Source organism: Urtica dioica, chromosome 11 (genome assembly GCF_054948205.1).
Source record: "Urtica dioica subsp. dioica isolate 48M chromosome 11, U.dioica_male_clone48M_v1_H2, whole genome shotgun sequence".
NCBI lineage: Eukaryota > Viridiplantae > Streptophyta > Magnoliopsida > Rosales > Urticaceae > Urtica > Urtica dioica.
This window is the reverse complement of record NC_142766.1, coordinates 7307329-7427554: the sequence shown is the minus strand read 5'-3', so window position 1 is coordinate 7427554 and position 120226 is coordinate 7307329. Positions and strand designations below refer to the sequence as shown.

The 120226-nt window shown below is 37.5% G+C and overlaps 10 protein-coding genes and 1 pseudogene across 20 annotated transcripts; 6 read left to right on the top strand and 5 right to left on the bottom strand.

Annotated features, from left to right (window-relative positions):
- Positions 1 to 35018: 35018 nt before the first annotated feature.
- LOC149380937 (Pentatricopeptide repeat (PPR) superfamily protein) lies at positions 35019 to 37109 on the top strand. The gene has a single exon (XM_089600884.1). The coding sequence runs from the start codon at positions 35102 to 35104 to the stop codon at positions 36971 to 36973; it is 1872 nt and encodes a 623-aa protein (XP_089457010.1). The 5' UTR covers positions 35019 to 35101; the 3' UTR covers positions 36974 to 37109.
- A 4708-nt stretch (positions 37110 to 41817) lies between these two features.
- On the top strand, positions 41818 to 44236 carry CYCB1;4 (Cyclin B1;4). Its single transcript, XM_089630732.1, has 7 exons — positions 41818 to 42171; positions 42374 to 42639; positions 42727 to 42852; positions 42942 to 43190; positions 43299 to 43460; positions 43543 to 43724; positions 43818 to 44236. The coding sequence occupies exons 1-7, from the start codon at positions 42123 to 42125 to the stop codon at positions 43951 to 43953; spliced, it is 1170 nt and encodes a 389-aa protein (XP_089486858.1). The 5' UTR covers positions 41818 to 42122; the 3' UTR covers positions 43954 to 44236.
- A 246-nt stretch (positions 44237 to 44482) lies between these two features.
- On the bottom strand, positions 44483 to 46527 carry LOC149380935 (molybdopterin biosynthesis MoaE family protein). Of its 5 annotated transcripts, none has more exons than XM_089629709.1 (3): positions 46400 to 46527; positions 45761 to 45802; positions 44483 to 45228 (listed from the first exon to the last, which is right to left on the bottom strand). In XM_089629709.1, exon 3 carries the CDS (start codon positions 45211 to 45213, stop codon positions 44605 to 44607), a length of 609 nt encoding a protein of 202 aa, XP_089485835.1. In that variant the 5' UTR covers positions 45214 to 45228; positions 45761 to 45802; positions 46400 to 46527; the 3' UTR covers positions 44483 to 44604. The 5 variants fall into 5 exon arrangements, with proteins under 5 accessions (XP_089485835.1, XP_089485834.1, XP_089485833.1 ...); XM_089629708.1 differs by having other exon boundaries at positions 44483 to 45230; positions 45761 to 45799; positions 46400 to 46511; XM_089629707.1 differs by lacking the exon at positions 46400 to 46527 and adding an exon at positions 46359 to 46374 and having other exon boundaries at positions 44483 to 45230.
- A 2660-nt stretch (positions 46528 to 49187) lies between these two features.
- Positions 49188 to 54475, bottom strand: SCAB1 (plectin-like protein). Of its 5 annotated transcripts, none has more exons than XM_089600726.1 (14): positions 54288 to 54473; positions 53952 to 54067; positions 53522 to 53848; positions 53112 to 53240; positions 52736 to 52828; positions 52304 to 52444; positions 52136 to 52204; positions 51923 to 52006; positions 51166 to 51346; positions 50740 to 50856; positions 50492 to 50550; positions 49976 to 50110; positions 49645 to 49794; positions 49188 to 49557 (listed from the first exon to the last, which is right to left on the bottom strand). In XM_089600726.1, the coding sequence occupies exons 3-14, from the start codon at positions 53801 to 53803 to the stop codon at positions 49522 to 49524; spliced, it is 1476 nt and encodes a 491-aa protein (XP_089456852.1). In that variant the 5' UTR covers positions 53804 to 53848; positions 53952 to 54067; positions 54288 to 54473; the 3' UTR covers positions 49188 to 49521. The 5 variants fall into 5 exon arrangements, 4 of the variants coding, with proteins under 4 accessions (XP_089456852.1, XP_089456853.1, XP_089456854.1 ...); XM_089600727.1 differs by having other exon boundaries at positions 53522 to 53839; XM_089600728.1 differs by having other exon boundaries at positions 53978 to 54067.
- Positions 54476 to 60201: 5726 nt separating this feature from the next.
- On the top strand, positions 60202 to 63010 carry LOC149380933 (putative pentatricopeptide repeat-containing protein At1g69350, mitochondrial). The gene has a single exon (XM_089630546.1). The coding sequence runs from the start codon at positions 60269 to 60271 to the stop codon at positions 62660 to 62662; it is 2394 nt and encodes a 797-aa protein (XP_089486672.1). The 5' UTR covers positions 60202 to 60268; the 3' UTR covers positions 62663 to 63010.
- Positions 63011 to 63023: 13 nt separating this feature from the next.
- On the bottom strand, positions 63024 to 66323 carry LOC149380932 (Ribosomal protein S5/Elongation factor G/III/V family protein). The gene has a single exon (XM_089630545.1). The coding sequence runs from the start codon at positions 66206 to 66208 to the stop codon at positions 63197 to 63199; it is 3012 nt and encodes a 1003-aa protein (XP_089486671.1). The 5' UTR covers positions 66209 to 66323; the 3' UTR covers positions 63024 to 63196.
- An 877-nt stretch (positions 66324 to 67200) lies between these two features.
- LOC149380931 (uncharacterized) lies at positions 67201 to 69869 on the top strand. 3 transcript variants are annotated; one of them, XM_089601602.1, is made up of 6 exons: positions 67201 to 67354; positions 67713 to 67810; positions 68580 to 68648; positions 69091 to 69138; positions 69216 to 69344; positions 69450 to 69869. In XM_089601602.1, the coding sequence occupies exons 4-6, from the start codon at positions 69109 to 69111 to the stop codon at positions 69714 to 69716; spliced, it is 426 nt and encodes a 141-aa protein (XP_089457728.1). In that variant the 5' UTR covers positions 67201 to 67354; positions 67713 to 67810; positions 68580 to 68648; positions 69091 to 69108; the 3' UTR covers positions 69717 to 69869. The 3 variants fall into 3 exon arrangements, with proteins under 3 accessions (XP_089457728.1, XP_089457729.1, XP_089457727.1); XM_089601603.1 differs by lacking the exons at positions 67201 to 67354; positions 67713 to 67810 and adding an exon at positions 68151 to 68196; XM_089601601.1 differs by lacking the exons at positions 67201 to 67354; positions 67713 to 67810; positions 68580 to 68648 and adding an exon at positions 68885 to 68968.
- A 4910-nt stretch (positions 69870 to 74779) lies between these two features.
- Positions 74780 to 77467, bottom strand: LOC149380930 (transferring glycosyl group transferase). Its single transcript, XM_089602050.1, has 3 exons — positions 76726 to 77467; positions 76271 to 76434; positions 74780 to 76146 (listed from the first exon to the last, which is right to left on the bottom strand). Exons 1-3 carry the CDS (start codon positions 77327 to 77329, stop codon positions 75076 to 75078), a joined length of 1839 nt encoding a protein of 612 aa, XP_089458176.1. The 5' UTR covers positions 77330 to 77467; the 3' UTR covers positions 74780 to 75075.
- A 5178-nt stretch (positions 77468 to 82645) lies between these two features.
- On the top strand, positions 82646 to 86703 carry LOC149380929 (uncharacterized). The gene is made up of 3 exons (XM_089600886.1): positions 82646 to 82795; positions 86186 to 86274; positions 86403 to 86703. Exons 1-3 carry the CDS (start codon positions 82769 to 82771, stop codon positions 86560 to 86562), a joined length of 276 nt encoding a protein of 91 aa, XP_089457012.1. The 5' UTR covers positions 82646 to 82768; the 3' UTR covers positions 86563 to 86703.
- A 12077-nt stretch (positions 86704 to 98780) lies between these two features.
- LOC149380928 (uncharacterized) lies at positions 98781 to 103002 on the top strand. The gene is made up of 16 exons (XM_089601609.1): positions 98781 to 99008; positions 99112 to 99323; positions 99440 to 99516; positions 99613 to 99711; positions 99791 to 99914; positions 100233 to 100291; positions 100384 to 100452; positions 100591 to 100658; positions 100750 to 100846; positions 101441 to 101515; positions 101686 to 101784; positions 101861 to 102004; positions 102126 to 102155; positions 102246 to 102308; positions 102404 to 102481; positions 102564 to 103002. Exons 1-16 carry the CDS (start codon positions 98887 to 98889, stop codon positions 102630 to 102632), a joined length of 1485 nt encoding a protein of 494 aa, XP_089457735.1. The 5' UTR covers positions 98781 to 98886; the 3' UTR covers positions 102633 to 103002.
- A 15178-nt stretch (positions 103003 to 118180) lies between these two features.
- LOC149380927 (pathogenesis-related protein 1 pseudogene) lies at positions 118181 to 119012 on the bottom strand (annotated as a pseudogene).
- Between the last annotated feature and the right edge of the window lie 1214 nt (positions 119013 to 120226).

The window sequence follows — 120226 nt, the reverse complement described above, 5'->3', positions numbered from 1 at the left end:
AACGATCAATCCGAATCAAATCATTCTTGCATGCTCTTGCTTGTTTATTTAATTACTATGCCATGCTTGTATGCTATAACTTAGATCATGTATCGTATGTTAATGGTTGTCATGGGCTTTCATTCATTAAAATGTCTAATTGGATTAGGATAGTTAATTAATGAATGAGTTGAACGGATCGGAGAGCTTTGTCACCAAGCCGATAAGAGGCTAAGCTGAGAGGTACTTAAGAAGACCTAGTGTCTCACCTTCTCTACTGGGAGCTTTTCCGTGATGGAATACTTTTAGGATAATCAAGACTAGATGTCACGAATTCCTAATCACTAAGCTATATCGAAACATCTGTTTTTAAGGGTAGCTTAGAAACACTCGAGTTTTTAATATGACTTAGTTAACTCGAGTGGATCACCTAGATTAAAGTTAATACTAGGAAAATTAAAATACTGAAAGTATATTGAGTCGTAGGTCTCCAACATTGACACAACACCGTGAGGATGAAAGATCCCCTCGTGATCGGCGGTTTTCTAAACATGGTGGTCAGTTCCATTCGGAAGGGCTATTCTGATTCCAATACCAAGGTTGTGTCTCTGACGATAGGTGGGAAGGTTGATCTCTGCGTGTACTAGTTACGCTAGTGCGTATGAGCTAGATTTATTTCACTGAAATGTTGGGTTGACTCATGCATGAACCAACCGGTGGTTGCTCATGTGGCCAAAGATTCCTATAAAATTGGTAGTTAGTGAGCATAGTTATGAAGGTGCATGTACTATGATTGCTCACTAATCTGAGATGGTTCTCATTTTCACTAGGTGCACTCCGTTACGTCACCAGAGTGAAACGGACTGTAGCTATTAGTCGAATTACCTCGGAATATAAAAACTGGGTTCTTTTGCATTATAGTTTTTATTTCCTAAATTATATTGATAGTTGTTTCTTTTCATATTGTTAATAAATGTACTTTTATGTTTTTAGTAATTATGTCGAACCCTATTATGGCCTTGTTGTCGAAAGACGTCCTGACTGGAGATAACTTCCCTAAGTGGAAGTCGAATCTCAACATTGTGCTTGTGAGTGAAAGCATTCGCTTTATCCTCACTGAAGACAGACCTCCTCTTCCTGCTCATGGTGCCTCCAAGAACTTGAGGGATGACTATGACAAGTGGACTACTGCCAATAACAAGGCGGTGGCCTACATGCTCGCAAGCATATCTGATGCGTTGCGAACTAAGATGGAAGGGAAGGAGACCGCTGTGGAGATCCTTGACTCGTTGCAACAAATGTTTGGGATGCAAAGCGACCAAGCCCGCATTGAGCTCACCCGTAAGTGCACTAGCACTAGGATGACTGCGGGAACTCCGGTGAGGGATCATGTCATGAAGATGACTAACTACTTCACCGAAGCTGAACTCCATGGGGCACAGATGGATGAGGTTACTCAGGTGGGAATAATCCTGAATTCCCTTTCGAGTGACTTTATACAGTTTACGTCCAACTACATCATGAACAAGTTGACGTATGGACTGTCTCAGCTGTTGAATGAACTACAGACTTTCGAGTCTATCACTCGACATGGGAAGAACAAAGGGTCAGCTCTCTATGCTGACAAGAGTTCTTCGCCTAAAACCAAGAAGAAGTTGACTTATGGTGCTGAGTCATCTAAGGCACGTCCGAATACTTCAAAGGGGAAAGGTCCCGCTAAGAAGGAAAGGAAGAACTTCAAGAGAAGTGGAAAAGGAAAAGAAAAGAAGCGAGAAAGCATTGGTAAATGTCACCACTGCAACACTGAAGGCCATTGGAAGAGGCATTGTCCTTTGTACTTGGCTGAGCTTGAGAAAAACAAGAAGAATGCTGGTATGGTACCTTAAAATTCATGATTAAAGATATCCTAAAAATGTTTTGAGGATAATTATTCATGAGCATACTTCTTTTCTTGTTGCAGAGCAGATCTGATGGAGCACACATGTGTAGACGAGCTTGCTGAACAATGTCAGATTCAAGCCCGAATTGTAGAGAAGCTCATGCTCCGTTTGAAGATCTAATTTCCCGCTAGTTTTATTACTTTCATTTTTGGATTTATTTTTGAACATGGGATGTGTCATTTAATAATCCGAGGTTTTCTAGATTGTAGCCTTTATGACTATTCCAGAAAGGATGAATCTTTCTTTCTTTATGTTTTATTACATTATTTATGAACACAAGGTTGTGTCTTTAAATATTTCCTTCTATTGAATGCCTTGATTGCTTTTTATGATATTTGAATATGCATGAATGCTTATGTCCTTATGAAAAAGATATAGAATATGAAAGTCACGTTTTTTCTGTTCATATGCTATATAGAAGCACAATAAATAAATATAAATATTTTCTAAGTTATTATCTCTGTTAGAATTTAATTAGATTTTATTGCTTCATTAAATTCTTATGTTGAATATGTTTTATTGTTTAAAAACTATTTAGAGCTTTGAAAGCGTCTAAATAATTATTACCATTATTCGACAATGACTTGTGCGAATAATAAGTAATAAAGGAGACATAACTAAAAGTTAATGTTGATGATGAATTAAATTAGTGGGAGCTTCCTTAATTGGAACCTAGTCACTAATATTCGTATTGATTGAGTGGGAGCATCATTGAATGGAACCTAGTCACTCTAGATTTATTGATTGAATGAGAGCATCCTTAATTGGAACCTAGCCAGTCTAAAATTCAATAATCGAGTAAGAGCATCCTTAGCTGGAACCTAGCTACTCTTATTCATTGACTTAGTGGGAGCATCCATAAATGGAACCTAGCCACTAAATAACCAATATTATTGAGTGGGAGTATCCTTAATTGGATTCTAGTCACTATTGTTCAATAAAATAGTGGGAGCTTTCTTTAATGAAATCTAGCCACTTGTTGTTCAATAAATAGCAACATCCTTCACAGGATTAAATCCATCATTGAAGATGGCATCCTTAACCGGAATGTATATGCTATTATTCAATAATTAAAGTGAAAGAGTAATCAATGATTACCTTGCCACATAAATCAATGAATTGAAAGGAAGGATAATTTTGAATTATCTTGTCGTTAAAATCAATAACCTAGTGGGAGCATCCTAGAATGGATCCTTGTCACTCTCATCAACAATAAACTTTCCTTAAATGGAAAGACATGATCTTGAGATATCACTCTCGATCATACTAACTTGCCTGAAAGTTATTAGCCCATATTTAATAGATCTACCTGTTAAGCTATTAGCTTAAAGGAATATAGAGATCTATAAAAGGATTAATGAAATGGTTTAAGCTTTAATAAGCTATAAGGTAAGGGATTGAACCCTTAAGGAGAGACATTATCATCAATGATACTCTTCTTTCTGATACCACGAACCACTTCATTAGGGATCTTCAAAATTGAAGATGAACTGTCCTTTGAGGATGAAGTTCCAATAACATAAAGACATGGATCGAAGTAGTTATACTACTAAACCTTTTGAAATATGAAAGGTAGATCCTAAGTACTTAACAAACTAGTCATGATTGTACATGGATGTTTGTTATAATCGATATTTTGAGAATGATCGATAAGTATAGCTCCTAAACAAGTGTCATGAATAAAGTCATTACTATTATAGTTCTAGACCTCATTATGACACAAGTAAATTGACTGAGCTAACTGTTTCTAAAATTAAATTTAGAAACGACATGCTCGTTTCATTATGTCTCAAACATACTTATTGATATAAGGTATGAGCTCAATGTTGAGGCTATCAACATTGTCTTTAAAAGGACTAATAATTAGACCTTAGACAATGTCGTATTTCCGAGAATAACTACATGTGTTGTAAACACTGTAATTTATGGAAATAGTGAGATACTTAGTTATTTAAATATAGTAAATCCTTAAAGTCCTGTGTATATATTGAATATGAACACGACAAACAAGGATGAACTATAAATAACCAAGTAATGGAAATAGGTCAATAAAGTTCTTATTTAAACACGTTCAATAAATCGCACTATAGTAACTGGTGATGAGATCAAACCATGCAATGGTGCAACCTGTTTTGGCACCAAAGGGATGTACACCTTGATAGGGAGACTTGTTATCTTTAGATATAAAGTCTGGTGTATAATCTAAAGGTATGCGAAGTGTTAATTTGTTCTAAAGTAAATTTATTTACTATGAACAAATTGACTTGACCTTAATGGTAAGTCAATCACTTGCAAAAATGCATGAACTAGAATAATATGAAAATGGGACATATGTCAGATCGACATAAATGATAGAGTATAGATAAAATGGGAATCCATATGATGGGAAGCTCAATCCTGGGCCAAAGTCTAAACCATCTATAATGATGGCAAAGAATTAAATTGGCTGAAGGAAACTTATCTTCTCTGGTCAAAGTGGGAGATTGTTGGGAATATTGCCCACTTGAAGATAATGATTACTAAATTCGATAATAAGATTACTTTATTAGCATTATATGATTAGTGGGTTGAGTTCGGGCGGTGTGCTAAAACATGGTAAACAATTAGAATCAATAACAACTATCTTCCATAGCCTCCGTATCTAACTGAGTCACGTGCTGGGCACCTGAGTTCGGGCGGTGTGCTAAAACATGGTCGATGACTGATATACACCTGGAAAGCTATATCTAAAGTCATATATGTGGAACACATAGGTGAAGGCTGATCACTATGTGGGAGCATTCTGCACTTGTGGTAAGTGTACGACCCGGACAGGTCTTGGTGTAGATGTGTCGTTTAAGGACCGTTACGACACACTAACCGAGGCCACTCTGATGGTCACAGTGAGACTTGATCTAAATCCTGAAGTGATCATGGACACTGGGTTATGTTACTGAGCTCTTTGACTCATTCGCTAAAAGGCTATTCATGCTAATCACAGCTTATGTCTTGGGAGTTTTCTCAGAGCATGATTCGAGTGGGAAGTGATTTACAGATACGGAATCCAGCCTTCCTGAAAGAAGGTTAATGTTCACTCACCTAAGGGTTGATTCCAGAACCGATAGATTGCTAGCACTTTCGAAGTAAGTAACGTTCGAAAGAATCTTTCGCTGGGAAAGCAACAATGCTTAGGGCTGATATGTATCAAGAGAAGTATAACAGATAAATTGACTTCTCTTGACACGGGATGAACCTGGAGGATCTTGATCACGAACTGACTATATCAGTGGACACTCGTCACGATGAGTAAATATAATTCTAGTATAAAGGAGAGTTCAGTCTTGGCTTACAAGGTGGAGTATTTGACCAAGATTAGACGAATCGATGGACAAAAAGAGAAAGGACTATTTCGTATTTTTCATCGGATTTGTTAAGCTCCTATTACTAGGTCCATAGTCCCCGATTCGGCTCTGATAATGGCGGATAAGAACTTTCGTATAATAATGTTTATCATTATTAATCTCACTTGCTGTAATTGTGATTGACAACATTAATTCTGGAAAACGGGTATTCGCAGAATTAAATAAATATTTATGGTAGAATTGTTTATTCATTGTTTGATCAAGTAAATAAACAATTATTAATTATTTGTTTATTGTTGGACCAAGTAAATAAATGATTAATTGGGTTTTAAGCAATTGGGCCTTGCACACATGGAAAATTCGAATTTGGTTATTTGGCACTAAGGTTTGAGCAAATCTCCTTGGTCGTGTGCCATCAAATTCGAAAATACATAATTGGTATTTACCAATATTTTCTCTTTAGTTGTTTAAATAAAAGAGAGAGAAAAATATAAGATATTGTCCTATATTTTCTCCTTATTTAAAGGAAAGTATTTAGGAGAATATTTAGGAGAATAATATATTCTCGTTTATTATCTCACTAAATAAATTATTCTCTATTTAAATAAAAGAATAATATCCCATAGATATTGATCTGATGGATGAGAGAAAAAGTAGGATTCACTTGTTGAGATCCAATGGCCTAGATTTAATCCACTAGTGTGAACACAATAAAAGGAAATAAAATATTCTGGAAGATTCCATGAATATCTCATTTTTACTACTATAAATAGGGGTTCATGAGAAGGCAAAAATAAGCAATTATTTTTAAGGAATTTTGAGTGAAAATTTCGTGCATCCTAGCCTCTCCTTGGCCGTGCATCTGCCTCTCCCTCCCCTCGGAAATTCGTTTCCATTCTTAGTAAAATAAGAGCGAGATCTCGAAACACCTAGTTTCGTGATCGAGTGAGATAAAGACTGTGCCCACTCATCTTTCTTATTCGCCTCGGAGATTACGTTTCGGAAGACTAAGGTGTCATCCTCGAGTCCTTCATCAAGACGACTCAAGACGAAGACGGATTGTGAAAGCTTTCAGTTCGTGAGCCAAAACTGTAAGTATTCGTTTTTCGTTCAAATCGGTTGCTTGACTTATATGCTCTCGTGAATTAAATTAATTAAACATAACTAGATCTTGTTAATTATAACCATAATTTAATTAGCTTATGATCAGCGTAATTAATTATTTTTCCGCATTAATATGGTTATATGGTGGAATCATCTCAAACGAGTCGCATCGGAGCGATCGTTCGTGTCCGATGCGCGCTCGATCCACCGACAAGTGGTATCAGAGCGATTGTTCGTGTCTGATACCCACTTGATTCCCCAACAGGACTCGGTAGGTTGAATAAGAAAGGGAAAGGCCAAGTCAATAGATGAACTAACAAGTGTATAACGTCTACTGTACATGTTTATCCTTATAGCAAGACAAAAACCAATTTTGTCAATGCTTGAACGAATCAGACTATACATCCTACAACGATTCACAAAACAGAGAATTGATGTTTCCAAATGGCATGGTGAGTTAGGACCTCGGGTCTCAAAGATTTATGAGAAAAATAAAATTCAATTGGCCTAGAATATTGCATTATGGGCTGGAGGAGGTCAGTACCAGGTTACAAATATGTATGGGTCAATGTATGCAGTTGACCTAAACAACATAAGTTGTTCTTGCAAAAGGTGAGATCTTTCATGTATGTCTATCGCATGGTAATGATATTACTTGTTGTCCAGGTATTGTTCATACAATTATAGATGGTAATGATATTACTTGTTGTTCAGGTATACCTTGTGGACACACCATTTCCTGCATCTGGCAAAAGCAAGAGAATCCAGTGGCATATGTATCCGAGATGTACAAAAAGGAAGCGTACGAAAACATGTACAAATACAAGATCAATCCGATTAATCCACAGGAGCAATGGCCTAAAATAGGCAAAACACCAATGTCACGCCAACTTGACCGAGCTCAACCAGGTAGGCCAAAAAAGCTTCGGCGTGTTGAGCCTGATGAAGTTATTTCTCCTGATACAACTAGGATAGCAAGAAAGTACATCACCATAAAATGCTCACGGTGTGGTGAGAATGAACATAATGTAAAGACTTGTTTCAGGAGGAAACAAGAACAGTTGGTAAGCTTCTGATCATCTTTAGTTTTTGTTTACTTGTTCAGTTTAATTTACTTGTTTCTTTGCACAGAGACGACAAAAGAAGACCGGTGCTAGTGGAAATGAAAGCCAGGAACATCGTCAATGCCAACAAACCAGTGATATTGGAAATCAAAGCTAGGAACAGGTTCAACGCCAAACAACCGGTGCTAGTGGAAATCAAAGCCAGGAACAAGGTCAAAGCCAAACCACGACTGTAGGTCCAACTCAACAGAGTCAGAGTCAGACCCAAAGCCAAACCATGACTGTAGGTCCAACTCAACAGAGTCAGAGTCAAACCCAAACCCAAACCACTACTGGTCCAACTTAACAAAGTCAGAGACAAACCCAAACCACATTTGCTCCAACTCAGACTCCAAGTTTAAGGGTAAGTGAAAATCAAATTCAAAGTCAAGCCACATTTGTTTTGTAACTTATCTTATTACTTGTGCAGAGGAGTCCACGATTCCAGTGTTGTCAATAGTGCCCACAAGAAGAGTTGTAATCCTTATATTGTACATTTGATGTAATAAAGTCTCATGAAGACTCTTGCTTGTAATTGCTTATTCATTAATAAAAAGTTGAAACGTTCATTCATTCTTCCTTGTCTGTTTGAAGCTTTATGATAAAACATTAGTCTTTAGTCCATAAACAAACTTAACAACTTGCGAAGAGACAAATGTAGATTTGCATGAACAAACTCTTCGTAGTTTGCTTAAAACGATATATTCTCAATCTAAGGGTCAAAGGACTATTGACCTCAGTATGATTGTTAGAAGAATCTATGATGTCTGATTATGAGGCATTGAGAGTTGGAGACTCTATAGTTCTTCTAGATATCTTCCGAAGGTACTGAATTGACCAGTGCACTGTTGTCAATGGTGCCCACAAGAAGAGTAGTAGTGTCTATTTATGTACATTTGATGTCATATAGTCTTACGAAGACTCTTGCTTGTAATTGCTTATTCATTAATATAAAGTTGAAACGTTCATTCATTCTTTCTTTGTTTGAAGCTTTATGATAAAACCTTAGTCTTTTAGTCCATAAACAAACTTAACAACTTACGAAGAGACAAATGTAGATTTGCATGAACAAACTCTTCGTAGTTTGCTTAAAACGATATATTCGCAATCTTAGGGTCAAAGGACTATTGACCTCAGTACGATTGTTAGAAGAATCTATGATGTCTGGTTATGAGGCATTGAGAGTTGGAGACTCTATAGTTCTTCTAGGTATCTTCCGAAGGTACTGAATTGACCAGTGCACTTCTAGAGACAAGATAAGAACAAACCATTTAACCTCTTATGTCTCGAAGTCACTATGTATGAATTGCATCATGCTTACCTTAATCCTGAAATGAGACATGCCATTTCACAGCTTAGTATTCTCATTTGAGAAAGTCAGAGTTCGGACTCACTATGTGATTCCGAACAGGGCCTATTGGTGAAGTACTAATTTGTGAGAATGTCATGAGTAACTTTGTGAAGTTCTCATAGATATGGAATTCATGTACAAGATTGCTGAAATGCAATGTATGTCACCTCATGCTTTATTCCTTGGAGTGTGAATAAATGAACTGGCCAGTGTCCAAATTGAGTCCTGACTCTTTTGGATGAAACAATGTGACTTGTTAGCTCCTCGTCAATACATTGTTTCTAACTTATACACAAGCGACAAAGGAGTTGAGGAAATAACAGCTAGAATGGTAAAATGGTAATTTAGTAAATCCCGACTAGCTGATGACATTCATGAAGGGTAAACATAGATAATATTCAGTGGATCCGCTCATCATAATTAGGTTGAATTCTTGAGTAGAAAATAAATTCATTTGAACCGAGAGATTTTCAGTGTCAACTCTTTAGTGGAGTCAGTTGGCATTAAGCTAAACTTGGAAAAGGTTTGTGAACTTTTGAGTCCAAGTGTTTAGCTCAAGCTTTGTTCATTTGGGTCCATGAGGTCACTGTCACGAATCACATCGAGTAGGAATAGTTAAACTGGAAGCTAAGTCAAAACAAGAACGAAAATTGTCGAAAGGGTAATTTTGTCTTTTTGGACATGGCATGAAATGAATGTCAATAAATTTTTTGACAATGTCATATGATGACATATTATATCACACGGCCATAACATGTTTATTGGGCCTTGTGAATTAATTTCATTTCATAGAATTTTACTTGAAAATTCTTAATGGGCTTTTCTTATGTTGTCATGAACAATTAAAGAAAAACCTAGAAAGTCTTTTTAGAAGGCTTTTGGCCATCCAACCCAAATGAATGGGAGACCAAATTTCGTGCAGCCCTTAGTGTGAAAGTGAGATTATTTTGTGCATTAATGTATTTAGATACTTGCCAAAAGAAAAAGAGGAAACAAATTTCCCCTAAGAGGAATCAAAGTGGGCGCCCAAGGTAAGGACAAGGCAAGCAAAATAAGAAACAAATCTTGTTTCTAAAAGGCTGCCACACGTCCAAGAAGGGAATGAGAAATAAGGGATTTTTGCTCATGAATATGTGATATTCTATAGAAGAGGAAACTAACTTATTGAAGGTGAAACCTCTCCTATAAATAGGAGCCTCATTCCACACATTTCATTCATCCAAGTTTAAGAGATTTGAGAGACTCTCTCTCTAGAACTTTGGCCGCCCCTCTCCTCTCTCTCTTTAGTCAATTTCGTTTTATTGTTTTGGCACCTAGGTCCTCATTTGACCTAGTGTTCAGCTCTGCGACTTCAAGACTCGTTCTTAAGTCGTAGTGTTTAAAAGTGCCCACTCACTGATTCCTTTTATTTCGAGTGATTTAGTGATAGAAACTATCGTGGTTGCTCGAGGTGCCGAGGAAAGAAAGAGAGATGTGCTGCGAGGGGAGACGAGCGTTGCAAACTTTCCAAAAGCTTCTTCAAAGTTCAAGCTTCAAGAAAGGTTAGTAAACTTCTTAGCTCATATTAGTTTTTAATTACATGTACTTGCACTTGTCTAGGTTAGTAAAAACCGTTTTTACTTGTAAAAGAAAATTTTTAAAATTCCGCCGCTTCCCGAAGCGTTAATTATTTTCTTAAACCCTAGATCGATTCCAACAAATGGTATCAGAGCTATGGTCAAAGATTAGCATGTACATGTATTTAAAAATATGAGCTTGAAAATCGTTTTCGAAAGTTTACTAATTTTGTGACAAGTTAGAATTGTTATCTTAGATTTTTTTTTTTAATTTTTTGATCTTGCCTTTAAATTAAAAAACCTGTTGATTGTCTATGAGTTTGGGATGATATTAAAACATATTAGAATCAGTTCTAAATGTTTTTAATTTTTTATATTGAAAAACGTGTTTTAAAAGTTTGAGAAATTTCGAGTAAAATTTTGTGACTAGTTTTCTTGTCTTACTAGTTTCTTATTTTTACTTGAATCGTTTTATGCTTGTTGTTATTTCTTTTATGCCTTGTTATTACCTTGCTAATAAAACACAAATAAAAGCTTTAACAACCTTCATAAAACGTTCCGTTAAACTCGATTCTTCTTCGCACCTAAAAAGGACCAAGCTTTAATTATTTCTTTTTCTTCGAGCTGGAGTAAACCCGCATTAAAAGTGGCATAACTCTCTGCTCAGAAATCTAAATTTGAGGATTCTTGAATCAAATTAAAGCTCTGTCTGTCCTCTGTCCAATGCCACCGGTTTCGGCTCAAAAGGACATCGGAGCCGCCAGATATGGCGATTTTACTCCAAGGTGCGCGGCTGTTCCGAAAGTCCAGTTTTTTAGAAATCCGGATTTTCAAACCCCACTACCATGAGTTATAGAACTCTAATGAGAAAATTTTCTTGAGCAAAAATGTTTTTCATATGATTATAAACATGATGTGTAAGATTAAAAGTTTTGATTTTTGAAAGATTAATTGAAATTGAGTTTTTACAAAACTAGTTTGAATTTTGAAAAACCGTTTTCACTTTCAAACTTGAAAATATTTTGTCATCCAAATCAAATAAGTTTTCAAAATGTTTTCAAAACTATATCTATATCACATATGTTCAATATCTATATGCTCTTGAAAATTTGAGTGGGAGGTCTCCTTGTAGACAAGCCGAAAAATAAAAAGATGTGTAATCTCAAACTTTCAAGTGTTCGAGTGAGTTGAAGTTCACACTTCCCTCACGCACTTTCCCGAAATAGAAAATAGGAAAAGATCGAGTATGTACCTTGTGCCTTTATGCACTAATACTACTCTGAACATGTCGATCTAGGATTCTCTTCTAGTTGTCCGCTTTGTCGCTCTCTAACTAGGAAATCTGTTTCCGAACTTATAAGAGTCGATGAACCAACTCCAAAAACTAAGTGGGAGGGTTATACTTGTTGTTTGTAACCCACGATCTCCAACACTAATGAAAAGTGCAAGTGTCGCCAGACTAAGAGTCACCCTCGTGGCCCTCTCTTAAATGAGAGTACTCAAGGGCGCTTTGCTCTGATCATTACTCAACGAGCTAAGTCCGAGACTGAGACAATGAGACAAGACCTCCCCTCGGCGGATTGTTTTTCAAAGTCGATCTCTTGGACTAAGTGGTTGGTTACACACTTAGACTCAATCCCTAGTAATCCTCCCTCGAGGCCTGCGAAAGGATGTGAGTGATCAAACCAATTTACAAGGTGGCTAGTCAAAATTTGGTGTATTGACATCTTGGCTAAGCATTAATGATGTGTCATTTACTTATAAATGGAGATTTTTTGCAGCCTTCCCTCGAAGGAGTAAATTATCGTTTGGTTTATAACACCTTTGGATTTTATCAAAGTCTTAAACAAACTTAAATCCTAAACCAAAGATTAATCATAAACTTGTTTCAACTTTTATAAGCAACATGTCTCGCAAACATCTCTCAAACATCCTTTCCTCGAACAAACTCGAAAACGAAAACTACGTAGATTCGAAACATAACCTCGACATAATCCTTACCAAGCACAAACGGGTACTCACCACCTCGTGTCCTCCTCTGACGAATAATGATTCAACTCAAGAGGACAAAGACGCCTTGGCGGCCTGGCTCTGCTCCGATGAGATTGTGAGGTGCTATATCTTAGCATCAATGAACAATGTGTTGCAACAACAACATCGTGATATCGAGACTGCCGCCGACATGCTCGCCAATCTCCATGAGATGTTTGGAGGGCAAAGGCGTCAAGCAAGGCAAAAAGCAGTCCGACAATTTATGAACTGTCGCATGAAGGCTAGGACTCCTGTTGGAGACTTTATGATATTGATCATTAGTCATCTGAGTAAAATGGAAATCCTAGGATCTGAGATTAATGGGAAGAATGTCATAAATATGATCTTAGAAACTCTCCCCGCATCTCTTGATACCTCCAAGATGAACTACTCCATTAACAAGCTAGAGTACACTGTTACCAAGCTTATGGAGGAACTTCACACTGCTGTAGGTCTCACTAAGAGAAAGAGGAATCAAGGAGAGGCACATGCCACTAAGCACAAAGCCTCCGCCTCTGGAACTGAGAAGAGACTTTACAAGGCCGATAAAAAGAACTGTCCCGCCTATCTCAAAGCAAAGGAACATAGCATTGTACTAGTTACCGAAGCATGCTTAGTAGCTGATAATGTATCATCGTGGATTATTGACTCCGCTGCTACTAACCATATTTGTTGTTCCTTGAATGGTTTCAAGAAAACCAAAAGCTTAGAGGAAGGCGAGTTCTGTTTCAAATGGGGTGATGGGAGCCTGGTGTCTGCGAAGGCTGTGGGATCCGTGACGCTGTCTTTTGAAGACCGTACTTTAAACTTGAATAATGTTTATTTCGTTCCTTCCTTTGGAAAGAACTTAATATCTGTTGCTCGTCTTCGTGAGCAAGATTATTGTTTAAAGTTCATTAAGAATGGAATTCGTATTTCGTTTCCTGATAATTCTTTTGTCACTTATGCATGTATGAAGAATGCTCTTTTCTACATCTATCCCACTCAACCTTCTCTTTTAGACACCGAAATAGATAATGATCTAATTAGGGAGCCAAAGAGGATCAAACTTTCTGAATCCTCCGATCTAACAAAATCAACATACCTCTGGCACTTGAGACTTGATCATATCAGTCTAGATAGGATTAAGAGACTTGTGAGGGACGGTCCACTCTTAGACTCTGCAATAGGTTCACTACCTACTTGTGAATCCTGCATAGAAGGAAAAATGACTAAGCGACCTTTCTCCGATAAGGGTCGAAGAGCCACTGAGTTGCTGGAACTAATACATTCTGATGTATGTGGTCCGCTCAGCCAACAGGCACGTGGGGGATACGAATACTTCGTTACCTTCACCGATGATTACTCGCGATTTGGTTTTGTCTATTTGCTCAAACACAAATCCGAGACCTTTAACGTATTTAAGGTCTTTAGGGCTTTAGTGGAAAAGCAAACTGGCAAAATGTTCAAAACCCTTCGATCTGATCGAGGCGGTGAGTATATGTTCGGAGAGTTCGATGATTTTCTTAAAGAAGAATGTATCACTTCTCAGCTTACCGCACCTGGCCCACCTCAACAAAACGGAGTGTCACAGAGAAGGAATCGAACTCTAATGGAGATGGTTAGATCAATGATGAGTTACTCATCACTCCCTCATTCCTTTTGGGGATATGCCCTTGAAACAGCCGCCTATATTCTGAACCAAGTTCCATCCAAAACGGTTCCTGGTACTCCTTATGAACGATGGACTGGCCGTAAAGTGAATCTTGGCCGCATCCGAATTTGGGGTTGCCATGCACACGTGCTGAGGCAAAAGACTAGCAAGTTGGCTAGTAGGTCAGAATTGTGCCTGTTTGTGGGATATCCAAAGGAAACCAAAGGTTTCATTTTCTATAGTCCCGAGGACGATAAGACTTTCGTTAGCACGAATGCTCGTTTCCTCGAGGAGGACTTTATGAAGGATGCGAAACCTAAAAGCAAAATTGTGCTTGAAGAAAAGTTGGGTGAGGAAGCTTCTACCTCATCTGTAAGAACTGTTCTTACCCCAACTGAAACACAACCTAACTCATCAGAATCTCGTCAAGTAGTACTTCGACGTAGTGGGAGGGCTACTCAAAAGCCTGACAGGTACATGTCTTATGGAGACTCTCTTGTAGCCGTCTCTGACATGGATGATCTTGTTTCCTATAGCCAAGCGATGGCTTGTTCTGAATCAAACCTTTGGCTTGACGCCATGAAAGTTGAAACTTGTAGACCTTCTTGAAGGGATTAAACCCGTAGGGTGTAAGTGGATATACAAGAAGAAAATGGGTCCTGATGGGAACGTCGAGACGTTCAAAACACGACTTATGGCAAAGGGTTATACCCAACAAGAAGGGATTGCTATGAAGAAACCTTCTCGCCAGTCGCGGTGCTTAAATCCATCCGCATACTCCTATCCATAGCTGCAGCTCTCGACTATGAGATCTGGCAAATGGATGTCAAGACAACCTTTCTGAATAGCAATCTTGACGAGCGCATTTACATGGCTCAACCAGACGGTTTCGTGGAAGAAGGTCAAGAGGCCAAGGTTTATGAGTTACTTAAGTCCATTTATGGACTAAAGCAAGCATCTAGGTCATGGAATATTAGATTCGATGAAACTGTAAAGAGCTTCGGCTTTGAACAATCAATAGATGAGCCTTATGTTTACAAGTTAATACACGAAGGCCAAGTTGTGTTTCTGGTACTATATGTCGATGATATACTACTCATTGGTAATGACGTGGGTAAGTTATCTGAGGTTAAGGTCTGGCTGGCAAAGCAATTCGATATGAAGGATCTAGGAGAAGCCGCGTACATTCTGGGGATCCAAATCTTTCAAGATAGGAAAAACTGGACCCTGTCGCTCTCTCAAGCATCTTATATTGATAAGGTGATGGATCGCTTCTCGATGCAAGACTCCAAGAAGGGCCAAACACCCTTTAGGTATGGAGTTTCACTCTCTAAGGACCAGTCTCCCAAGACTGCACAAGAGATTGAAGACATGAGGAAAATTCCTTACGCCTCTGCCGTAGGAAGCCTCATGTATGCTATGCTTTGCACTAGACCTGACATCTGTTTCGCCGTTGGCGTAGTTAGCCGTTTCCAATACAACCCTGGACCCGAGCACTGGATTGCTGTTAAGCATGTTCTTAAGTATCTTCGAAGAACTAGGAATTTGATGCTTACATACTCAGGTACTGACCTGACTATGACGGGATATACCGACTCCGATTTTCAAGCGGATAAGGATTCCAGGAAATCCACTTCAGGATCTGTGTTCATCCTTAATGGTGGAGCTGTTGTGTGGAGAAGTATTAAGCAATCTTGCATTGCTGACTCCACAATGGAATCAAAATATGTGGCTGCTTGTGAAGCATCCAAAGAGGCTGTATGGCTTAGAAAATTCCTTAAGTAATTGGAAGTTGTTCCAAACGTCGACGAGCCCATGACCCTTTATTGTGATAATAGTGGGGCTGTCGCTAAATCAAAGGAACCTCGAAGCCATAAGCGCTCTAAGCATATTGAGAGGAAATACCATTTGATTCGAGAGATCGCGCAGCGCGGAGACGTAGAGGTGAAGTAGATCTCTGGCAGATCCATTCACCAAGGCCCTAGCGAACATGGTCTTCGACCAACTTCGAGAGGGATTAGGCATGTAGGACTACTCACATCTTCTTTGAGTCAAGTGGGAGTTTGTTGTCAATGGTGCCCACAAGAAGAGTAGTAGTGTCTATTTATGTACATTTGATGTCATATAGTCTTACGAAGACTCTTGCTTGTAATTGCTTATTCATTAATATAAAGTTGAAACGTTCATTCATTCTTTCTTTGTTTGAAGCTTTATGATAAAACCTTAGTCTTTTAGTCCATAAACAAACTTAACAACTTACGAAGAGACAAATGTAGATTTGCATGAACAAACTCTTCGTAGTTTGCTTAAAACGATATATTCGCAATCTTAGGGTCAAAGGACTATTGACCTCAGTACGATTGTTAGAAGAATCTATGATGTCTGGTTATGAGGCATTGAGAGTTGGAGACTCTATAGTTCTTCTAGGTATCTTCCGAAGGTACTGAATTGACCAGTGCACTTCTAGAGACAAGATAAGAACAAACCATTTAACCTCTTATGTCTCGAAGTCACTATGTATGAATTGCATCATGCTTACCTTAATCCTGAAATGAGACATGCCATTTCACAGCTTAGTATTCTCATTTGAGAAAGTCAGAGTTCGGACTCACTATGTGATTCCGAACAGGGCCTATTGGTGAAGTACTAATTTGTGAGAATGTCATGAGTAACTTTGTGAAGTTCTCATAGATATGGAATTCATGTACAAGATTGCTGAAATGCAATGTATGTCACCTCATGCTTTGTTCCTTGGAGTGTGAATAAATGAACTGGCCAGTGTCCAAATTGAGTCCTGACTCTTTTGGATGAAACAATGTGACTTGTTAGCTCCTCGTCAATACATTGTTTCTAACTTATTCACAAGCGACAAAGGAGTTGAGGAAATAACAGCTAGAAGGGTAAAATGGTAATTTAGTAAATCCCGACTAGCTGATGACATTCATGAAGGGTAAACATAGATAATATTCAGTGGATCCGCTCATCATAATTAGGTTGAATTCTTGAGTAGAAAATAAATTCATTTGAACCGAGAGATTTTCAGTGTCAACTCTTTAGTGGAGTCAGTTAGCATTAAGCTAAACTTGAAAAAGGTTTGTGAACTTTTGAGTCCAAGTTTTTAGTTCAAGCTTTGTTCATTTGGGTCCATGAGGTCACTGTCACGAATCACATCGAGTAGGAATAGTTAAACTGGAAGCTAAGTCAAAACAAGAACGAAAATTGTCGAAAGGGTAATTTTGTCTTTTTGGACATGGCATGAAATGAATGTCAATAAATTTTTTGACAATGTCATATGATGACATATTATATCACACGGCCATAACATGTTTATTGGGCCTTGTGAATTAATTTCATTTCATAGAATTTTACTTGAAAATTCTTAATGGGCTTTTCTTATGTTGTCATGAACAATTAAAGAAAAACCTAGAAAGCCTTTTTAGAAGGCTTTTGGCCGTCCAACCCAAGTGAATGAGAGACCAAATTTCGTGTAGCCCTTAGTGTGAAAGAGAGATTATTTTGTGCATTAATGTATTTAGATACTTGCCAAAAGAAAAAGAGGAAACAAATTTCCCCTAAGAGGAATCAAAGTGGGCGCCCAAGGTAAGGACAAGGCAAGCAAAATAGGAAACAAATCTTGTTTCTAGAAGGCTGCCACACGTCCAAGAAGGGAATGGGAAATAATGGATTTTTGCTCATGAATATGTGATATTCTATAGAAGAGGAAACTACCTTATTGAAGGTGAAACCTCTCCTATAAATAGGAGCCTCATTCCACACATTTCATTCATCCAAGTTTAAGAGATTTGAGAGACTCTCTCTCTAGAACTTTGGTCGCCCCTCTCCTCTCTCTCTCTAGTCAATTTCGTTTTATTGTTTTGGCACCTAGGTCCTCATTTGACCTAGTGTTCAGCTCTGCGACTTCAAGACTCGTTCTTAAGTCGTAGTGTTTAAAAGTGCCCACTCACTGATTCCTTTTATTTCGAGTGATTTAGTGATAGAAACTATCGTGGTTGCTCGAGGTGCCGAGGAAAGAAAGAGAGATGTGCTGCGAGGGGAGACGAGCGTTGCAAACTTTCCAAAAGCTTCTTCAAAGTTCAAGCTTCAAGAAAGGTTAGTAAACTTCTTAGCTCATATTAGTAATTAATTAGATGTACTTTCACTTGTCTAGGTTAGTAAAAACCGTTTTTACTTGTAAAAGAAAATTTTTAAAATTCCGCCGCTTCCCGAAGCGTTAATTATTTTCTTAAACCCTAGATCGATTCCAACATGCACTTCTAGAGACAAGATAAGAACAAACCATTTAACCTCTTATGTCTCGAAGGCACTACGTATGAATTGCATCGTGCTTACCTTAATCCTGAAATGAGACATGTCATTTCACACCTTACGTATTCTCATTTGAGAAAGTCAGAGTTCGGACTCACTATGTGATTCCGAACAAGGCCTATTGGTGAAGTACTAAGTTGTGAGAATGTCATGAGTAACTTTGTGAAGTTCTCATAGATATGGAATTCATGTACAAGATTGCTGAAATGCAATGTATATCACCTCATGCTTTGTTCCTTGGAGTGTGAATAAATGAACTGGCCAGTGTCCAAATTGAGTCCTGACTCTTTTGGATGAAACAATGTGACTTGTTAGCTCCTCGTCAATACATTGTTTCTAACTTATTCACAAGCGACAAAGGAGTTTAGGAAATAACAGCTAGAAGGGTAAAATGGTAATTTTGTAAATCCCGACTAGCTGATGATATTCATGAAGGGTAAACACTGATAATATTCTGTGGATCCACTCATTACAATTATGTTGAATTCTTGAGTAGAAAATAAATTCATTTGAACCGAGAGATTTTCAGTGTCAACTCTTTAGTGGAGTCAGTTGACATTAAGCTAAACTTGGAAAAGGTTTGTGAACTTTTGAGTCCAAGTATTTTAGCTCAAGCTTTGTTCATTTGAATCCATGAGGTCACTGTCACGAATCACATCGAGTAGGAATAGTTAAACTGGAAGCTAAGTCAAAACAAGAACGAAAATTGTCAAAATGGTATTTTTGTCTTTTGAGACATAGGATGAAATGAATGTCAATAAATTTTTTGACAAGGTCATTTAATGACATGTTTCACTCGGCCAATATTAGTCTTATTGGGCCTTGTGGATTAATTTCATTTCATAAGAATTTTGTTGAAAATTCTTATTGGGCCTTTTTCATGTTGTCATGAACAAATGGAAAAGCTTCTAGAAGCCTTTTCTAGATGAAATAGGCGCCCAACATACCCAAGAGATAGAGAGAATATTTTGTGCATAAATGTATCAAGATACTTGCCAAAAGAAAAAGAGGAAACAAATTTGCATGAGGATGCTAAAGGGAATTCGGCCAAGTAGACAAAAGGCAAGGCAAGGAACAAAAAAGGAAACAAATCCAAGCCTTCTAGAAGGCTGCCTTGGCCGAGTATGTCATAGAGGAAAAGAGGAAATTGGCTCATGAATATGTGATATTCTATAGAAGAGGAAACTACCTTATTGAAGGTGAGACCTCTCCTATAAATAGGAGCCTCATTTCCTCACATTTCATTCATCCAAAATTTTAGAGATTGAGAGCTTCTCTCTCTAGACTTGGCCTCCCCTCTCCTCTCTCTCTCTCTCTAGTCAATTTCGTTTTATTGTTTTGGCACCTAGGTCCTCATTTGACCTAGAGTTTAGCTCTACGACTTCAAGACTCGTTCTTAAGTCGTAATGTTTAAAAGTGCCCACACACTAATTCCTTTTATTTCGAGTGATTTAGTGATAGAAACTTTCGTGGTTGCTCGAGTTGCTGTGGAAAGAAAGAGAGACGTGCTGCGAGGGAGACGAACGTTTTCAACCTTCCGAAGGCTCATCAACGTTCAAGCTTCTAAAGAGGTTAGTAAATTTATTATGCTCATATTAGTTTTATTTACATGTGCTTGCTCTTTGTCTAGGTTAGTAAAAACTGTTTTACTTGAAAAATAAAATTTTTAAAATTCCGCCGCTTAACGAAACGTTAAACTTTTTCTTAAACCCTAGATCAATTCCAACAAATGGTATCAGAGCTATGGTCAAAGATATGCATGTACATGTATTTAAAATTATGAGCTTGAAAATCGTTTTCGAAAGTTTACTAATTTTGTGACAAGTTAGAATTGTTTTCTTATTGCTCTTGCCTTTAAATTAAAAATCATGTTGATTTTCTATGAGTTTGGGATTTATTAAAACACATTAGAATCAGTTCTAAGAGTTTTTAATTTTTTATATTAAAAATCGTGTTTTGAAGGTTTGAGAATTTTTCGAGTAAATTTTGTGACTAGTTTTCTTGTCTTACTAGTTTCTTTTATTTACTTGAATCGTTTTATGCATGTTGTTATTTCTTTTATATCATGTTATTACCTTGCTAATAAAACACAAATAAAAACTTTAACAACCTCCTAAAACGTTCCGTTATACTCGATTCTTTTTCGCACCTAAAAGAACCAAGCTTTAATTATTTCTTTTTCTTCGAGCTGGAGTAAAACCCGCAGTAAAAGGGGCATAACTCTCTGCTCAAAAATCTAAATTTAATCATTCTTGAATCAAATTAAAGCTCTGTCTGTCCTCTGTCCAATGAAACCGGTCTCAGGTCAAAAGGACATCGGAGCCGCCAGTTATGGTGATTTTACTCCTAGGTGCGCGGCTGTTCCGAAAGTCCAGTTTTTTAGAATTCCGGATTTTCAGCCCCACTATCATGAGTTATAGAACTCTAATGAGAAATATTTCTTGAGCAAATATATTTTTCATATGATTATAAACATGATGTGTAAGATTAAAATGTTTTGATTTTTGAAAGTTTAATTAAAATTGATTTTTTTTTTCAAAACTAGTTTGAATCTTGAAAAACCGTTTTCGTTTTCAAACTTGAAAAATTTTGTCATCCAAATCAAATAAGTTTTCAAAATGTTTTCAAAACTATATCTATATCACATATGTTCAAAATCTATATGCTCTTGAAAATTTGAGTGGGAGGTCTCCTTGTAGACAAGCCGAAAAAATAAAAGGATGTGTAATCTCAAACTTTCAAGTGTTCGAGTGAGTTGAAGTTCACACTTCCCTCACGCACTTTCCCGAAATAGAAAATAGGAAAAGATCCGAGTATGTCCCTTGTGCCTTTATGCACTAACACTGCTCTGAACATGAAGATCTAGGATTCTCTTCTAGCTGTCCGCTCTGTTGCTATATAACTAGGAAAACCGTTTCCGAACTTATAAGAGTCGATGTACCAACTCCAAAAACTAAGTGAGAGGGTTATACTTGTTGTTTGTAACCCACGATCCCCAACACTAATGAGAAGTGCAAGTGTCGCCAGACTAAGAGTCACCCTCGTGGCCCTCTCTTAAATGAGAGTACTCAAGGGCGCTTTGCACTGATCATTGCTCAATGAGCTAAATTTGAAAGTGAGACAATGAGACAAGACCTCCCCTCGGCGGATTGTTTTTCAAAGTCAATCTTTTGGACTAAGTGGTTGGTTACACACTTAGACTCAATCCCTAGTAATCCTCCCTCGAGGCCCTGCGAAAGGATGTGAGTGATCAAACCAATTTACAAGGTGGCTGGTCAAAATTGGTGTATTGACATCTTGGCTAAGCATTAATGATGTGTCATTTACTTATAAATGGAGATTTTTTGCGGCCTTCCCTCGAAGGAGTAAATTATCGTTTAGTTTATAACACCTTTGGATTTTATCAAGTCTTAAACAAACTTAAATCCTAAACCAAAGACTACTCATAAACTTGTTTCAACTTTTATAGGCAATATGTCTCTCAACCCTCTCTCAACCATTCTTTCCTCGAATAAACTCGAAGGCGACAATTACGTCGACTGGAAACGTAACCTCGACATAGTCCTTACTGTCGACGAGCACAAATGGGTTCTCACCACCCCCTGTCCTCAAACGAATGAAGATTCGACGCAAGAGGAAAAAGACGCCCTGGCGGCCTGGCTTCGATACGATGAGATTGCGAGGTGCTATATTCTGGCATCAATGAACAATGTGTTGCAACAACAACATCGTGATTACGAAACTGCCACCGATATGCTCTACAATCTCCATGAGATGTTTGGAGGGCAAGGACGTCAAGCTAGGCAACAAGCGGTCCGACAGTTTATGAACTGTCGCATGAAGGCTGGGACTCCCGTTAGAGATCATATGATGCTGATCATTAGCCATCTAAACGAAATGGAGATCCTTGGATCTGAGATTGATGGGGAAACTAAAATAGATATGATCTTGGAAAATCTCCCCGAAACTTTTGATACCTTCAAGCTGAATTACTCCATGAACAAGCTAGAGTACACTGTTACCGAGCTTATGAAGGAACTTCAAACCGTTGAGGCACTCACTAAGAAAAATAGGGCTCTAGGAGAGGTACATGCTACTGCCTCCGCCTCTGGATCTAAGAAGAGACCTCGCAAGGCCGACTAGAAGAACCAACCTAAGGTTCAAACGAAGAAAAAGGCGCCAAAGGCTCCAAAGGTGGATAAGTCTAACGACAAATGCCACCACTGCAATGAGCCTGGTCACTGGCGTAGGAACTGTCCTGCCTACCTCAAAATCAAAGTAAAAGGTATTGTACTTATTACTGAAGCTTGTTTAGTAGCTGATAATGTATCATCGTGGATTATTGACTCCACTGCTACTAACCATATTTGTTGCTCCTTAACTGGTTTTAGGAAAAACAAAAGCTTAGAGGATGGTGACTTCTGCTTCAAGTGGGGTGATGAGAGCGTGGTGTCTGCGAAGGCTGTGGGATCCGTGACGCTATCTTTTGAAGATCGCACTTTAAATTTGAATAATGTTTATTATGTTCCTTCCTTTGGGAAAAACCTAATATATGTTGCTCAACTTTTAGAGCAAGATTATTATTTAATGTTTATGAAGAATGGAATTCGTATTTTTTTTTCAAATTCTTTTGTCACTGATGCATATATGAAGAATGGTCTTTTTTACATTTATCCCACTCAACCTTCCATTTTAGACACCGAAATAGATAATGATCTAATTAGAGAGCCAAAGAGGATCAAACTTTCTGAATCCTCCGATCTAACAAAATCAACACACATATGGCACTTAAGACTTGGTCACATCAGTCTAGATAGGATTAAGAGACTTGTGAGGGACGGTCCACTCCAAGCCTCTGCAATAGGTTCACTACTTACTTGTGAATCCTGCATAGAAGGAAAAATGACTAAGCGACCTTTCTCCGATAAGGGTCGAAGAGCCACTGAGTTGCTAGAACTAGTACATTCTAATGTATGTGGTCCGCTCAGCCAACAGGGACGTGGATGATACGAATACTTCGTCACCTTCACCGATGATTACTCGCAATATGGTTTTGTCTATTTGCTCAAACAAAAATCCGAGACCTTTAACGTATTTAAGGTCTTTAGGGCTTTGGTGGAAAAGCAAACTGGCAAAGTGATCAAAACACTTCGATCTGATCGAGGTGGTGAGTATATGTCTGGAGAGTTCGATGACTTTCTTAAAGAAGAAGGAATCACTTCTCAGCTTACCGCACCTGACACACCTCAACAAAACGGAGTGTCAGAGAGAAGAAACCGAACTCTTATGGAGATGGTTAGATCAATGATGAGTTACTCATCACTCCCTCTTTCCTTTTGGGGATATGCCCTCGAAACAGCCGCTTATATTCTGAACCAAGTTCCGTCCAAAACGGTTCCTGGTACTCCTTATGAACGATGGACTAGCCGTAAAGTAAATCTGGGTCACATCCGAATTTGGGGTTGCCCTGCGCACGTGCTAAGGCAAAAGACTAGCAAGTTGGCTAGTAGGTCAGAATTGTGCTTGTTTGTGGGATATCCAAAGGAAACCAAGGGTTTCATCTTCTATAGTCCTGAGGACGATAAGACTTTCGTTAGCACGAATGCTCGTTTCCTTGAGGAGGACTTTATGAAAGATGCAAAACCTAGAAGCAAAATTGTGCTTGAAGAAAAGTTGGGTGAGGAAGCTTCTACCTCATCTGTAAGAACTGTTCTTACCCCAACTGAAACACAACCTAACTCATCAGAATCTCGTCAAGTAGTACTTCGACGTAGTGGGAGGGCTACTCAAAAGCCAGACAGGTACATGTCTTATGGAGACTCTCTCGTAGCCGTCTCTGACATGGATGATCCTGTTTCCTATAGCCAAGCGATGGCTTGTTCTGAATCAAACCTTTGGCTTGACGCCATGAAAGTTGAAATGTACTCGATGTATGTCAACAAAGTCTGGAAACTTGTAGACCTTCCTGAAGGGATTAAACCCGTAGGGTGTAAGTGGATATACAAGAAGAAAATGGGTCCTGATGGGAACGTCGAGACGTTCAAAGCACGACTTGTGGCGAAGGGTTACACCCAACAAGAAGGGATTGACTATGAAGAAACCTTCTCGCCAGTCGCGATGCTTAAATCCATCCGCATACTCATATCCATAGCTGCAGCTCTCGACTATGAGATCTGACAAATGGATATCAAGACAGCCTTCCTGAATGGCAATCTTGACGAGAGCATTTACATGGCTCAACCAGACGGTTTCGTGGAAGAAGGTCAAGACACCAAGGTTTGTGAGTTGCTTAAGTCCATTTATGGATTAAATCAAGCATCTAGGTCATGGAATATTAGATTCGATGAAACTTTGAAGAGCTTCGGCTTTGAACAGTCAATAGATGAGCCTTGTGTTTACAAGTTAATACACGAAGGCAAAGTTGTGTTTCTGGTACTATATGTCGATGATATACTACTCATTGGTAATGACGTGGGTAAGTTATCTGAGGTTAAGGTCTGGCTGGCAAAGCAATTCGATATGAAGGATCTAGGAGAAGCCGCATACATTCTGGGGATCCAAATATTTCGAGATAGGAAAAACCGGACCCTGTCGCTCTCTCAAGCATCTTATATTGATAAGGTGATGGATCGCTTCTCGATGCAAGACTCCAAGAAGGGCCAAACACCCTTTAGGCATGGAGTTTCACTCTCTAAGGACCAGTCTCCCAAGACTGCACAAGAGATTGAAGACATGAGGAAAATTCCTTACGCCTCTGCCGTAGGAAGCCTTATGTATGCTATGCTTTGCACTAGACCTGACATCTGTTTCGCCGTTGGCGTATTTAACCGTTTCCAATCCAACCCTAGACCCGAGCACTGGATTGTTGTTAAGCATGTTCTTAAGTATCTTCGAAGAACTAGGAACTTGATGCTTACATACTCAGGTACTGACCTGACTATGACGGGATATACCGACTCCGATTTTCAAGCGGATAAGGATTCCAGGAAATCCACTTCAGGATCTGTGTTCATCCTTAATGGTGGAGCTGTTGTGTGGAGAAGTATTAAGCAATCTTGCATTGCTGACTCCACAATGGAAGCAGAATATGTGGCTGCTTGTGAAGCATCCAAAGAGGCTGTATGGCTTAGAAAATTCCTTAAGTATTTGGAAGTTGTTCCAAACGTCGACGAGCCCATGACCCTTTATTGTGATAATAGTGGGGCTGTCGCTAACTCAAAGGAACCTCGAAGCCATAAGCGCTCTAAGAATATTGAGAGGAAATACCATTTGATTCGAGAGATCGTGCAGCGCGGAGACGTGGAAGTGAAGAAGATCTCAACGGTGGACAACCTAGCAGATCCATTCACAAAGGCCCTAGCGAACAAGGTCTTCGACCAACATCGAGAGGGATTAGGCATGAAGGACTACACACATCTTCTTTGAGTCAAGTGGGAGTTTGTTGCCAATAGTGCCCACAAGAAGAGTTGTAATCCTTATATTGTACATTTGATGTAATAAAGTCTCATGAAGACTCTTGCTTGTAATTGCTTATTCATTAATAAAAAGTTGAAACGTTCATTCATTCTTCCTTGTCTGTTTGAAGCTTTATGATAAAACATTAGTCTTTAGTCCATAAACAAACTTAACAACTTGCGAAGAGACAAATGTAGATTTGCATGAACAAACTCTTCGTAGTTTGCTTAAAACGATATATTCGCAATCTAAGGGTCAAAGGACTATTGACCTCAGTATGATTGTTAGAAGAATCTATGATGTCTGGTTATGAGGCATTGAGAGTTGGAGACTCTATAGTTCTTCTAGGTATCTTCCGAAGGTACTGAATTGACCAGTGCACTTCTAGAGACAAGATAAGAACAAACCATTTAACCTCTTATGTCTCGAAGTCACTACGTATGAATTGCATCATGCTTACTTTAATCCTGAAATGAGACATGCCATTTCACACCTTACGTATTCTCATTTGAGAAAGTCAGAGTTCGGACTCACTATGTGATTCCGAACAAGGCCTATTGGTGAAGTACTAAGTTGTGAGAATGTCATGAGTAAATTTGTGAAGTTCTCATAGATATGAAATTCATGTACAAGATTGCTGAAATGCAATGTATATCACCTCATGCTTTGTTCCTTGGAGTGTAAATAAATGAACTGGCCAGTGTCCAAATTGAGTCCTGACTCTTTTGGATGAAACAATGTGACTTGTTAGCTCCTCGTCAATACATTGTTTCTAACTTATTCACAAGCGACAAAGGAGTTAAGGAAATAACAGCTAGAAGGGTAAAATGGTAATTTTGTAAATCCCGACTAGCTGATGATATTCATGAAGGGTAAACACTGATAATATTCTGTGGATCCACTCATTACAATTATGTTGAATTCTTGAGTAGAAAATAAATTCATTTGAACCGAGAGATTTTCAGTGTCAACTCTTTAGTGGAGTCAGTTGACATTAAGCTAAACTTGTAAAAGGTTTGTGAACTTTTGAGTGCAAGTATTTTAGCTCAAGCTTTGTTCATTTGGATCCATGAGGTCACTGTCACGAATCACATCGAGTAGGAATAGTTAAACTGGAAGCTAAGTCAAAACAAGAACGAAAATTGTCAAAATGGTATTTTTGTCTTTTGAGACATAGGATGAAATGAATGTCAATAAATTTTTTGACAAGGTCATTTAATGACATGTTTCACTCGGCCAATATTAGTCATATTGGGGCTTGTGGATTAATTTCATTTCATAAGAATTTTTTCATGTTGTCATGAACAAATGGAAAAGCTTCTAGAAGCCTTTTCTAGATGAAATAGGCGCCCAACATACCCAAGAGAAAGAGAGAATATTTTTTGCATAAATGTATCAAGATACTTGCCAAAAGAAAAAGAGGAAACAAATTTGCATGAGGATGCTAAAGGGAATTCGGCCAAGTAGACAAAAGGCAAGGCAAGGAACAAAAAAGGAAACAAATCCAAGCCTTCTAGAAGGCTGTCTTGGCCGAGTATGTCATAGAGGAAAAAAGGAAATTGGCTCATGAATATGTGATATTCTATAGAAGAGGAAACTACCTTATTCAAAGTGAGACCTCTCCTATAAATAAGAGCCTCATTCTTCACATTTCATTCATCCAAAGTTTTAGAGATTGAGAGCTTCTCTCTCTAGACTTGGCCGCCCCTCTCCTCTCTCTCTCTCTAGTCAATTTCGTTTTATTGTTTTGGCACCTAGGTCCTCATTTGACCTAGAGTTTAGCTCTGCGACTTCAAGACTCGTTCTTAAGTCGTAGTGTTTAAAAGTGCCCACACACTAATTCCTTTTATTTCGAGTGATTTAGTGATAGAAACTTTCGTGGTTGCTCGAGTTGCCGAGGAAAGAAAGAGAGACGTGCTGCGAGGGAGACGAACGTTTTGAACCTTCCGAAGGCTCATCAACGTTCAAGCTTCTAAAGAGGTTAGTAAATTTATTATGCTCATATTAGTTTTATTTACATGTGCTTGCTCTTTGTCTAGGTTAGTAAAAACTGTTTTACTTGAAAAATAAAATTTTTAAAATTCCGCCGCTTAACGAAGCGTTAAACTTTTTCTTAAACTCTAGATCAATTCCAACATCCAGACCAACATGGTGCCAAGAAATGAGAATGGATTGCAGCCAAGGGTCCTATTCTAGATGATTTAACTTTAGGAAGCCAAGATCAATGTCTTTTTTATGAAACAACAACTCTGATTACACTGGCTTATTTTTTGTGTACTAAAACCTGTAATCGGGCACATTACATCTATGTATGAAACCTCTATTTTGGTACTTTATAAACCATATTGTACGTGTACTCTATTTTGGTACTTTCTTATCTCAAAAGATGTAAATAAGTTCACTGCTATTTCATTAAATTTCAACTTCACATACAAAACGTAGCTGAACATGACTAAGTTCATTTTCATTACATTCCAAAATAGAAAAACTTAGATTACATAGGCCTATAGTTTTACTTCACTACGATTAAATACAGTAATCCTACAATAATTATCATCAACATAAGCTTCACTTTCTTGGTTTCAACTTTAATTTGTCGCCAATTTTCATTCTTTTTGCCACCCTTCACATCTCCGTCGCTGCGATCGAACTCTTTTTCCTTGCCGAGTTCAACTTCATATCGATTTGTCTTTCTCTGGTTCCACGCCCCTTTGAGACCCCAAAAAATGAAAAAATTCCTTTTCAATAATCCATGTATAACCTCAATCGATCTCTTACACATTCATGGATCGATCCAGTCTATAAAACTACATCCAGTAAAAGCACCCTTCCGCAAATTCAATCAGATGACAACGAGATCCACAAAAAGGACTAAGGTCGTGTATTAGACATTTTGAAAATCCATTTTGACAATGAGATCCACAGCTTACTCGTCAAATCCTAATACATATTACTTTTCATACCTTATACCGAGCACAACCATAGAACCGTCGTCCTGGGTTGTCATGGGTCCACGCTGTGCGTTGAAGGCTCGACGATCCACAGAAACAATAAGGTCGTCGACGAGCATTGCCGGAAGACTGAGCTTCATCATGCCGACCACAACTCATCAAAACGCTATTTTTAGATGGAGAGGATTCCATTTTCATCGACCGAGTTAATTTGGGAATTTCAAAACCTTAAATTCTCAAATTACGTCTTATACTCGTCAAGTCCGTCAAGAATATGTAACAGAAGGCCTAAGTTTACCACGATGCAAGATTTTAAGGTTGACTGTATACGATTTTCAAATTGATGGGACATAGTGTTACACGCGTAGGAGTTCAAGGGGCATTGCTGTAAATAATCCATATTTTTTTCAAACAGTTACTTTTGACTCAAAATTATTGTGTGGTCAATTTCATTGAGAGAGCTAGACTTCTTATGTGTAGACACTCTCCATAAAAGGAAGAAAAAGATTTCATGACTTTGTTCACTCAATAAGAATTGAGTTTGTAAAGAGTTTGATGGAAATAATCACAAGATGTGGGCCTAGAGGCATGGTTTATAGAGCGCGGTGTGTGAATAACTATGTGACAAAAAATTATCGTTGAGCGAGTATCACGTCATTTGGTATCAGAGCGCAAATTTCTCCCTGATTTTTTACAAGTCATTATTGATTGTTTTCAACAAGAAAAATGTATTTTGATGAGCTTTTGAATGAGGTGAAGGATCTGATTTCAAAAGAAACTACAAAGATTATGAAGAGATTTGATCGAATTGAAGAAAAACTACAACCCAGAAGTGTTACTCAAAAGAAAAGTTTAGAGTCCCTCAACAAGAGATGGGATATTTTGATGAAAACATTCCCAGCTTGTTTGAACATAAGACCAGCGAACAAGAGAAGAATGAACATGGTCAACATGTCGAAGTTGTTGAAGAAAAGGAAAATCTTGTGGAAGCGGAGTTGGGGACTTTGCTGATTAAGGAGTCTATTCCTATAAATTCGAAGTTCGATACTTGGCAGCTCCTGATTTTGAAGATATAAAGAGGCTGGAGGATGAAGTAATTTCGTCTCAATCAAAGGAGTTCAAGATATTCTCAATCGTTGCAGTCAACAACATGCAAGATTTGTGGACAAATCTTCTCCAAGAGAGAGAGTATGATATGATAAGAGCTCAGTCATAACCAAGACATGTCAACAAGCCAATTCCAAATTCAAGAGTTCAAGACTTCCATGAAGACTTTCATGGTTTAAGCATAGATGAATGGAAGTATAAATCTTGGCATGGGCTGATATACACTTCTGGAAGCAAAATGCTCTTAATTCATAATTCAAGCAATTGAAGAGATGATTAAGAAGCCTATTCATCATATTATAAATGGGCATGACTTTTGGGCTTCTTGAGTCGTTTCAGCTTAAATTTGTGGCTTTTAATGGGCTGAAACAATTGGTAATTGTTTATTTCCGTTTTATTAGTATGCTGAATGCAATGTTGTATTTATTGAGTTTAAGAGGTGTCATTATGTGGTCTGATTACTTAGGGGGTTTTAATTACGCTTTCAATTATGTTAATGAGTTTAATTAGGCTTTTGGTTTTCCTAGCATGAAAGGATGTTTCATGCCTATAAATTTCTCTTCATTTTAATGAGAAATGAATCTGGAGTTCTATATGAACTTTTATCAAACTTATCAAGACGAGTCTTGTGGCGTTCCAACTTCCAACTGACTTATCAATCAGTCTTCTGCACCTGATCTGGCATCATTTAATTTCTGACTTATCAAACGAGCTTTCACCATCGTTTGTGGTGTCATCATTATTCCAAGGTTTGCGTTTCTCTAGGCGTTGGGTCATGGAGTCACCAAACTTGTGGAGAAAACGATCCATTTCGCTAGAAATCGTGTTCCTCGCGATGAGTATCATGTTAGCCCTAAACACCTCTTTCCTCTCTTTGTCGGTAACACCGTACTCTGCAACTTGGGCAGCTAGTTGAGAAAAAACAACAACTGGGTGTTACTCATTAGCATCCGGGTGAACCGTTAGGAATTCTTGCCCACGAGAGATAATGAATAAAACATAAATGATTATTAAATAAAATAATGGTTTACTTTATTAGCATCATATGATTAGTGGGTTGAGCTCTGAATATCAGAATCAATAGCAACTATGATCCGTAGCCTCCGTATTAAACTGAGTCATGTTCTGGGCACCTGAGTTCGGGCGGTGTTGCTAAAACATGGTCGATGACTGATACATGCATGGATAGCTATCTAAAGTCATATATGCGGAACACTAGTGAAGGTTGATCAAGACGTGCGAGCATTCTACACTTGTGGTAAATGTATGACCCGTACAGACTTTGGTTGTAGATGTGTCGTTTAAGTACCGTTACGACACACTAACCGGGGTCACTATGATGGTCACAGTGAGACTTGATCTAAATCCTGAAGTGATCATGGACATTGGACCATGTTACCGAACTCTTTGACTCATTCGCTAAAAGGCTATTATCATGCTAATCACAACTTATGTCTTGGGAGTTTCGGAGCATGATTCGAGTGGGAAGTGGTTGACAAATACGGAATACAGCCTTCCTGAAAGAAGGTCAATGTTCACTCACCTAAGGGTTGATTCCAGAATCGATAGATTTCATTTCGTTGGGGAAGCAACAATGCTTAGGGTATATATGTATCAAGAAAGGTATAACGGATTAATTGACATTTTCTCCAAACGGGTTGAACCGGGAAGATCTTGATCATGAACTGACTGGATCAATGGACACTCGTCACGATGAGTAAATATAATTCTTATATAAAGGAGAGTTCAGTCTTGGCGTACCTAGGTGGATTCTGACCAAGATTAGACAAATCGATGTGGAAAAAGAGTAAAACTTTTTCGTCTTTTCATCAGATTTGTTAAGCTTCTATTACTAGGTCCATAGTCCCCGATTCGGCTTCGATAAGACGAATAAAGAACCTATAATAATAATATGTTTCATTATTATAATCTCACTAGCTGTAATTGTGATTAACAGTATCAATTCTGAAATATGAGTATTTGCATAATTAAATAATTATTTATGATAGTAATAATTATTTATTGTTTGATCAAGTAAATAATTAATCAATTATTTATATGTTTATTGTTGGACCAAGTAAATAAATAATTAATTGGGTTTTAAGAAATTGGATCTTGCACATAATGAGGTGGATAATTTTTTTAGGATCCCAATGTGCGAATTCCTCCTTGGCCGTGTGCCAAATCCGTCCATGCTAATTATTGGTACTTACCAACATTTTCTCTTTAGTTGTTTAAATAAAGGAGAAAGAAAAATTTAAAAGGAAATATGATATTGTCCTTCATTATCTATAATGAATATTATGAGAGAATAATATTTAAAAAGAAATAAGATATTGTCATTTATTCTCTCTCATGAATATTAGGAGAGAATAATATTTAAAAGGAAATAAGATATTTCCTTTATTCTCTCATTAATAAATATTCTGTATTTAAACAGAAAAAAATCTCATAGATATTGATCTGATGACTAAGAGAGAAAGTATGATTCATAAGATGAGATTCAATGGTCAAGCTTTGATTCACTAGTGTGAACACAATAAAAAGAAATAATATATCATTTGACTAAGAGTCTCTCCCTCTTTCTCTTAGCCGAATTCTCTTTCTCTCTCTACCCCTTGGAATTGCTCTATTCCGTTCTTAGAAAATAAGAGTGAGATCTTGAAACAATATTTGTTTCTTGATCGTGTGAGATTAAAGAGTATGGTCTCATGCCGTATTTCTTTATTCATCCGAAGATTACGTTTTGGAAGACTACAGTGTCATCAAGAGGAGTACAAGGATCTGAAAGCTAGAAGAAGGAGATCAAGGCGTTCAAAGATGAGGATCTGAAAGCTTAAAGAAGGAGATCAAGGCGTTTGAAAACGGATTGAGAAAGCTTGAAGTTTCTGTTCATGAGCCCAATCCGTAAGTTCTCTATGAACCTTGTTCTTTATTCTTATTGGTTGCTTGACATATTTGAATGCTTTCATTATTTAATTAATAAAATAAATCTAAATCTTGTTAGATAACCACACATTTAATTAGCTCTTGTTAGTGTAATTAATTTATTCCGCAACTTATCTGGTTATCAAGGTGATCACATAATTACAACAAGTGGTATCAGAGCAATTGTTCATGTCCGATACCGCTCGTGTTTCTCCAACAAGTGGTATCAGAGCGATTATTCGTGTCTGATACCCACTTGTTTTTTCCAACATGAACCTCATCAGTGGTCTTCATGAGCAGCCAGATAATCTTCATGAGCAACCGGGCAATCTTCATCCTCATCTGCTTCCTCCAATGGCAGTGGTGGCGTCGATGGCTCTGGTGTGGTGTAATCGACGATCTCCTCGCTTCCAGACTCACCCTCTTCATCGTCGTGTGGTGGCACCGATTTCACTGACGCGGTGTAACCGACGATCTCCTCGCTTCCAGACTCACCCTCTTCATCGTCGTGTGGTGGCACCGATTTCACTGACGCGGTGTAACCGACGATCTCCTCGCTTCCAGACGAGCACTCTTCATTGTCGTGTAGCGGTGCTGATGAGGTCGTTCGGGAAGGACCCAAGCTGTCTTTGACGCATTTTTTCGCTTCACTTCCGCGATCGTAGCATTGAGAGATACAATAAACAATATTAGATTCCCTACCGATTTTTCAAGTGGTTGTCCTGATATTTCAATCTTTGATTTGAAGTTTTAAACTATGGTTCTTGCCACCTTGAGAAGCTGTGGTATTCTTGGGATAGCTTTGGAAGTACTATTGGATAAAAAGATGTAATAATATTCTGTATTACTTTTTATTTTTAAGATATTTAAAAAAAATTGTGAATGAAAATAAACGACAGCATTTTTTTTTTTTCAAAGAGTTACTGTCAATTCAAATTCATTGTGTGGTCAATGTAATTGAGAGATCTAGGTCTCTTATGTGTGAACACTCTCCAAACCTGAAGCAAGATACAGCTCTCCTTGATTCTTCTCTTGAAAAAAAATTTAGATGTAGACAAATTATATAAGCGTATACACTTCAAGAAAATATTTTAATTTGTTATACTATTAACAATTGCGAGAAATGTAAATATTTTTAGAAAATATAAACGATTTATAAAGTGAAAACAACACATTACAGAAATGTAAACAATTTCGTTAAGCGTGAATATCCATATTTTAATTTAATATTTTTAAAATTGAAAAATATAGATTAAAAAAACAAAAGAAATATACAGTAGTCTAATTCATTTTCTGTAGTTTAATAGCCAACAAAAATATTCATGTTTTGAAAATAACCAACGTTTACAAATACTTTTGGAAAAATAGTCAAACAGTTTATGTGACATAAATGATAGCTAATAAAAATTACTTTTATGACCTTAGCATTTTAAATTCGTCATTTTCTCTCTTCTGTTTTTGAATTCGTCACTTTATTTCTCTTACTTTCTTTCCTACAAATTTTTTTTTCTTCATAAAAACTTAAAAAATCCATATCTATCTCACATGAACTCGAAATTGAGTGATTTCAAATCCTACGGATTCGTGGCGCCGAGTTCTTCAAAAATAATCAATTGTGTTTGATGAAAAATCATGTTTAATGTGTCATGCTTACGTGTGTTTGTAATGATTTTTCCAGAAATATTCAATAAATTTCCATTTATTTTCAGATGATTTCCGAAAATTTTCAGTTATTTTCATATCTAAGGCAGTAACGTGATTTTTATACATTTATGACATTAAAATTTATTTTTAATCCAACATAATGGATTTATTTTTGAAGATCTCGGCGTCACAAATCTGTAGTATTTGAAATCACTCAATTTTGAGTTCATATGAGATAGATATGATTTTTGAAGTTTAGATAAAAAAAAAATGTTTGAAAAAAATAGGAGAGAGATAGCGACGAATTCAGAATCAAAAGAGATAGAAAGTGACGAATAAGAAAAAATAACCTGATTTAAGAACACTTTTGAAATTTTAACGCATTACTCCGATTATCATCCCATACATTTTGCTATTTTCTCATCACTTTTTGACTAAATCTCAAACGTTATAACGGCTTAGTGAGTTACAAATTTCATTTAATTAAGATTGCATACTTCGAATTAGCTAAGTTCTTGGTTTTATTATTTGGGTTTAGACATAAGCATGGCCAAATCTCTCTACCAACCCTCGGCGAACACACAACACAGAACACTCGTTATGCCGCCGTTTGCCAAGACCTCTGAGTAATTACGCCATTGTTGTGACTTAAATGAACAGAGCCGCATTTCTCTCGAAAACCCTTCAAGGAAAACCACCTTTGCCTGTCAACTTCCTTGCATGGTCTCCGACCAAGAACATAGGCGAATGTGTGACGTTGCTCCAACAGTGCGCGAACAAAACTAGGCTCGAACCAGGCCGTCAAGTCCACTCTTACGTCATCGTCAATGGGTTCCTCGATTCCCTGTCGACGGTCACGAGCCTCATCAACATGTACTCCAAGTGCAGCCGAATGGACGACGCCGTTTCGGTCTTCGGTTGTACCTCGACCGACACCGATCGAAACGCCTTCTGTTTCAACGCCATGATCTCTGGCTTCATCTCCAATGGAAGACCATCGAAAGCCTTGGGATTTTACCAGAAGATGAGAGAGCACGGCGTTTTGCCTGATAATTACACTTTCCCTTGCGTCATCCGAGCTTGCTGCGATTTATTGAACGTTTCAGACGTTAGGAAAGTTCACGGAACGTTGTTTAAGCTTGGCTACGATTTGGATGTGTTTGTGGGCAGTGCTTTAGTCAATGCTTACATGAAGCTCGGGATCATGGAGGACGCGCAACAAGTGTTCGAGGAATTGCCCGAGAGAGACGTCGTGCTGTGGAACTCGATGGTCAACGGGTATGCGCAGATCGGGCAGGTCAACGAGGCTTTGGGCGTGTTCCGGACTATGAGCGAGGAAGGGGTTGTGCCGAGCAGCTTCACCGTCACCGGAGTTTTATCGATCTTCGCATCGAACAGCGATCTCGCCAACGGAACATCCGTCCACGGGCTCGCCGCGAAAGCAGGTTACGACTCGGTCGTCGAGGTCTCGAACGCGCTGATCAATCTCTACGGGAAGTCCAAATGCCCGAGAGACGCATTGGAGATCTTCGAGGCGATGGACGAGAAGGACGACTTCTCGTGGAACTCGATCATATCGGCCCACGAGCAATCCGGCGACCACGAGACCGCCCTAAACCTCTTCCGGAGAATCTCACTCCGCCCGGATCACGTGACGATCACCGCGGTCCTCCCGGCGTGCTCTCGCCTGGGAGGGTCAATCCACGGCAGAGAAATCCACGGCCACACGATCCGATCCTCGCTCAACCTCAGCGCCTCCAAAGAACACGCGATGGTGAACAATGCGCTGATGGACATGTACGTGAAATGCGGTGACACGCGAACCGCCCGGGCGATCTTCGACTCGATGCAGACCAAGCACGTGGCGTCGTGGAACATCTTGATCTTGGGCTACGCGGCTCGCGGCCACGCCGACGAGGCTCTACGCCTCTTCTCGCGCATGGTCGGAGAAGGGTTCGAGCCCGACGACATCACGTTCGTCGGAGTCCTCTCGGCCTGCGACCATGCTGGGCTCGTCGAACAAGCCCGAGATTTGCTTCTAACAATGGAGAGGGACCACGGCGTGGGTCCCACGATCGAGCACTACACGTGCGTGGTCAATTGTCTGGGCCGGGCCGGGCTGCTCGAGGAGGCCCACGAGATGGTCAAAACCATGCCGGTCGAGCCCAATCCTGTGGTTTGGAGGGCTCTACTGGCGGCTTGTAGGCTCCACGGGGACGAGGAATTGGCGGAGATTGCTGCGGAGCGAGTGATTGGGCTCGAGCCGGAGCACTGTGGGAGCTACGTGTTGATGTCCAACGTTTATCTCGCGGCAGGTCGGTTTGATGAGGTGTCCCAGGTTAGGGGGTCGATGAGGGAGCAGAATCTGAGGAAGGTTCCGGGCTGTAGTTGGGTCGAGCTCAAGGACGGGGTGCACGCTTTCATCACGGCCGATCGAGCCCATCCCGATTCCGATTTGATCTATGCTCAGCTGCTTTCGTTGACCGCTCGGCTTCGCGAACATGGATATGTGCCACATTTTTAGTGTTGAACATGGATATTAGTTTATTAAAAATTGTTACCCTGAAAACAAGTTGATCACAATTCATATTTTCTACAATGAAAAGTGTGCATCCACAAATCCCCTTCAATAAAGGAAAAAGAATGCCCCCACAAATAAATAGTATCCTCATGTAACAGAAAATGTGACCGACATATAAGCAACATTTCAAGATATAGAGCCCAGAAACACAGATGAAGGTTTGACCTTGGCTGTCAAGATTTAGTATCCAGAAACATTTTTTTATTGCAAAAGGGTGTTTGCGGATGCGAATTATAAAAGGCAGACCGACCCTCTTAGAGGCTTGTAAAAACAAAAACAATAAAAAAAAATAATTAAACCAAAAACTTTCCCCTGTGGGGCTGCAAACTTAGACTACAAAATGAGCGCTTTAGACCTTGGGATCCAGTCTATGGCGCGGATCTCTAATCTGAAAGGCGGCCCTTGAGGTGATGATGTCAAGGGGAGTCGTCGTTCGATTGTCGTCACTTGGTGGTCACGGTTTGTTGACTCGTTAATGCTCTAGCGTCGTTGAAATGCTGAGCACGAACTCTTTCAGCTCTCCAATTTTGATGAGCTTCTCAATTTTCCTTAGATGGAAGCCATCGGAGTTCAAGTGTTTGTGGTCTTTGTGAAACTCGCAGTACTTCAATCTGACTCTCCTTCTTACCTCCATCCTTAAGGGTTCGGGGCGCTGAATTTCATGCTATCTAGTGCCAAGATTGTTTCAAGCATTGTGTTCATCAGAATAAAATTGGTATGTTCACGAAACCATTGCAATAGGCCAAACCTTGGGTCAGTCCGGGGGCAACCGCTAGCTTCAGATCTCGTCTTCTTTCCTTCACTGGTTGTTAGTTGTAAATATGTGTAAAATTTATAAATAGTTGAAGTAAGTTATAAATAGTGATAAAAAAAATAGTGTAAATATTGCTAAGTTTATGTCTTCCAGGATTTTCCTTGTGTAATCAGCTGTAAATAGTTGTAAATAATATTGTATTCAACTATAAATTGTTGTAAATATAAGTGTAATTAGTTGTAAATAATTGTAATTGTAATAAATATTATAATCGGCAAATTTTTTTCTTTTAAATTGAATTTTATTTTCGGCAACTTTAATTTGTTTGATATTCAATTTATTTTTTCAGCAGTAAATGAGAATAATATTTTAGGTATTTTAGTTTCAAATTTGAATTGTATGTCAATCTAAAGAATAAATCCCTATTGATTAGCATTTAGTTATGCATTACATTGATTTAGTCTTTAATGGTATAGAATATTTGATTGAATATCAATATATTAGTAGGCAGTTAAGCTATTCAAATCTTTTTAGTTTAGGCAGTTTAATTTTAAAATTAATTATTTGGTCAATTTAAAGAATAAATCCTTATTGACTAGCATTTAATTATGAGATTACGTGGATTAATAGTTTTAAATGTTATAGATTAATGCAGCTTTCCAAAAGTTGGGATTACATTTTTCCAAAAGTTGTAATTTTAAAGTAAATAACTGTAAATGAGTGTTAATTATTTGAATCTCTTGAGTATTTACGATATATTGATTTTTTCATTGCAAAATAAACAAATATTTATATTATTACGTACAATTGATTATAACTATTTATATAAATTTACAACTATTTACAGACGACGCAAAACTCTATAGAGAGATTCAATTGGCCTATGTCGGGAAACCCGTAACATATCACCGCCGTTCGCTCGATGGAGGCGTGCCTCCCCTCAGTAGGACTATGCCGGAAAGACCGTAACCGACTTCGAACCGGAAAGACCGCGAGGGCGTTCATATTCAAGAACAAAGATGACGTCTGAAAAAAAAAAAGGATTAGATCGAGAAGGATTGAGGAATGCATATTTTCTACAATGAAGAGTGTGCATCCAAATCCCCTTCAATAAAGAAAAGAGAATGCCCCCACAAATAAATAGTATCCTCAAGTAACAGAAAACGTGACTGACATATAAGCAACATTTCAAGACATAGTGCCCAGAAACACCGATGAAGGTTGGACCTTGGCTGTCAAGATTTAGTATCCAGAAACATTTTTTTTATTGCAAAAGGGTGTTTGCGGATGCGAATTACAAAAGGCAGACCGACCCTCTTAGGGGCTTGTAAAAACAAAAACAATAAAAAAAATAATTAAACCAAAAACTTTCCCCCGTGGGGCTGCAAACTTAGACTACAAAATGAGCGCTTTAGACCTTGGTATCCAGTCTATGGCGCAGATCTCTAATCCGAAAGGCGGCCCTTGAGGTGATGATGTCAAGGGGAGTCGTCGTTCAATTGTCGTCACTTGGTGGTCATGGTTTGTTGACTCGTTAATGCTCTAGCGTCGTTGAAATGCTGAGCACGAACTCTTTCAGCTCTCCAATTTTGATGAGCTTCTCAATTTTCCTTAGATGGAAGCCATCGGAGTTCAAGTGTTTGTGGTCTTTGTGAAACTCGCTGTACTTCAACCTGACTCTCCTTCTTGGCTCCATCCTTAAGGGTTCGGGGCGCTGAATTTCATGCTAGCTAGTGCCAAGATTGTTTCAAGCATTGTGTTCATCAGAGTAAAATTGGTATGTTCGCGAAACTATTGCAATAGGCCGCGCCTTGGGTCAGTCCGGGGGCGACTGCTAGCGTCAGATCTCGTCTTCTTCCTTCGCTGGTCGTTAGTTGTAAATATGTGTAAAATTTGTAAATAGTTGTAGTAAGTTATAAATAGTTATAAAAAGAATAGTGTAAATATTGCTAAGTTTATGTCTTCCAGATTTTTCCTTGTGTAATCAGCTATAAATAGTTGTAAATAATATTGTATTTAGCTATAAATTGTTGTAAATAAAAGTGTAATTAGTTGTAAATAGTTGTAATTGTAATAAAGATTATAATCGGCAAACTTTTTTCTTTTAAATTGAATTTTATTTTCGGCAACTTTGTTTAATATTCAATTTATTTTTTTCAACAGTAAATGAGAATAATATTTTAGGTAGTTTAGTTTCAAATTTGAATTGTATGTCAATCTAAAGAATAAGTCCATATTGATTAGCATTTAGTTATGCATTACATTGATTTGGTCTTTAATGGTATAGAATATTTGATTGAATATCAATATATTACGTGTAGGCAGTTAAGCTATTCAAATCTTTTTATTTTAGGCAGTTTAATTTTAAAATTAATTATTCAGTCAATTTAAAGAATAAATCCTTATTGACTAGCATTTAATTATGAGATTACGTGGATTAATAGTTTTAAATGTTATAGAGAAGTTGGGTTTACATTTTTCCAAAAGTTGTAATTTTAAAGTAAATAACTATAAATGAGTGTTAATTATTTGAATCTCTTGAGTATATACGATATATTGATTTTGTCATTGCAAAATAAACAAATATTTATACTATTACGTACAATTGATTATACTATTTATATAAATTTACAACTATTTACAGACGACGCAAAACTCTCTAGAGAGATTCAATTGGCCTATGCCGAGAAGCCCGTAACAGATCACCGCCGTTGGCTCGATGGAGGCGTGCCTCTCCTCAGTAGGACTATGCCGGAAAGACCGTAACCGACTTCGACCTCGTAGGATCCAGCAGTCCTCAATGGTATCGTTCTCTGAAGACTCAGCCAAGCCAGATCTGAGGTAACAGATCTCCGTCGACGAAGAGCTTCCGAGACAATTCCACCCGCTCAATCCGATTGGCGAGGCGTTCATATTCAAGAACAGAAACGACGCCTGCAAAAAAAAAAAGATTAGATGGAGAAGGATTGAGGAATGCGAGTGATCGATTACCTCTGTGTTGAGGCTCCATCGTGGCCGAGAAAAATCGTGGTCGGTGAACCAGGCGAGTATTGCCTCTCCTTTGAGCGAGAGCCTGGTCCCGGATGTGAAGGGATTGCCTCTCCGATACAAATAAGTCTGCCTAATATGGAAACTGAATTTAATCTCACGTAATCTCCAATTTGTTGCAATATATATATATATATATATATATATATATTGAAAATTTAATAACCGAATAAAACGTTTAAAATTTGAAATTGGACGAAAAAAATAATTCAAATTTTAAATGAATTTTCGAATATAAAAAGAGCGACAAATCAGGAATGCATAAAATACCTTGATTGAGCAACGTCATTTTTATGTCTATTTATCTAATATTTACGAAACGTTGACTATATAGCAATGTCAAACGTTTAAATTAGCTATTTTCTGTTCTTTTAATTGCCTACTAGGATTAGAATTCCATGATTCTTTAGTTTGAAGTATGAAGACATTAGTTAAAAAAGTAAAATTGGCCACCAAATTGATTGAATAACAGACTGATCAGATTTCTCATTCCAAAATAACAATAATATCTCTTTTATTATTCAAATGTGTCATTAATAGTATACTTGGGCATAAACCCCTATTTATCATTGTAAGATTTTATCCTATAACTAAATTAGATTTCAAATAATCATTAGGATACGATAGTAAAATTAATATAATTGTAATTGTTAGATTAGAATCAAATTCAATTAACATAAAAAGAAAAAATAAATAAATAAAAAGAATTGGAAACTAAATTTGGGCTTAACACATGGGTTTGTAACACGCATAGCCCAAACGGAAGCGGAGCGTCATTAAAGAGTGGTAATAAAAAAATGACCTCACCACCACAGTGACCAACGGCTATCAAATAAAATAAAAGGAAACCCAAAAAGCGTAATGAGCAAAGGCGTTTAAGCCATCAGATTAAAACATCCAACGGTCAGAATCCGACCTAAATCCGACCGTTGGAGTTGCGTCCGTTCCTCAGAGCTTTCCTTTTTTTCTATATTCAGCGATATACAGGATTTCGTATATATACGAAGCAAAAATCCAAAGCCCCTTCAAAGACAATATCAGAAATCAGAAAAGAAATCAGAGAAAGAAAAGGAAAGAAATCGCAGAGAGAGGAGTAGAGAAGAGGAGGAGATTCCATAGCTTTTGCTACATCTTCGGTGACGGCGAAAGGTGGCGATCGAGACTGAGGCCGGCGACGGAGGAGGAGAGACGAACAACGGAAGTCGTCTAAGGCTGTTTCTGACGTCACTGTTCTCGAGCATCGGAGGAGTTTTGGGAGGAATCGTCGTTCAAGAAGAAGAAGAAGAAGATATGGCTTCCAGAGACGTTGTTGTTGTTCCTCGCCAGCAAGCACACAGAGGTTAAATAACACCCATTCCTGGATTCCGTTCAGTTTTTATTTTATCATCTTTGTGGTTATTGGATTATTTTGTTTTTCGTTTATCTGTAAAAAGATGCCACGGATTTTAGGGGTCTTATGTTGATTGTACTTTCAAAAAGCTGTTTTTGTATTTGTTTGTCGTCAAAATCGTTTCTGATGTGAATCTTTGTGGATATTTCAGAGATAGTGGTTAAGCAAAAGAATTCCATGGCCGAAGGAAGAAATAGGCGGGCTCTTCAAGATATTGGAAACCTCGTCAAGCCTCGGGCCGAAGAAGGGAAAGTCAATGATCAGAAGAAGATCACAAAGAAGGTCAAAGAAACAGTCGTGAAGCCAAAAGATGACGAGAAAGCTCTTGAGAGAAGCAGAGCCGCTAGTGGAAAGAAGGTGGTTCCAGGGAAGAAGAATCTCAAGACTTTTACTTCGACTCTCAGCGCCCGGAGCAAGGTGAATATCCAAAGCCCGACTTGTGTTTCTGTTGTTATTCTCGGTGTGTATGTGCTTGTTTGATTTTATTGATTTCCCATTACACAGATTGCGTGTGGGCTAACTCAAAAGCCAAATGAAGAGATAGCGGACATTGACTCGGGAGACAACGACAACGAGTTGGCCGTGGTCGAATACATTGACGATCTCTACAGTTTCTACAAGCTCTCCGAGGTAGAGAAATCTTGGACCCTATTTGATAGGTTTCTTTCTTTTCTGTATTCTGTGATAATAACGATAGAAATTCTGCCACACCCACGCAGGATGAGACCAAGCTGAGTGATTACATGGGTCTTCAAACAGACATCAATGCAAAGATGAGAGCGATCCTAATCGATTGGCTGACCGAGGTTCACCTCAAGTTTGAACTCATGCCAGAGACTCTGTACCTCACAATCAACATCGTGGATCGGTTCCTCTCGATGAAGGTCGTCCCGAGGAGAGAGCTTCAGTTGGTCGGTATAAGCTCTATGCTCTTGGCAAGCAAGTATGAAGAGATTTGGGCACCCGAGGTTAGTTTAGTGCTCTTAGATACAACAACTCATTGGTTATATAATGTCCCTTCTTTTTCGCTTGTTATTTTTAATAATCATATCGCTTCCGTGAATGTTATGTTGCAGGTCAACGACTTTGTTTGCATTTCGGACAACGCGTATGTGAAAACTCAGATCTTGGCTATGGAAAAGACTATCCTGGGGAAACTGGGTTGGTACTTGACAGTTCCTACGCCGTATGTGTTCCTCGTCAGATACATCAAGGCCTCACTCCCTGCCGACGAGGAGGTAAAGATAGTTCTCTTGACACTGTACTAATATGATTATTAAGCGGGTTTATGATTGTGATTATTCTGTGGTGTTTATGCAGTTGAAGAACATGGTGTTTTTCTTGGCTGAGCTTGGAATAATGCACTACTCTACGGTGTCTGTGTACTCTCCTTCGAACATCGCCGCTTCTTCTGTTTACGCCGCGAGATGTACGCTCGGCACGAAGCCCTTTTGGACAGAGACTCTGAAGCATCACACTGGCTACTCTGAGGATCAATTGATGTAATGATTCTTTTCTCATCCATAATTTGACTATGAACTGACCTTAGAAGATCCAAGAACTGATTTTATTTTTGTGTGTTTGTTTGATAACAGGGATTGTGCAAAGCTGTTGGTGGGTTACCATTCTCAGGCAGCGGAGAGTAAGTTGAAGGCAGTGTTTAAGAAGTTCTCTAAAACGGATTGCGGTGCCGTTGCTCTTCATTCTCCGGCCAAGATTATGGGAGATTAGAAAGCTGTCACCATATCTAGATAGAAAGAAAGCTGTTTCTGTTTTATTGATTTTTGGACCATGGGGGATTTAGATTTTGTAATTAACTGTTGTTACCAGCTGGTAAAGGGAGGGGTGTGAGAGAGAGAGATCATTTTGCTGTAAATGATCTGAAATCATTTTACTATGATCTGAATTTATTTGTTTTGTTTTCAATGACTGCTGTGTGGATTTCATTGTTATGAATTCTTATGTAAAAAAAAATATGCGTGATATGCAATTATTTTATTTCGATTGATGTTCAGAGGTTTATTTGTTTTGTTTTCAATGAGTGCTGTGTTTATCTCTCTCTCTGGATTTCATAGTTAATTCTTATGTAAAAAAGTAAGCGTGATAAGCAATTATTGAATCTCAATTGATGATGAGATTTCATTGGACATCAATGGGCCCAGAGAACCACCAGTAATATATATACAAAGAACTACGAGGGGACATCAATGTTGTTCCATCAATTTTTTCCAGGAGAGGTAAGCAAATGGGCACAGAGAACTACTTAAATGCCTTACTGTTATTATTGTTTCCCAATAAGCAGAAGTAGAGCATAAAACATCCTTGAATTTGATTGCAATAAAGAAACTGTCTCAAGATCTTAAAACTTCACTGCAACAAAACTCAAAGAAGAGTTTCCTCATCATCTATTGAGGAGACTGATAGAGAAGACCCTTGTTGTTCTTCAGCTTCCTCAGCATCATCAGCCTTAACCATGAGCTTAGCACCGCAACATCCCTTCTTCCTCTGAATGAAACCCGAGTTGAGCCTATCGATGAACTCGAAATTCTCCTTCCAAACCTCGCCGTTGGCAAAGACCTCCTTCTTCCAGATGGGCACGGAGGCCTTGAGCTCGTCGATGATGTAAGCGCAGCCGCGGAGGGCAGCGTTCCTGTGGACGGAGGCGCAGGCAACGAAGACGCTGGTCTCTCCGACCCCGACCCGACCCAGCCTGTGGGCCACCGCGACCCCAGTCACGCCCCACAAACCACGCGCCGCCGCGCATATGGATTTCAGGCACTTCACCGCCATCGGCACGTACGCCTCGTACCGAAGCTCCACCACTTCTTTGCCCTCGAACGTGTCCCGAGTCGTCCCCGAGAACGTCGCCACCGCCCCGGCCGACGGGTCGCTCACGAAATTCATGTACTTTGCGATCTCGATCGCCTTGTTCTCCTCCAAGATCTCCACCAGCGTTGTTCTCGCCTCCTCTTTGTTCTCATTATCGGCCATCGTTAATAACCTCCCCTCTGTTTTTCAAGCCAAAAGCAAAAAAAAAATTATTTAAATCTCTTTGCTGTTATGTACGGAAAGAAATAAGTTTATCTGGTTCTTGTAAACACTTCTTTTCAGTGATGTATATAATAAATAAACACGGTACTCACTTGCTGTATAAGCTTAATTTAACATTTTGACTTAATTAAACCCATTCTGAGCACTCAAATAAAAATTAAACCCATTCTGAGCACTCAAATAAAAAAAATTACTTGATTCTCATTTTCACATGCAGCAATCTGATATACAAAAATAAAAATTTCGTTCCCTGTTTTTGCAGACCGAGAGACAATAAACTTTTTTGGCTCAATTAAACTCATTCTGAGCACCCAGGATCAATAATTACTTGATTCTAACTTTCATTAGATTTTCGTTGTCTGTTTTTGCAGAGACCGAAAGGCATTTTGAAAATCTAAATTGGTGAACAAGTATTGAGCGACGCATCGAAATATAACTACGAGCTAATTAATGACAAGGATGTAAGAGAGATTGAGAAAGGAAGTACCTCAAAAGAAACGTTGCCGGGGAAATACAGAGAAGACGCCTTCTGAGAATGAGACCCAAAAATGAGAGAGGAGAAAACTGTGAAGGCTTTAAATCAATTTTAATTATATAAAATTTAAGGTGGCATATTAAATTCTCTGAAAACATGGATGAGTATGACGGTTGTCGTTTTCCTTTGGATCTTTCCTCACTCACAGTCGCACAAATATAAATACCGGCTAGATCTCGGCTATATCTCGTTTTTTGGGTGTTTCGGTATCATATCTCCAATAACTCGTTTCGTTTTAGAAATTATCGCCGTTGATCTGCTATATATCGTTCATATGTAATAATTGTGTAAAAAACCCAAAACTCGGCCATAAACCGATGCGTGGTTCTCGAACTCCCAAGCCTAAAGTGAATAGAAAATCGCCCAATGTAGGTAAAAGTCGGAGATTATCAGTGAAACCCATATTTCTTGTGTTTTTCATGTTGAATTTCGTAACTTATAACACTCAGACCTGATTATCGGCGACAAGGCATTAATGGATAGCAATTCCAGATATAAATTTAAAAAGATAGAAGAAAACGATAATTGATAAGGCATTAATGGAAAATACCCAACAGTTTGTGAAGATGGCGGTGAATGAAAATATCAAACCTGTGACGAAAGACGATGTGCTAAAGTTTTCTTTATTTACGACGAGACACAAGCCGAAGAGGTGAAAAAGAGAGGTGCTTGTTATAGAGTCCAACAGTCTCAATGCGGATGAACACACATGTCAGTCACTGCAAATATAAACTAACATGTTACAAGTTACAACTTCCAATCTCAAACAATTTTTTTTTTTTTTTCAATATTTATATTTTTCAATTACTCGTTATGGATATATAAGGAAGTCTGATATTAGTATTTTTGAGAAAAGATTGGATAAGAATCTTTAAAATCTAACAATTTTTATTTTAATCAACATACATACAATTGACTTTATTTTTATTTTATTTTATTATGTTATCGGGGTTGGTAATCGATATATCAGTAAATTTCTAATCAGTATATCGATAGCAATATTTTAAATATCTATAAAATCTTCGTCAATATGTTAATAAAATCAAATTATTGGTATCTAATCGGTAACGTATTTGATTCTTGCTCATACGGATATCAATTTAGATTCCATTTTCATTATTAAAAATTATTTCACATGAATTATAAATGAATTTCACTAACATCATAAAAATTAAAAATTTTGTCTTCGCTGGTGGTATGATAGTGATATTATGCGTCGAAGTTTGAAGTAATTATGTATTCAATTTCTTTTTTTGAAGTAATTTCAATTAGCATATGTATTCGATACACAAACACATAAGAATTGACATATATATTATATAATTAATTACGTTAAACACAAATTAAGAAAAATCTTGTGTAAAATCTTGTGCATTCGATACACAAACACATAAGAATTGACATATATAGTGTCACTAAATAATTTTACTATTAAAATCAAGCAATAATGATATTATTAAAACGTTTTTAATATTAAAAAAAATTAACTAAGCATTTATCTATAAAAAAAAATATTATTCTGCTTGATTAATTTAAGGGGCGGCTAGGTATCTAGCCCAAATTGACTACCACTTTTAAAATTCTAGCCCAACTATCACAAAATTTAAGTAACTAGCCCAATTCACAACCAAACATTATAATATTCCAATACTACCCTTCATTATAATTTCTCGTCCAATCAATCTCACCAAACAAGTAACGATTTTACGCAAGCTTCACCACCACCGCCACCAAAGCGAAATACGGTGCCGATTCTGGCTTGACCGATCGCGGCGGAGCAGCCGCTGAACGCTCGGAATGTGACGGAGGAGCAGAAGATCGGAGCCAGGGTTGTGGAAGCAGAATAGGGGAGGATCTCGACCCCGAGCCTCCTCTCTGCCGCCCAAACATCAAACTCTCCGGGAACTCCACCCGACTGGACTCCCCCGCGCGCCTCTGCAGCTCCGACGCCGCCGCCAGCCTCCGCATCGCCGCCGCGGACCTCGCAGACGGAGAACAGGTCGGGGAACTCCTAGACGTCATCTCCGAACGATTTTGGGTTAGATTATTCATAAAAATGATAAGTAAATATTATTTACAAATCGCCGTTCGATAGTAAATAATATTTACAAATCGCCGTTCGATAGTAAATAATATTTACAAATCGCCGTTCGATAGTAAATAATATTTACAAATCGCCGTTCGATAGTAAATAATATTTACCATTTGAAAAAACCAACATACATGTCTCAGATTTGGCCAATTCCATGATTCAAATATAGACACACAGAATTAACTGAACCCTAGACGTCATCTCCGAACGATTTTGGGTTAGATTATTCATAAAAATGATAAGTAAATATTATTTACAAATCGCCGTTCGATAGTAAATAATATTTACAAATCGCCGTTCAATAGTAAATAATATTTACCATTTGAAAAAACCAACATACCTGTCTCAGATCCCGGCGACGCCTACCCCGACGGCGATCCAGGTCTTAGGGTTGGAAGACGCGCTGGCCTTTGCGAGCTCGAGAGGACGCGACGCACGGCGTAGGGATGGAGTTCGCTAAACAGCTCTGAGATGGATTCTTTCAGCTACGAACAGCTCTGAGACCGATGGCACGAGTCTCATCGGAGACCGAACATGATTCCGAAAGTGAAGCTATCAGAGATCGCGATGAGTATATGCGGTTCGTGTTCGTCGCGTTGGTCAGGACCACCATTATCGCCGCAGAGAAGATCGTCGCCGGGATCGGAAAAGATCGCCATTTAATTTGGGTCAGAGCTCATAGTTGAAAAAGAAGATCGATTCAGAGAGAAAGATGATAGTTTGGATATTGAGGAAGGGTATTTTTGGTACTTTGTCTAATGTTGGGCTATTTGCCTAATAAACTGATAGTTGGGCTAATATTTTAGAACACCTCTCCTCAAGTGGCTATTTCTTTACAAATCTCTTAATTTAAATAAATCAATATGGAATCATTTTAAAAATATTATGAATGTCTATTTATAATATAAAAGTCGTTTATAATTAAAATTTTATTATTAAATGATATTAATAATTTTTAGTTAATTTTATGAAGAAAAAAAATGTTAAAACGTGTTTAATCTAAGACTGTCACGTGAATTTTCGTCGAATTTAACTAACTTTGTTTGACGATACAACTGAAATTTAACAATAGATATTTTTGTCGGAAAAAAAAAGAGTATTTAAATGTATGTTTCTCAAAATATTAAGTATTTATGTCGCAACTGGCTCTAAAATGAATAATTGTGTGGTAGAAAACAAATTTTGTATCACGACACCATTTACTTCTTTACTGTCGTTTACACGTCACTGGTCGTTTAGATATTCAATCAGTTAAAATTTTGCTTTTATACACGAGGAAAAGAAGAGGGTAACAAATGAATATAGCATAAATAAATCACTCTTAAACATTCTTGAAACTCTCTTATAGTATCTTGAAGAACATACCCTAATATAACCAATAAACACTTTCAATTTGTAATATTCTCACATACATAAGAACAAAAGTAAAACAACCCAATCTTCCCCACAAGTAATAACGAAGGCAAACAAAAAAAAATGCCTTGATATAAAATAACAATAAAGACGACTACATAACTGTAAGAGGCCTTTTAAACAATTACACAATGCCACGCTCTACTATTACAAACTTATAATACAAGAGAGAAAAAAACTCACTAATTACATTAGTAATGGAGGCCCATCAGGATGCTCTGTCATCAGGCCCGGCTAACATAATCTGTGATGTTATGATACTTCCAATAAGAATCTCTCAAACAAAAACAACACAAGAACGAGAAAAAGAGACTATATGTGAAGCACTTACATTACAATCGAAAGCAAATCTCCGTGCAAGCATGATCGCTGCATTTCGCTCCCTTTCTGATTCGAATGCCAATACAAAGGAAACCCCTTTCTTTGCTTGCCAATACAATGCCTGAGCCGCAGCATTTCCTCCGCCTCTTACTCCGCAAAGCTATAAAACAAAATAAAAAATAAAAAAATTAAAATTGCTGATGAAAGAAATATGGCAGTAAATAATAGGAACTGAAAAATATACATCGACGATTGAGATTCAGAAAAAATAGATATAGCCGATATGCAGAAGAAGATTTTAAGCAGTGAGGGTCGGATAAGAACTCGCTCGTTATGGATACCTGCATCGAAGTGGAATAATATTCTTTGGCTGCCGTTGACTTTCCTTTACAAAGCTTTATCCTCATCTTCCCAATGTGAAAAGCATGAATTGATTCTGATTGCTGATTAACCCCGTTCATCTGGGTAACTACCACCTGTAAAGTAACAAAGTTAAAATAATAAAAACTATGGGCGTAGCAAAGTTTTATTCTTCACCATCTTTAAAGCTGATAACAAACTGGACTTCCTAACACACAGAAACAAGGGTTACGGTGAAACCCACTTTTCTACATGAATAATAGACTAGTTTCACGTGAAAGCTCTGGATAGTTAGCATTAAGAAATAGTGCCTATCAAACACATAAACCAAAAATCGAAAGATGACTTGAGCAAAACTACACTCGAGAACAAGCCAAACTAGGCACTAACATTTGAGTCCCAGATTCGGCACTATCAAACGAAGGGGATGTGAGGATATCGAAAAAGGGTACAGCTAAACAACCTAAAACGAGCTTGGGTTAGAATCAGAAACGTACATTAAACTCAACGTCATGTTTGCGGACAAGTGCCTCTACATAGCTACCCAAGCCAGCAGCTGTTCATGGAAATAAAGAGCTCATTCACTTTCCATTTGGAGGCATATAAAGACGCACAAACATGATATGCGTTATGTCAAAACTATATAAACAAAGCATCCTGAATTTATTTTGGAATAAGCAAATAATGGCAAAGATTAACTGAAAAATAAACTTAAACGACTTAAGAACGGAAATGATTATCAGACCAGGATCAATGGAACCAGTAGTCGTTAGTGTTACTGTCTGGCCTTCAGAAACGATCTCTACTTGCAAGGTCTGTCCAACATCAAAGGGCTCAGGAGCATAAATGAATTTGGTGGCTCCTGAGATGAGAATATTCAAATAAGCGAGAAATTTGCAGAAATCTACTACGCTAATAAGTCAAAACATTTAGGCCCCAAAACACACAACATTGAATATGTATGAAATTTTTTAAGGGATGAAAATTCTCATGGACCCAAAAAATTCATTAGATGGTCCATTCCTTTATTTTACTAAAGTATAGGTTTCAATTCAGAGTGTAACAGTACAAGTATATGAAAACGGGTACTTGATTGTATGTTGTGTACTCGCATGCAGTTGAATAAGTTGCTTTCCGTTGAGAGAGGTCATTACAAATAGCAACACAATACCTGATATAAGCTCCTTCTTTTCACCTTCAGACGATACACGGTACCATTGAATCGAACAGTTTGAAAGATCTGGAGCATTTTCGGAGCAAGGCTGAATTTGCAAAAATGAACCCAAAGCTTCAGCGCCATCTAGTTCGTACAACTGAGAATTATTCTCCATACCCCTCTTTTTCACAGCCAGCTGAAAAAAAAAAGTATCAAGAAGGGAAGAGAAGATTGCAAAATTAAATTAAACATCGCTTGGCAAATAGTGAAGCAAATCATACGTGTGGAAAGAAAACACCCACATAGGATAAAACAGAGGGATATGCATTAGAATACACTAAATCATTCACAATCAACCAATTCAAACGGACCGGTTGTTGCAAGAAAATAAATATATCTATTAGAAAGTCATATAGGTTTTATCTCTATTCTTTTTTTTATATATATAATTCTGCTTACAGATTCTTCTACAAGAACAATATTCAATTTGAATTTATCAACTCGTTGAGTTGAAACTTAGTACAAAACAGGTTTCTCATAAGGTGCAGAAACTTTCTGATATTTTGCCACGATCAACAGATTTTGGGTGCGAACAAAATATTACTCGTTCAGTGAAAATGTTTATGTTGGTTAATATCTAAAGATTCTTTACTCAACATAATAACTAACTCTACATACACGGTGCCAATTACACTACACCACAACTGCCACCAGTTGCCCTTACTACTGGTACAATCAGATAGCTGCCAACTCTTGAAGAAAAAAATTATACCTCCTTTTGAAGTCGAAGATAATGTGTAGACTTCTCGGCGAGCTGTTTCCTCAGAGCTTGAAGCTCATGTTCCATGTCCATAACCTAGAAGCACGTGTTCAAATGCACGAGTTTATATCAGCTATTTATTAGCACCTTGAATCAGGTTGTTTGCTTGTAAAATGGCAGGCATGTATAAAACATATATATAATTTGAGGGGTGTTATTGGCTACCTTGCTAGGCTGGTGAAGCATTTTAATTCGCCTCGCCTCTTGAACTTCCTTCATCAACTCCTCAATGTCCTGTGGTCCACAGGACAATATAGTAGTTAGACCAAAATAACAAGTACATATAGCTACCCATCTAAGTTATTCCAGAAAAAAGAACAGAAACAAACAAACCTGCTTCCCCGAACCTCGAGACATCTGCTCGTGTTCCTGAAGGGCCTCTTCTACTCTCTGCACTGCTGCTCTTGCAGCTTCTATTTCAGAGCGAGCAAAAGCTCTTTCCTCGTCAACAAGTTTCCTCGCATCTTCGGAAGCCTACAGACTCAATTCAATTCAATGTGTTATATTTAATTACATATATACCAATAAATAATATATTATTATAGCATCATAATCTTGGCAAGCACAGAACTCTACAGAGCTTGATAATACGACCACAGATATACACTATACCCTTTACATTTTTATGTCATCATTGGAATGATTAAGTTGTCACCGGAATGTCCGCATGATTTTAAGAAAAGAAGGGGGAACTGCATTTTAATTACTTAATATCTACAGCTGAAGTAAAGATTTCTTGATAAGGTTTGGTCAAACATTGATTACCTGTTTAAGAAAACTAGCTAGCTTCTTAACTTCTGACTTCTCTTGCATCAACTCTCCTTCTCTTTGAGTCAACTGAACTGCCAAGGCCTCCACCTACAGATGGTAGACGTTCATACTTCACACGTTAACAAAACATGCAAAGAATATTTCAGAAAACATTTTGGAAGAGGACATCCACTTTTCATTCATTTATTTGCAATGAGATAATAGAAAGAGAAAACGGCCTTTTTTTTAGCACAGGCACTTTCACGAGTTCTTCTTCTTTCATGCCCACTGATGACAATTGAAATACAAGCTTATGCCAGCGTTCCCAGAGTTTCAAGAAGACGCCAAAGAATGATAGTACGCTACGGAGAATCGAAGAAGACAAACTAACCATTGCTATAGCCTCCTCGACATCATCCTTGTTCCGACCAGCTACACGGCCTCTCAAGGACTCCAAAGCATCCCTGAGCTTCATCAGAAGAACATGCTTTTCCAAAGAAGCTGCCTCTCTAAGTCTTGCCTGTATATCCCAAGAGAAAAGAACAAAAAAGCCTTGAAAAGAAAAGATCACTCTTACATTGAAGTATGCATAAAAAAAAAATTCATTATTTCAACTATCGCACCACCTCGCCAAACTTTTTATCAGGCTTTGTTTCAAAGACTCATCACAAAGTAACACTATTTTTCCACAACAAACCCAATGTTTTTAGCGACCCAGAAAAGAAAAGAAAAAATTATAATGCAGCGTCAAAGATCTCGCAAAAATAAATATTAAGAAAAGAAAGATTAAGCTATTAAAACCTCTTCGGAGAGTTTAGCGGCAGCGGCTAAACCCTTCTCGAATTTGCTGGCGAGGTCACGGACCGAGAGCCGTTTCTGTTGATCCAAAAGCTGTGCTGTCTCGCGTGCAACGACCTCCTTCATCGATAGCAGTTTTGGATCATCCTTGGCATCGAGAATCTGATTGTTGGACCCGAGTTTGTAATTCGGAAACCGGCTCGAAGCAAACATTACATCGGCGGACACCGCCGGAACAGCCTCTCTCTGCATCGTGTCACCGAAATCCCTACTCACCCGCGTCATTATCTCGAGCTAGCCTCTCTGTCAATCGCCCTCAAACTACACTGACTAAAAAAACAGGGTCCAAATTACAGAACTATCTAGAATAACCAGTTGACACAAAAGCAAAAACTCTTGTGAAGGTTTCAACATTGATCCTAACGAAACTGACCTCAAGAAAAAGGAATTAGAAAGAACCTTCTTCTAGAACTTGGCTTTTCCGACAAACTTTTTTTCCCGGGAGGACCCAAACAAATTACAGTACGGAACAAAACTTCACAAATTGCGCTGAAACAGTCAATAAACCTCAAAATAAGCTCTAACAAACTCAACATTTTAACGACCAGGTCAAAGAACCAGAGCACCAGAAACTAAAACCCTAACTCAAAACTTTTTTCCTTTTTTATACATGTATATATCTTAATATGGAAGCTCAAAGAACAAAAGTGAACAATGAAGACAAAAAGAAACTCGAAACAAAAAATAAAAATAAAAACTTGGTACTTACAGATCATGAAAAATGCAAAAAAGTGGCGGCTGAAATGGATGTTGAAGTCTTGAGACTCTCAGATCAAATATACAGTAATTCTCGCTGCTTGTCCTAAAAGAAGGAAAAATATCAACTTGCTCCGTATAATCTAGAGAGAGAGAGAGACAGATGTTCTTAGAGAGAGAGAGAGAGCTAGGTAAATAAAATATTGGTTTGGTGTTTGCTTTTTGAAAAGCTGGCTAATGTTGATGGTTTTTTATTTATATAATTATTTAATTTACTTTTTCAATATTATTTATATTTCGGGTGTGACTAAATCTTATCATCGGGGTGATGTAAGCCCGTTGTTAATTTTATTATGACTATGAGCTCTTATGTCTTGTCTTATTTTTGTTTTTAATTTAGACATAATTGGAATATATTTTTCTTTGGTCTAATTTTTTTTATTATATAAGAAATTAGTATTTGGGAGTTGGGACGTTGTTTACCGAATGAAAAGGACGGCTGGGATTTGATGGTGAGGAATGGGATATCATGCGTGTTCTTTAACTTAAACAAACTATCTTTTTGGCGGGTCCCACTACCCGCCTCCGATATCTCTCTGTTAAATAGTTTTTTTTTAGGCAGTCTTTATTTAAGAGTTGTTTCATTTCATTCTTTTTTTTTCCTTAATTGATTATTTATTTAATAGTCTACTAATTCCTTCCATACCTCATACTCTTAAAGGCCGGCTTTAAACTTTAATGATAGCTTTAAAGTATATATATGTGGTTCATAGGTAGATTTCTATATACAACTACATCTCAACGCTCAAATAGAAGATCAAAATATTTAAGAGCAATCAAAGTGAAACTTTTCTAAACAAACAAAATAAGATTAACTTAAAAGATTAATAATCACGATTTGTAATCATTGACGATTCAATAATGAACACTTCCAAAAAAAAAAAATTCAATAATGAAGAAAATAACAAATCTTATCTAAAACGTTCCCTACATAGTTTTGTAACAATAATACAACCAGTAATTTTAAAATTGACAAATTTGATTAAGACAATGCAACTTAGAACAATTTATAATTAAGGGGTATATGAACTTTCCCCACAGATACTTAAGAGACATTTTTCTAAAATAAAATATCATAGAAGAGCAACGAAATGCATTACGTTCCATCTACTCTTTAACTTATTTATTTTTAAATAATATCTTTTGAATTTTATTTTTCTCAGTTCTAACCCTTTAGGTTAATGATAGATCAACATAAATGAATTTTAGATTCCGTGCTTTTTTAAGCTTTCATGTTAACAGGATCGTTTTGTATGAATATACTCTAATAATTTTTTATAAAAGTACTAAAATATAGTTGGAGTGTTTAACTGAAATCGATGAGCTACACCTGGTCATTGAGCTCATAGTAGTCTTTCTGATAATTATGTATTAGTATAATTAACACTTGTTTATTTGGGATTTGAACGATGAAACGCGTTGATATATGACTATATACTTTTGTTGTAATTTTTTAAAGGGAATTTTGCTGTCATTTATACACCATTTATTGTTTGTATTGATTAGTGATAGCAATGTATTAGTTAGTTAATAAGCTATGATTGTAGTGCTAGTTTTTTTACTTTTTGTGGGCGGTTAGAGAGGCTCAGCCGACCGTTTACCGAATTGAAAAGGACTGCATAGGGACGAAATTACCCTTCCATTTAGTTGACTTCAACTTATCATTTTCCATATAATCCAATATCTTTCCAAACTCTGAAGATGATGCAAATGAAAATAAAAGCTCACTCTAATTCCTTTTCTCTTGTACCCATCAAAAGGTATGTGCCTAATTTTCTTTCCGTTATTTGCTGAAAAAAGGATCTCAAGCGTGATAAATAGTTTCAATAAATAAGTACATTAAATGCCAAATATTGAGGCAGTCTAATGCTCCATCTCTTTTCAACATTAATAATATCCCTCTTTAATAAAATTGTCAAAATTACATTGTAAAAACATTTTTAACACATAAAAAATTTGAACAATATATACAAGCAGAATTACTTTAGTGCGATTTCTTGAATAATACTTGCGAGACATGGCGGAGTGGAGACTTATCTCGTGCATCGCTTTAGATATTCAGGGTCGTTTTCCACGCGGTTTCGAGAGGTTGTGACCGATTGGGGCGAACCCGAAACGTCATATCTCAAGAGGATCCTCGTAATTGCGATGAAGACGATGATCACATGCATTGATCGTGAGAGGACCACAGAGAACAATAAGGGTGCATCTTGGTGAGAAATGATGCCTTTATGCAAGAAGAAGTTTGCCTGGGGACCTTGGCTTGAGTCTAAAGGTCTTGGCGCCGAGAATTTAATATTTGGGCTTGGGCCTTGGTCTCGTGGGCTTGACGAGCTGATTTGGGACTTTATGGTCGCATTCTTGTGTCGATTTTGCTTTTGAGGTGTCGTTTTACCTCATGAAAATGACGACATAGCATTAGCACCTCAGTTTCGTGTGCTATTTGTCGTGCGGAAAATTTTGTAATCGTGTCAGGACCAATTCTAAGCATTTGTGGTTTCGTCTAAGGCTTGTCGATATTAAGATATTGAGATTGCATGGGCCGAGTTTTATAAGACCACGAGGGACTCTGAGTTCAAGCCACAGGACTAAGAGACCCGGACTATAGCGGTCAGTTGACCCGAATCACGTTGGTCAAGATTTGGAGCCGCAGAGACAAAGAGACCCAGACTACGAGAGTCGTAATTTTGAGTCGCAATGGTCAGAATGTTAAGCCGCAGGGGACTAAGAGACCCTGACCACGAGGGTCTGGTGACTCAAAACACGATGGTCACAATTTTGAATTGCGGAAAGTAAGAGACCCGGACCATTGGCTTGGTGACCCGAACCATAGGGGTCATGATTTTGAGCCGTACAAGGGTAAGAGACCCGAACCACGGGGGTCAACTGACCCAAACCACGCAAGTCAATATTTTGAGTCGTGGAGGGTTAAGAGACCCTCACTAAGGGGGTCAAATGACCTTGACCGCAAGGGTTGAGATTTTGGGCCGCGGGGAGCTATAAGACCCAAATAATGGGGTTCGGGTGACCCAAACTACACTTTGAAGCATCACATCCTTCTTTTTGCACGTCGCGTTGATGCTCAGCACGTCGCCCTGACTCCCAATTCAGAGAGTTTTATTACCCGATTTTTGACGTCTTTGAGCCTTAGGATCCAATCTAAAGGCTCGTATTGCTAAAAAAAACACCGCTAAACCTATTTAAAGAGTCCTTGTAACCTAAAAACACATATTTCACTTTGTTTTGAGTTCTTAATTTTATTGTTTGGTTGTTTTTGGAAGCTTTTGGAAGAGAGAAAAAATGTTCTTCGACAGAATCGACTCATCCGACGAATCTCTTGAACTTGACTTCAATCGTTCTTATTTCTCTTCTTTTATTTTATTGCTTTTATAATATTATTGAACATCATTTAGATTAATATGAATTCCCTTTTGCTTTCATTATTTATTTTAATATTTTTAATTATTCTGTTATGTTTAGATGATCATGAACACCATTAGAGGCTAGGTTTCTTATGGGGTTGCGATATAGCCGAGATTGATAATGGTTGATGGGTTTGTTAGGTAAGACAATGCTTGTTTGCTTTGTTATTATGGATAGCTTGATATGAATTATGCTTAATGATTTATAGTGCTTGATCACCATTAGAACTGTTATCTATTATTCTTTACTGTTTGAGAAAGAGTAGAGAATCGTGCTTTTGTTCATGTCTTCGTAGTTGACCTAGGTTAGTAGAAAATTTAGGTAATTTATGTAATCGTTTTGAACTTTTATCGTTTTGCGTGTAGTTGTTTGATTAGGATTAGAGGCCAAGAAGATAACATTTCGTCAACTACATAGGTTTGCTAGAATACTCGAGAGAGGCTAGTGGATAATTTTGATAGAGTGAGATTAGCATCCATAGGAGTAGATTTTGTTGTTCGAACCCGAAACCCTCGACCTAGAGTTCCAGTGAAATCGTTGCCCCTACTTTCCCTTTATTGAAAACTCGTGATTATTCTTGCTTTTGTTTTATTCAATTTCGTTAGTCGTTTCAAATCATCTCCCATTCACCATGTAATCAATTCGCAACAAGTTAAAGTAAATCACTAAATTTTTAGTCCTAATGGGTTCGACACTCATACTTCCATATATCTATATTACTCGGGCGACACGTACGCTCGCGTGCCTAATTTATTCGCAACACTTAGTGCCTTGCGGTTCTAGCATCAGCCTCGCCGGCGAGAGCTGAGAGCTCCATGGTGGTCGGTCTTTTTTTTATTACAGAGGCACTGGTCGTCTTCTTCGAGTGCTTTCTGACCTTCCTGAATCCTGACTCAAAGCGACAATGGGTGCGTGGTGTAAAATAAAGTATAGATGGAGATGTATGATTTGTTCTTTATTAGTTAAATCTCGAAAGATAATAACTATAATATTTATTTTATGGGTCCAATAGGTATATAGTCATATTTACAGTTTCACATTGTTATATAGTCAACGTTTCATAAATCTTAGGTAAATAGTCACGTTCATGTATTTACACACGTAAATTGACGTAAATACCATACCTTTTTATTTCAATGAAAGGGCAAACCAGAAACGGCACATCATCTTTATGGCAATTTACCTAAGATTTACCAAACGTTTGTTATATACCAATCTCAAACGTTTTAGTTGGCTAGTTATCTAACTTTTTTGTTATTTTGTTTTGTTTGACATATTTTATCTGATTGCCTTTTTTATGATATATATTTAAAAATTGGTTTTTTATTACCACGTATAAATTGTGGTATGTGTCCTCAAAATGGAATGATCGTCTTTCAAATTTTTTGTTGTTAAGAGTTTTAGACATATTAATTCTTGGGCGTTCTTTCTTGAGGCAGGTGATCCTCAAATAATTGTATTGAGAAAATAACATATATATGCCATGTGTTTAAGTGAAATGTCAAGTTTAACATTTTGTTTTTAAAAATGTCGAGTTTGTAGCTTCAGTTTGATAAAAATGACGAAATTATACCCTAAAATAGATATAAAAAAAATATCACAAATATTCATTTTATTGATTTTTTTTTATTAATGCTAACTCTAATATAATAAACTGAACCAAATTCAAAATCACTACACCAACTCCCAAATTCTCATTTTTGAAATAAAAATAGCTCTAAATCGAAATAGACTAATAAAAAGGAAAATGATTTGTGGCACAACTCACGATCCACAACGATCCACTCAGAGGTTGACACGTGTCCACCAACTTCCACGTGTCAACCTCTGAGTGGATCGTTTGTGGATCGTGAGTTGTGCCAAATAGCTTTACTCTAATAAAAATCATACTTTTCAAGAGATGATTTCCTTCTATGTTCGAATTGTAACTCCGAGTCTTGGATTTGGCGGTCGAATCAGTGATTTTGATAATCATAGACTGTCGATTTTTACTATTTTTTTCTGTTTTTATTCTCCATGATCCAGTGATTCCTGTTTGTTTTTTTATTTTTTAAATAAATTATATATAGAGTGTGTATGAAATATGACTACGGGGAATATTAGAGTCCATATCAATGAAAATTCAATAAAAGGAATATATGTGATTATGTTATTTATTTTAGGGTATAAATTCGTAATTTTAATTAAACAGACAATATAAATTCGATATTTTTTAAAATTAAAGGTTAAACTCGATATTTTACTAAAATAGAGAGTGTATATATGTGTAATTTTCCAATTGTATTCTTCTATCAACTTTCAAAAATTTACAAAGTTACTGTTATGGTCTTTCTCAGTTTAGAAACATACAATAATATGATGTCTTAATCTTCATTGTTGTAACATACTATATACTAACGCAAGCTTGAGAACATGCACTCTCCTTAGTAACCATAATCCATACACAAAGCAAGGAAGAACGTAAAACTCCGAATTCAAACCACGTCCGTCCTGTCAGTGAACTCTCTCTCTATGTTACTACGCCACCGGAGCAGCGTTGGTCCACTCTCCGCGCTGAAACTGACCCGAGCCCTCTCCGACTCAGCCCCGACTCACGCCGACCTCCTCCCCCTCTGCTCCGCCGTCGACTCCATCCGCCAAGCCCGGCAGCTCCACGCCGCCGCTGTAACCAATGGCCTCCTCCCACGCAGCGTCTCCCTCTGCGCCGCCCTCATCCTCTCCTACGCCGCCGCCGGAGCTCTCTCGGCCCCTCGCCGCCTCTTCGAAGCCACCGTCGGGTTCTGCAACACCGCGTTTCTCTGGAACACCCTCGTCCGGGCTTGCTACGTCTCCCGGGACCGCCACGGGTTCGGGGTCTACAATCGGATGCTACGGACTGGCTTTGCCTTTCCAGACGGTCACACGTTTCCTTTTGTTTTGAAGATGTGTACGGACTTCGGGGAGGTTCGGAAGGGTTTGGAGACTCACGCGTGTGTTTTCAAGATGGGTTTTGATGCTGATGTCTTTGTGGGGAACACTCTGATGGCGTTTTATGGGAGTGCTGGGGATTTGACGGCTGCGAGGAAGGTGTTTGATGAAATGCTCGACAGAGATGTTGTGTCGTGGAACACGGTTATTGGGCTTTTCTCGGTGAGCGGGCTCTATGATGAGGCTGTCAGGTATTACCGCAAAATGAGTTCGGGCTTTTTGAGACCAAATTCCGTGACCATTATTTCTGTGTTGCCAGCGTGTGTTGGCCTCGCAGGAGCAGGGAATGAGATCGTGGCGAGTCAGGTTCATTGTTACGCTGTGAAAGTTGGGCTTGATCTTCACGTGATGATCGGCAACGCGTTGGTCGATGTGTATGGAAAATGTGGGAATGCCAAGGCCTCGAAGAGGGTTTTTGACGAAATGAGTTTTAAGAACGAAGTCTCTTGGAATTCGTCCATTACTAGTCTCGCTTACGTAGGACGAGATAGTGACGCGTTGTTAGTGTTTAGGTCGATGATCGAATCGGGGTTTAGCCCAAACTCCATAACCATCTCAAGCATGCTTCCGATTTTGGTTGAGCTCGGACTCCTCAGAGAGGCGAAAGAAGCCCACGGGTTCAGTGTGAGAGCCGGGATTGACTCCGATGTTTTCATTTCCAACTCTTTGATTGACATGTACTCGAAATCAGGTCGCCCGAAATCTGCCGAAAGCATCTTTGAAAACATGGTCGAGAAGAACATTGTTTCGTGGAACGCGATGGTGTCGAACTTTGCCCAGAACGGTCTCGAGAGGGCTGCAATAGAGCTTGTGCGAAAAATGCAGGTTTGCGATGAAACTCCCAACGGCGTGACGTTCACGAATGTTCTTCCGGGCTGTGCTCGGTTGGGCTTCCATTGCCAGGGAAAAGAAATCCACGCCATGGCTATCCGGTCGGGCGCTTCTTCCGATTTCTTTGTCTCCAACGCCTTGACCGACATGTATGCGAAATGCGGTTCTCTATCTTCGGCTCGGAATGTCTTCAACATCTCCGAGAGAGATCAGGTGTCGTACAACACGCTGATCGTGGGGTATTCCAACACCGCGGATTGCTCGGAATCCCTGACCCTTTTCTCTGAGATGAGCGTCGCTGGGTTCAGACACGACAACGTGTCGTACGTGGGCGTGATCTCGGCTTGCGCGAACCTCGGCGCGGTCAAGCACGGCCGAGAGGCTCACGGCTCGTGGGTCCGGAGATACCTCCGGTCGCACCTCTTCGTGTGGAATGCGCTCGTGGACTTGTACGCGAAATGCGGGCGGACCGACCTCGCCAGGAGAGTGTTCGACGGGATTCCCGACAGAGACGTGACGTCGTGGAACACCATGATCACGGGCTACGGGATGGCCGGGGAAGTCGGGAGAGCCATCGAGCTCTTCGAAGCGATGGGGAGAGACTCCAACGTGGGACCCGATTCAGTCTCTTACGTCACGGTTCTGTCGGCGTGTAGCCACGGAGGGCTGGTCGAAGAGGGAAAGAGATACCTCAGCCAAATGAAGGGCCGAGGGATCGAGCCGGCACAGACGCACTACGCCTGTGTAGTCGATCTCCTTGGGCGGGCCGGGCTGATGGGAGAAGTGTTGGAGCTCATCAGGGGTTTGCCTTTCGGACCCGACGCCGATGTGTGGGGTGCGTTGCTCGGGGCTTGTCGGATCCACGGGAACGTGGAGCTCGGGGCTTGGGCTGCGGAGAATCTTTTCAGGCTGAGGCCCGGCCATTCGGGCTATTACGTGCTTCTGTCGAACATGTACGCAGAGGCTGGAAAATGGGATGAGGCGAATCGGGTGAGAGAGTTGATGAGGTCGAGGGGAGTGAAGAAGGGTCCCAGTTGCAGTTGGGTTAAGATTGGGGACCGGGTTCGTGCTTTTGGTGCCGGAGATGCACCCGAGGGTCTCGCTTGATTATTCTCAGGCTTTCAACTCCAAAGATTTTACTCGAGGCGTATCGATTAACAATACTGTTTTACTAATTCCTTATCCCCTATATTGTTTGACTCCATTGTGTACATAATATTTGTTATGAATCTATACCATTGTTCTTCCCAACAGTGTCAAAGCATCAGCTAGGGGAGACAATATTTCATATTTTTGGGTCATATTTTATGCCCAGGTTTAAGTGAGTAATAATTTAATTTCAAAGGTATGATGAGTAGTGAATACAGGGAATGATCCACGCCAAAAACCCATCATTCAAACACAACATAAATGCAAAACAATAACAAACAAATTCCAAACCATAAACAGGTCCAGTGTAAAACCAAAATAGCTAATAATGAATGAATATGTGGAGTGTGTATAAACAAAACTGACTCAAGTAACAAAGACTAAACATGTGATGATGTGAATGCCTCAAAATTTCCTCATTCCAAGCAAGGAAAGCAGCGAAACCCATGAACTAAACTAAACGAAACAGAAAAAAGGTGTATGTGTGGACTACTAGACTTTACGCGCGAGGGTTCTCTGCTTGGTGGCGTGCTGAACAACTTTCTCCTCGACGGGAAGGCCTTTGCGTCGCCTGACATTGTCGACTAGCTTTCTTGCGGTGTTGTGGAGCACGCTGGATCCGTCCCCGAACTCCTCGATCTCCTCTTCGGTCTTTGGCACGAAGAAAGGGTCCTGAGGAAGCACCTCCCAGTGGCTGAGCACGAGCAGAGCGCTGGCCCCGCCACCTGTCTCCCTCCTGAGCTGGTCCGCAAACCCGAAGCTCTCTGAGACGGGAACGTAGGCGTGCACCGTGAACGAGGCCGACCCTTCTTGCATCTCCTCCTTGATCACCCTCGCCCGCCTCCGAGCCACCACCGCGTACATCGACCCCAGATACTCCGGCGATGTGTTGAGCTCGCAGAAGTACATTGCCTCCACCAGCCGAGGCTTCCTCTGCACCACCGCCGCCCGGCACGCCTCCTTCACCGCCGTCATCACTTGCCCGAACTGCTCCGACGACGAGCTCTCTCTCTCCTCCTGGGCCGATGCAGAAGATACTCGGGCCTCCACCACGAACCCGAGCCCCCACGTGGGCTCGTCGCAGAGCGGGCCCGCCGCCGTTGCCAGCTGGAACCCTGAAACTACGCTGGTCTCGAGCCGCTCCGCCTCCGAGGACACCGCTTCGTGCTCGTCCTCTTCGGACCAGAATCCCAGTTGCTTCGAGACGTGGGCCGAGCCGTGGACCAGGATGGGCGGCGATGACGATCCTTCTTCGGGTTCTTCTTCTGGGTCCGGCGTGAAGAGGATGTTGGGGCCGTTTCGCCGCGGCCCGAGCGCCCAGATCTTCTTCAGGAGCTTCGGCCATTGTCGCCGGCATTTCTCTGCCCGGTCCTTGTCGTCCTCGTTCTCCGACGCGATGTCGCTCTCCACGGCTTCCGTGATGCGCTGGCGCAGGGTTTCCGTTTCCGTGGTTTTGCTCGCGTGGTCCCCGTTGACTCCGATGATGTCTCCGAGCAAGTCGGAGCTCTCGTCGAGGACCTTGGTCAGAGAGGGCGGTAGCTTGAAGACTCGCACGCGGACGACGCATCTTCCGTTGGACGTTGTCTTCTCGACGAAATCCGAGCTCCCCGTCAGCGCTTTCAGACACTCGAGAGTGTTGCAATCCTCTCCCTGGATGGTCTCCTTGTACGAGACCAGAGGCGGCGACACTTCGAGGTTCACCCTCGCGAACCTGTCCTTGAGATCCTTTATGCACCGCTCGAGGTGGACTTCCCCGGCCGCGGCCAGGACGTGCTCTCCGCGCCCGGACACCGAGACCTCGACGAACGGGTCGGCCCGGTTCAGAAGCTTCAGACCCTTCATGAGCGCGGCCATGTCCGCCGGATCGGAGGGCTCGATCGCGACCCTCAGCGTGGGCGAGACTTGAAACGCCATGCTCGAGAAGGGCCAACAGTTCTTGGTGGACGAGAGGGTCGCGCTCTTCAGAATGTGTTGCCCGAGGCCTCTGATCGCGACCACGTTCCCGGCGCTCGCCGAGCGAACGAATTGCAGGCCCTGACCCATCATCAGGTAGATCGCCGGCAGCGTGGCTTCCTGGACGTGTTTCTGCATCGAATCGTCGTCGCCTTTCAACGGATCGTACAGAGCCGAGAGAACGAAGACCTTCTGACCCGATCGGAGGACCCCGCTGAAGATCCTGGCGAAGGCGAGGAAGCACTCGCCGGAGCCTCCGTCGTCGCTCTCGTCGGTCCCGTTGTCCACGGCTTCTCCCCCGAGGCCTCTCTGAGGAAGCATCTTCGAGGGGACGGCGAACATCTTGGAGACGAAGGCGACACAAGGAGCCTCGGGCCTCGAATCGCAAGCCTCCACCGACGCCCTCACGCTCTCGGCCTCGGCGCTGGAGACCTCCCTCTTGGGGATGAGGCGGGAGATTCGGTGCGCCTGGGCCGAGACCGGGTCGGGCATACAGTTGATGACCATGGAGAGGATCGAGTCGGAGAGAGGAAGCCAACGGCTCATGACGGCCTGCAGCGCCACTTTCGAGTCCTTATTCTGAAGCTCCCGCGGAGGGACGTTGAGGCCGAACGTCTTCACGACCTTGTTGAGAATCCCTCTGTCTCCGTCGCCGTCCATGGCCGACTGGTAGACCGGCCAGAGCTGCTCGAGGACGAACTGGACGAACATGGGCCGGGAAGCCTGAGACTTTTTCTCGAGGCTCTTCTTTCCGACGATCATCTTGGTCTTGGCGTTGTAGTACCATGGCCCCCAGAGGGCCTTCCGGAGGGCGGCGGCGCTGGCGCCGAGCCTGGCGGCGTAGAACTCGGCGAAGTCGTGGACGGTGAATCCCCAGCCGTCGAGAGCGCAGGCAAAGGCCACGTTGCCCTTCTGGGGCTGGAAGGTGTCTTCGTCGTCGTCGTCGAGGAGCTCGAGGTCGGCGTCGGAGGGGGAGTCGCCGGAGGAGAGGATGAGGTCGACCTCGGAGAGGTACTTCTCGGACTTGTAGGCGCTGACGATGCCGTTGACCTCGTGGACGATGCGGAGGAGGCGCGCGTAGGCCTCGGAGGGGGTGAGGCGGAGCTCGGAGATGAGGCGGTCGACCTTGTTGAGGACGAGGCAAGGGGTGAGGCGCTCCGTCCAGGCCTGGCGGAGGACGGCGTGGGTCTGGATGTGGACGCCCTCCACGGCGTCGACCAGAACCAGAGCGCCGTCGCTGAGACGCGCCGCCGTGGAGACCTCGGAGCAGAAGTCCATGTGGCCCGGGGAGTCGATGAGGTTGACGGAGTGGTCGCCGTGGCGGAGGGACACGGAGGAGCTCTTCATGGTGATGGCTCGCCGCTGCTCCTCGTCGAGGTAGTCCATGAATCGGACCCGCCCCGCCATCTTCGGGTGGAGGACTCCGCCGCCGGCCGACGCGATCAGGTGGTCCGCCAGCGTCGTCTTCCCGTGGTCCACGTGGGCTAGGATGCACATGTTTCGCATTCGCCGGGGATCCACCACGCCGTTCGCCGGTGAATCCGTAGCCATCGAATGAAGAGACTTCTTTTATTTTTGTGACCTAATTATTCAGGATCAGGAGAGAATTAGGGCTTTTGAGGCGTTGGGGTTTATATTTCTCCCCTCTTTTCACTTCTCACGGCGGTTTTTTTTTTTTTTTTTTTTTTTTTTCAATGTCACTTGAGTTTCTCTTGTTTTTCGAACAATGGCGGTGTTTGGCATAGTAAAAAAGTGATTTTAAAATATATGTACGAAAAAACTGTTGTTTTAAAAAACAGATGAGTGTTTGGTAAACTATTGTAAAATAGTTGTAGCTGTTAACAAAAACTGATTTAGTGTTTGATAAAATATATATTAATATTTATAAGTGATAATTATTTATATAAAATGTAATTAATAATAATAATAAGATATATTTTGTTATATAAAAAATATATCAAAGTGGGTGTCTATAGAATGTAAAAAATAAATTATAAATTTTGGTGACGTCAAAAAAATTATTTGATAAAAACATATAGAGATAATTAGAATTAAAAGTTAGTGTAAGAGAAAAAAAAAGTTAAGAGAGAGAAATTACAAACCAAAAACTAAATCTACGTATAAAAGCTACAAATTGTAGCTTTTGGTTTTTTTAGTTAAAATATTCAAAAACATTTTTTAGCTTTTAGAAAAAGCAATTTTACCAAACATTTAAATATGATTTAACTTTTAGAAAGAACTAAAATCAAGCTTAATAAGCTGAACCCAACATAGCCTTTGTCTCGTCGTATTTCACTATTTATAAAGAATTTTTTTTTTTTTTATATAAACCATCTAATTCAAATTTAGTGTTTAATAAAATTGCCAAAATTTTACAAGCAAAATAACCACTTATCTATTAAAATATAATAAGCGCAAATCCGAAAACACTGTTCATAACGATCTACCAATTAAATTATGACATGTAATAAGCCAATTCCGAGATGACTGTTCACGCCTCACTTTAAATACAAACCATTTTATTTTATTTTTTCTTTGTCACCGTTCGTTTGGGGTTTGTACGGTTTCATTGGCTTCACCATTTTCTCTCGTCGTCTCTTTCTTCTATATTTCTTTCTTCTTCGTTGCTCTTCGCCGCCAGTGAAACACTCGCCAATCACGCATCATCGTCGGACATCGTCTCCGCTCCTCTTCTCGGTGAGTTCAACGATCTCGTTTATGTCTCCTCGTCTTCTTCTATCTTGCTTGATTTAGGATTTCTTGTTGGAATTGTGTGATTGGTAAAAAGTGCTTTATAACTTGGGGTTTTCAAATTTGGTATGGTTTTTGCTCGAATTTAATTTGAAAAATAGGGTTTTCAGATTTTATATAGGTTTTGCTCGAATTTACTTTTAAATTGGGGCTTTCGAAATGGTTTATAAATTCGGGTTTTCATATCTCATATGAGTTTTGCTCGAATTTAAGTTGAAATTTAAAGTTGCAGATATGGAGAAATTTACCCGACATGTGCAGGGGAATCATTTCATTCCTAACACTGTTTTTGTTGACTGCACAGCCGACACTGCTGTGGCTGGCTATTACTAAGATTGGTTGCGTAAAGGCATTCATGTGGTCACTCCGAACAAGAAGGCTAAATCTGGACCGCTTGATCAGGTACTGTAAAGCTTCATATCCAACCATAATATAAACTTAGAAAATCGGTTATTAATTTTATATAGATTTTGCTCGAATTTTCTTTTAATTTGGGGCTTTCATTCTTGTTCATTCATGTTTAATTGCTGTTGGTTTTCTTAGAAAATCGGTTATTAATTTTATATAGGTTTTGCTCGAATTTTCTTTTAATTTGGGGCTTTCATTCTTGTTCATTCATGTTTAATTGCTGTTGATTTTTTCTAAATAAATAAGCTTTATACTGGGTTTGGAACTAAGTAAATAGAGATGTATGCCTGTAACAATGGAAGATGTGTAGGATTGGCTTTGCATTCTTGGCTGGCAGAAATTATCTTGGGCTTTTTGTCAGTTCAGTGCCAAAATAAGAGGTGTTTATGTTTTGTTTTGTGTTGATGATTTAGGTAGGAATCAGAAGCTGTTGGTGATTTTAAATGCTAACATGTATGACTTTTTAGTGGTCTTAGTTTTGATGTTTATACATATTCCTATGTTGCGATGTTACGTTACTGGCTGAATTTCTTAATTTCCTAGCAGTAATTCTGAAATATAAAAGAACATCAGTTTTAACTTAGGACTGCCCTGTTTCTAATGTGTCCGTTGTCATTGTGACACGTTATCAGTGATTAAATCACAGAGAATTCAAAGGTTTTTGTGGGTGGTCAAAATTTTGAACACTGCAAAAAGTGAATTAGTTTGTGTTTGTGTATTCAAGGGCCTCAAACCATTGAGAAAGTGGATGTTGTTCTTGTAGGTTTTGAAGGGCTTTCTTGGCACCGCTGAAGCCGTAATTCGCTCGCTAAAATCCTTGTATTCAGAAGTGGTGAGTTTGGTTCTATTTTTTTTATAATGGGTTCTGAACTAAGTAATTAACACGGGTCTTTTGTCAGTTCAGTGCCAAGAGTGGCCTTTTCATCAATAGAATCTCTTCAATATCTCAAAGAATGAGAATACCCTAATTTTTATGTGAATAACTTTATATTACAAGATTCGATCAACAAAGAAAAATTATATTACAAGATTTTGAACAGATTTTTACCTTTTTCCAACATCGAATTTCATCATCTTACATGAAATTGATCAATCGGAATGAATCAAGTCTTGCTTGCTTGTGAAATTGATCCCAAATCTTTGATTATTGAGGTGTGTTTTTATAAGGAGAAAATTTGTACAGTTGTCTCTTATGTGATCATGCAGTAGTATAATGATATAACAATCCCCTACACCGTGGTTTAAATCTTTGTACCTTGACTTTCTTTTTGCAGGCTTATGTCAAGGGACTAATGATTGCAGTCATACCATTTACTTCAAAGGTATAATTATATATGATCTAGAATGCATACTTTGGTTCTGAATTTAGGTGTTGGGATTTACGCTCTATAACTTGCAGATTCTAGAACCATGCCAAAGCAGTCTAGCATATCAACCACCCAATCCTTGGACGATGGGCATTCTCGGATTGCTTGCTGAGATATATTCTATGCCTAACCTGAAAATGAACCTGAAGTTTGACATTGAGGTACAGTTTTTGTTGGAATTTTCGCATGTCATTCCCCACCTACATAATATTGGTGCTCATAATTTTATCCGTCTCTTTTTACTCAACCCAATTGATTTGTCTCAGGTTTTGTTCAAGAACCTTGGGGTGGACTTGAAAGAGATAGCGCCAACTTCTCTTCTTAAGGATCGCAAGAGAGAGGTTGAAGGGAATCCTGATTTTTCTAATAAAGATGTTGGGGCATCTCAATCACAGATGGTATCTGAAGTTAAAACATGGATAATGGCTCCGCTAAATCAAGTTGAGTTACCACTTGAGGTTGCTCCTTCATCAAATTCTGCTGGTCATAATCATTTGATGTCTCAGGTTGGATATGCTAGATTGTTCTATTGAAGGGGTTTTCCCTGTAGATTCCCTTGCAAATTTGACGTGCTTGGTCTGGGAATCGAAGGACGGGAATGATAAAATGCTAGGTTTGAGAACTTAAGAACTGGATTTATTATTACGATTACTCTGATTTTTATTATTAATTGGGTATATTCTGTATACAGTGATTTTTTTAAAACTGGACTCGTCAATTGACGTTTTTGGAATCAAGTATGGGTTGGGGTTTTACTTCAGTGTTTCTTTTGTTGAATTGATTGATTTTGGTTTTGAAGTTCCATAACTATATAAAGCTGATAAACTTACTGAGTGTAGAATCAATTTGAATTGTGATTCTTGAATTTGAAGTGCTTGATCTAGGGATTGAAGGACTGGGATAGTAAAACGTTAGGTTTGAGAGCTTAAGAACTGGGTTTACTGCTATGACCATTGTGCTTTTACTTGGGTTTCTTCTATTAAGACTTATTTTTTAATTGGACTTGGTAATTGAGATTTTTGAAATTGTTTCTCTTGCGGAATGGTGATCACTCGCGCTGATAGAGAATGACATCACTGTCCTTGTGAGTGTTTTTGTATTCTCACTGATATAGTTAATTAGCTTACAAATAATCTCACATTAAGCTTACATTTTCTCTTCTCTTTAAGGGTCCATTTACTCTTATATATCAGTAACATCATGTAACATCATTTGGTTGGAGCCAAAAAAAGTGCCAAAAAATTGAGAGAGAGAGAGATAGACTTGATGTCAGTTGGTATCGAGCACAGTCGCACCAGAGCCCAGCAAAGGCAGCGCTGCATAAGGAATAAGGAATAAGATAAAATACATGAGGTTGAGTAAAAGAAATTGTGTAATTAAAGTAAACTTTATTTTGAAAGAAAAAAGCTAACTTCAAACTGTAAAATATGCAAGTGAGCGCATCTCAACAAAAACGAAATAAGATTTAATCCCAATGAACCCGATTTTTTTTTATGGAATTTTAGTCTTTGTACAAGAAAGTAACACACCTATAAACTCAACCATGACAATATCTGCCAATGTAAGATTCTGCAAAATAAGAAATACCGTTGTGATTTACCAGTAAAATTTTAGGAAAAAAAATCAGACCTTTAGCTCAACAAACCAACAGATTCAATTCAGCCCAAACTTTTTGTGAGTCAATGAAAAAATATGACCTTCAAAGCAGTCGACAATGAGTCAATGGTAAAATGTAATCGGACAAACCAAAACATTAGCTTCGAAAAGAAAGAAAAAAAGTTACCTACTTCAATGATATGTGGCTCTGCTTTGTTTAGAATATGTGTGAAAGCCTTCTCACCAGTCTCCAATTTCTTCTCGCCCATCTTTATACAATGATTTCATCGCACAATAATCTTGTCGCGAAATCGGCTTGGAAGTTTGAATCTCGACAGCGTTTTTCCATAAGTTCCGTTCTGATGCACTTTTTTTGGCTCCAACCAAATGATGTTACATGATGTTACTGATATATAAGAGTAAATGGACCCTTAAAGAGAAGAGAAAATGTAAGCTTAATGTGAGATTATTTATTAATGTGACATCAAGTCTATCTCTCTCTCTCTCTCAATTTTTTTTTTAATTCACATTTTTTTTATATCAATTGAATTCATAGTTTCTCGGATGTCCTTTGTTGCTTGCCCCAGAAGCATATTACTAGAAACTAGGTTATTTTAATAACAAATGTACATCATTCCGATCTAAAGCATATTACTCGAAACTAGGTTATTTTAATAACAAATGTACATCTTGATATATTCTATATAAAGATGCTATAATAGTAAAATAAGTATGTGTGAATAGTAATCATTTCCTCTTCTTATGTAAAGCAATGGTGCAAATAACTGAAAGTTCATAACTATTTCGAAGATCATGGTACTAATGCTTATTCCACATTACAATGATGCTTATAGATTACGCTAAGAAACAATTAGCTCCTGCACCATATTAGGCCGTCGAGCTCATTGTGTATGGCTTTGCGGAAGAGGAGGTTGATCAAGATCGAAAATTCTAGAGACGAAGAATCAAAATCTATTACTCTTACTTAATTTGAATATTTTTTTCTTTTATAGTTCTATTATGGAATATTTTACTCCCACGATCATGGATATTACAATTTCATATTGTTTTTCAATTGAATTTTACTTTGACGAATATTGGTAAAACTCTTTAACAAGATGTATTAAGAGGTCATAACACTATTTTAAAATAAATTTATCAATTAATATCTGTAGTCCACGTGCGAAGCACGTTCTACATCCTAGTATTGTTAAAAAACAACTATATCTTTGTTGATTGGGTATGAATTGTTACGGTTTGAAAATGATTCTTCCTTTCCTACTCACGTTATTAGCTCTCAATTTTTCAGCGATCGTGGCAATTTTTCTTACGTTTCAACATCGATCCGAGATTGACTAACAGGTTCGAATCTCATATTCGATTCGAAATATCTTAGTCTACGATCATCTTTGTCGGCTTTTATTTTCAACAGATCTTTCAATTATAGAAGTTTTCTTATCTCTTTTTATCTAGAAATTTCTAATCTTCGATTCTCTACCATTGATCACTGTTGTTCGCGTTAATTTCCAGTAGAATCTTTCAGATTATAACCATTTTTTTCTACGAATTTGATTTCAACCTTTTAATTTCGCTTATGTTTATAATTTGTTATCCAAGTTATTTTCGATGGAATTGGTGTTGAATTCTTATGTTGTAGCATGTTTTGCTAAGTCAGGTCGGCTTTGTTCTAGATCATAATTTTTAGTTTTTGTTCTTAATCTCCGTGTTTATCATGTTCATGAATCGGTTTCTCAGGATTTCAATAATTTTAATCTAGGTGTCCAAAATGTTAATCCTTGTTTTTTTTTTTTTTTTTTGTAGTTGATTTGTTTGAATGTCTCGCTTTGGTATAAATTGTGAATTTTCAGATACTAAAGTGAATGTGATTTTGGATTTAGAACATGATGGACTTGTAGATGAAATTGAACTAAACAACATTCCTTCGAACTTTGACATGAAAGAGGGTAGTATTTTTCTTGAAAAAAGCACAATGGTCAATGCTTTTAAGAGAATAGCTATTAGAAACAACTTCGAGTTCATAGTGTCCCGATCTAGTAAAACTAAGTACTTTCTTGTTTGCTGTAAAACACCTTGTGATTGGAAATTAAACGCCTCGGTGTGTGGGGACTCGGGCGTATGGGTGATTAGAAAGTATCAAAAACGTGCATTCTTGCACCGTTGAAGTTGTTTCATCCAAGCATAGGCAAGCCTCTGTGTCGGTTATGAGTGAGTGCATGAAGAGAGAGTTCTATAGTGGTCGGGTTCTTGCCTTGAAGGAATTTTTAGGTTCGCATGCAACTTCATATTCACTTCTTGTGATTGTTGCCGAAATTATCACAAAAAAAAAAAAAAAAAAAATCCAAGTACTTCTTTTGTCCTATTTCTTTTTTCTTTTCAGTCTATAAGTTTTTTTTGAAAGTTGGATTAATTTTTTTGATATTTCACCAGGATTTGTTTCATCATACAGGAACCTACTCTTCTTTTGAGATTGAACCTGCAGGAGAATTCAATTTTTTTTATTGCGATCGGGCTTCAATGGAAGGCTGGAAACATTGTCGTCCCATGATCTCTATGGATGGCACTTTCCTAAAAGGAAAGTTTTCAGGGACTTTATTGATCGTTGCTGCGATGGATGGTGACAATCACATCCTGCCGTTAGCCTTTGGGATCGTAGGTACTGAAGACGATTCTTCATGGCGCTGCTTTTTTGAGAATTTCAAGAAGGTGATGGCGATCGTGAGAACTTGGTGATTACTTTGGATATAAAAACTTCGATTCCTAAGGGTGCATTACAAGTGTTTCCGTATGCCAAGTAAGAGATTTGCATGCAACACTTATGGGGTAACTTGCAGACCAAGTTTCGGCGAAGCAAACTTAGGCCTCTCTTTATCACGTGCGCAAAGGCATACACGCATGAAGAGTTTGAATACTTTCTTGAGAAATTGAGTGGCATGCAGCCGGGAATTAAAAACTACTTGATGGAAGCTAATCCTGAGTTGTGGGCTCGTTCTAAATTTTCGGGTAAAAGATACAAAGTCACGACGACCAACATTTCGGAATGCATGAACTCAATGCTATGAGAAACTCGGGGCTAGCCAGTATCTTTAATGGTCTTGGATTTTAGGAAGATACTATAACAATGATTTTATAACTGGAATTTGTCTTTGGAATCGATGAAATCTCGATTGACTGCTTGAGCTTAAAAGCTCATATTAGCTAAGGAAATGATGCTCGGTAAATGATTGTAAGTATTTCTTTATGTTCTCCATTACCATATCTACTTCTAATTTATGCAATATACTGTTTTTAGAATGTATAAGCGAGATGAACTAAACACTTCGATAAATAGATTTTATTGACTAAAAAATCATGGTTTTGTGGTGTCTTGCAAAAGAGAAACGATACAAAAAGTAACGAACAAAACGAGACGTCGCAAAAAAAATGTCCCTCCTATGGCTGTTAAAACGTAATTTATGCGCAATTACTACGAATTTTTATGATATTTTAATCTTTGCCTTAAACTAAAACAATTCATTAAAACTATTGAATTTTTAATCATTAAACAACTTTTTATAATGTTTCAGGGCAAGGACAAAAGAGGTTAGCTTCAGTAGTAAGCACCCTAAATGAGGAGATTTGAGTAAGTATTAGGGCAAAAAATTTAGAAATAAATTATTCAAAAAACGAATTTCATCGTGTAACTTTAAAGTTTGCCATATTAATAATTTTTTTTTTTAAGTTGTCAAAATGAATGACGTGACGTGAAAAAGGTAATTTTGTTTTTGTGATGAGGTAAAATTGGGCGTTGCTCTAAAACAAACTCGTTATTAATTTATTGATCTAATTCTAATCATGAACATGCATGATGCATCACATAGTTTTGCAGTTACTGTCTCATGATTGTCTTAAATTATAAACTTTGGACTACTAGTTTTTCTAAGTTATACTAACAGATGCATCAGCATCGTTGATAAAGGTCCGAAACCTGAAAAACAAGGGACTATATTAAGAGTACAGAAAGTTAGAAAATCGCACACACACAACAAACACAACTGAATTGCCAAGCTCGGTGAAATATATCTAAAGGTTTAAATCAAGTGTTTGCATTTCGCTATATATTATCAATCCGTAATTCCCCACGTACAAGCTAAACAGAACAGCTTATGTCATTTTTAGGGAAATTTAACCCAAAAAAATATTATGATGCATGCAAAAACTTTAGGCATGTAAAAAATGGACAACAATTTACAAACTACAACACAATAAAAAAAAATTATGGTAATGAAGCCGGGGTTGCTAGTGCTGGCGACACACAACAGCCTTGCAAGAGAGGTCATCATCTAAGAACCACAAACCCAATTCTTCAAGCCTCTTCCTAACTGCAGACGAATCTATCACGCTAGACCAGAAAACAAGTTTCGTTTCAACCCCTAAGGATAATTTGCTATCTCTATCGTTACTGATATCGACACCCAATCTCGTCTCGTCAATGCTCTTGACTGTCAGACGCTTTTGTTCTAATTGGTTGACTACTACTCCCACAAAACCAAGGTGCTCGTTATTGCTCGACATAGATTTCACTACCGATGATGCGACTTCTGAGATGAACTTATCTCCCCAAGTTTTCTTAGATGACTCTGAGCTTCGGACGAAAAAAAGTTCCGAGCTTTTCCCAGCAAAGAAATCGGAGGAGCGATCAAACTCGAGATATGGGAACCCATTAGCGAGAAGCGTTTGACCTTCCATCTGCAAAAAGTTGTACCCAAGTTCTATGCACTTCTTAGTTGCATATGCTTTTGCCAGAATGACAGTTTGAGAATCCGTGAAATCAGTCACTTTGTGATCTATTGCACTCTTCAAAAACTCATCGTAGATGATAACAGGATGTCCTCTTCTAGCGAGGTCAAGCAAAAACTCTGTCTTAGGGCCTACGAGTAAGTAATTCCAGATATCTAGCTTCTCCAAGTTACACAGGAGGTTTTTCGTAACCATTTCCGATATCCCATGGAGGCTTACAAGAATTACTGTTTCGTGTTTCTGAATGGAATGAAGAACGGGCGCGAGTTCTTCAACTCTTCTAACAATTCTATTGGGACGTACTTCTCTGAAACAGAAATCGTACCACTTTAGGTCCCTCAATGGCTTCATTTCCAAGAGGTTGAAATCAAGGGCGTTTTTGTCCAACAAAGTGGAATCAGGCCCGGCGGTTTTCCCATAGTTAACCCCGGCATCTCGGTGAGAGACACTCAGCGCTCTCTCGTGCGAAAAACCAGTGTAGAAGTTATAATAGCCACGGGAATGAATGAACTTGATGAACCAGGGAGTCCATATTCTCTCTCCCATCCTTTTGTACCAGCCTGTGGTCACCTACATGTATAAATTTTACATATTCAATAATCTAATAGAACCATCATCAAAAGCTTTTGAGAAATGGCAAACCCAAAAGTCGATGAAAATGAAACAAAAGACAAGAGATAAAGAAAAGAAATACCATGCCATCAAGGATTGGCTTTATACCCTTGGCCTTGTGCTCGTCGTACCATAATCTGAACTCCTTCCAAGGTTTCGGAAACAGAAGCTGACCCCAAGTGCCAACCAACTGGTACAAGAAAAGCCGAGTTCCATCGTCCAACGCTATTTTATTTCCATGCTTGCCTATAATAAACAGTCAAATGAAATAAGCAACGATCAGCCAAAACGGATTAGCTAAGTCAAAGAAACACGATAACAACAAGCTTAAGCCAATTAGTCGATCAAATTCAGGCCATCGAAGCAAAATCAGCTCAAGAAAATCAGCACATCATTCGTTCAATACTTTCTGCTCTGAATATAAACCACAAAACAGTAATTGAATGCGAAGAGCTTAACAACGACCCACACATCCACACAGAACCGACATAACGAACTTCAGAAATGGATATGATACGAGAGCATCAGACAAACTACCTGGGACGAACCTTGGTCGCTGAAGCGAAGCTCCGTAGATATACGGACGGAAATTCGTTTCATTATAGTAGTAATTCAAGATCAAGCTCCTCAGGAACTTGTAGTACATCGGCGAGACCTCCAGATCGTCCTCGACGACGAAAGCAAACTCATCGTCAGAGCTCGGCCACCAGGCCTCGAGCCACTGGGACTGAAGCCCAGCGTTGAGAGTCCGGTAGTGCACGATCTTCTCCCCGAACCGCCACTGGAACGTGTCGGCGAAATCCACGATCCGCCGCGACTCTGCCAGCTTCCGGTCGGCCTCGGCGGAGGAGGCGTTGACGGAAAGCGCCGGGAAGTGGTCGAGGAAGACGTGGAGGGACACGCGGTCGGAGAGGTAATCGGCGGCGGCGAGGGATCGGAGGCAGCGAGCGAGGGAGTCGAGGCGGTCGTAGGCGAGGACTTTGACGATGAAGGAGAAACGCTGGTCCGGTGGGAGGGAAAAGGTGGGGTTAGGGTTTGGGAGGAGGAGAGTGGGAGTGCGGTGGTGGAAGGAGAAGAAGAAGAGAGCCGCGGCGGAGAGGAGGAGGACGTAAGGGATGAAGCGCCGTTCCGGGCACGCCATTGTGGATCTACACACTCCACGTTTCGAAACGGCGCTTCTTTTTCCTTCTCTGCTGCTTTGAACTTTAGAAACGGCTCACTCACGATGGAAGAGAGTATTTTTATTTTAAGATGTAAGGTATATAGATCATATATGATGTAAGATATAAATCATTTTTATTTTAAGATATAAGTATAATCATATTTGATGTGTCGATTCGATTGTTAAAAAATTGATTAACGTTTCAAGTTAGTGACATCAAGTGGGAGAAAGGGAAAAATAAAATTGATTAATGTTCCAAGTTATACATCAACTCGGAGCAAAAAAATAAATGAATTGTTGTAGACATAAAAAAAAACCTTTTATTTCATTTTTTTAATAATAAAAGGCTTTTTATTAAAAAAAATAGGTATAACACTTAGGAGGATAGACAGCAAACTCTTATATCAAAGAAAATTAAGACCTCAAGTCTTGAATGATTTAACATTAATCTCGGATGATTACACACTGTCTCTAAATTTTAGGGGTGACAAATTCGTGTTCATATCGTAATTATCTCGTATTTATCGTATTTTTTAAAATAAGCGATAAAATCAAATTTGACCATTTATTAATTGTGCTTGAAACCTAAATCCAAATCCGACCATTTAATAATCGTGTTAAATGGTTAATTCAATCGTGTTTTAATCGTTTTTACTCATTTAAAAAAATTAATTACATATACATTATGATTATTTTGATAAGCCATTTTCAAGATGATTATTTTGCTATTTGTAACTTCCAGCAATAAGATCAACAAAATAATTTCATACTTCTAAGATCTACGTTTTCTTTATTTCTTTGGATTCATTTACACCCAACTTTCTCAATCTCATCAATACTTTAAGTTGCCACTAGGAATGGCAACGGGTACGGGTTTTAGCGGGTACACCAATACCGGTACCGTACCCGCCTATTAAAATACCCGTTAACCCGTACCCGTTAACCCGGTTTTCCCAACGGGGCGGGTAACGGGTATACCCGCCGGGTGACGGGTGCCAAAATTGAGCACCCGCTAACCCGTTTAAAAAAAAAAATAAAAAATAATTTTTAATAAGAATCAAAACAACAACCTACTCATTATGATGTAATCTAATGTTTTCTTTAAAAAAAATATTTAGTTTTTTTCCATAAAAATAATTAACGGGCGGGTTAGCGGGTTAACGGGGCGGGTTTAACATTGTCGCTACCCGACCTGTACCCGCTAAAATACTAACGGGTAATACCCGTTAGCCCGTTAACTCATTTTGAACGGGTATTACCCGACCCGTTAAGACCGGGTAACGGACGGGCTAACGGGTTTCGGATAAAAATGCCATCCCTAGTTGCCACTAAAAATCAAACCAAGAACAATACATGGATGAAGCACTAACATACATGTTTTTTCTCAATTTATGTTACGGAAGACTCAAAACTACTCAATTTAGAGCCCACCATGTTTCGTTTAAAAATCCCTCGAAGATTGATAGAAGAATCCAATCACTCGAAGACCATCCACCTTGAGAAAACACACTCCATCACCTATACGCCAAATATCTAAATGAAACCAACAATTGAAATGTAGAATTCCAACCCAAATAAAAAAAAGGGTTCATTAGATATATACTCATATTTACAGTTTCACATTACTATATAGTCAATATTTTGTAAATTTTAAGTAAATAGTCACGTTCATGTATTTATACGTGTAAATTGATGTAAATATTCCACCCTTTTATTTCAATGAAAGAGAAACCAGTAATGTCACGTCATTTTTATGACTATTTACTTAAGATTTACGAAACGTTGGTTATATAACAATCTCAAACGATTTAGTTGGATAGTTACCAAATTTTTTGATTAAAAATATAGTACCATAAAAATAGACAATAAAAAAAACCCAACAAACAGATTAAAAATACTACTTCCTCTTCTAAAAACCCACTCAAGATAGTACCATAAAAACAGATAATTAAAAACAACAAATAGAATAAAAATATTACAAGTTTCTCTTTTAAGAACCCATTCAACATCTCCCTCCACAATAGGGGTTTGGCAGAGAAAGAAAGGCAGCCGACGAAGACGACCACCACCAAGTTGAAGTTGGGCCGAGGTTCAGAATCCTGGAGGGGCGGTGGTTGAAGTAAATTAGGGTGTCTTTTATGTGTGTGTGTGAGAGAGAGAGAGAGAGAGAGAGAGAGATCATTTCACTACTTGTTTATCATTTTATTTCATGCCAATTTTAAATTTTAAGTTTTGACATGCGCTTGGCGGAAATCATTTAATAAGTTATATTTATTGTTATATTTGTTTTTAATATTTTTTTTTCTAGTGGTTCGTTTTTTTTCGTGGGTAGAATTGTTTTATTAATTGAATTATTTCGGCTTGTTTAGATTATAATAAAATAAATATTTTTTTAGGATAGGTTTATAACTATTTTTATGTATATAATATCTAAGAAAATGGTTAATTCTTAAATTCAAAACACAAAGAAACTTTAACAAAATACAAGTAACTTAAAAAGATAAGTTAAATTTTTTTAACAAGAAAAATTAGAAGTAAAGAGAGAAAAATAATAATAAAAAAAGATAAAATATAATACTGAACGTATGTTTAGATGAATATTAAAAATGGATGTATAGTTATATAGTCATAATGGTTTGCAGAAAAAATAAATAAATAAATTTATCTCCTTTCTTTCCCTTCTCTCTACCAAAATCTAAACTTTTTTTTTTTTATTTGAATGCCGCCTTTCCCCTTATGTCTCGATGGAAAAAAATGTGAATGAAAGATACCACTGAATTCAATTGGGTCCATGAATCTAAAAAATAGTGAGAATTCTTGATTTCTCTCAATTCAAAAATCCAGGATTTGAATTGATGTGACTATTTACTTAAGATTTACGAAACGTTGACTATATAGCAATGTGAAACTATAAATATGGCTATATACCTAATGTATCCTATTTTTATCCTTCTTATTTTTACGCTTTTGTGTTTGAAATTTAAATCATATCTCACATTGAAATTTATTAATTAAATGTAATTAAGTTTTATTTCCTTAATTGATCCACGTTATATATATATATATATATATATATATATATATATATATATATATCTCTCTCTCTCTCTCTCTCTCTCTCTATCTCTCTCTTATCTATATTGATCCTCTCTTTCTCTTTTTTTTTTAAGTTATATAGCCAATTTAAAGTAATGAATTTGTAAAATAGTCAAAGTGTGTATAAAATTAGCGAAATAGTCAAAATATGTGATAAATAGGTTTCAATTTTTTTTTGTTCATAAGATTAATTCTTTTAAAGTGATAGGTTGCTTTTAATAATCGTCAAATCTTGGTTGACAACGTAAATTTGGTTACTTTGCTGAAAATTTGAAAATTGTGTTATTTTACTAATCAATTAGTTTCAAATGGTTATTTTGTATAATTTTTCATTTTTTAAATCGTGGAGCCCAGATCTCTTGCTTTGGCGGAGCTTCTTCGTCGACCGGCAGAGACACAAAAGCACCGCGCATTGAGGAGGCGGCTGGCAGGATGTCCTCTAGAGTTGAGGATGCGGGCACGGCCATATCTGGGCTATATAAGACGACGGGCGTAGAGAAGATCACTTGAGGATCCTGTGTGGCTGTCTGTGCATATTCAGGGTCGTAGCGTCCGAGAGCACAACCGCGCCAGAGAGAAGTGCAGCGTGGGCCGTGTTTGGCTCAACGCGCGGCGTCGATCCTTGGAGGGTGGCGCTTGTTTTGCATCGCCGAGCACCATCCAGGAGAGCGGAGACCTAGGTGCACAAATTTGCGCGATTCAAGGCTACGCGGCGACAATGAGATAGGTCCAAGTGGAGCTGCTCGGTGTGGTGGTAATAGTTGTAAATTGTCGTTAATAATAATTAATAGTCTATGAGTATTTATGCTTTTTAATTTTTTTAATCGTTAATAACGGTATATTATCGCTACTAATCGATAATATATAATCGTTAGTAGGTTTTTTGTGTTTTCCATTTTGAATTTCTGCAATTTCGATTGCATGTAATCTAATTATTTTTTGTAGCTTTTTTTTTTTTTTTTTTTTGGTTTCTTTCCGAGAGTAAGTATTAATTTATGGTTGCTTGGATTAAAGAATCAGTGATTATTATTATTTTTCTTAAATTAGATAACATGTTTTTGGCTATAAATTTTATACAGGCATTAGTGTAAAAATAGACAGTTAATTAAATAATTGACTAGTTTTCATTTTTTTTTAAAACGTTGACTAGAATAAAATTTTAACGTTTTATTTTGGCTATATTGTTAGAATGTCTTTCTTATCATTATTGTTTATTTATTTTTTTATTAATTTTTTTAAAATAGATTGTTTATCCATTCAATTTAAAAATCACTCTTTAGGGAATTTGTTATTCAACAGTGGAAAGAACATAAAAAAAACGAAATTTCCCTAAATAAATAATGGCATCGTTTGGCACAACTTTGTTTTTAAAAAAAGTGCTTTTATCAAAAACTGTTTTTTTCAAAAATTGACAAAGTGTTTGGTAAATTGTTTATAAAACAGTTGTTGCTGGTAATAAAAACTAATTTAGCGTTTGGTAAAATAAATATATTATAGTAAAAAGACTAAAATAGACATAAAATAAATATTTAACAATGCTATGGATAATCACGTGAGGATATTAAAGTAATTTTATATCAGATACAAAAACGCTTTTTCTAAAACTAAGATTCTTAGCTTTTGTGACTCATGTACAATTTTTAAAATCGTTTTTGAAATTTTTTCTAAAAACTGTTTTACCAAACAGTAAGATTGCAGTTTGGTTTTTGCTAACAGCAAAAACAGGCTTAAAAAAGTTGTGCCAAACACGTCCAATACCATATATATATCAGTATTCTTCTTAGTCAACGGTCAAGCCGTTAAAATAAAAGGGAAAAAAAAACCATGGGCTACCCCAAGATTCAAAATAATACTTTATTTGTAATTATAAATGTCTGATTTTACTCATCAAGATAAGTAGGGAAAAGAAAGACGAGAAAGAGAAAAATAAAATTATATCAACATTTTCATGGAAATAGAACATTCTACGTCAATGATACTGTGAGTCTTTATATATTTTGTCAAAACTAGAGCCCAAGAACATGGTTTTTGAGTACCATTGATTTAATAACAAATTTCTTCCTAGTTTAGCCCATTGTAATTGTATATTGTCAAGAAAAATATTCTTACATTGTCAACCTTGCCGGCTTATTACATATACATATGCATATACGCTATATGTATATATATATATATATATATATATATATATATATATATATATATATATATATATATATATATATGCACGCGTTTCTCTTAAATTAATACATAAATCTCAATATATAAGTTACACTCTTGAAGAGACAACAAGGTAATATATTGCTTTTGAACAGAACTATAATGGCCGGACGGTGGATGAGACCAGAGGTAAACTCCTAATTCTTTTTCGACTATAACCCTTCTTTTTTTTTTTTTTTTTTTAATTTTTTTGTTTTTGTTCTATGTCTTTTGAATTCATCATATGGTCGTATTCTCTATTTTAAACGGTTTCTTGCCACCAATTATACCTAAATTCTCGATTATTGGCTATAGCTATAGAATAAAACTCTCTTTACATATTAAGAAAAGAGAAATTGACCCATTTACCACCAATTTTATAACATTTTCTCATTTTCCACAAAAAAGACTAATTTTTCCCAAAATGCCACCATCTATGTCAACAATGTTGACATCTATTTTTGCTCTTCACTATGAGATGTCAACATTGTTGACATAGATCTCGGTGGCATTTTGGGAAAAATTAGTCTTTTGGTGGAAAGTGGGAAAATATTATGAAATTGGTGGCAAATGGGGCAATTTCTCTTAAGAAAAAGAGTCTCAACTCACAACACAATAATTTTTTTTTGTTTTGTCCGTGAGTTTTTATAATCGTAGTATTCCATACCTAACTTTTTTTAGATCATTTTCATCCCTAAACTATTGTTTTTTTTTTTTTTACTTTTTGGTATTTTTCAATTTATTTAATGGCATTTATTTTATTTTAAATGGTTTACTCATTAATATTAAAAATTAATTTGATTGAATTAATGGTACAAAATCAATAAGTTATCCATAATGCTTTAATAAAAAAAAATTTGGAGAGAGAGAGGAAAATAAAATAAAGATTTAATGGCCACAAAAATATCAAAATTTTTATGTTGGATACACTTAATTACTCATTTTTTTCGGCGGATAAATGCCTAATATTAGTTTTTAGTTCCACCATTATTAGGGCTGTACAAAACCGAACCGAAAATCGGATAAAACCGATATCCAAACCGAACCGAAACCGAAATTTGGAGCCACGTCAGCTAACCGAAATTCGGATTCGGATAACCGATCCGGTTTACAAAACTGGACCGGATATCGGATTTGATTTTGGAAAAATCTGGATATCTGTTATTTAACCGATTTTTTTTTAATTAAAAATAAATATATATTAAAAAAAAAGACTTGACCTAATTTTGAGAGAGACCTAGCGTTTTTATTTTTTTCCCAAATCAGATTTTACTGAAGTGGAAGCACTAAATGATTCTAAGCAAGTTGTTTTGGGTAAGATAATTAATTTGATAAGTTATTTGACATATTCATTTGTTGTTTGTTTATTAAAACAAATTTATTTTAAATTTATGTCATTATTATTAACAGATGATGTTCAAGTTGTCATAGAAGAACAAACTTCTCTTATATCAACTCCTACTGCTACTACATGTACAACTTGATTATGTGATCTATAAAAGTAACACACAAATTCAATCGTTGTATGGTTTATTATGATCATTAGGGTTGTAATTTTAATTTTATATTATGATATTTACATGTTCATGTAGTTGGAGACGAGTATCCTTTTGAATTTTATTTTTTTTTACTCAGTTTTAGATTATGTATTGTCATTTTGGAGCTTTATAAGAGTGGTTTGTACTCGTTTTTTGAATTTTTACAAACCGGATTTGGATTTTAGAAAATGAATATCCATTTTATAAAATTGGATATTAAACTGGATCTGAAATTTTACAAACTGGATAACCGAATTTTAAAAACTGGATACTGGACTGGATACTGGATTTAAGAAACCGGATAACCGAATATTCGGATAACCGAATTTCGGTTTTAGACTAAATTGGACCGGATACTGGACCGAGTTTTTAAAAACCGAAAATTCGGATTCGGATACTAAAAATGTCAAAAACCGAACCGAACCGATCCAGTTTCACCCCTAACCATTATTACTTTGGCTGTTAAATAAAATGGAAATACACATGTCACAATCTTGTGATTATGTAATTTTAAATTAAATTTTTAATACAAAAATTAAAACAATTCAGAATATAAAAATACATAAAATAAAACGGCACAATCTTGAGCTACCATTATGGACAGAGCTCGTCACTATGAGATTTGAGAAAGATACGAGCTCGTCGTCGCGACGGCACGTGGCGTGAAAACGGCATTGTCGAAAATTGTCGGAACTGCCGCAAGAGGAAGACCAGCAACAGCGAAGAAGAACAACACAATCTTGAGTTGTCATTATGAACCAACCATCGCGCAGAGATTACCGGCGAGGTGTTCGTCGATGTTCTCAGCTCGGCCACTGTGGTCGTAAAGGACTACGAGTCGGAGGGGAAGAGGAGGCGGTGCCGAGGAACGTGCCAGAGTCGGGGCCGATCATCAGCCGAACGTTCTAACTTCCGTTTTTCTTTTATTTTTTTTCTTTTGGGTTTTTATTACTTTTTTTTTTATTTTACGATTTTTATATTATTAATTGTTTTTATTAAAAAATTATTTTAAAATAACACAATCACAAGATTGTGACACGTGTATTTTCGTCAAATTTAACAATCAAAGTAATAACAGTAGAACTAAAAAAATAACATTAGATATTTTACCCGCCGAAAAAAAAGAATGAGTAATTAAGTGTATCCAACATAAAATTTTGGATATTTTTGACGCTATTAATTCTAAAATAAAATAAAATAGTAAAAAAATGTTAGTTATGAGTATGACGATTTGATTAAAAAGTGTGAAAATATGGACTATTTAACTACAAGTGTGAAATATTGACTATTATTCAATTTCATAGTTTGATTATGTGTGATTTTTCTATATTTTTAATTCAAAATATCAAATAAGTACTCAACCAATGAAATTTATGCAGACCAAATGCATACATGTTTATGTTATAGGAAAACTTATACAATACAGCTATTTGATCGATTAGAATAGTCAAAGTTTTACGTGTTTAACAAAATAATCAAAGTATATATATATATATATATATATATATATATATATATATCATTCTTAATTTTTTTGATAATGTATATAAGCACTTTTTCGCTTTCAAAAAATTTAATCGTGGCAAAAAAAGATTGATATTGGTACTTGCACATTTTTATAAATGTCAACTATTTTACTAGTTTTAGACAAACCATAACGATATTAATTTAATAATTTCAATTGATTATTGGAAAATTGACAATAATAATACTAATAATTTGTAACTTACCAAAAATCACACAGTTCGTATCAAATGTATAAGAAAATCAACTAATTTGTGATCAAATGTGTCACGGAATCAACGAGTTCGTGATTAATTTTGTATTATATGTGTCAATATTTGAGTTTTTGTTGATTTTTTTTTTTTATAATTGTCAAACAAATTGTATTATTGCTGTCAATTTTCCTTCACTATTTAGCTATAACACGTGATTTTTTTTTACTAAATAATTATTTGAAACTGATTAATTAATAAAATGAATTTCGGTTAATTATTTGAAGGTTTACCCATTATTGGCTGCAATGACTTTCGTTACGGGTATGTGCGTGTTTCAGCTTACTAGGAATGTTTTGCTTAATCCTGATGTCAGGTACGCAACGTCAACACTTTTTAAGTACAAATAATAAATCTGATATTCTAAGCTAAATCACTTGTACATATCTTTTTCCTCGTAAAATCACGTGTACAATTAGAATCACACGTATGAATTTATTGCAGAGTGAAAAAAGAAAAGCGAATAATGGGAGTGATTGATAATGAAGAGGAGGGAAAGAAGTACAAAGAGCATAGCCTTCGCAAGTTTCTACGAAAACGCTCCCCGGAAATTATGCCCACAATCAACCGCTTCTTCTCTTCTCCAGATATAAACAATGAATGATGATTATATTTCAGCTGTAGAATCATTTTTAATTTTATTTTTTTCCTGCAAATCTTTGTAATCCTTTTTTTATCATACGAATATCTACATATTGTTTTCTGAAATAATAATGAGGCTCGAACATATAATATTTTTCTTGTTTAACTAAATGAACTAGCACAATATTAAGTGATATGTATGTAAAAGAAACTAGATGAACATATAAATCTTCATTTTGAAATCACTTTCAAAGTAAAAGAAACTAGTGTACATAGAATAGCCTAGTGTTAATTCCACACCACCTCATGTGTGGAGGTCGTGGGTTCAATCCCCACTGCAAACAATCATCTGGCCAGACATAACGAGTTGAAATGAAATTTCTATAGGGTCTATTGCGATTTGTAAAATCCAACCTCTAAAATAAGGTGATGACTGGTAGTCATGTAAACAAACAAATTATTGATTAAATACAAAGCCTATAACGAGCAAAATGTGTGTTATGTGTAGTCTTTAGAGAGAGATCACTGTACATATGTAAGAAAAAAAAATTATTTATAGCTTTGAATGTGAAAATTATGGGGGTATAGTTCGGTTCCATAAAGTAATTTGACATTGGGCCATCAAAGTCCAATAATCACCAAAGTCTATTTCTACGAAATGGCTTAAATAATAAATAAACGGCATTTTGTAAATTGATTCTTGTAAATTATTGTCGTACAAATCTAAGAGGTCGATTAGGCCCAGTCCAAATCCATTTACGAGCTCAGAATATAACCACCAAAGATCGCGATGAAATCGAAGTCAGTACAAGAGAAGCAATCTCGCCTTAAAATCCGGAGAGTTGACGATTTCTAACGAGCCAATTCAAACGTAAGAGCGACGTGACAAAAGAAGAGGCAATTAAGGATGGTGTCGCCAACACATGTCTTCGATGATTTCGCATCTCGTCATAGTATAAATTATCTTCTTCAAAGACAATTTGCATGTTACTTAATATTGTTGTTATTGTATACTCTCTCTCTCTCTCTCTCTCTCCTCTCTCTCTCTCTCTCTCTCAAATTGTATTCGTGAGCTCGTTGATTGTGTTCAAAATCAATCGAGCTCGACCAGTGTATACGAAGTCGGATTTTCAATAAATCCAAATCCAATTACTTTCTCATTTCATTTTTACATTTATTATTACATATTTAATATTCATTTCTTATATGAAGCTTTTATGGAATTCACAAATAAATTAAATCGAATTAAACACCAAGTCTATATTTTTTTTCGTGATTGTTGAGGCATGAAAATGACATCAACAAATATGATTTAGTTTTAAAAATAAAACTATAGACCCGGCTAATAGAATTCACCTACTCATTTTTTTCTGAAAAAAAAAATCAGACAATACCTATATAAACTTAAATGGATATTTAAAATTTGTTGTAATTTTATAAAATGTCTAGTTTAATCGATTATATATTACAATGATAACACGACGCCTAATGACATATGTTACAAATATGCTCGAACTTTTAAATTTTGGGCCGACTAAAGAATTAGCCAAAATAACACCTCTACTTTAAAATTATAGCCCAACTATTAACATATTTAGGAAAATAGCCAATTTATCATGACAACATTTCAATATTCCAATAATACCCTTAGGTTAATATTATTAACTATCATAGTAAATAATATCATCCATAGCAAAAAAAAATAGTAAATCTAATTAACAATAACAAAAACTACATTAAATTTGATTTGTCATAACAAGAATAATAGTAAATCTTATTTACCGTAACAAGAACAACAGTGAATCTTATTTACCGTAACAAGAACAACAGTAAATCTTATTTACCGTAACAAGAACAAAAGTAAATCTTATTTACCGTAACAAGAACAAAAGTAAATCTTATTTACCGTAACAAGAACAATAGTAAATCTTATTTACCGTAACAAGAATAATAGTAAATCTTATTTACCGTAACAAGAACAAAAGTAGATCTTATTTCCCGTCACAAGAACAATGGTAAATCTTATTTACCGTTACAAGAACAATGGTAAATCTTATTTACCGTTACAAGAACAACAGTAAATCGTATTTACCGTAACAAGAACAATAGTAAATTTTATTTACCGTAACAAGAACAACAATAAATCTTATTAGGTACATTTATAGGTTAACCATAACATTTTCTAGTTAATCTAATTGGAAAAGTATAAGAGATGAGGACTAGTTAATCTAATAGTAAATACGATTTACTAATTATTTTCGTGAACAATCGAGGACAGTAAATCATATTAATCATTGAGTAAATCATTCGTTTCTATGGTAAATATAACCATCGGAGAAATTCAACATAAATTTGAGACAAAAATTCTACTAAACTAATTTGGAGTTGAAATCAATAGCCGCATTAAAACAACCAATCAGGTACCTAAAATTCACAGTCCTGATCACATTCAAGTACCGAAAATTCATTCATTTGCAAATCCATGACACCACATTTACACCACATTTGCAAATTTTACTAAACTAATTTGGAGTTGAAATCAATAGCCGCACTAATAATAAATATATAAAAAATAATTGAAGTTCAACACAGCGTGGTACTACCGTACTCAGTCTCATTTTGAGCGTAAGGATATAGTGAAAGAATCGACGAGGCTTCTTCATCATGTAATTTGCTTCCCCAAAATTACTACAATCCTTATCATCGTCGTTATTATTATCATTCCACGCACCATTATTATTGTTCTCTTCTTCGGTTTCTGAATCCCAACCAAACGACAACCAACCACCTCTCGAAACGACAGCCTTGGCCAAATCGACCCGATCCGCTTCAACGAGCTCAATCCGGGTCGGAAAAGACTCGGGCTTCGAAGAGCTCTTCATGAACTCCAAAATCTCCGCCTCCAAATCCGAGCCCTCGTCTTCCCAGTCAAAGCACCGAGTCCTCGTCGTCCTCGCCGCGAGCCCCAAGTTTCGCGGCGGCACGAATTGCCGATGGCGAGGCCAGGAAGTTCCGGCGGCGGATAGGATGGGTATGGCATTTCGTCGAACACATGGAATGCGCGGTGAGGTCAGCATAGTTTGAAGATTCTCTCGCCGTCATTTCCATGGACGCTGCGGCGATCGTCCCCGTCATGGCCTGCGTTCGAGTGCCGTAAATGCCACCTCTTCTACAAAATCGGAGAATAGTCTCGGAGAAGCTGGTTCGATGGTCAAATGAGAGGGTTTGAGCTTAAAGAATGAAGCCTGGTGATGCAAATCTTGAAGCTCACGGCGAGGATGGAGAAATCGATCCCCCACGAGGCTCAACCCAAACTAAAACACACAAAATTGATCGCCGTCTCCTTCTCTTTGGATTGCATTAGGAATCGTCACTTCCGAACTCTATTCCAAGAAATGGGCCAAGATTCCCTGGACGCAATCAACATTTAAGGGTATTTTAGGCACATTAAAAATTCGTTGGCTAATTCCTTAATATAACTCAAACATTGGCTATTATTTTAATATCCCTTCTATTAAGAGGCTAGATACTAACAAAACTCTTAAATTTTTGTGTCTTGTAACCATTTTTCAACTTCAAGAGGCAACAAAACGAACACTCAACATATCTTTAACAATCACTTGGCAATACACAATTTTCATTTCTACTTTATTGTTTTTTTGCTTGCGACTAGTAATCATCATTCACACTTATTATCGTTTTTACAATTAATTTTCTCTTTGTAAAGGAATAATTTTTCTATTTTTACAATGATAAACTTATATGCACCTTTCATGTTTTTTTTTGGTGCATTAAGTATATAGTCATATTTATAGTTTCACATTGCTATATAGTCAATATTTCGTAAATCTTAGATAAGTAGTCACGTTCATGTATTGACACGTTTAAATTGACGTAAATACCTGACCCTTTTATCTCAATGAAAGAGCAAATCAAGAATGTCGCGTCATTTTTATGGGTATTTATCTAAGATTTATGAAACATTGACTATATATCAATCTCAAACTTTTTAGTTGGCTAGTTACCTAATTTTTTGTTTTTTTTATCATAGTCATGTTTCGTATCTATATACATTTTAACACTCATGTTTTTATCATAGTCATGTTTCGTATTTATATATATTTTAACTCTAAAAATAGTGACAACAAATATAGATTGTGACATAAAAACTTACAGCTGAAAAAATAAGGCAATCGTGTCTAAATCTCCTTCCTCGTTCTATGAAATTTAGTTTTTAGATGGTTGTTGTCTACTATTTTTTTGTTGAAGGATTTGTATGAAATCAAGATTTGATATTAAAGTTGCCAATTTTAAGTTATGAAGAATGTATGTTATAAGAAATTTAGAGTGGACTATGTGAGATATGACATAGGCAAGATCAAGCAAGCAGCAAATGGATCATAATTCGTGACAAGAAATAGTAAGGTTAATCAGGTTGGGTTAATGATAAGTGCGATTCATTCACGCTTATGAATGCTTTTCGAGAGTGAATATAGACTTGTTCTTGAGTTTTTTGATGTTATTTTGTAGTTTTAGTGCATTTGCATATATAAGAGGGTAAGAGAAGGTTCGGGTTTCGAAAATGTGCTTATTCGGAGCAAAAACGAGGAAGTTATGGTCATTTGAAGTCAAGAGTCAAAAGTCAACGCAAATCAATGTTGACATAAGGAGTCCACGCATTGCATCATGTATCCCACATATTGTGTTGAGCAGGCAAAAATCCAAACAGTGCTTCCTCACGTAGGCACCGCGACACGTCAAAATTCTCGACGCAATACGTGGAGCTCATTTGCAGCTTTTTAAAGCTCGCATTTTTGAGCCACTCTTGACTCTTGGATAACATCCAATGGTCCCAAATACTCCGAAAACATCCTTTGGAAAAGTATTATACTCTTATTTTAAGTCATTGAAACACATTACACTTTAGACTTAGTTTTGAAGAGGAAGAGATGAGAGCTAAGCTCTTAGAGAGAGAGAGAAGGAGCCATTGAAGGACTTGGAGAGATGAAGAAGAAGGAGTAGCTAGTGACAAGCATCTCCACCTCTATAACCTCCAGTTGCTCAATCCTTATAACTCTTCTCTTCTCCTTATTTGGATTTTTGAACTCTATTGTGTTTCGTTTCCATTTTAGCTTGAACCTTGTTTAGTTAATTTAAAATAACTTTTAAAGATCTTAATTGAGACTATTTTAGAGATTGTTGATTTGGTTTTGATTGTGGATTTGAATTAATATGTCTCTCTTTGTGTTTAATCATAATTATGAAAAGCTAAACACATATGAGGAGTGCAATGTAGTTGGGTGAATTGATTCGGTTAGTATTATTCTAGTTTTGTGTTTAATTGTGGTTTGTTTGTGGTAATCAAAAGAATTGGGGTGGGTAATATCATTACTTGGCTTAGCTAACTAGGTAGTGAATCTCTAGACCCGTTTAGACACCGAGATGTGGTAATCGAGTGTGCTCAACCTATTCTCTCATCCGCGTACCTAGCTCAATTGAAAGACTAGGATGTTTGTATAGTTATTTGAATTCTCGTAGCAAATGAAATTATTTGTTTGAATAGGATCCAAGTTGAGAGGTGTAAATTTGTCAAACAGTTAGGCACGTTTCTACACGAGAGAGATTAATGGGCATTCAAAAGAAAATTAGACTAGGTTTACCCAAACAATAGCTGTCGCTAGAATCCTTAGAACTGACCGAATCGAGGAACCTATGAAGTTGCACCACTTCGCTCTCCTATCAGTCTCGTTTTATTGCTTTTGATTTTTTTGTGCATTTTTTAATTTCAGCTCACTCAAAAGCCATCAAAACACCTAACTTTTGCATTTTTATAACTCTCAAGGATTTTCTAGTTAGTTTTCATAAAAAAAATAGAACGAGTTCCTCTTGAGATCGATACCCTGCACATCTATTACTTGACGATACATGCGCTTGCGTCGTGTGAGTTTTTATTCATTAAGGAATATCTCCATCAGTTGGTCAATTTTTTAATGTATTATCAACCTAAATCGATACAACTAATTTTATTTATTTATTTTTAAAACTCAAACTAATCTGATTGAAAAGGTAAAAGAAAACCAAACAAAACAAAATATAATTGGTTGTGGTGGTTTATTTGAATTAGTTTTCTCGATACTTAGCTTTATAACTTACATGGATATATATATATATATACATATTACATCCGGTACGCATTATGTATATAAAATAATATAAAATCAAAGTCTTTTGGTTTATCTTGAGAATTTATATATTTAAAAAATTGCCCATTCTCTTAATAGCTAAATCTACATATATTCTCAATCAATAAAATCCAGCAAAATTTATCCACACAAAATATATCAGTATTGTTCAATTGAATTAAGTCACAATAATGTTGTAAAAAATATGATAACACAATAATGTTGTAAAAAATATGATAACTTTTTTTGTGCTTTAAATAATAGCTCATATAATCTTCTTCATATAAATTATTTACAATCTCAAAAGAAAGATTAGTGTCATCATGTTAGTTTGATTGAAGAAGATAGCACAACCATAAAAATGCAACCTGAATCAAGAGACTTGCGGTTTGGTTAGTAACAACGCAAAATTCTCTGGTGTTTTGACAAAGGAATTTAATATAGATCGCAATATGGTTTGCATGATAAGTTGTTTGGTATAGCATTTCTTATGGACAATTTTAGGCACACAATATATCAACTTTGCTAATTAATGTCATTTCTAGTAATATGTAAATGATGCAATCTCAATTCATTAGTAGTCCTTTTGAAATTACTAAAATTTACAATAAAAAACATTTTGACAATTTATATTAGACGTATTGAAAATATTGAAATAATAATGAGCACGAAATCAAATTGCAGAGTATTGAAATAATAAATAATTCGCAATATAGTAACTTAGTTTAGTTACTATCAAATCCTTTACTATTGACCCGGTCTATGTCTACTTTTGTGACTGCAACTCAATCTCGCATTGAGTATGAGATGACCTTGTTTCCTCTAGAAACTCTGACGAGGCTTCTCCAGGGTGTTTCTCACAAAAAGGATACGTACAAAACACCAAACCCTAGAGTAATAACTATATAGTAATGACATATGTGCCTAATAAAGATATATGTGCCTAATAAAGTAATTAAGAACACAAGTCGGTTTTAACGCTCCAAACATAACGAAAAATGCTCAATTGTGGACAAATTATCTACGAAAGAATACTAGATCTTGCATGTCAGTTTGGCATGCATAAGAAACTTATTTATACCAATCAAAGTCAATTTTCTTGATGTAGTCGATCTTTGTAGCTTATCTTCTTTTTTTGTATATGATTTGTTGAAATCCAATTTCGAATAAGAGAATTAAATCTAAAATGATCTTTTGTACAAAACGTATATGAAACCCCGTTCAATAACAACCATTATAAAAAGTGTAACACACTCTCTCTAAATATAGAAAACTAGGATTTTCAACACTTCCCCTGCTGCCCCCGACGTCTATTTTGGTCGTTCTTTCCTTTGTCACCTTAAATGTCCGCTTCTGGTCACCTCTTTCTTCATGAGCAGGGTCGTTGTTTATGGTCTTCAGAGTTGTCACTTCCATTGGTCATTGATTCCTTTGTTGCTTCTGTTGCAAGGGTGGAGTTTTTGTCCGGAACGACGAGTGTCTGGGGCGAACTTTAGTCAGTGGCTGACATATCGTCACATCTGCCAGTCGTTGATTCCTTCTTCGCCCTGACTACACGAGTGGAACTTATGTCCTCGACGAGGAGTGTTAAGGGGCGAAGTTTGGACAACGACCGACATCGGGTGTGTTCTGGAATATGACGTTCCGTTTTTGTTTGGATAATTTGCATTTAGTTATATATTTAGTTGTTTTGGTTTATTATTGGGTATGTATTATTAGTTTTGTGGTGTTTGGGAACTATTTATATTGTTGTTAGGTGTTACTTGGTTTACTTTTGATTGGAGACGAGTTAGCCGCCATCTACCATTAAATGTAGGTTTCTTGTTAGCGATCACATGTTCTTAGTGTTAGATTTACTCCGATCTAATTATATAATGTGCATTGTATTAAGATGCTATTCTAATATATCTATAGGTTTTTTTACGTAATTTCTTATAGAAACTCCGTGCATTTATAAAAAAAGTAACAACCAATATTTATGCCGCAACACGTATTTTTTTTTTCTTTTTATCGGTCATTGAGTTAAATTAGAAGAAAACTTATGGGCACTACAACCCAAAGTTTCATAAGATCATTTACTTATTAATCTATTTTTTTACTAATAAAGATAAGTAGGGAAAATGCATGAGAGATGAAAAGGGGAAAAAGTTATTTAAGGCAATCTATTGTAAAAAAAAAAAAAATGCACGGATTTGATGGAAATAGAACATTTTATGTCAATAAATTGTAAAACTTCATATTTTGAATTATTTTTTCACTATCACGAAAGTGATGGCAACAACGGTGAAAGATGAACCATTATTTACGATGGGATACATAGTAAAATTTATATTATGATTTTTTCAATATTACTACTATAAATATTTATAAACAATAAATTATGTTATAAAATTTAATTTATTTTTTTTAATATAAAGATATGAGAGAGAGAGAGAGAGAGAGAGAGAGAGAGAGAGAGAGAGAGAGAGAGGCTAACTAATAACTACACATGAGAAATGGTTTTTTTTTAATTATCGATTAATTGTATTTCCTTTTTAGTTTGGTAGTTATTTTTTTTTTATTCAGCTTCTTTGAAAAAGTGGACTTATAACTATGACAATATTGTATTTTTTTTTTGAAAGTAGCTATCGACCAAGTGACATGGTGTATACATTCGCACCGTAGGCATATTGACCAACATGATAGTACATAAACAATAGGGTTATATAGGTGTACATTTGGTTATAGATGTTTTGTTTTTAGCCAATATTTTGTTAATTTTCAGTAAATAGTCACGCCCACCAATTACCAACTAATTAAAAGACCAAACAGACCTCAATAACTATTCCGCTCATTTTAAACTGAATAATAAAACATAATTACAAAAGATTTGGTCATCATAACTGTCGCGCTATTCGAGAAAACAAATTAAAAGTCATTAATTTGTTAGCTCCTCAACCTAACCATAATCCCGAAACAAAAAACCAAAAAAAGAAAAGAAAACCTAAAATTCCTCTGATTGAGGAACCTCTTTCATCGCACCATCGCCGTTCCCTAGAAGAAGAATGGAGAAATCACCACCGCCCACTCCCACGCCTCATCCGCCGCTCCTCAATAACAACACCAGTGTGGCGATTCTCGAACGGAATGTTTGCATTGGTTCGTCTTCGATGCCGAGAACGATGAGGTCGAGAATTTCTTCAGATCGAGCTTCATTGTTGTTCTTTATTTTACACATGATTTTTTTGGTTTTATTTTCCTCTTTCTTCTTGTCTTCTGGATATAAATTGGATTTGTAAATAAGAGTCATGTAAATTGTAAATTGATTCATCTATATGTAACCATGTTAATAAGAGAGTTATTTACATGTTAAGAAAGAATAAAATTTGAATGTAAAATTGGATCAAGAAAGATCCAGCCAAAATAAATAACATATTTCCAGATTTACAGATTTTATTCCATAATTAATAGCCACAAAAATAGAAACAACTTAGCTAAAGTCAACGCAAATTCTCACGTCCAAAAACCCTAAAATACACATTAATAAATCTTTCCAAATCGGTAAGATTCAAAATAAAAAAAAAACTCTCTAATTATAATTAGTTAGCGTAATAAATAAGGGCAAACGTGTAAAATTATTTCAATTAATAAACTGCCATGTAAGCAAGATGTCTATTTACAGAAAATTAACGAAAGGTTGGCTAAAACCAAATTGCTAGCCTTAAAGATGGCTATGTAGCCGATTTTTTGTAAACAATAAGCTAAAATATGATAAATCTCCACTCATATAAAAGAACATGTATTTCTGCAGTTCACGGGGATTGAACCCAAGACTTCACAACGGAGATAAGTGTGAGATTACCACTAGACCAATCTAGAAACCAACAATTATATTGTAATTCTTATTAACTCTTTTACAAGAATAAAATATTTATGAATTTTCAAATTAATATTTAATAATTTAAATATCAAGTATTTGTTGCAACTAACTAATTCTCTGCCTCCTTTTAAGGATTTAAGCCAAGTTTCATTTTATTAGGAAAAATAGCCCGCTAGACCGAAGTAAATTAATTAACCTAACCACGTTAATTAATTTACTTTGGTCTGGAAGGCTATTTTCCGAAGTAAATAAAATTAACCTAACCCGTTAATGAATTTATTTCGGCCTGGTGAACTATTTTCTTAATAAAATGAAACTTTGACTATTTTGAAAATGAGGGTGAGTTATTTGGTTACTGACCTAATTGTCCCTTTAGATATAACGCTATACATCTCTTATAGCGACTTTATAGTAAAAGGAGGAGAAAACATTTTTTTTTTAATTCATTTTTACCCTTTTTTTAAATTTTTTTCTTTGAGTCTCGTTTGTGTCAAGAGTATGTATATATATTTTTATTTATAGAATTCTCAATTTGTTCGATTATTTGTTGACATATATGTCAATAATGGACAACATTGAAAAAGTTGATTGATTTGTTGACATAAATGTCAACAATTGACGTAATTTATTGACATAGATGTAAAAAAATTACACATAAATATCAACAATTGACATGTATACGTCAGCAATTGACAACACTAGAAAATTGGTTGATTTGTTGACATAAATATAAACAAATTGACATAATTTGTTGACATTGATGTCAACAATCGACATGATTTGTTGACATAATTGTCAACAATTGACACTTTTCTCTAATCATCAACTGATAGTTAATGAAATATATTCTTACTTAAAAAATATTACCGAAGCTTGTCCCATTTATAAACGATCACCGAAACTCGTCCCATTTCTAAAATGGATGCTAACTCATTTTCTTTCTTTCTCAGACACAAATAGCATCAATATAGTAATAAGCTTGAGTGTGGATTATTTACGAAGGCGACACACTAAACAGGGCATTGTATTAAGACTTTGGATCATCTATCCTTTTTTTTAGTGTTTTTCTTTATGTCCTTTCGATTCAATCACCGTCACTGATATATGAATTTATTCTTCTTTATGTCCTTCAAATTCAATCACCATTACACATATACAGATTCTTTAGAATTTTAAAAAAGGATAAATCACTGATATATGAATTGGCACAATGACTGAAGTTGATATCTATGTCTGCAATAAAAGAGCAACCCATCTGTCGGCCATGCCATCGGAAATCTCTTCCTCATCTTCGTTACCGTCGTAATCAAGCTCTCCGACTAGGGATAGTCGCTTCAACGAAAAAGAAGAACAATTCATCACTTTCCAACCGCCAGAACCCTACCCTTATGAATCCAACGGAGAATAAACCATCATCGCCTCCAAATCTCCACCGTCGCCAGAGATCCCAATCACGGTCTGGACGCAGCGGAGGAACGGCGAGACGAAGACGTAGTGGATTGAGAATCCGAGGTGGCCGCCGGTGTAGAATTCGCGACTGAGGCTGGAGTTGTGGGGCGTCAGGTAACCACGAGGCAGCTCTTCTCGTCTCCGCACCGCCTCAATGCCTCCCTGACGAAAAGCATAGCAACCTCGTAGCTCTCCGACGAAAGTAGAGCCTTCCTCCGCCAGAATCACGGTTTGCTGGCAGAGCTCGTCCTTGAACTCGAACGACTGGCAAGCGCAGTGATCTCCGATTTTGCCTCGTCATCGAATGTTGTAGGTTTTTTTCTTGGACGAGAATAAAGAAGAGTTTGAAAGAGGAGAGAGAACAAGAGAGCAGAGAGAAAAAGAGAGAAAGAAAGAAAACAATAGAGAGAGGACAAAAAAATATTTGTGCATCGAGCCCACTACTATTTTTGTTCAAATTATAATTTTGATGGAAAATAAGAAAAATATTATCGAATGACAGTAATGACAATTTCTCTAAATTTAATAGCTCTCTCTAAAATAAATAAATAAATAAATATATATATATATATTTAATTTAATTTATGTGGAGAAAAAATAAATATGGGATATTATGTTGTTCGGGTAGAATTTTATTTTATTTTATTTTCTTATTATTATTATTATTTTTTTTTGTACGTGGAAGTAACTCCAAATATCCTTTTCAACGAGGGCTTTCAAGCAAAATAAAAGTTGTACAGACCCTAGTCTTATGTCTCTCTTTAAGCTTCTTCACACGCTAACACAAAACCCTCAATTCCTTCCCTAAACCCTTTCTTTCTTCAGCACACAGGCGTAGTCTCTCTGTTTGGCAGAAATGATTTCGGTGATCGCTTGGGTTCCAAAGGGAGCTCCGAAATCAGTCCCCTCCGTCGCCGAACTACCTACCAAAGAAGAAATCGAGGAGATGATTAACACTGGCGTCTTGGACGGAGGAGGGTAAGAACACTGCTATTCTCTTTGATTAGGTTCTTCTCGAGATCGTCGAAAGTTTTGGCTTCAAATATTTAATTTTTTTTTCTCTTGTTATTGTTATTCACAGTGGGGATAGCGATGCGGACATGGACGACCTTCGTGATGGTGAGAGTAAAAATCGCATTGACGATGACGACGAAGGTGATAGCCATGACGATATTGACGATGATGATGGTGATGATGATGTTCAGAAACCTTCCAATGACGCCAAGCTCGAGGACATAGCTGATGGATTGAAGGAGCTTGATATGGATAATTATGATGAAGAAGACGATAATGGTACTGAGCGCTCACACACTCACATATAATTGCTCATTAGCTTTGCAAACTATTGTACCAAAAATAATTTAATTTGGTTTTTAATTAAAGATTGATGTTTTTGTTGCTTGGTTCAGGGGTTGATATGTTCAAAGGACCCGGCGATCTTTACTACCCGAGTAATGCTTTGGATCCGTATCTTAAGAATAAAGATGTGAGTTTCGTTGCTTCAACTTTATTTTTTATTTTTTTTTATTTTTGTGTTCCTTTGCTTTTGTTGTGGAAGAGTCTTAGTGTTTTTTCTATGAAGGAAGATGAGGATTCTGAAGATATGGAGGACTTGACTATTAATCCAACGGATTCAGTCATTGTTTGTTCACGGAACAATGACGACGGCCATCAGATTGAGGTTATAGCCCAAACATGAATGTTTATATTGGTCTTGTTCTTTGATTCAAGTTAAAAATCTTGTTTCTGATTTATTTTAGGTCTGGGTATGCGAAGACACTGTTGAGGATGGAATAAACACTTATGTCCACCATGAAATCATGGCTTATGATTTCATTCTATGCATGGCGTGGTTGGATTGTCCTCTTAATGGCGGTGACAAAGGTGTGGTTTCGGCTCATGGGTTTAAGTATTTCAATTTGATTGCAGATGGTTATGAAATTGCTTTGTTTTGTATATGGGTATTCCAATTCAATGTAGATGATCATCCCTAGCTATCTTTAATTTCAATCGCCGATTAGGAATCACTTTGTTTTGTATTTATTTGCATACCCTGAAGTATCACGGAAGTCAGGTATTTAGAATAGTATGACTCTTAATCTGTGAACTTAAATTTAGCGGTCAAAATAGGGAATAAACAATCAGGTGAACTAAATTTATCTTTACGTGACTTTTTTTAATTTTTTCTTTTTCCATTAACAGGGAATTTTATGGCTGTTGGATCAATGGGACCTGCCATTGAGATTTGGGACCTTGACGTAGTAAGTATATTGATTAAAGTTTTTGTATCTAGTAAACTATTAGGTCAACAGTACTTGATTGAATTTTGGCAAACCTTTTCTGTATCTTTTAGATTGACGCCGTACAGCCATGTAAGGTGTTGGGCGGTATTGAGATGGAGAAGCGTAAAAAGGGAAAAAAGGTTTGTACTAAAGTTCCTATCTTTTTTTTTTTTTTTTTTTTTTTTTTTTAATTTTTCTTAATTTTTTTTTATCTCATTGAAATATTCGGTTCTTATTAGTTGCAAGTGTACATTTTAATTAATTTTTTTTGGGTATAGAAAGTCATATACAAAGAGGGCAGCCACACTGATTCAGTACTAGGTCTGGCTTGGAACAAACAGTACAGGTTAGTTCTTGCTTCTTATCTGGTGTACATGTTGGCTTTGGATTTTTTAATATTTTCCTTGAGGATGCTTTTCTATTTTGAATAAAAACAGGAACGTCCTAGCTAGTGCCAGCGCTGATAATCATGTAAAGATTTGGGATGTCGCTGCCGAAAAGTGTGACATTACCATGCAGCATCATACTGATAAGGTAAAAATGATATAATACTTGAAATGTTCATTTCATCAGTATGTTTATTGTGCAGGTCAACATGGGTTAAGGTCATCTGGGTAGATCTTTGCAATTTGATTTGACAATTATTAAATACAAGATTAAGGTTCTTTAGTTGATCTATGCAAAGTTGGTTTGATAAAGCTGTGTGAAGAAACACACATTAATTGATTTTTATTATGTGGATTTTTAGTTTTTTAATTCGCATTATTGGCATCAACTTGTTGCTCATCCATTCTCATGGGAGGTTGTGATTTAGGTTAAGACAATCACTATGGCTCAGACCAGGGACAGAGCCAGGAATTCAAGTTAGGGAGGGCTATTATGCAAAAAAAAGTTGACGGGGGGCTAATTTGTAAAGTTTTAGGGTAAAAAATGTAGCAAAAATTTAAAAAGGGAAAAAGTGCAAATATTTTTTTGAGGGGGGCCTACAGTCCCCTCTGGCTCCTTACTGGCTTTGTTCCTGGCTCAGACCATTATATTTGCTATAGAGTTTCGTTAGACTAGTGTCGACTTTTTATTTTTTCATTCCGAGTCTAAATTGCATTCCCATGGTTGAACTTATTTGTGCAGGTTCAGGCCGTTGCATGGAACCCTCATGTGCCACGAGTTCTTCTTAGTGGCTCCTTTGATCACACTGTCGTCATGGTAAATGTTCAGACTCATGCTTCACAAATTTTTTTGACTCTACAACTTTCTGTATGAACTCTGTATTAAAGTATTTCAATTTGTGTTTGATTTGATCTGCATTGAATTATATATGTCAATTTAATTGATCTAAAACGAATGTATTTTCTTCAATGGTTATTTTGCTGCAGAGGGACGGAAGAGACCCTGCACATCCTGGTTACAAGTGGACAGTTGAGTCGGATGTTGAAAGTTTGGCATGGGATCCGCATAATGAACATTTGTTTGTGGTATGTGTCTTTTTTATTGTGTTTATCTTGATACTCACGAGTAAATATAATAATAGTGTGTTACCGTGTAAATTAGGTGTCTCTTGCAGACGGTACAGTAAAGGGATTTGATATTCGGACTGCAACATCCGATCCAACTATCAAGCCAAAACCAAGTTTTACGCTCCACGCTCACGACAAAGCTGTTTGCTCAGTCTCGTACAATCCTGCAGCACCTAATGTATACACTTTTATTTTCTCTAGTTGTGCATATGGTTTTTCGTGACTCCGACTCTTCCTATCATGATTTGGTCATTATGATTCTAAATTTATTTATTTATTATTACTTTTTTTCCTTTCAGTTTCTTGCAACTGGTTCCGAGGATAAATCCGTAAGTGAAGACTCCTTTCACTGATTCATGGGTTTTTAATTTTAGACATAGACAGACGATTGTAGCTGATATAAATTATTTTATATCCAGGTAAAACTGTGGGATTTGTCAAATAATCAACCATCTTGCATTGCGTCCAAGAATCCTAAAGCTGTAAGTGATTCTGAAAGTATGTTCTTTCATTTGAGTCATGAATTGATTTCTCACTTATTATTATTATTATTATTTTTTTTTCTGAACATTATCAGGGAGCTGTGTTTTCCCTTGCTTTCTCGGAGGACAATCCGTTTTTGCTGGCCCTCGGGGGTTCAAAAGGCAGATTAGAAGTGAGCTTTCTTTTTATCAAATCCCACAATTATACATTTCAAATAAGATTTTTTTTTTTACTAACTCCATGGAAATTTGCAGATGTGGGACACATTATCTGATGCCGCGATCTCAAAAAGATTCGGGAATTTCAATAAGAGGAAGTGTTAGTTCAGGTCTTTCGCTATATAAGCTTAATTTTTCTGCAGAAAAAGCCCTGCATTTTTCTGGGAGGCAAGCGACAAGCAGTGAACATGGCTCAAGAAAAAGGTCACTGAGATAACAAAGCAAAGTTATGGCCCCCAATGAAGTCAATCTATTACTCTCGTGTGTGCGACAAGTTTTTTTATTTATATATTTATAAAAGCAATGTTTGGGTGGCTAGTCTTTGTTTGTAATTTTTTTACTTCATTGCTGCTATAAATAACGCTCTCAAGTTTTACATTTTTATTTATTTATTTATCCAGAAACGATATTTTGTTAAAAGCCAGAGAAACCTGGGAAAATGAAAATGACACCAGAAACTTGCCCCATCGAAAAACAGTCCAGAAATAATGGTTTAGCAGCAAATACATGGGCTGTATTGTTGCAGTTTGGGAAACAGATAAGAAAAACACCTCCCACGCAGCAGCCTGATATCATGCAGGGTTGTTCTGAGGTCAGGTCTGGATCAATTACTTCTATGACGCCTTATCATCCGACTTGAGAGAGAGAGAGAGAGAGAGAGAGAGAGAGAGAGAGAGAGAGAGAGAGAGAGAGAGAGCGAAGTTTATGTTACAACTTCCTAACGCAGACCTTACAGTATCTAGTATTTTATAGATCTACCATCGAACAGAAATCCGAAATAGATATATAACAGGTACTCATTTGGATACCAAAACATAATAAAAGTTGGAAGCTTAATGATTGTCGTGTGAAAGAGAGATTTGGGATGATGACATTTTCTTTCTGAGTGCAAAACATGAAAATAGGAGATTTGAAATGTGAATTCCTTTCGAGGTAGGCTTGACTAATGAAAAGAATAAAGTAACTTATAAAAGAAAAAAATTGGAGAGAGAGAGATATATTGATGATAAAGAGAACTCCACCATAGTTTGTCGGAAGAGAGAGAGAGAGAGAGAGAGAGAGAGAGAGAGAGAGAGAGAGAGAGAGAGAGAGAGAGAGAGAGAGAGAGAGAGAGAGAGAGAGAGAGAGAGAGAGAGAATTTGGCGGTTCTCAATATATTTGAATCAAGCTAAATGATACAATAGTGACGTGGACTATTTATAGTCTACTAGGCAAAAGGAAATTACAATGACCAGTAAGTAAAAGCCACGTGGCTGACTAAACTAAGAGAGTTCCTTAATAGCCCCCCTCAAGCTCAAGTTGGAGAGACTTTCGACTTTGAGATTACTGCGCAAAATCAGAAACTTGGAGCTTGAAATAACCTTCGTGAGAACATCAGCCACTTGATCACAGGAAGGAACATGCTTGACTCGGAGAAGACCTTGAGCAACTTTTTCACGAACAAAGTATAAGTCCATCTCAACATATGCTTAGTACGTGCATGGAGAACAGGATTCGCTGATAACATCACCGTGCTGAGATTGTCACACCACACATCAGGTACACGAGTCTGAGGAAGACGCAGCTCGGAGATCAAAGCAGACAACCAAGTAACCTCAGCGACCACCCCAGCCAGGCTACGGAATTCTGCCTCAGCAGAGGAACAAGAGATTGTATGCTGCTTTTTGGACTTCCAGGACACCAGATTTCCACTAAGGAATACGCAGTGACCTGAAACTGACCGGCGATCTTCAGTGTTCGATCCCCAATCAGCATCATTGAACGTTGTGACATCAAAGTGAGAGGCTTTTGTGATACGCAAACCATAGTCTAGCGTGTCGGGGAATCAAGCGCGTATCAGACACGAACAATCGTTCTGATGCGACTCGTTTGAGATGATTCCACCATATAACCATATTAATGAGGAAAAATAATTAATTACGCTGATCATAAGCTAATTAAATTATGGTTATAATTAACAAGATCTAGTTATGTTTAATTAATTTAATTCACGAGAGCATATTTATCAAGCAACCGATTTGAGCGAAAAACGAATACTTACATTGATTTTCGGTTCAGTTACAGAACGCTCATAAACCAATCGCGTACTCCTTGCGTCGACTTGATGAAGGACTCGAGGATGACACCTTAGTCTTCCGAAACGTAATCTCCGAAACGAATAAGAAAGATGAGTGGGTACAGTCTTTATCTCACTAGATCACGAAACTAGGTGTTTCGAGATCTCGCTCTTATTTTACTAAGAATGGAAACGAATTTCCGAGGGGAGGGAGAGGCAGATGCACGGCCAAAGAGAGGCTAGGATGCACGAAATTTTCACAAAATAATTGCTTATTTTTGCCTTCTCATGAACCCCTATTTATAGTAGTAAAATGAGATATTCATGGAATCTTCCAGAATATTTTATTTTCTTTTATTGTGTTCACACTAGTGGATTAAATCTAGGCCATTGGATCTCAACAAGTGAATCATACTTTTTCTCTCATCCATCAGATCAATATCTATGGGAATATATTATTTCCATTTAAATATATTCTCATATATTCTCCTAAATACTTTCCTTTAAATAAGGAGAAAATATAGGACAATATCTTATATTATTCTCTCTCCTTTATTTAAACAATTAAAGAGAAAATATTGGTAAATACCAATTTTGAATTTTCGAACTTGATGGCACACGGCCAAGGAGATTTGCGCAAACCCTAGTGCCAAAAATCCTAATTCGACTTTTCATGTGTGCAAGGCCCAATTGCTTAAAACCCAATTAATTATTTATTTACTTGGTCCAACAATAAACAAATAATTAATAATTGTTTATTTACTTGATCAAACAATAAATAAACAATTCTACCATAAATATTTATTTAATTCTGCGAATACCTGTTTTCCAAAATTAATGCTGTCAATCACAATTACAGCAAGTGAGATTAATAATGATAAACATTATTATACGAAAGTTCTTATCCGCCTTTATCAGAGCCGAATCGGGGACTATGGACCTAGTAATAGAAGCTCAACAAATCTGATGAAAAAGACGAAATAGTCTTTTCTCTTTTTCCATCGATTCGTCTAATCTTGGTCAAATACTCCACCTTGTAAGCCAAGACTGAACTCTCCTTTATACTAGAATTATATTTACTCATCGTGACGAGTGTCCACTGATATAGTCAGTTCGTGATCAAGATCCTCCAGGTTCAACCCGTGTCAAGAGAAGTCAATTTTTCCGTTATACTTCTCTTGATACATATCAGCCCTAAGCATTGTTGCTTCCCCAGCGAAAGATTCTTTCGAACGTTACTTACTTCGAAAGTGCTAGCAATCTATCGGTTCTGGAATCAACCCTTAGGTGAGAGAACATTAACCTTCTTTCAGGAAGGCTGGATTCCGTATCTGTAAATCACTTCCCACTCGAATTATGCTATGATAAAACTCCCAAGACATAAGCTGAGCATGAATAGCCTTTTAGCGAATGAGTCAAAGAGCCCAGTAACATAACCCAGTGTCCATGATCACTTCAGGATTTAGATCAAGTCTCACTGTGACCATCATAGTGGCCTCGGTTAGTGTGTCGTAACGGTCCTTAAACGACACATCTACACCAAGACCTGTCCAAGTCGTACACTTACCACAAGTGTAGAATGCTCCCACATAGTGATCAACCTTCACCTATGTGTTCCCACATATATGACTTTAGATATAGCTTTCCAGGCGTATATCAGTCATCGACCTCGTTTTAGCTCACCGCCCGAACTCAGGTGTCCAGCACGTGACTCAGTTTAATACGGAGGCTATGGAAGATAGTTGTTATTGATTCTAATTATTTAGAACTCAACCCACTAATCATATAATGCTAATAAAGTAATCCTATTATCGAATTTAGTAATCATTTATTCATTATCTTCAAGTGGGCAATATTATTCCTAACATAGCCTGCCTGCGAGATACCTCAAGATTTTCTTCACAGCCACCCAGTGAGACTGAAGAGGAGAGTGCATGAACTGACATACTCTGTGGACCGAATAAGCAAGTTCAGGCCTAGTTATAGTGACATATTGAAGCGCCCCAACAATACTGCGACACAGTTGAGTATCATTGACACTATCACTACCAAAAGCTGTTAGTTTGAGTCCACTAGTCATAGGGGTATTATAGGACCTAGTAAATTGCATCTTAGCACGTCCTAGAAGGTCCTTAATATACTTGGTTTGACAGAGGAGAAGCCATGAATCTGTCGAGATAACCTAGATCCCAAGGAAGTAATCAAGAAGACCCAAATCTTTCAGAGAAAACGCAGCACTCAGCTGACGAATCACCACCTCAACCTCTGAAGAGTCACTACTAGTCACAAGAATATCATCCACATACACCACAATAAAGACATGTGAAGTATCAGAGGACCTGATGAATAGAGATGGATCAGGTTTGGAAGCCACAAAGCCCATATTAGAAAGTGCTGAATTCAGCTTCCGAAACCATGCACGGGGAGCCTGTTTCAGACCATAGATAGCCTTTTTCAAACGACACACACGATTGGGATATTTGGGTCTATAAATCCCTGAGGTTGAGCCATATACACCTCCTCATCCAACTCTCCATTTAAAAATGCATTGTTCACATCCACTTGTCTAACAGGCCATGACTTTGAAAAGGCTAGAGTGAGAATCACCCTAATTGTGACATGTTTAGCAACTGGACTGAAAGTCTCGTTATAGTCAAAACCTGGAGTTTAGCTGTAACCTTGAGCCACCAAACGAGCCTTGTATCTGTTGAGAGTCCCATCCGCATTTTGCTTCAGTTTGAATATCCACTTACTACGAATCGCTCTTCTATCAGCAGGAAGATCAGTTAAATACCATGTGTCATTCATAAGTGCCATATATTCATCTGACATTGCACCTGTCCACTGACTGCTTGACATTGCCTCTGACACACTTGCAGGTTCCACAGCAGCAGCAAATACTTTGGGTTTGAAGATACCTAACTTGGCTTGAGTAATCATGTCATGACGGATTGGACCTGGTTGAGGACTTGAAGAGCCATCAGGTAGCGGACTCATCTCAGATGCTGGACTAGCTTCTATCAAAGGAGGAGTTGGTACCCCTGAGGAAGGAGACTGAGATGGAGAGTTAGCAGCATTATTAGTGCATGGTAATATATGAGAGCAAGTTGACTGAACAGATTGGTCATGACTCACTACAGATGACACAAGAGGAATGGACAAGTGTGGACCAAGAGGAGGCTGATCAGGTTGAGACAAGGACTGTGACTGAGAATTGAACATTGTAGAATATGGGAAAAGAGACTCATCAAATATCACATCACGAGAAATATAGACCCTTCCAGTTTTGTCTAGACATTTGTAGCCCTTATGATTTTGACTGACCCCGAGATAGATACACAAGGTTGACCTAAAGGCAAGTTTATGTTTATTGTATGGACGGGTGGTTGGATAGCAGGCACAACCAAATACTCTGAGATGAGCATAACTAGGTGGTTTGTGAAAAAGGGACTCGAAAGGAGTGGAACCACTAAGAACAGATGTTGGAAGTCGATTGTACAAGTAGACAGCTGTTTTGAAAGCTTCATCCCAATATCTGAAGGGCATTGAGGAGTGTGCAAGTAAGGTTAAACCATTTTCTACAATGTGCCTATGCCTTCTCTCAACCAAACCATTTTGTTCATGAGCATAGGGACATGGTTTTCTATGAATAACTCCCAGTGACTCAAGATATTTTGTGAAAGGCCTAAACTCCCCTCCCCAATCAGACTGAATACACTTGATTTTGGCAGAGTGTTGCAACTCAGCTTGGGCTTTGAAGTTTTTAAAGATCTCAAATGCATCAGATTTGTTTTTAAGAAAGTAAATCCAAGTGTATCTAGTAAATGCATCAACAAAAGTCATGTAATATCTAAAACCATTTCTCGATGTAGTGGGAGATGGACCCCAAAGATCTGTAAAAACAAGTTCCAGTGGAGAATTATACACAGCATCAGATGGAAAATAAGGAAATTTGTGTATTTTTCCAAAACAACAAGCAGAGCACTTCTCAACTGACAAACTGTTTGTGGAGACTTGAAGATTACACTGAGACATGACACTGTGTACAACTTTACTGGATGGATGATCTAATCTGAAATGCCAAAGTTTGAACAACTCAGACTTAGGTACAGAGGCTGAGATAAAGGCTCTACACTTGGAACTAGCTTTATTACAGGTATGAACAGAAATTGGTGGATCTGAAGACATTTGTGGAGAAGACTGAGATGAAGACTTGGTAGACTCTGAGACTTGAGGACTGCTAAGGTGAACTTGAGTCTTGTCAAACACATATAGACCATCCTTAAGCTGTCCCTCTAAAAGAATATTCTTGGAAATCTGATCCTTGACAAAACAATGAAAAGAATGAAACTCAAAAAACACATTGTTGTCACGACAAAACTTAGAGACACTAAGGAGGTTTTTAGTAATTTCTGGCACATGTAACAAGGACCTAAGATCAAGAGAGTGATGTTGATAAGGAGACATAAACTTAGAATGACCAATATGTTTAATCAACAAGCCCTTACATGTTGTCAATGGTGCCCACGAGAAGAGTTGTAGTCTTTATTTTGTACATTTGATGTAATAAAGTCTCACGAAGACTCTTGCTAGTAATTGCTTATTCATTAATAAAAAGTTGAAACGTTTATTCATTCTTCCTTGTCTGTTTGAAGCTTTATGATAAAACCTTAGTTTTTAGTCCATAAACAAACTTAACAACTTACGAAGAGACAAATGTAGATTTGCATGAACAAACTCTTCGTAGTTTGCTTAAAACGATATATTCGCAATCTAAGGGTCCAAGGACTATTGACCTCAGTACGATTGTTAGGAGAATCTATGATGTCTGGTTATGGGGCATTGAGAGTTGGAGACTCTATAGTTCTTCTAGGTATCTTCCGAATGTACTGAATTGATCAGTGCATTTCTAGAGACAAAATAAGAACAAACCATTTAACCTCTATGTCTCGAAGTCACTACGCATGAATTGCATCGTGCTTACCTTAATCCTGAAATGAGACATGCCATTTCACAACTTATGTATTCTCATTTGAGAAAGTCAGAGTTCGGACTCACTATGTGATTCTGAATAGGGCCTATTGGTGAAGTACTAAGTTGTGAGAATGTCATGAGTAACTTTGTAAAGTTCTCATAGATATGGAATTCATGTACAAGATTGCTGAAATGCAATGTATATCACCTCATGCTTTGTTCCTTGGAATGTGAATAAATGATATGGCCAGTGTCCAAATTGAGTCCTGACTCTTTTGGATGAAACAATGTGACTTGTTAGCTCCTCGTCAATACATTGTTTCTAACTTATTCACAAGCGACAAAGGAGTTGAGGATATAACAGCTAGAAGGGTAAAATGGTAATTTTGTAAATCCCGACTAGCTGATGATAATCATGAAGGGTGAACATAGATAATATTAAGTGGATCCGCTCATCATAATTTGGTTGAATTCTTGAGTAGAAAATAAATTCATTTGAACCGAGAGATTTTCAGTGTCAACTCTTTAGCGGAGTCAGTTGACATTAAGCTAAACTTGGAAAAGGTTTGTAAACTTTTGAGTCCAAGTGTTTAGCTCAAGCTTTGTTCATTTGGATCCATGAGGTCACTGTCACAAATCACATCAAGTAGGAATAGTTAAATTAGAAGCTAGGTCAAAACAAGAACGAGACAAGTTTTACGAAAATTGTCAAAATGGTAATTTTGTCTTTTTGGACATGGCATGAAATGAATGTCAATAAATTTTTTGACATGGTCATATGATGACTAATAACACTCGGCCATGATATGATCATTGGGCCTTGTGAATTAATTTCATTTCATAGAATTTTAATTGAAAATTCTTAATGGGCTTTTCTTATGTTGTCATGAACAAGTAAAGAAAAATCTAGAAAGGCATTCTAGAAGCCTTTTGGCCGTCCAACCCAAGGAAATGGGAGATAAAATTCGTGCAGCCCTTAGTGTGAAAGAGAGTTTATTTTGTGCATTAATGTATGAAGATACTTGCCAAAAGAAAAAGAGGAAACAAATTTCCTCTAGAAGGAAATTGTGATGGGCGGCCAAGGCAAGATCAAGGCAAACAAAATAGGAAACAATCTTGTTTCTAGAAGGCTGCCACACGTCCAAATGTAAGAGGAAATTAGGCAATATTTGCTCATGAATATGTGATATTCTATAGAAGAGGAAACTACCTTATTGAATGTAAAGCATCTCATATATATAGGGGCCTTATTCTTCTCATTTCATTCATCCTAAGTTTTAGAGATTGAGAGCTTCTCTCTCTAGCTTGGCCGCCCCTCTCTCATTATCTCTTTAAGTTCTTTTCGTTTTTGTTTTGGCACCTAGGTCCTCATTTGACCTAGCGAGTTTAGCTCTTCGACTTTGAGACTTGTTCTTGAGTCGTAGTGTTTAAAAGTTCCCACACACTAATTCATAATTTTCTCGAGTGATTATAGTGATAGAAACTTTCGTGGTTGCTCGAGTTGGCGAGGAAAGAAGAGAGACGTGCTGCGAGGAAGACGAACGTTTTCAACCTTCCGAAGGCTCATCAACGTCCAAGCTTCTAAAAAGGTTAGTAAATTATTTATGCTCATAATAGTTTTTATTTACATGTGTTTGCTCTTTGTCTAGGTTAGTAAAATCGTTTTACTTGTCAAAAGAAAATTTTTAAAATTCCACCGCTTACCGAAGCGTTAAACTTTTTCTTAAACCCTAGATCAATTCCAACATTACCATCACCAACATGCAATTGCTCAGGGCCAAAGTATTCTAACTTAAGCTCCAGATTGTGCAGATCAGCAATGCCATGATTCGTTGCACCTGAATCATGATACCAGTCTGAGTGTTGAGAGTACCACTGCTGCTCTTGGTTGAACCAATCAGAATTCTGAACATCTTGAGGAGGCACAACAGCTAGGTGACCCTGTGCATGACCACTGGACTGACTCGGAGCTGATTGTTGAAGATGAGCTGGTCCTTTGAAAGACTCATCAAACCTGTAGAAGCATCCAAGCGCCAGGTGACCTAGTTTGCCACACACTTGACATTGAGGTCTGGTTGAGGATGATCGTCCATAGCCACGACCACGACTACGAAACGATCCATTTCCACGAGAATAGCCAGATCCTCTGTATCCTCCAGAGTTAGGTTGAGACTGAAATTGATGAGGCTGATTGTAACCATAACTCTGACTATGAGACATGTAACCAGACTGACCTCCTCTACCTCCTCCTCTGCGATGATCTTGGAAGGAGTTGGCAGATGAGTAGTTCGTTGTCATCAATGACGAGCTCTTCTGCCTTGGAAGATCAAGGTCATCATTCTTTCATTCAATTCGAGCCTCATGAGACAGAAGAAGAGCCTCAATTTCTTCAACAGTAAACTCATCATTTCTAGCTATTTTAGATACAACAAAAGTCTCATATTCCTCAAATAGACCTTCACAGATGGCTTCGACATGATCCTTGACAGAAATTTCATTTCCAACCAGGTTCAGTAGATCGACTAGCTTCCTAATCTTCAACAGGTACTCGTTCATCGTGAGATCATTTTTCTTTGTTCACTGAAGTTGAGACTTGAATTGCGAAACCTTAGCTCGAATTTGAGCCGCAAAGTAGATCTGGATTGTGCTCCACGCTTGTGAAGCTGATTCACATTTCACTATTCGCGCTAGAACTCCTTCAGTCATTGAAGAAAATAGCCATGAAACAAGAAGCTGATCTTGTCGCTGCCAGAGTTTATACTCAGGACTCATCCTCTCGAGTTCTTCATCCCCGAGCTCAGCGTACTTCACCGGAACACCAGTGCCTAGAAGGAAATCTTCTAGATCGTGTCCTCTGACAGTCGCGAGCACTTGTTTATGCCACACTAGGAAATTGTTGATGTCGAGCTTGGTTTCGATGGAATTGTTGAAGATTACTGGTGCGTTTCTGGTATGATTCATCGTAAGCGACGAATCGCCGAGATCTGTGGTTGAATTCGCCGCCATGATCGAGATTCCCTTTCCGAAGCCGGATTTAGGGCTCTGATACCATGAAAAGATTTAGAGAGAGAGAGAGAGAGAGAGAGAGAGAGAGAGAGAATTTGGCGGTTCTCAATATATTTGAATCAAGCTAAATGATACAATACTGACGTGGACTATTTATAGTCTACTAGGCAAAAGGAAATTACAATGACCAGTAAGTAAAAGCCACGTGGCTGACTAAACTAAGAGAGATCCTTAATACGACTCGACGATGAAACCTCGCTCAGCGGCTTTCATCAACATGCCCTTCCAAATGACCTTCTTATGAGTCATGTGTCTTGAACAGCCAGTGTTAGAATGCCACTGACCAGGAGTAAAAGATTTGAAGTTTCGTTCTTTTTTTTTGTACAACATAGAAGAGGAAATATAAAACATGACTGATCCTAGAACTTTGATTGAAATTTAGCTTTGAAAGTTAATTCTCTTTTTCATGGTTATACTCTAACCTTGAGCCTTAACAAAAATGGTTCCTTATTTTGTCTCGATGTGGGAGTTCTTTTTTGTAGACAGTCCCTTTGTTGTTGCTCGTTTGTCCACTACTCAGCATATTGCTTAGTACTATAGTTCTTGGGTCCGACGACCAGAGAAGGAGAAAAGAAAGTAAAACAAAATAAGGAAAAAAAACAGAGGTTTCGGTTTCAAATGGTGAATTGAGAAATCAAAATGTGAGAGAAATTTTTTTTAAATAGTCGATTAAATATTTTGGTAATTCCTTCGTACCACCAAAGTGAAATAGAGGAATGTGAAATAGATGAGGAAAAATTTCCATCTTTTTCAAAACTTAAGTTTACTGAAAATTTTGGTGAATGTTTATATTTTTTTTATTTATACTACTTTTTTATGTTGTCTGTAGTCGATATAAAACTAATCACTACAGTTTTGAATTCGAATGGAGTCTAATATACCTCATAAAAATGATGATCGTAGTCTATTTTAACTGACTAACCGTGGAAAGACAATCTCATAAAATCATTGGCTAAGTCATATGCCTTGTTGTATGGCTCACTTCTTTACCAGAAATGGTTGTCGTCTAGTCAGACCTGTGCAATGGGCCTGGGCCGTCCAGGTGACTTCACTTGGGTTCACATATTCAACATTATGCTAGAATCTTAAAAGAGATCGTTGATTGGTTAGTCGGAACTAATTTGTTTTAAAAGAAAAAAGAAAGAGCTCTTTCACATTTTACTCTTTTTTTATTTTTTTATTTTTATTTTATTTTTATTATTATTATTATTATTTTTTTATCTCATTTGCTTGTAATAACAAGAATAAATGACATGTTTCCCCCTTGAATTAAAGCCCTTGTAACAACTTGCCCCTGTGATATAAAAACTCGATTTTTGCCCCTCAATATCGTATTTCGTATTATTATAATCATTCCGTCTATTGTAAAATCAAACCGTCAGTCAAACTGACCATGTGTTTCTCACGTGACAATAAAATTAAGGACATTTTGGTAAAATTATCATTTTTATTAGTTTTTTTAAGATCTCTCTCCGTAAACCACAAACACAAATCAATACAATATTTTCTTATACATAGTACATACATATACAGACACACACAAATACAATATAATATTTTCTTTCCGTTTATATTATTCAAATATATTAATATGTACATATAGACAAACACACCACACACTGTCTACTTATACGCTAATTTAAATAGTTTTTGTTTTTTAAATACACTAATTTACATATGCGATTCCATTTATTGAATAAACATCACTGTGAATACAAAATCTCACTCCTATAGCAAAGTTCAGATCTCTCTCCCTGGCGTCTTCTTTGTCTTCAATCACATAACTTAAGCATCAGAATCCTCTCGACTCTGCGAGACTGGTCGGAGTCAAATCTGTCGAGGCCGTGCTGGTTCCAGCGGTGCTCAACGGCATCCACATCGTCGAACCATGACGCCGGTGTAGATGACGCGGCGGACGGAGGCAGGGCAGGACGCGGCGACGGACAGAGGATGATATCATGGAGGACCGAGAGCACGTCGGCGACGGATCCGCGGATGTACGTGGCGTCCAGCGTCATTGCGATGTGGATCGTCGCCGTCGAGTTCTCCGCTCCCGAGCTGCGGTGCCAATTCCAGGAGGTGTCGAACCAATGTTGGTTGAATTTTTTTTTTGGCGAAGGGGATTCGCCATTGAAGCTTGTTTGGAGCTTTTTTTTAGCCAGAGACTAGCTCCGAAGTTTATAAATTAAAATTGGTCTGGAGGTAAAACAGTCTCTCCAAAAGGGGCTCTGGTTCGTCTTCGTGGTTGAGATTCGTACGCCCATCTTCGCTTCAGCTGTACCATGTCTGCTTCTACGCACAGATGAGAGAGAGAGAGAGAGAGAGAGAGAGAGAGAGAGAGAGAGAGAGAGAGAGAGTGTGAGGTAGTGGAGATGAGATATTATTTGATTATTTTATTTTTATTTTTTCATTTCTTTTAAACGATAAATGGCATTTTGATAAATTTCTATATCATGTGATAAAAGGACGCATATTTAACTGACAGATTGATTTTATAATTAACAGAATGACTATAATGATACGAAACATGATATTGAGGAGTAAATATCGAGTTTTTATATTATAAGGGGCAAATTGTTACAAAGACTATAATTCAGGGGAAAAATATGTCATTTATTCTAATAACAACTCAACTTTTATATTTTTTACACCATTCTCACTAAATGTTCTGAATTTCCTCTCTAAATCCGCATCATTTATTTCCTATATTTTCAAACGTTAAATTTATTCATAATTATAAATTTTATCATTTATATCTCAAAATATATTTCTTTATTTTTTTTTATTATATTTATATTACGTATCAAATTTATTATTTTACGAATATTTTTATTTAGGGTTAAACGGCTATATAGCCAAATAGAACTTAAGCTTTTGCAAAATAGCCATAGTTTGTCAACTATAAACAAACTAGCTCAAGTAAGATTAATTTAGGAGATTTGTAAAGAAATAGCCACTTGAGGAGAGGTGTTCTAAAATATTAGCCCAAGTATCAGTTTATTAGGCAAATAGCCCCATATTAGACAAAGTAACAAAAATACCCTTCCTCAATATCCAAACTATCATCTTTCTCTCTGAATCGATCTTCTTTTTCAACTATGAGCTCTGACCCAAATTAAATGGCGATCTTTTCGATCCCGGCGACGATCTTCTCCGCGGCGATAATGGTGGTCCTAACGCGACGAACACGAACCGCATATACTCATCGCGATCTCTGATAGCTTCACTTTCGGAATCGTGTTCGGTCTCCGATGAGACTCGTGCCATCGGTCTCAGAGCTGTTCGTAGCTGAAAGAATCCATCTCAGAGCTGTTCAGCGAACTCCATCCCCACGCCGGGCATCGCGTCCTCTCTAGCTCGCAAAGGCCAGCGCGTCTTCCAACCCTAAGACCTGGATCGCCGTCGGGGTAGGCGTCGCCGGGATCGTCGTCATCATCGCAGCCGCCGAAAATCGCCGGAGAAGAAGAGCCGGAGTAATTAATCCGATCCACAGAGTGGATTTCGGAGCATTTGTCGAGAGATTCGAGCTCCTTCCGTTTCCTCAGCCGCCGCCTCCCGCCACCGCGCTTTCCCTCGCCGGCCTTACGTTCGCCATCTCCAACATCTCTGGTTCTACTTCTCTGGAAATCTGATCTCGAGCTCTTCTCTCTTTGATTTGTTTTTTTGGTGCTTAGGGTTTTGAAACGTTTAACAGCTTTAAGGTGAAGGATTACTTGACCGGTTTCGGGAGCCGGGACTGGCGGCGGAGTCACCAGGTGGCGGAAAAGACGGCGATAGCTATGACGGCGATGCTGGAGAATGGCGCCAAATATGTTGGAAGGACTGTCATGGGCGAGCTTGGCTATGGGTAAAAGAAAAGGCTTGTTTGCACATACATATCTCTCTATATATAGATAGAAAATTTAGTATTGATGTTTAAATTTGCTATCGAATTGGCTCAGATTGATGTTTAGAATTCCACTCTGTTGAATCAGTATTAGTGTCTGCTAAGAATGTAGCTTCAAATGTTTTTTTTTCTGTTCCAGATGCTTGTTTAAGTTCTACTATGAGTACCTGCGTTGAAAAGTCTTGTGTTCTGATATAAATAATTTATCATTGACCTTTTTTTCGGCACCGTCGATTTTCATGATAAAATTATGAGAAGAGCGATATAACAGTAAATCGGATTTACTGTTATATTTACCATAGAAACGAATGATTTACTCAATGATTAATATGATTTACTGTCGGATTTTTAGTCCTCGATTGTTCACGGAAATAATTAGTAAATCGTATTTACTGTTAGATTAACTAGTCATATTTACCATAGAAACGAATAATTTACTCAATGGTTAATATGATTTACTGTCGGATTGTTAGTCCTCGATTGTTCACGGAAATAATTAGTAAATCGTATTTACTGTTAGATTAACTAGTCATATTTACCATAGAAACGAATGATTTACTCAATGGTTAATATGATTTACTGTCGGATTGTTAGTCCTCGATTGTTCACGGAAATAATTAGTAAATCGTATTTACTGTTAGATTAACTAGTCATATTTACCATAGAAACGAATGATTTACTCAATGGTTAATATGATTTACTGTCAGATTGTTAGTCCTCGATTGTTCACGGAAATAATTAGTAAATCGTATTTACTGTTAGATTAACTAGTCCTCATCTCTGATATTTTTCCCGTTAGATTAACTACAAAATGTTGCGGTAAATAAAATTTACTTTTGTTCTTGTTATGGTAAATAAGATTTACTGTTCTTCTTATTACGGTAAATAAAATTTATTGTTTTCTTGTAACGGTAAATAAGATTTACTATTGTTCTTGTTACAGTAAATAAGATTTACTATTATTCTTGTTACGACAAATAAGATTTAATGTAGTTTTTGTTATTGTTAATTAGATTTACTAATTTTTTTGTTATGAATGATATTATTTACTATTATAGTTAATAATATTAACCTAAGGGTATAATTGGAATATTGGAATGTTGTCATGATAAATTGGCTATTTTCTTAAATATGTTAATAGTTTGGCTATAACTTTAAAGTAGGGGTGTCATTTTGGCTAGTTCTTTAGCCGGCCCTTAATCTAGGCTGGATTAAATTTAATCCCAATGAACTATAAAGACAGAATGTAAGTTTTATGAAGGCTGGATTAAAATTAATTGAGGCAGGATTAAAAGTCGTATTACTCTCAATTGGCTATTTTGCTATAGCTAAAGAAACTATGGCTATTTTGCAAAAGTCATAGTTTGAAATGGCTACTTCATATCATTTTTCATTTTGTTTATTTTTTTATATAGATATAAGTTTCTCTATAAATTCTCACATTTTCTTTTCTAAATTCTCACTAAACTTATTTATCATTTTATTTACTATATTTATTTATCATATAATATTTTTATTATTTACTTTTTTTTAGGGACATAATTGATTTTTATTAGCTCTTTTAGAGTGCGGTAAGAGTCGGCGCTTTTTACCTTCAGAATACAATCAGGAGGGTTCAAAACCCAATTACCGTAATTATTTACTATAGTTATTCACTGTCAAGTGCTCAAGTGATTTTTTATGCTTCACTTTTTCAATTTTTCTCGTAGATTTCCATCCCATATGCAACATTACGGTACCAAACATACTGTATTAAAAACAAACAAACAAACTTCCACATGATCTTATTAAACACGCAAAGACACACGAAACAAGCACAAACTATGAAAGGGCGCTGAAAACTATGAGAGAGAGAGAGAGATATTAAGCGCTGGAAACGCCACCGGCGAGCATCTTGAAAGGGCGCCTGCCTTCGTAGTTCCCCGGGGGATCGTAGCTGCAGATTATGAAAGTTCCGCCGGAGCTGCACCGCACCTTAGCGCAGCCCAAGCGAGTGGAGTCGCGCCACACGACTTGCGTGTAGTGCAAGCAAGCCCATTGGTTTCCCCCGAGGCACGTGTTGGAATTGTAGTCGTAGATGGATTTCTCTGACACCCACATGGCCACCGCAGAAGTCCCCGAAAAGTCCCCGGTGCTCATCGCGATGTTCTCCCCAAACTTCCCTTGGGAGTGGATCAGAGCGCAGTCGCCCCTGCGCGTGTTGGCGTAGTTCCTCGCATAAGCCGCCACGCTCTCGTCCCACCACATCGGCCCCACTCCCACCTCTGCCCGAGCCTTGTTGTGTGCCGTCACGAAGTCCCACGCCGAGTCCTGCGCGTCACACCGCCCGATTAGGACCAGACCCACCGCCAAAATGGTTGTCATCGTCACTGCAACCGAAATTCTGAGCCCTCCCATTTTAGTCATGCTTTGATGTGGAGATGGATATATATGCCTTTAGAACACGTTATATATATATATATATCCCAAAGCCGCCACAATAATGACGTGAAAATATACTTTTGGTAGTGCTGTAATTTGCAACACTTATTGGAAGAAACTATGATTACGTTTTATTTAAGTTTATTGTGATTATTGACAAGTAGGAAAATCTACAGTGTAGCCGTCATTAAAGTTCTTATTTTATGTTTATCTTTCCATCATTACTCCTTATCCTAAATAAATATATGTGTATGTCGATGGTGATCATCAGACAAAAACCAAAAGGACTTTTACGACGGCTGTACTGTAGATTTAACATGTGCGCGTGTTTCTTTTCTTTGTTGAAATTAAAGATGCAACTGAGGCTGCTATATGTTAGGAAAAATTACACAATCGGGCTGTAACGGTTTTAACATATCTATTCAAACGATTTCGACGGTAACCATTTTTTTTTTCTCCGAACAAAAATATCTTTCATGTTTTTGAAATTTGGTCAAAAGTTATTGAAATCTAGACAACACTTATTGAAATTTGATTAACGATTATTAAAATTTAGTTAATAATTACAAAAAATTGGTTACATAGCCATCATTAAGGTTAGCAATTTGAGTTTAGCCAACCTTTCATTAATTTTCTGTAAATAGCCAGCTTGCTTACATGGCAGCTTATTAATTGAATTTTTTTACACGTTTATCCTTATTAATTAAGCTGACTAATTTAAGATATTTTTTTTTATTTTAAATTTGAATCTTTCCGATTTGGAAAGAGTTTTTAACGTGTATTTCAGGATTTTATGGACGTGAGATATGCGGTGACTTTAGCTAAGTTTGTTTCTATTTTCGTGGCTATTAATTATGGAATAAAATCACTAAATATATTCTTTTATTTACTGAATATTATTTGATTCAAAACAGCGAATCATCCTCGATGAAACAATTGGTATTAACTGTAAATATGCTTTGTATTTACAATGCATTTACGATGAAACAATTGGTATTAACTGTAAATCAATGTTGTATTTACAATACTGGATAAGTATTTACCAGAACCAAAATCTCAGCAAATTCACAATCACTGAAACAAATCTCATACACTCAAAACCACCAGCAATTCAGATGAAAAAGAAGAAGAAGAAGAAGAGAGAAAAAAAAATGAAGGATAATCATAATACAAGAAATTATGTAATCCAAATTCTTCATTAATAAAAAATAAAATATTGAGTTCTTATTTCTCAATTCTTCATCAATACTCATATTTTCCTTTATGCAAAAGAAAAAAGAAAAAAAAAATTAATGG

Bases quoted from the DNA above. Each gene is read 5' to 3' on its own strand.
- LOC149380931 (XM_089601601.1), top strand. From the start codon at position 68,915: ATGAATCAAGTCTTGCTTGCTTGTGAAATTGATCCCAAATCTTTGATT. The intron at 68,969-69,090 runs GTGTGTTTTTAT...TTCTTTTTGCAG, and splicing joins CCAAATCTTTGATTATTGAG to GCTTATGTCAAGGGACTAAT. The intron at 69,139-69,215 runs GTATAATTATAT...TATAACTTGCAG, and splicing joins TCATACCATTTACTTCAAAG to ATTCTAGAACCATGCCAAAG.
- LOC149380929 (XM_089600886.1), top strand. From the start codon at position 82,769: ATGGCCGGACGGTGGATGAGACCAGAG. The intron at 82,796-86,185 runs GTAAACTCCTAA...AATTATTTGAAG, and splicing joins GACGGTGGATGAGACCAGAG to GTTTACCCATTATTGGCTGC. The intron at 86,275-86,402 runs GTACGCAACGTC...AATTTATTGCAG, and splicing joins TTGCTTAATCCTGATGTCAG to AGTGAAAAAAGAAAAGCGAA.
- LOC149380928 (XM_089601609.1), top strand. From the start codon at position 98,887: ATGATTTCGGTGATCGCTTGGGTTCCAAAGGGAGCTCCGAAATCAGTC. The intron at 99,009-99,111 runs GTAAGAACACTG...TGTTATTCACAG, and splicing joins GGCGTCTTGGACGGAGGAGG to TGGGGATAGCGATGCGGACA. The intron at 100,659-100,749 runs GTTAGTTCTTGC...GAATAAAAACAG, and splicing joins GCTTGGAACAAACAGTACAG to GAACGTCCTAGCTAGTGCCA.
- LOC149380930 (XM_089602050.1), bottom strand. From the start codon at position 77,329: ATGGCGTGCCCGGAACGGCGCTTCATCCCTTACGTCCTCCTCCTCTCC. The intron at 76,435-76,725 runs GTAGTTTGTCTG...TGTTTATTATAG, and splicing joins GCGACCAAGGTTCGTCCCAG to GCAAGCATGGAAATAAAATA. The intron at 76,147-76,270 runs GTATTTCTTTTC...TTATACATGTAG, and splicing joins AGCCAATCCTTGATGGCATG to GTGACCACAGGCTGGTACAA.
- LOC149380935 (XM_089629709.1), bottom strand. From the start codon at position 45,213: ATGGCCGATAATGAGAACAAAGAGGAGGCGAGAACAACGCTGGTGGAG.
- LOC149380933 (XM_089630546.1), top strand. From the start codon at position 60,269: ATGTTACTACGCCACCGGAGCAGCGTTGGTCCACTCTCCGCGCTGAAA.
- SCAB1 (XM_089600730.1), bottom strand. From the start codon at position 53,803: ATGACGCGGGTGAGTAGGGATTTCGGTGACACGATGCAGAGAGAGGCT. The intron at 53,241-53,521 runs GTTTTAATAGCT...TGGGATATACAG, and splicing joins CCGCTAAACTCTCCGAAGAG to GCAAGACTTAGAGAGGCAGC. The intron at 52,445-52,735 runs GTAATCAATGTT...TTGAGTCTGTAG, and splicing joins TAGCTAGTTTTCTTAAACAG to GCTTCCGAAGATGCGAGGAA.
- LOC149380932 (XM_089630545.1), bottom strand. From the start codon at position 66,208: ATGGCTACGGATTCACCGGCGAACGGCGTGGTGGATCCCCGGCGAATG.
- LOC149380937 (XM_089600884.1), top strand. From the start codon at position 35,102: ATGAACAGAGCCGCATTTCTCTCGAAAACCCTTCAAGGAAAACCACCT.